The sequence below is a fragment of the Eptatretus burgeri genome, chromosome 1 (assembly GCF_056783735.1).
Source record: "Eptatretus burgeri isolate ZD-2024b chromosome 1, Ebu_testis_v1, whole genome shotgun sequence".
Lineage (NCBI taxonomy): Eukaryota > Metazoa > Chordata > Myxini > Myxiniformes > Myxinidae > Eptatretus > Eptatretus burgeri.
Genome location: NC_140961.1, coordinates 43,648,062 through 43,792,240, shown reverse-complemented (window position 1 = coordinate 43,792,240; position 144,179 = coordinate 43,648,062). Strand labels below are relative to the sequence as shown.

General features: G+C 42.8%; 2 long non-coding RNA genes across 2 annotated transcripts; one reads left to right on the top strand and one right to left on the bottom strand.

Annotated features, from left to right (window-relative positions):
* Window positions 1-72,374: 72,374 nt before the first annotated feature.
* Window positions 72,375-113,925, top strand: LOC147034355 (uncharacterized). Its single transcript, XR_015058145.1, has 3 exons — window positions 72,375-72,894; window positions 75,920-76,026; window positions 113,793-113,925. It is a non-coding gene; the product is annotated as an uncharacterized LOC147034355 (long non-coding RNA).
* Window positions 113,899-120,012, bottom strand: LOC147034354 (uncharacterized). The gene is made up of 2 exons (XR_015058146.1): window positions 119,902-120,012; window positions 113,899-119,283 (listed from the first exon to the last, which is right to left on the bottom strand). It is a non-coding gene; the product is annotated as an uncharacterized LOC147034354 (long non-coding RNA).
* Window positions 120,013-144,179: the final 24,167 nt, after the last annotated feature.

The following is a 144,179-nucleotide window of genomic DNA, read 5'->3' as shown; positions in this document are numbered from 1 at the left end:
CACATGTCCATACAGCCACAGCTGACGCTCACAGACTATGCAGGTAACAAATCTCATTTGAGTCTCTCTCAGCAACCGCTCGTTGGACACAAAGTCTGACCAGCGACAGCCAAGGATTCTCTGAAGAGACCTGGTACCAAAGGAATTAAGTCTCCGTCTCAGATCCTTGGTCAGAGTCCAAGCATCATATCCGTAGAGCAAGACTGGAAGCACCAAGGACCTGAAGACTCAGGCTTTCGTCCTCCCGCACAGGTGCCAGCAGCACCACACCCCATGAACCAGTGAATCCCTGATTCCTCAGGCCCGACCCAGACGTCTATTGACCTCTGGCTCACAGCCAACAGAGACATTAATATCACTGTCGAGGTAAGTGAATCTTACCAGTCTCAAGTGTACTCGTACTTGAACTTAACTAAAACCGGCAAGAGTATGGATAGGTTGGTCACTGTGTCGATGATCTATGACATCACTGACGTTTCCGTCAGTGATGTCGTAAATCTGCGTTTGCAAAAATTGATCCGTGTATTCCTCAAAAATAATTAAAAAAAACAACCTCCTCTATGATAAAATTTAAAATAATTTCAACACTGAACACATTTGATAGATCACATAAATTGTAACATGAAGACAATTCAAGTAGATCATGTACGCATCTGCATTATGCAAGATACTCTTAGCGAGAAGGGCAGAGCTTGGACTGTGAAAAAAATTAATAGCTCATACTGCTCACTCGGTCTTCATTGAATTTATATATGTATCTGCTTGCAGAATGCAAACACAATCCACTGGTTACCCTCCGCGAGTGAAGTGAAAGGTGGGGTTTAGCAATTCGTTCACTTTGCCTGTCTCCAGACGTTGGTCCATTATCGAGGAATAACCTCATTTTAATTGAATGTTATATTTTTAACATGAATCAAAAAAAAAAACATCCTGCAATAATTTAGCAGTAATTTGGCCCTGAATTTGGTAAATTGTACAGAATGTCATCCCCATTGCACGTGTGGACAAAGGAGTAAGGTAATTATTACCCTCGCCGAAGGAGAGGGTATTGCATTTGGATCCGTTTGTTACTTGCAAAATCGAAGATTTTACAAATAAAGGAAATCAGTCGATTTTGTTTTTCTGTCTGTCTGTCTGTCTGTCTGTCTGTTTGTCTGTTTATCGCCTACAGGTCACAATTTTAAACCGATCTTCACGAAACTTCACCACATGATGGAGTTTGTCAAAAGGAAGAAGCCTATTGTTTTTGAGCTCGAAAGGTCTAAAAGGTTAACATTGGCCAAAGGTCAACAACTTCGGTGAGATTTCTAAAATTCTCAATTTTCATCCGATTCACTTGAAATTTGAAGAGGATATATATTTAAGGTCACTGAATTCAACCACCAATTATTTATGAAGTCAAATTTGGTTGATGGATTTTGCAAGTGTCGTGCTCTGCATGATGACTTCTTGTTTGTCTGTTTGTTACTTGGCAATTTTTTTTTTTTGCCAAGTATGTTGGTTTGTAGTGTTTGTTTGTCTGTTTGTCACACCATTTTTGGCCACAGTTTTGAAGGAATCGTTTTGAATGTTTTTTTGTGTATGTAGGTGACCGGTCAAGGACGACAATGGTAAATTTTGATGAAGTTCCGAATCCAGATCCGGATCTGAGATTTTAAAAAGTGATTCTTCACCATTGAGAGATATAGCCAAAAATGATATCTCAAAAATAGTACAATATCTCAAAATATGGTACAATATCTCACAAATGGTACAATATCTCAAAATATTTTACAATATTTGAGATATGGTACACTATCTCAAAAAGGTTATGGATGGATTCACACGAAACTTGGTGGACAGGTTGGGAGTGCCACTCGGAAGAACTGATTCAATTTTGGTGAAGAACCGAGTCCAGAACCGGATACAAGAAATATTTAATTTTTAACTGACTCTTTGGCCTTCGCCATCGAGAGATGGGGCTATAAATGATATTGCATGATATCTCAAAAATTTGAGGACGGATTCAGATGAAACTTTGTAGACAGATTGGGTGTGTGACAAGGACTAATTGTTTCGATTTTGATGAAAATCTGAATCTGGATCCAGATTCGAGAATTTTTCAGGTGATTCTTCACCATTGAGAGATGGGGCCAAAAACAATATACTGTATTGTATAGCACAATATCTCAAAAGGTTATGGATGGATTCACACGAAACTTGGTGAACAGGTTGGGTGTGTGAGAAGCAAGAATTGATTCAATTTTGGTGAAGATCTGAATCCGGATCTGGATTCGAGATTTTTTCAGATGATTCTTCACCATTGAGAGATGGGGCCAAAAAATATGGTATAGCATGTTATCTGTAAAAGTTGTTGATGATTTGTGACAAAACGAGGTGGAAGCGTTGGTTAGGTGACAAGAACAAACCGATTCAATTTCGGTTAAGATCCGGAATCAGATCCGACCTATCAGTGGCATTCAAAATGTAAACTATTCAGCCTGGCGGAGGTATGTTCTCTACGGGGTGCCGTTCTGTTTTGCCATGTCGTCACTCTATGAGTAATTTTTCATGACTTGGCAATTTTTTTATTTTTTTTTGACAAGGATGTTGATCTCCTCTGTTTGTGTGTTTGTTTGTTTGTCTGTTCGCTCTCCTCCAACCCAAACCGCTCAATCGATCTTTCGAAAATGTTGAGAGATTAATGTCACTGACCCTACGATGGTCACGCATTGATTAATTGTAGTTAATTAAATTAAATATATATTTATATATTTTTCAATTAAAAATATATATTTATATATTTTTTATATAAAAGCTTTATTTTGTTTCAATTTAACAATATATTTGAACACTGTGGAACACAAATCACACTTTCAAAAACCTCCAGTTTAGCAATACTTGGACAAAATATTATGACATTTTACGCCATCTCGACAATCAAATTTGCCACTTACGTTCTCAGCGTTGGGAATATCAAGATTCAGACAAAATCACGGCAAGTAGGAAATATAGATTGCACTAGGAAACGCATGAAGCAAGACTTTAAAAGACCTTCCCCATGTACTTTTTCTCAAGACTGCATGAGGAAAGACGTTCTATGACTTAAGAATATGAATTCCTCCCGTTTCATTCACGACTCACAATAAATTTTCTCCCCTCCTGCTCCACCATGTTTCACCTTGTCCTGCACACACCTCTAATCTCAAAATCATCTCTCCCTAAATCCACCCAATTTGAATACAGTTTGCTCTTGTGTTTTCACACTTGTTTCACAATTTTCCCTTCATTTCAATCTCCTCGGGTTTAGCCGTTTTCACTCGACGCGCAGTTCCAAGATGGCGTCAAAGGACTTGACCCACGTGGCAGGGCCACCAAGGTAGGGAAGTGAAGCACATGGTTCCTTCTTAAATCTGCGCATGGGAACCACTGCAATTCAAATGCCATGGAAATCCAGATTACATTCCCTCTTGTCAGCAGCTCAGTTCTCGCAGAGTAATTGATACAGATGGCATTCACACGGAGAAGCGCGAATCCGTCTCCGCGCTTGCTAAATGAATTGGACGCGACAGCAGATGCGAATGCAATTTGTAAGGAGGCGACAAAACGCGCGGATTCGTCACTCCGGCATGGTTTTTTTTTTTTAACTTTAATCTGCCGCAGCTTTTGCCAGCATTGCGCAAAGCACTTCAGAAATGGTTTTCAAAGTCAGAAATAGGGAGGGAGTCGTGTCCCGGGGATGTGGCACACACATTGAGGTTGGCCCACCAATAACCCCGCCAATCCGACCGAGCGCACATGAAATGCGTGCATGGAAACTCGGTATGATTTCCATGTGCACTTTGAACATCAATAATAAAGAACAGTGAAAAACACGAAGGGAGCGAATATAGGATTGCATGACCCGATAAAAAAAAAATTGCACAAACAATCCCTCTTAAATAATAAAATGCACATTTAATTTTTTTTCAGTGGCTGTGCATAATCCTGCCCAACCCTCCTTACTTCACAGTAAAAATGCTGGATTAACAGCAATGGCTGGACATTAAGATGTTTTCAAGTTACACCCAGCATCTTGTGCAGTACCCTAATACTGAGTGTGTTGTAAGCATGTAAGGCCGGAACTGTGCTCCGCATATCGATATCGTTCTAATATTGGGTAAAAAGATTCGGTCAGGATCATGGTCCTGAATCACCTTTAGTAAACAAACACCTTTGAGAAGAATCATGAGGTCCACAGGATCGTCCAAGCTCTCAGTGCTGAAATATTTATTCATGGGGAGCACTCCCTATACTAGTCCCTACTCCCCAAACGCTACTTTGAGGTTCAGCCAAGCGATAGGGATATTCGTCTGGTTTCTCCGAGGGCACCTCGTAGTATCCCTCACCATTAAAGAGCACCACAGCACGGGCACCACTACCACACTCCCGACAAAGCAGAAACCACCAAGGACCTGACGAACCCCAGAATCAGTAATGACCAATAACTGACTAAAACTTAAATTCTCCATTTCCCCACAAATATTTTTTTGGCACGAAGTGAAAGTGGCAAGTTTTCCTGATGATGATCCTGCTCACCAGATTCTCTCAGCGAGGGAGTCTCATGAGTAGAGGAGGCCAGTGGGCCCACCACGTGCCTCGTGGTTGCAGCAGGTTGACCATCATCTCAAGGAGATGGGGATGGGCCTGGCATCTGCCTGGGGGATGGCCAGACGGAGGCCCCTGGAGTACCAGCGGAAAGTGGACGCAGCGACGTGCTGTTCTGGCACATGCTCCCATACCTGACCTCACCTGACCTTTCATGACATCATACGTGCCTTCGTTATGATGTCATAATTGCATATGTAGAATCGTACATCTGATCATATAAAAATTTTGAGGGTCATCTCGGGATAAAATGGGCCACATAAAAGAATTTGATGACGTCATCAGTCACGTGATTCGGCAGCCATATTGTTTTTTTTTTTAACGTTCAAAAATCTTCTTCTCCGAAATTTCTGAACCGATCGAGGCGCAACTTTACAGATATGACCACCTATCCATGAGGAACAAAAGGTTCACACATATGATGTCATAGGTTACATGGTTTGGCAGCCATATTGGATTAACCCTAAAACCTTTTAAAAATCTTCTCCAGAACAGCTGGACAGATCGAGGGAAAACTTCACACAAATGTTCTCCCAGCCATGGGTGTACAATTTTGTTAACGAATAATTGATTGGTCACATGGTTTGGCAGCCATATTGGATTAACCCTAAAACCTTTTAAAAATCTTCTCCAGAACAGCTGGACAGATCGAGGGAAAACTTCACACAAATGTTCTCCCAGCCATGGGTGTACAATGTTGTTAAGGAATAATTGATTGGTCACATGGTTTGGCAGCCATATTGCATTCAAGGAAATATTAAATAATGTTTTCTCTGGAACTGCTTAATCAATCAAAGTGAAACTTCAAATTTATGATCTAGTCATGATGGGGAATATACGTTTTAAATTTCAACTTTATTGGATGCATGGTATGGCAGCCAGAATAATTTAATTTTTTTGATATGGGCTGTTATTTATTTATTTATTTATTTATTTAATAAGGCTCACTTGCCTGTGCCTGGATGGGTTTGAGGGAAGAGGAGTAGCAGCTGAAATGGTCATCCTATCCAGGTTCCTTCTGATGACTTCATCTTTGCTTTTTGCTTGTTTGGGTTCCTTCTGATTACTCCAATGCAGGACTGTACCTATTTGGTCTTCCATTTGATCTGAATTGAATTTATTTTTATCCCATTCTGAATTCAATTGAATAACAATAAAAAAAACATCATGGGTCAGGGTCAGATGTCCAATCAAAGCGGGATGTCTTGGTACCCGGTCACCACTGCCAGCAGTTATAAAGTGGCAGTTCTAGTTATGTCTCTTATTAATTACGTAACACACCAGTACATAAAGACCACACAAAATACACCACACAAAAGAAGTCCTGGCGAGAGCCTGCAATCTCTGATTGCTCTTTTTCTTGTTTCAATTAAGTTATATACTCGAACACTTATTTTGGCCTTTTTGACACTTTCAAAACCCTTCCGTTTAGCACTACTTAGACAAAATGTTCAGGCATTTTACATCATCTCGACCAATCAAATTTGTTGCTTGAAGACCCCGCCCATGTCCTTGTTTCTTTAGACAGCGCTGGAAAATTTGTTCTATGACCTCTCTAGTTGCTAATTAATTATATGTTCTTTTCAGTTTAGTTGTTGGTATTGTTTGGGGGTCGGCTGCGGGCACGACTGCTGGATGGAGCCGCAAGTCGGCTCGACTGATCGCCCGGAATTCAGATCGTCGCCCCGGATAAGTCCAGAGTCGACGGGTCCTTTGTTTTGGACTGTGAAGCGTCGATATTTCCACCACGTGGTGTAGGGTTATTCGCCAAATCTCAAAATACCGAGAGACCATGTGGCGATCGGGCGAGTCTTCACACACTCGACGGAACTCGTGTGAAAACGAGCCACTTAGCGCGCTCGTTCCGTGTGCGATTCCGAGCGGTTTAATCGCCGAGAGCCGTCGGTCCAGATGTCTCCTTACGGCGGCACAACGGCCTTGCTAATCTTCCCCAGCATGCGACACGCTCAGTCAATGAAAGAAGGGACGTGAACGAACTGAAACATTTAACAATCGGGGTATTTACTCAACAATAATGGGGGGGAATTAGGGAAGCACGTAAGAAGCAGAATTAAACCGAATAAAGCAAGGCAATGATATACAGCGAGAAAGCACTTATACAGTTCACTACTTACTGACTGGTGCCACAAACGCACATATGCACACACCCAAAAATGATCGGACCAGGTGGTCTTTATTGAGACCTATCTTGGACCTGCCCGCCTCTTGCGGTCTTCAAGGACCAGGTCCTCGGGGCCGAACTGGACCCCCAGCACGATCCGGATGACCCAAGCGAGCGAAGTCGGCAGGGCGAAGGCTGGCGGGAGAAGACCCTCCGTGCGCAGACACTTTCCAGATCTCCTGCGCGACCAGAACAACAGGAGAACCATCAGAGAACGACAGGAGAACCAGCCACGAAGAACGACAGGAGAACAACACGAACACCGCGCCAGACCCAGAACCAACTCGCGCGAACGCGCAGACCGCGCCTATAATTATACCCCCCGCTTCGGAGGCGGGGGGGCAGGGCGCCTGCTCGTGACACTCCCTCTCTCACTGGCTGGTTTTGGTGCGCAAAGTCGCTCTTCGTCTCTCTCACTGGCCAAAATGGGCGGCAAGCCCCTTGATAGGCCCGGGGGCGTGGTGACATCACACGGCCCCCTTTCCTCCTGCCGTGGGCCCGGATTGGCTGAGTGGCAGTCACCCCACCCGCTGCTCGCCGATTGGTCGAGGCCGCTGCGTGGCTCCTCCCCGAACTCCGCCTTCTTCCAAAGGACCGCCCCTCACACAGTCGGGGAAGTTGAGCAACATGTCCCTGCAGGGCTCTGCCCACCCCTGACGTCGGCCAGAGCAAGGTGAAGGAAGTGAAGTGAAGGTGAGGGGTGATGCGGTGTCGTCGGCGTTGATGTCGGTGGTGTAAAAATAAACAAAAAGAAAACCTGACTATTAAAACAAGCAGTCATAGACTGGTTCTTACGAAATCGTCAACTTGACCTCTGACCTTGTCTAATAAAAGCTGTCTCTCGAGAAGGTAGCAACGCAAACCAAAAGTTTCTACGATGATTCTGTACCAAACCATCAAAAATCGAATGATTGACCTCACTGTGACCTTGACCTTTGACCGATTTTAACCAAAATCTAATCAGCACTAGCCATCACCCTCCTGAATCACGTGGTGTAATTTGACATTGGTAGCTTCTTCCGTTCTCGAGTTATCATTTTTGGATGTTTGACCTCACTGTGCCCTTGACCTTTGACCGATTTTGACCAAAATCTAATCAGCACTAGCCATCACACTCATGAATCACGTGGTGTAATTTGACATTGGTAGCTTCTTCCGTTCTCGAGTTATCATTTTTGGATGTTTGACCTCACTGTGCCCTTGACCTTTGACCGATTTTGACCAAAATCTAATCAGCACTAGCCATCACACTCCTGAATCACGTGGTGTAATTTGACATTTGTAGCTTCTTCCGTTATCGAGTTATCGTGCCTACAAACAAACACACACACAAACAAACACACAAACACACAAACAGATGACGGAAGTCATCAATATACTTACGAAATCTTTAGATTTTGTAAGTAATAACTCCACAGTGCAGGAACATTAAATTACCCATTAGACTAGGGTCGGGACCCTAACTGGCAACATGTACTCACCGATATAACTGATCTAAAGGACCTGTATGTTGTGTGCTCATGGCTTCCAGATTCGCAACAGTATGTCTTGCAATGTGGGATTAGACTATTCCATGAATTTTTCAGACAAGGAATTGGATTAGGCCATTAGGAAATTGCTCCATCCACTCCAAGCATTCCCTAGTCTGGCAGTATCTCTGCAACTGGTACACACCCTTCTGGGAATATATGGAAACCAAGAAAAAAAATTTATATTTTGTACTGTCTCTAGGACTCCAACAGTCATCTTCGGACCGATCAACATGCCAAAGTCTGGTGAACGTTGTCCTCGCATCATGTCCACCATGCATGATGTCCACCAATCATGACTTCCACAAGGGATGATGTCTACCAGGCATGACGTCCACGTCTGGGACGGCTGAAGTATTTTTTTCATGATGGAGGCTGACAGGATATCTCAGAAGTCGTGCACTCACCTTAGAGATGTCTTTTCTGGGTTTGATTCCCCACCTGACTATAAACCATGACTTCCATTGCATCGCATCGCAAGCAGGGTGTTAAATATCAATGAGTGTGCAATACTTCGGTGGAGATGTTATGCCGGGTATCTCATCTCCAAACATTTGTTGGTGGATGTTAAAGACCCTAGAGTGACACAGCCGCATCTCAGGAACGAGGAACGAGCACATCAAACAAGCAGCGGTCCATTCAAAGTACACCGCCCCATGCCAAATAAATAAATAACAAATCCTCCAGCGTGTGACATCACCGGGGTGCCTTTGGCACCCGGTGATGCCACCTCGCAGCACATGGAGTCAGAATTGGACGGGAGCGGTGTACAATAATTGATTGATTAATTGATTAATTGCATAATTAAAATAAATAAATAGTAATTGTAAAATAATTTCTTAATCAATTGGCTAATAGCATACCAATTGGCCAAAACCAAGAGTGTTTCATCCAAATTTGTAACATTTTGAAAATTAAGTAATTCATCGAAAAATTAATAATTAATCGATTAATTGATTAATCAATAAATCAAAAATACCCTTTAGAGCCAAATCGCTTGTTCATTCTCACGTCCAAATATAAACTTCTTCGCTCAAAAGGTGCTTGAGTTATTGCCCAGATGAGAAAGAAAATATATAAGTAATTAATCAATCAATTGCTAATAAAAAAAATTAAAAATGGTTTTTGCCAAAGCACATCTTCACTGTTGTCCCCAAATTTGAGGTTCCGAGCTTAAAGGATGGCTGAGATATCGCCCGGGCAAACAAACAAGAAAACGGAGTGAAAACTGAGTACTCCCTTCCTTCGGCACCCGGTGATGGCGTCATGCATCACCGGGATATGGAATTGGGAAGGAGCGGTGCACAATTACTTATTTGGTATAGCCACTCTTGGTCGAGTTGAAACCAGCCATAACATGTAAGCAAGCTATCCTTGATATGGAGATGTGTATCCATTGGGGATGTGGTAATCCGACTGTCCTCTCTCTTGACGCTCACTTGTGGGCATTAACGACCCCACCAGTAGGAGGATCCAGAAAAATGGGTGGGGCAGCACACCTCTCCAACATCCCCCCCCCCCCACCGCCCATCACGATTGGGCATAGATTTGATAATTGAAGGAACTTATTTCTCGTCACACTGGCTTTGTTCGTCGTGCATGGTCAAAGCACCAGATTTGGTACTCTACCCTACCTGGTACATCACCAATCAGACAGTTTATACTCAAAACCGAGATTTGATCCCACAACTCATTATACCTTTCAATGCATTGTGACCCTTCCTGGAAGACTGACCATGAAAATCTCATTTGTTCCCATCCTTTTGACAACTAATGCCATTTCATGCCTATATTATTACCGGAGGATTGGGGGATTGGAGAGTAGCAAATGTAATACCATTATTTAAGAAAGGATCCAGAGAAGAATTGGGAAACTATAGACCTGTTCATTTGACTTCACTGGTGGGGAAGGTGTTGGAGACATTAGGGACCAGATGAGGAACCATTTAATAAGACACAAACTAATTAAATGTAGTCAGCATGGGTTTACCAAAGTTAGTTCCTGTCGAACAAATCTTTGAGAGTTCTTTGAAGCAGTGTCTGATTGGGTGGATATAGGAAAAGCAGTGGACATAGTATATCTAGATTTTAAGAAGGTATTTGATAAGGTACCACATCAGAGGTTGTTATCCAAAGTGAGGGCTTTTGGAGTGGCTGGTCGGGTAGGTAATTGGATTGCAAACTGGTTTAGAGTGATAGGAAGCAATGAGTGGCTGTGAGTGGGTGGATGTCTTGTTGGGAGGATGTAAGTCGTGGGGTACCTCGGGGATCAGTACTCGGACCGTTACTATTCATTATTTGCATCAATGATTTGGATAGTGGAGTGAAGAGTAAGCTTTCCAAATTTGCAGATGACACAAAGCTTGGAGGTAAGGTGAATAACAGAGGGGGTGGTGATCCGACTCAGGAAAGTATTGATGATTGCATAGATTGGGCAAGAGATTGGCAGATGGAATTTAACCTGAGCAAGTGTACGGTGTTTGGGATGGGTAAGAACAATGAAAATAGAGATTACAGGATGCAAGGGGTAATTTTGGAGGGTGTCACACAGGAAAAGGATCTGGGAGTGGTAATAGATATGGGAGGTAAGCAGGCAGCACAATGCCAGTCAGCTAGAGGTAAAGCAAATAGGGTTTTAGGCTGTTTTAGGAGGGGGATCAATTATAAATCAAAAGAGGTGGTGGTAACATTATACAGGAATTTAGTGAGGCCACATTTGGAATATTGTGCGCAGTTTTGGTCACCACAGTTCTGGAATGACATTGATGCCATTGAGAGGGTTCAGTACAGGGCTGAACTAGATTCATTCCGGGCCTAGCTAGACTTAGTTATGAGGAGTTAGGGTTAGTCTCCTTAGAAGGAGACAGGGCCTTATACACGAGAAAGGAGGCGGTTACGAGCAGATATGATGCCGATGTTTAAGATAATATAAGGTATAGACATAACTCATTATCTCATTATATGATGCTTTACACCAAGGAGGTCAACGATTGACCGTATCCTTGCTCTTCGGGTCCTCACCGAATGGAGACGAGAGTTTCAGCAGGGGCTGCTTGCAGCCTTTGTTGATCTCTGTAAAGCGTTCGATTCAGTGAAACGGGATGTCCTCTGGAGGATTCTTGGTCTTCGTGGGGTGCCACCAAAGCTGATCGATCTGATGTCTGAACTCTACTCTGGTATTGAGATTGTTGTGAGATGTGGTGGCATCATCTCTGACTTATTTCCAGTTGTGAATGGAGTTCGTCAGGGGGTACTGGCCCCCACACTTTTCGTCAGTGTGTACTGGCCCCCACACTTTTCAGCACTTGTATGGACTGGATTCTAGGGACGATGTCAGAGAGATCAAGCTGCGGTGCATCGTTTGGGAATGTCAAGATCTCTGACCTTGATTTCGCAGATGATGAAGTCATCTTTGCAGAGACTTTAGATATCCTTTTGGGTGCCCTCGAGGTGCTGAATGAGGAGTCGGAGCCGCTGGGATTACAGGTTCCCTGGGTCAAAACTAAGATCCAGGCTTTCAATGACATATTGGATGTTGCTGTCCTGTCTGTGCCTGTTTGTGGTGAGGATGTTGAGGTCGTAGAGAGATTCACTTACGTTGGCAGTGATATTCATGTCTCTGCTGGCTGTGAGTCAGATGTCAACAGGCATCTGGGTTGGGCCTGGGGAGTCATGGATTCACTGGATAATGGGGTGTGGTGCTGCCGGTACCTGTGCGGGAGGACGAAAGTCCGAGTCTTCAGGTCCTTGTTGCTTCTAGTCTTGCCCTATGGATGCGAGACTTGGACTCTGACCAAGGATCTGAGATGGAGACTTAATTCCTTTGGTACCAGGTCTCTTCGGAGAATCCTTGGCTATCGCTGGTCAGACTTTGTGTCCAACGAGCAGTTGCTGAGAGAGACTCAAATGAGATTTGTTACCTGGATAGTCCATGAGCGTCAGCTACATCTGTATGGACATGTGGCTCGTTTACCTGACGCTGATCCTGCTCACCAGATTCTCTCAGGGAGGGAGTCTCGTGAGTGGAGGAGGCCAATGGGCCGACCACGTGCCTCGTGGTTGCAGCAGGTTGATCGGCATCTCAAGGAGATGGGGATGGGCCAGGCATCTGCCTGGGGGATGGCCAGACCGAGGCCCTGGAGTACCGGCAGAAAGTGGACGCAGCGACGTGCTTCTCTGGCGCATGTTCCCTTACCTGACCTGACCTTATAGACATAATAAGCGCAGAAGAATTATTCTTCGAAGGGTACAGACAAGACCATCTTCGCCTATGCCCCCTCCACTGGAAAGAAGAAAAAAAAGTAAAGAAAACTACAAAAAAACACTTAAAAAAAAAAAAAACGTTTTGCATTTTCTTATTTGATCTGGTGTTGAAAAAATAGTGTGGTGTTGATGTGGTACGGGCATGATTGGCTGAATGGACTCCACCTGCATCTCATTACCTCTGCCACCGAAGGTGAAGGAGGTTATGTTTTCACCCCTTTTTAGATCATCTCTACCGAGATGACCTCATAAAGCTGGAACAAATGTCCGTCCGTCCGTCAACAATTTTTCTTTCCGATCTTGATGAAACTTCGTATGTGGGTAGAGGTCTATGAGTGTTGCATAACGATATAACTTTTGTCCGGGTTCAAGGTCAAGGTCACGAGGTCACGTAAGTTATAAAAATCGCCATTTTCAAAACCTATCTCGTCTGCCATTCTACAAGATATTCGGCAACTGTTTATTGATTATGATAGTAAAAAATATTATCTTGTATCGAACCGGACAGATTTTTGAATTTCCGTCCCGTTTGGCCGCCACGTAACCTGGAAGATGGTCAAAAACACCTCCCGGTACAAAGAAAACTTTTTACTTCCGATCTTGATGAAATTTGGTATGTGGGTAGAGGTCGATGAGTGATACCCAACGACATATTTTTTCCCGGATTCGAGGTCAGGGTCAAGGTTACTAGGTCATGAAAGTTGTGAAAGTCGCCATTTTCAAAACCTGTCATTTTAGGAGATATCTGGCAACGGTTCATCGATTATAATAGTAGAAATCATTATAGAGATGACCGTCACCCCCACACGGGGGTAATTTTTATCTGTTTGCTTTAGTGTGGCAGATAACAGCAATTTTTTAGAGGAATCGTGCAAATGATGATACAAGCATCAAATTTGGCACATTTGTTCTCCTGGGGATTCTAATCAAATCTGCCTGATTGGCCATTTGAAAATCCAAATTTTGAAAAAAAAAAAAGTCAGGATCACAAATCAATGTTGGATGCTGGCTGAGATTGGTGAATGTTTCAGAAACATAATCAAAGACGTTCCAAGTCTGCCATGCAGTTTTCTTCCCTTTACCGCGGAATGCAGACACGACGTCACATCCAGTGAACGCATGGAAGTATGGGATCCCTCTAGCTTTCTCAGGTCCTATTGCAGAAACTACCTCATGGACTGGAATCCATCGTGCCTTGGCTCCTTGGCCAAAGGCAATCCACATGTTCTCAAGACCTAGTTCCTGTAAGGATGGCAGTACAGATATTGCTATGACAAGTACGTGTGTCATTAGCCTTAATGATAATGGACTTGCCACCATCCGTCGTTGCATCCCTGGTGTGTACAAATATTCGAGTGTCAGCTTCTTCATGACAACATGGAGACACAGCATCCAGTGACTTCCTTGTGTTGCTAATGGCATCTTCTCCTTTTGTGACAATGACTGTGCTTGTCATCTGTGCTTCACACATCTTTTCTGCAAGGAAGTGAAACAGCTCAGTCTTGTTGCTGTCATCTCGAAGAAAGCTTCTCCAGTTACTTGGGGTCTTACTGGTTCCTGTCACTCTTCTTCTGATTCCTTGCCCCCTTTTCGACCTTGCCTCGGACTTCAGACTTGACTTCTTGTATACATCAAACACTACGTCCACCCTCTCGTTCCTGGCACCATAGGATTCCACCTTTGGGATGATGTCTTCTTTAGCATAGTCATCAAATATCTATGAAGTGCGTGGAGGTAGGACATTGATAAGTGCTGAGCCATCAATGATGACTGCATCTCCCCTTGGTTTTCTGTCTGGGATGTTCACTTGCGCTTCAAGAATTTCAGCCAGCTGTGATTTCAAATTTTTTTGAAGTTTTTTATTTTTTATTTTTCAAAATTTGGATTTTCAAATGGCCAATCGGGCAGATTTGATCAGAAAGCCCTGCAGAACAGGAATGGCAAATTTGATGCTTTTATCATATTTTTCACGATTTTTCTACTGTCTACTACACTATTTGTCTGTTTGTCAGTCTGTGTGCATGATATCTCAAAAAGTTGTGGACGGATCCGGATGAAATTTGATGGGCAGGTTGAGTGTGTGACCATGACGAATTGTAATTTTTCAACGGATTCTTCACCATTGAGAGATAGTGCTCAAAAACTATAATACAGCATGATATTTCTAAAATGGATTGGGCCCGATATGTTCTCGTGGATTATGCATTACGCGGCGGACGTATGCGCCCTACCGAATGCCCTTCTTGTTTCCACGTGTGTGTGTGTGTGTGTGTGTGTTTGTGTGTGCTTGTTTTTTGTTTGGGTGTTTGTGTGAGTGTCTGTGTTATTTATTTATTTATTTATTTATTTACTAGCATATACCACCGGTGGCTTCGCTGACGGGAATACTAAAGGGGGGAGGGAGAAAAAGAGGAGGGGGGAAGAGGGAGAAACAGTAGGGAGAGTGAAGAGGTGGAAGGAAAAGAGAGAGGAGGGAGGGGAGCGAGGAGGGGTGGGGGAAGTGAAGACAGTGAGAGGTAAGAGGAAGGAAAGCCGACGTGTGGTGGAGCATTAATAACGATTCATACTGTCATCAAAATTATTCTGCATAGAATAACAGTGAAGATGGAAACAAAATAATGTCTGAAATCCATTTTCTACCGCTCATATCATCAACACGGTCCGGAGACAAACCCCGCCCGGAAACATCGGGAGACAAAACCCGCCAGACGCATCGGAGCCAAGCTGTCTGGCCAAAAACACTGCTCAGACACATACATATATATATATATATATATATATATATATATATATATATATATATATATATATATATATATATATATATATATATATATATATATATATATATACATATTGTTACGAATTTGGGAATTCGATTGCACACAACATACAGGTTGCTTTAGTCAGCTATGTCGAAAAGTGCTTGTTCCCGAGATAGCTCACCTTTCATTGTTTAAATGTTCAGAAATCGATTGGATGCGCTGCGGATCGATTTAATAGTTAGGGAACAAACAATGGAAACATCTCTCCCCCTCTTCTGTGAAGAGGAAGAACCACCCTGCCGTCCCGTGATTCATGATGTCAACAATTCCCTCCCACCCGTGGTTGAGCGGGGGGATGGATCACGAGGGCATGAGTCATGCCGGGCGTGGGGGAGGGAGGCGGAGAAGGATAAGGACGAGATCCTTTCTTTGTTCTGGAGGAGTAAGCTTTTTGCTTCGGCAGAGAGTAGTCGTTCAGCAGACCTTCAGGTCCTGTTTGGCTTGGATTAGGGTTGAGGCCTTCAGAAGCTTTTTGCTTCGGCTGGCTCAGTGAGCTTCGGCTGAGGCCTGGCTCAGGAGGAGGCTTTTTGGAGGCTTTTTGCTTTGGTGGTTCAGTGAGCTTTGGCTTCTGTTTGGCTCGGGAGAGCGTTTTGCTTCGAGCTGCTTTGCTTTGGAAGGAAGTTGAGCCGGTTGCTTGGCTCGTGCTGCGAATGGTGGCTTCTTCTTCTTCTTAGTTTGTGGAGCTCTTTGTTCTCCATTTTTGTTCCCAGCTTGGTGAGACTCATCTACCTCTTCTTGGAGGTGGTTCCTCGGGGAAGCGACTCATCGACGGGAAGGATCGGCGCCTCATCTCACCAGCACGTGTTGAGAAGCGCGGGAGGATTCGCGTGAGCTCGGGAAGGATCGCAGCTCCCGGCGATTGGGTCCAGCTAGCTCTCACTGGAGCCCGGGTCCAAACAACTTGAAGACCACACGAGGTGGAGAGGTTCGAGATAGGTTCTGGGTTTCAACTCACCTGTCCTCCGAGCTGGAGCTCGTTAATAAAGGCCTCTGCCACCATTTCTTGGGTGTGTGTGTGTGTGTGTCCATGAGTCCGTGGGCCCGTCTCATAAGTAGGAAATTGTTAAGTGCTTTGTGTGCTGTAAATGTTTGCATTGCATTTAGTATAGACGGTCGTAGTTCTTTTGTCGTGCTTTTGTTGCTTGTATAATTGCATACGTGTTTTGCCTTGTTTAATTGCATGCGTGCTTTATTGTAATAAATGTCCTTGTGTGAATGTAAACCTGTTCGTTGCGTCCATTCCCTCATTGAACTGCCGTATTGAGATCGGAATAAATAGTTGGTTTCTTAATAGCCGGTAAAGTGATCGGGTCCAATGGGACCGCGCGATAATACCCCGCTCGGTTATCCCAAAAGGAAGTGAGCTGCTTAAGCGGCTCGTTTCCAAGCGGTCCCGTTGAGGTACAATCTCCTGGTAACCTACCCGCGCGAATAATTAGGTAAATCGAAGATTTGGCGATCGGACCCTGTAGCACGTGGGTCGAGTGTGGACAAGGTTGTGGTGTGGTTGAAAACACACCTGTGGCTGGTTTCCGGCGTTGATCCGGAAAGCCGCGACTGGATTGTCCGTTCGGTGGGCGAAGCGACCGCTATTGGTTCGACGCGGTCGTTCGCACGCCGGCGGGTGGAAATCTACAACAATATATATATATATATATATATATATATATATATATATATATATATATATATATATATATATATATATGTATATATATGTATATATAGATGTGTATATATATATATATATATATATATATATATATAAATATATATATATATATATATATATCCTGGTGTTGGCGCAGTGGTTAGGGCAGCGGCTTGGGATCCAAAAGGTCCTGAGTTCAAGCCCCGTTGGGCCACTGAATTAATACACCAGGGGGTTGACTCAGCCTGTCATCCTTCCGAGGTCGGCGAAATGAGTACCAGTATACTGGGCCGGTGTATACCCCGGTTAAAATAGGTGAACCATATCCCTGTGTCGTAAGAGGCGATCAGGGTTGCATCAGGAAGGGAATCCGGCGTAAAACATGTGCCAAATCATTATGCGGATCATACGGATGATCCGCTGTGGCGACCCCTAACGGGAGCAGCCGAAAGAAGAAGAAGAAGAAGAAGAAGATATATATATATATATATATATATATATATATATATATATATATATATATATATATATATATATATATATATATATATATATATATATAGTGTGTTTGTTTTTGTGTCTGTGATTGAAATGTTTGGAACAGTCGTGTGTGAAAAATCGAGATATGTGTGTATATAATTAGTCCCCTCCCGGTTTCAATGGAGGGGACTATAGGTTTGCTCTCTGTCGGTCCATCCGTCCGTTTCCACTTGCGGTTTTTCAGACTTTTTTCCCATATACTTTAACATATTCAACTGTAACTTGGTTCATGGCTTTACAATAAGTTATGGAACAAGTTTGAGTTTCAGGGCGTTTCGTCAATTTTTCACAGTTGTGTCCTTTTTGGACTTTGAAAATATCATATCATTAGGGACATGTATTGTAAAGCAATTCTCGCTCTTGTTATATTACAAATACATCCATGTGCGGTATATATCTACATACATAACAAAAAAAAGTAAATAACTGAGGCTATATCATATATGTACCTGGTGTTGGCTTCATAGTTAGGGTGGTGGGCTTGAGATCCCAGAATCCTGAGTTCAAATCCCACTCGCTGTTGAATTAATACCAGGTGGGGTTGACTCTGCCTGTCATCCTTCCAAGGTGGGCAAAATGAGTGCCAGCTTGCTGGTATCCTGTGTCAGAGTGGTGGCCTGTCCAAGATTGTGCCCAATAGCCAAGGAGACTGCTTAGGCAGCACCAACGCACTGCGCAGAGTCGCGTCCCAATGGATGGATGGAGAACATACATACATACATACATTTCTAAGTTATTCCTTTCATGGAACGTTCATGGTGATCATTTATGAATAAATTCCTGGATATTATGTCATCAGGTATTGAGGTGCATCATTTGGGTTTGACACGAGTATGCTTTGGCAAAGAGCTAAATTTTTATCCATCTTCTCATGCCACTGTTTCCATTGGTAACGGTGTGAAAGTAGACTGGGTGGAACCTCCCCTTCAGTTTTGAAGATTTTTCAAAAACACATAATGAGACTGTTCGCTCAGACGTCCGTGTTGCTCCCTTCACGAGCCAGTCGGGCAGGTCCAATCACCGTATTTTATGCATTTGTGAGTCTGTGAATTGCCTGCGTGATACCAGAGTGGGAAGCAGCTGGTAATCCCAAAGTAGACGTGTTGTCGGCTCCATTTAGGAAAGGAGAGGTTGTCTTCTCGTCTTAAACACAGAAATTGGACGAGCAAGATGAGAGAAAAGGCGGGATCGAATGAGAAGTTTAAACCCTGAAAATGTACTCTCGGAATCCTCTAAATTAACCTCCTTCCGTAACCACAAATAGTCTTCTCGTTTTATAGTGCCATTAATTACTTTAAGCCGAAGCTTGCGATTTACAAGTCTATAGATTTCCTGAATGTGTTGGCATTGTTATCTATTGTATGGAGAACAAGCTTTACAACATTAAGACCACATAATGAGCTGACATTGAAGCTATAGGGTCCTGTGCTCCACCTTATCAAGCATTCATGTCCATTGATTATTATTATTGAGAGACCCAGGCTTCTTGTGTGCTGGAATAACTTGTTATGTATAATGATGTAGCATTGACGACAAGAACTTTGCTTTCCAAAGCAATCCTTCGACAAGTTTCTCACAACATTTTGCAGGTCTGCGTCGCAATTCACCCCACAAGGAGACATGCCTCCCTTCCCACTCCATTATGCTCCATCTCTCTGCTCGACTTAATTACGATTCTGTATCGAGGGACATCTGTTTGCTTTCGGGAACTGATCTTCCACAGGCTGGATCGGATTAAAATCTAATTTTCTATTTTTCACTCTGACGATAGGATGAATCTCATACAGAAGCGTTATTTGAGCTTCATCATGGGATTAACCCTTCCGTGAGTCCAACCCAAGACTGAGTCCGTCTCCGTGGCGCGAGTGCTGAAGTATAACAACAGCTATATTTTCTTCAGGGTGCATCTGTCTATCTAATTTATTCATATGCAGCACCTGGCTGCTCATTGTATAATTTCTGAGCCATGGCTAAGTCACTGATGTAATGCTCTATCTACAGTATATGTATACTCTCTGCCACAAAAAAACCGAACATGTACAATTTACTAGCCGAGAGGTAAAGATGGTTCGTGGGCATTATTGAACAATGCCACGATAGGTACAATTGAGTTAGTGGAAGCTTTTGAGGAAGCCCTACCGTAAAAACCTCTCTTCCCTCAAAATAGACCAAATAAAATCGGATTTTTTAATATGTTGGCCTCATGGACATTACTACACACAGCTTCAAGGAAATGAAATTGCGAGAAAAAAATCGAGAATAAAAATAAATTAAAAGTTCAAGTTGGCTTGGCTCCGTCCACAAGGAGCGTGGGACGGCCCTCATACAAAAAGACACAACCAGACGATGATATCGAGCTTGTGTCCAAGTTTCATCAACATCGCATGAAACGTCACGGAGCTATGCTCTGGAGAGAGTCACAAACAGAGACAGACACACAGACACAACGAAAAATAGTGGTCACTGCTGGCGCCCGTGAACCAATAAAAAATAAATAAAAAGTTCAAGTGGGCGTGGCTCCGCCCACAAGGGGCGTGGGACGCCCCTCATACAAAAAGACACAACTCCACCATGATATCTAGCTCGTGTCCAAGTTTCATCAAGATCGCATCAAACGTCACGAAGCTATGCTCTGGAGAGAGTCACAAGCAGACAGACAGACAGACAGACACAACGAAAATAGTGGTCACTGCTGGCGCCCGCGAACCAATAATGTAATCCATGACTTTCCATATGACTATGAATGCTAAATGAGGCCTTTTGCACTAAATGAGGCTAAATGAAGCTGTGTGTGTGTTTACACTGATTCAGTTTGGCTCACTGGGTGCTTTTAACCTGCCGATGCTCGCACAAAATCTGTGATTCAAATCTTCTTGCAAACATAAATTTTCAGCATTTAGATGAAAGAGTTGCAATTTCAAAATGGATAACCAAAACTGTTGTGTTCCTGAATGCAAATCGGACTCACGGGAATATGGGTAATACGAGAAATATCTGATGATGAGAGGAGTTGGGTTCCTATCATTTCCTGTTAATACAATTAGGTGGCCGTGGTTATCTCTCTCTCTCTCTCTCTCTCTCTCTCTCTCTCTCTCTCTCTCTCTCTCTCTCTCTCTCTCTCTCTCTCTCTCTCTCTCTCTCTCTCTCTCTCTCTCTCTCTCTCTCTCTCTCTCTCTCTCTCTCTCTCTCTCTCTCTCTCTCTCTCTCTCTCTCTCTCTCTCTCTCTCTCTCTCTCTCTCTCTCTCTCTCTCTCTCTCTCTCTCTCTCTCTCTCTCTCTCTCTCTCTCTCTCTCTCTCTCTCTCTCTCTCTCTCTCTCTCTCTCTCTCTCTCTCTCTCTCTCTCTCTCTCTCTCTCTCTCTCTCTCTCTCTCTCTCTCTCTCTCTCTCTCTCTCTCTCTCTCTCTCTCTCTCTCTCTCTCTCTCTCTCTCTCTCTCTCTCTCTCTCTCTCTCTCTCTCTCTCTCTCTCTCTCTCTCTCTCTCTCTCTCTCTCTCTCTCTCTCTCTCTCTCTCTCTCTCTCTCTCTCTCTCTCTCTCTCTCTCTCTCTCTCTCTCTCTCTCTCTCTCTCTCTCTCTCTCTCTCTCTCTCTCTCTCTCTCTCTCTCTCTCTCTCTCTCTCTCTCTCTCTCTCTCTCTCTCTCTCTCTCTCTCTCTCTCTCTCTCTCTCTCTCTCTCTCTCTCTCTCTCTCTCTCTCTCTCTCTCTCTCTCTCTCTCTCTCTCTCTCTCTCTCTCTCTCTCTCTCTCTCTCTCTCTCTCTCTCTCTCTCTCTCTCTCTCTCTCTCTCTCTCTCTCTCTCTCTCTCTCTCTCTCTCTCTCTCTCTCTCTCTCTCTCTCTCTCTCTCTCTCTCTCTCTCTCTCTCTCTCTCTCTCTCTCTCTCTCTCTCTCTCTCTCTCTCTCTCTCTCTCTCTCTCTCTCTCTCTCTCTCTCTCTCTCTCTCTCTCTCTCTCTCTCTCTCTCTCTCTCTCTCTCTCTCTCTCTCTCTCTCTCATGCAAAAATGGAGAATAATTTCTCCTGTGGCCCTGGAACCAAACAAAAAATATATATTTATAATGGTACTCACAGCAGACACAACTCCACTCCCACCCACTCCACTCCCAAACTTCACCCACTCCACTCCCAAACTCTACCCACACATCATTAATAGTAAATATAATTTTAAACTTACCCTGTATGACATGTGGAGACCAATGTTAACTTGTCTGTACTAATAGACTGACCCATTTTACCCCTATTTTTTTGATTTATAATAATGGACTGATCCTTCTGCAATCGGCTGCTGATTGGTTAAGTGGAATGGAGTCTGATGCCCATGCTGAGAAGCTGTGTCTCTTTTGTTGTAACGACATTTTTGTTCTTGAATACAAATGAAAGTTCTTCAAAACTTGTCAGGGAGTATTTATTTGTTGTTAGTTCATTTGGAGTCTGGCTGGTCATGCGGTGAAGTACACGGAGAGTTTGTGCGTTAAGACTGCGTGCCACCGGGAAGGCTTCGACCCACATCGGAGCAGTGAGCATCCATGTTGGTCGGCCAACACCTGGGACTCGATGCACCCCAGTCACAACACTCGGCACACCCAGAATTGGTGCACTCGGCAATTGACACGCATACACGCTGATTGGAAGTGGTAGAGGGAACATCACCAGAATAAGGAAACGTTACATGTTTCATGGTGGCAGCGGTTTAAACAGAGCCTCAAAAACGGAGACCGAGTGAACTTTTGTGGTCATGGCAACCACAACTATGAGCACCCTGTCCCCTCCTGAGCCATTTGTCATTCTGGGAGCAAACGTGGCTGAGCAATGGAGAGACTGGGAAGTTACCAGGCTTAACGATATGGTTGCTGCAGGGATAGACACCAAGCCAGAGAGGATTCAGGTTTCAGTACGAAAGCACACTATTGGACCTGCTGCGTGGGAAATATACAAGTCATTGCAGTGGGAGAACTTGGAAGACAAGAATAAACTTGAGTCAACTCTAAAGCAATTCCGTGACTATGTTCTGCCGAAGGTAAATATACTGTTTGAAAGGTACAATTTCAACATTGGAGGCCAGAGGCATGGGGAATCCTTTGAGCATTGGGTGAATTGCAACCTGGAAGGGTGGTCAATACGCTGCACTCCGGTACAAAGGTTAGTGAGTGAAGAGTTCACCTGCACCCATGAAACCACAGAATGGCGGCATTGCTGAAAATTTTTTTTGTGGCCCCAGGCATGAAATGCGCAAGGAGAAGTGTCCCACATGGGGCAAAGAATGCACACAGTGTGGGAAGGTGAACCACTTCAAGAAGAAGTGCAAGGCTAAGGACAGTAAACCCGTGTGTGTTGTTGCTGCTGATAGAAACGATATCTTGAGCATCAACCATGTGCTGTTTCTCAAACCGACTGATGATAAGTCTGCTACACTGAAACTCGAGTCTGGAAATTATGTGAGGTTCCAGATCGATGATGGGGCTTGAGTGAATGTGATGCCTCTGCACATCTACAAAGCCACAACTGGTGACATAAAGCTGCTGCACGTGGAGCCGATTGACACGCTCATATAAGCCTATGGTGGGCACAAGTGGCCTGTGAAGGGCACCGTCATTGTGCGGATGTGGCGGCACAAGCTTACCTCCAGATTGAGGTTGCTGCTGGTGGATGGTTGTCACTTTCACCCTATCTTGGGACGTAAAGCCTGCATTGGTATGAAACTTATTCAGGTGCTGGATAACGATGAGGTGAACAAGCCTGATGTGCATAGCGCTTATGCGCATGCTGTGGCTCCAACTTTAACCAAGGGTGAGCATGGGTCACCTACAACTATAGAAGAACTGACATCTCTATACAAAACTGTGTTCACAGATAAGGTCGGCAAGCTACAAGAGGAGTACCACATCAAGATAGACAAATCTGTGGAGCCAGTGCAGCACGCACCGAAGATGCCGAAGACGCACGCATGCCCATGAAGAAGGGAGAGCTATGTATATGTCTGGACACTCGTGACTTGAATAGAGCAATTAAACGGGAACATTACCTGATGCCAACAATTGAAGACACAGTTACTGCCTGCAAGGTGCAAAAATTTTCTCAGTCCGAGACGTGAAGTCGGGATTTTGGCATGTCCCATTCGACGATGAGTCATCACATTTGATTACATCCCATAAACCTTTTGGATGGTACTGATGGAAGTGCATGTCATTTGGTATCTCATCAGCATTAAAACATTTTCTGTGCCACATGCACAAAGTCGTGGAAGGCTTGCATGGGTGTGAGGGAGTCGCTGATGATTTTTTTGGTGGTTGGTTTTGGAGGTAACTCTGAGGATGCCATACAAGATCACAAGAGTAATCTGGAAGTCCTGCTGAAATGGTGCAAAGAGAAGGCACTGACGCTCAACAGTGCAAACTCCTTCCTCGGCCCTTTCCTTGTCAAAGTGGACATCTCTCTGGCCATTATCAGAGAACAACCTCACTGCCGTCGAGTCTGGTATTTCACTCAAGCCGACTGGCAGGGTCTCCAAGCAGCCATCAAACTTATCGACTGGTCTCCTATCGCTACTTTCTCCAACATCAACTCATCCTGGGAATTCTTTCAAAGAAACTTGCTCTCCCTCATGCACAGATTTATCCCCTCTCGTCTTCAGTTGTCCTTCCCTTCCTCCCACCCTCGGTTCACTGAAGCTTGTGGCGAGGCAGTTGTCCTGAAACAACTTGCCTTTGCGCTCAGTTGGGTTTGCTTTCCATGAGGCAATCTCAGTTCCTTCCATAAAGCTTGGAACAAGTGTGTATCTACCCTTAGGAGAGCCAGAAAACAACATATTTCTAATCTCAAGTCTGAACTCTCAAACCTCTCTCCCTCCTCAAAATCCTGGTGGCGTCTAATCAAATCTGTTTCTGGTGTATGTTCCCCCTCCATCCCCTCCCTTACCTCAAATGGCCGCACTGCTGATACCGCACGTGAAAAGGCTGAATGCCTGAACTCAGTGTTTGCAGCTAAATCTTGTGTCAAAAACCCATCACTTTCTCTACCCACCTTACCCAGTCGCACCCAACTGTCCCTGGACTCTGTGTCCTTTTCTCCTGACAAGGTGGAGAGCTTGCTGTGAAACCTCGACTCAGATTCTGCAACAGGTCCAGACGGCATCAGTCCACGTGTCCTCAAAGCCTGCTCTTCTGCTCTTGCTCACCCTCTCTCTGTTCTATTCACCATCTCATTTGCTCAAGGTCATCTGCCATCTGCTTGGAAATCTGCTAACATCACTGCCCTGCATAAAAAGATGCAAAAACAGATCCCTGCAACTACAGACCAATCAGCCTTCTCCCAATCATCAGCAAGGTTATGGAATCCATCATCGCTTCAGACATGAAATCCTTCCTCTTCTTCAATGGCTTTATTTCCGATCATCAATTTGGTTTCAGACCAGGTCACGCTACACTGGATATGCTGCTTCTGCTATCCCAACAATGGATGGAGGTCCTCAATGCCAGACAGGAAATCCGAGCCATATCCCTGGACATATCACGTGCTTTTGACACAGTCTGGCACCCTGCCCTACTCAGCAAACTCTCTTCCCATGGTACCCAAGGCCATCTACACTCATGGCTCGCAGACCTCCTCTCCTGTCGCAGTCAACGTGTGGCCCTATACTAAATGGAGTTCTTTCATCCTCTCTTCCTGTCCAAGCTGGAGTTCCTCAAGGTAGCGTTCTGGGCCCTGTTCTTTTTCTGGTTTTCATCAATGATCTCTCGGACTCTCTGGAAAATCCTCTATATCTCTTTGCTGATGACTCCACCCTCTGCCGTACCATTGGTCATCCCTCAGACCGGAAAGCAGCAGATTCTTCGCTCACTGCTGATCTGGATAAAATCACAAACTGGTCCAACACGTGGAACATGTCTTTCAATCCGGACAAATCTCACACTCTCACTATGTCTCTTCGAAAGGAGAGTTTAGAAAACCCACCCATCCACTTTCTCAACAATCCTCTGGAAAAAGTCCTTTCTTTCAAGCGATGTATCCAGAAATGTATGGAGATAACCACGATCCAGATATGTACTGAGATAACCACCATCGGGTATAACCATTGTCCAGGTATATCAAGGGAAGGCAGTGTGAGGGGGGGGAAGGGAAGGCAGTGTGAGGGGGGGCAAGGTAAAGCAGTGTGAGGGGAGGGTCCATCCTGACATAGCACTGTCTGGATGACAGGTATACTAACGGAAGGGGGAGAAAAAGAGGGGGGAGGGAGCAAGGAATGGGAGGGGTGAGGATGGGTGGGGGTGAGCAATGAGGGTGGGGAGTGAGGATAGGTGATCGGGGAGAGAGTTGGGGTGGGGAAAGGGAAGGCAGTATAAAGGGAGGGGAAAGAAATGTGAAGGGAGAGGAGGGGAAGGCAGTATGAGGGGAGGGCAAGGGAAGACAGTGTGATGGGAGAGCAAGGTAAGGCAGAGGAAAGTTAAAAAAGAAAATTTTGTTAAGGAATCGTTGTGGCCTGTTCAAAGTCAAGGTATGTTTGAGCAGCCCAAAAAACATGGCAGCTTCAGACCACTGCAAGGTAATCCAGAATATGCCTGAAGACCCAAGAAAGCGAGGTTGCCGAGGAGTGCCTGATCAAGGATATAATTAAATAAGGCCATTAATTATGTCTTCAAAAGTGGTGTTTTAATTAACCGAAGCACTCAATTTTCAGTCATGCGCTTCCTTGGTGTTTTCTTAGTATGCATACAAAGTTTCAGGCTGCCAGGTTTCATTGTTTTGGAGTTATGGAGGAGATACACTGATACACACACACACACGCACGCACGCATGCACGCACGCTCACACACACACACACACACACACACACACACACACACACACACACACACACAAACACACACACACACACACACACACACACACACACACACACTGACATCTATCTATACTAATAAATGTCCTTCGTGCCAGATCTTCATGCCCAGGAATGGTTTACCGTACCTTTGGGATCAAAGAAGCAAATGGGGAATGGTGCCTGTGGCTGTGTAACAAATACTAATTGGCCGAGCGAACCACCATTACATGCCATGCCCCATCGTCTGTCAGACCAATTAATCACTTGGGCCAATTGCTCCAAGAATGCGATCTCAGATCAAACCCGAGCAGGATGAGTCAAGACACGATATCAACTCTTTCGTCAATTTATTGGACAAGCAGGAAATTGGTGGGAGAAATGACGGTTAGAAGATGGCGGGAGAATTCAGGAAAGGCAAGGCAAGCAATATTCACAAATGTAGCAAGCACATATACATTCCCCTTATCCCCTAAGGCCTAGGTGATATATCCACCATCAGATCCTTAAAACAAATACTTAGTACCTCTACAAGAATGGATCCAGACTCCTGAAGAAGTGAAAGTGCAGGAAGAGGGGTGAGAAAGAGATAGTGAGGGGTCTTCGATGAGCCCTGACACACCTTTCACAACCCCGATGCAATGCCTGAGCTCACTTCAACAACAAAATGTCTCGTTAGTGCATCTTTACATACAAAAAAGATACACTCTGTAAAGTTCCCACACTTTCTGGTTGTTGGACCTATTTTCATTCTCCACAAGCACATTACCCACATTGTGATTGTGTCACCCCCAACAATGACACACACACACACACACACACACACACACACACGCTTTCTTACTGTGAGTAAACTTACACATGCAATTCTGACAACATTTCACCAAAAAGCCTCAGCTTTCCCTCCCAACTCTGTCCCATCTTTCCTCTCCGCCCCCACCCACGACTCCAAGTTGTCACCCTTCCTCTTCCAATCATAAAGCATCCATCCCCTCCCCTCACTCATGCCATCCAGCTTCTGCCTCTCACATAAAGTCCTCACCACCCCCCACCTAAAGTCCACAACCCCCCCCCCACCAAAGTTGTCTCATCTTTACTTTTACCCTCCTCCCACTCATAAAAGCAAATGAGCATTCCCACATCGAAACAACAGAATATTTAATGCTCTCTGTTTCCCTATCATGTTGTCACCAACTTCACAGAAACCTATCACAGTCACCTGATCAACTCACAATTTGAAGAGAAAATAGTCGGAAATAATAGTTTGGACCTACGTAACCTCTGCAGAAAAAGCACTTCTTGAGAGTTGGGTTCTAAAGGGCAGTCTTCCACCTTCAGGATTCTATGGGGAAATTCTAAAGGGTAAAGTCGAAATTTCTAAAAGGTAAGATCTAAAGGGTAAATTTTAAAGTTCTGAAGGGTCAATTCTGAAGTTCTAAAATCTAAAGGGTGAAAAGTTTTAAAGCGTAATTCTAATGGGTTCTAAAGGGTAAATTCTAAAGTTTTAAAGGGTAATTCTAGATTGTTCTAAAGGGTAAATTCAAAAGTTCTCAAGGATAAATTTGAAAGGATAACTTCTAAAGTTCTAAATGGTGCCAAAGGGTAAATTATAGAGTTCTGAAGGGTAAATTCCAAAGTTATAAAGTGTAAATTCTAAAGCTATAAAGGGTTCTAAAGGGTAAATTCTAAAGTTATAAAGGGTAATTTTAAATTTTTGTAAAGGATAAATTATAAAGTTCTAAAGTGTTCTAAAGGGTAAATTCTAAAGTTTCAATGGGTAATTCTAAAGTGTTGTAAAGGGTATATTCTGAAGTTTTAAAGGGTTATTATTAAAGAATGTTCTGAAGGATAAATTCAAAAGTTCTGAATCGTTCTAAAGGGTAATTGTAAAAGGTTCTAAAGGATAAATTCTAAAGGGTTCCTAAATTGGTGGCTGTAGTGCAGAAATTGTGGGTGGAGTCAGGCGAACTGTCCAACCAATGGGTGGAACGTGCATGCACACACGTACAGACGCATGCACAGCTCCTTTTATGGGAAAGATAATGCATGAGGTTTCAATATTTTTGGGCTGCAAAGCAGAAGCTCCTTGTCTTGGCTTAAAAAGGGAGAGGGTAACCCTTCCCATGTCCCTTTTCTCAAGACTGTGCAGGGTAAAGTGTTCCATGAACTCTCTCGTCTACTAATGTTCTTGTAATTAATGTAAAAACTAGATGGTATTCATGGAATACATACCCTGCACAGTCTTGTGAAGGACTTGGTGTGAGCCAACTCTTGTTTTTTAAGATATTTTTTTTCTTTGATCCAATATGGCTGCCAGACCATGTGACCAATGACGTTATCTTTATCATTATAAATTCCTCGAGGAGGAGGAGGAGCACCTATGGACAAAATTTTGTGTCAATCCGACCAGCAATTGCAGAGAAATATTTTTCATACAAACCGGATCAAGCGCTGCACTTGTCAAATTATGATGGCATAATGAAGGCACCGATGACATCATCATTAACATATCTTATTCCCCATGGGGAGTACTTGACAATGAGCCATGCAAAAAAATTTCCATGGAGCAGTTTTGGAGATATAGAGGTGCAATTTTTTTTTTAGTTTTTCCAAGATGGCGCCTCTACAACGTGACCTATGAACTCATAATTATGACTAAAAATTCTACAGGAGGAGGCGCACCTATGTGGAAAATTTCATGTCAATCAGACCAACAATGGGAGAGAATTTTTTTCGTACTGACTGGATCAAACTATGCACTTGTCGAATTATGACGTCATAATAAAGACACCGATGACATCATCATTAACGTCTTATTCCGCATGCAGAGTACTTGACAATGAGCCATGCTTCCATTTTTTTCCATGGAGCAGTTTCGGAGATATAGAGGTGCAACGTTTTTTGGTTTTTCCAAGGTGGCGCCTGTACCACGTGACCTACGACGTCATGATTATCATATTAAATTCCGACAGCAGGAGGCGCAACCATGTTCAAAATTTTCTGTGAATTGGACCAACAGTTGCAAAGAAAAAAAATTCATTACTTGTCGAATCAAGTGTTGTACTTGTCGAATTACGACATCATAATGAAGATGGCCATGACATCCTCATTGACACATCATATTCTCCATGGGGAGTACTTGACAATGAGTCATGTGTAAATTTTTTTCCATGGAGTGGTTTCGGACATATAGAGGTGAATTTTTTTCGTTTTTTCCAAGATGGCGCCTGTATCACGTGATCTACGACGTCATAATTGTGACTAAATAATTATACAAGAGGAGCCGCACTGATTTGGAAAATTTCTTGTCAATCACACTAATGGTTGCTGAGAATATGAATTTTTAAAATGCAGACACGGACGCGACCGATCGCTTAACCCCGCTTTTCATTTCGCGAGCACAGGGTAAATATACCTTAATGTATATCCTAAGCCCCTGCTCTGCATGGGAAATATATTTCCATGGCTCCTCCATCAGTATGGCAGTCAATCAGGGGGGTTCATCGAGTGGTGCACTCTGCAGGTATCTTCTACACTCGAGTATTCATTAGGGTGTAACATAGTTCACTTGCCACAGACTCTTCTGTCACTGATTACTGATGGATAAGAAAGTAAAGGGAGAATTTGTGGGGTATCGATCTGCAAACTGAAGATAAATTTCCGTTGAGTCTGAGTACTGATCGATGAATTAGGTTTCCAATGAATGGTTACCGTGAAAGGTTGTTTTAATAAATATCACCCTTGCCAAATTCTGTGAATCTCTGAGAGGTTTCCCGAATGTTTACTAACAACATTCTCTTTAAAAATGTTTGTGGTATCTCTTCAATCGTGTATAACGAAAGAGGGATAATAATAATTATAATATTTGTGTGTTGCCGTGGCGTAGACCCTGCGAGCAAGTCCTGGTTAAAAAGATTAAAATTACTCCTGGTATATGACAAGTTTGGCATTAACGTCATATCAGGCTGATCGAATCATCTTCTTGGAATCATGAAATCCTTCAATCAAATAGACATGATGCAAGGTTACTGAATGGCTCAGTGTAGACAATCAAATGTCCATGCTTTCTTGATTAGCTCAGATGCCAGTCTTGTGGAGTACAGATATATTAGCTGGAGCAGGTCTTTGACCTTCCCATGCTCCACATTGATCTGAGGGATCCTGCTGAATTAGAGCATTTCAGGGTGAACTTTTTATGAGAAAGTCCCAGCAATGGGTGAAACATTCCCAACACTCTTCTTGACACAAAGATTTCAAACTTTTTAACTTTCTTCTGGTGTCACACTGAGCCATCGACCCAGTGGAGTGTCATTGCTGGACTCCTCTTGTCCCAATATAATTGCTCGCGAAAAAAGCAAGTTGTCTGCACATGATCAGGATATTACAGCGATGTTTATTTTCATCACACCCACCTATTGCATATAAATCCTGCTATATTTTGGTATACATTTCAAACTTTAATTTCACTCTCACAGAATCCCAGCATTGCTTGATGTTTATATGATGAAAGCAATTTCTACAACACTCTATACACCGTGTGACTCAATCATGTCTGAATGTACTTTGTCCATTTGAGGCTTTGGTAAAATTGCACTTTCAGGAGAGTTGTCAGGAAGGCTCAGCTATGACGTGCTTTTTGTGCTAAATTATAAATGCTAACGTCAATCATTGTACTCACGATCCGAGTGTGATGTGATGGTCAGTAAGATGTGATGTGATGGTCAGATGGTGATGTGCAGCAGGTGTCAGACTATTTATTATAGCGTATAATGATCTGGTTTTACAAACACGACATTATTATCAAAATTAATAAGACGATTTATTCTTCTTTTCATTATTAATCACAAAATAGGTGTTCTGGCTGGTATTGATGGTACTTTGTCTTAAAATATAAAATGTCATATAAAGTTCCAGGCAATACATTTAGGTATAATAGTAGACGTCTTGTGAATTAATTAATACAATCATAGTGTTGCGGAAATGGCTTTTAGGGGTTAAGATTAGCAATACTTATTTCCATAGTGCATGTTTAGTGAAAGCGTGAGCTAATTTAATTGATATCGGATTATGCATCGAAATTTGTACAGAAAGCTGTCGTCTTTTTTCCCCCCAACTTTTTGTGTCAAAACGGCTTTTCCATTAACTTTTTTTTAATGTTCTTTCCCTTGTAATCTGTCCTAAATTGCCTTTATTTAGGAATTTGGCCACACAATGTCGAGGAAGCGCAAGTTTTGGCGCAAAGGGCAAGCCCCAAACACAATCGAGAACGAGTCGAGAGGCTCAGGGGAGAGGATCGCCTTGATTTACGGCTGAACTGCCAATCAGTGGGTGGTAGACAGGGCAATGCTACATCACAGGGTGGGGTGTCGTGCAAGCAAATAAGAGACTACACGCACATCCTGTCCAGGCTCTCTCTCTCTGCTCCAGTCGTTCTCTTGGCTGGCTCTTTGTTCCTTGGCCCTATTCTGTTCTGGGTTTGTTTGTTGCTAGTCCAGCTCAGGCCGGTTCAGCTGTGAGCCAGATGTGGTCCAAGCAGCATGCTGAGTATGGTGTGCCCTGACTCCCCTGGCAGGGCTGTGAAGCGATAGCTCCAGATGAACTTTTACAGTTCCAGACCAGGCCGCAATGGGTATTTCAGTCCTGTTACCTCTTCTGGTCTTACTCATGTGGTGTGCCTGAGGCCTGTTAAGGTTATTTTCCACTTCTACGATACCTGGAGTGCGTATTTAATTGTGACTATAATTGTATAAAATGATTCTATGTTTCTTGTTCTCCTTTCCCCGTTAATCCAATACTCACAGTAATTCACAGGGTCTCCTTTGAGTTATTTTGAGTCAGCATGATCAGTCAAAGCGTTTGCTTTTATAAGTCCTCTCAAGTACAGATTTGGCGTGGTGATTCATGTCCATTTCAAACGTTTCCCTCATTGGGTGTGACAAATTGCTCTAGTTGCCATTTTGAGTGGCTCGGTGTGGAGAGATGACCATCGTGTCACTCAGACAACCAAGGAGTCCCAAATTGGGCTTGATATAGGAGGAAACAAGTCCTTGATCCAGCCCAGGGTATCTCAGCTGTTTGATCAAAAGGACCGCGTCACAATATTGTTATTTATTTGACAACAACAATACTCATACATAAGCGGTGTGGATTCTGGTGATACAAATACATTGGCAACAACATATTATGTGGAATTCAAAGTCGAACAAGAGAATCCAGTTTTTCAGCTCAAAACGCATTGTGCATTCAGAAAATAAAACGAGAGAGTAAATTGAAAGAGTAAATAGAGACTCAGAGAGTTGGGTTATTGCTTTGTCAGTTCGGTCATTCTCCAGCGCTTGAAGCAGACAGTTCACCATCATCTCATGTCATTCTCAATGATCTTTATTACCCCATTAATCCTTTGTCATCCAGACCACTTACTTGCAGGTTACTGAATTTCCTTCCCTCCTCTCTCTCCTCTTGTTCATTTCCTTCCTTATTGTGTCCAAAAGTTACCCCGTTGCCCTACTACCAGTTTATACATGCCGTCACGTTGCTCTTATGAGCCTCGATCTTGTACAGAATTGATTTTTTTTCAGCAGAATTGAAGGAGTGAAGAGATGTACCTGAATTGGCAGCATTTGGAAAGATTAAAAAAGACAAAACCTCATGAAAAGTAAAATGTCCTTGTGTTTGAAACTCTCTCTTCCTCTTATGTGGTGACTTCAATTGTCATCACGTTAGTTGGCTAGGTGTGGGTACCTCTCTCACCTGTCATGGCACCTCAGCAAAAGCTTTCTGCGACTCATTGGGACTGACTCAATCGGTCAACTTCCCGACCCGGATCTCAACCAATGGTACTCCATCTCTTCTGGATCTGATTTTGACAAATTTCCCTGACAATATCTGCTGCTCTTCCTTCGCTCCAATCGGTTCTTCTGACCACGTCCTTGTCAAAGTGGACATCTCTCTGGCTGTTATCAGAGAACCACCTCACCGCCGTCGAGTCTGGCATTTCACTCAAGCCGACTGGCAGGGTCTCCGAGCAGCCATCAAACTTACAGACTGGTCTCCTATCACGACTTTCTCAAACATCAACTCATCCTGGGAATTCTTTCAAAGAAACTTGCTCTCCCTCATGCACAGATTTATCCCCTCTCGTGTTCAGTTGTCTTATCCTTCCTCCCGCCCTTGGTTTACTGAAGCTTGTGGCGAGGCAGTTGTCCTGAAACAACTTGCCTTTGCCTCATGGAAAGCAAACCCAACTGAGGGCAATCTCAGTTCTTTCCACAAAGCTCGGAACAAGTGTGTATCTACCCTCAGGAGAGCCAGAAAACAACATCTTTCTCATCTCAAGTCTGAACTCTCAAACCTCTCTCCCTCCTCAAAATCCTGGTGGCGTTTAATCAAATCTGTTTCTGGTGTATGTTCCCCCTCCATCCCCTCTCTTACCTCAAATGGCCGCACTGCTGATTCCACACGTGATAAAGCTGAATGTCTAAACTCGGTGTTTGCAGCTAAATCTTGTGTCCTAAACCCATCACTATCTCTACCCACTTTACCCAGTCACAGCCAACTGTCCCTGGACTCTGTATCCTTTTCTCCTGACAAGGTGGAGAGCTTGCTTTCAAACCTCGAGTCAGATTCTGCAACCGGTCCAGACGGCATCAGCCCACGTGTCCTCAAAGCCTGCTCTTCTGCTCTTGCTCACCCTCTCTCTGTTCTACTCACCCTCTCATTTGCCCAAGGTCATCTGCCATCTGCTTGGAAATCTGCTAACATCACTGCCCTGCATAAAAAAGGTGCAAAAACAGATCCCTGTAACTACAGACCAATCAACCTTCTCCCAATCATCAGCAAGGTGATGGAATCCATCATCGCTTCAGATATGAAATCCTTCCTCTTCTCCAATGGCTTGATTTCCAATCATCAATTTGGTTTCAGACCAGGTCACTCTACCCTGGATATGCTGCTTCTGCTCTCCCATCAATGGATGGAGGTCCTCAATGCCAGACAGGAAATCCGAGCCGTATCCCTGGACATATCACGTGCTTTTGACACAGTCTGGCACCCTGCCCTACTCACCAAACTCTCTTCCCATGGTATTCAAGGCCATCTCCACTCATGGCTCGCAGACTTCCTCTCCTGTCGCAGTCAACGTGTGGCCCTAAATGGAGTTCTTTCATCCCCTCTTCCTGTGCAGGCTGGAGTTCCTCAAGGTAGCGTTCTGGGCCCTGTTCTTTTTCTGGTTTTCATCAATGATCTCTCGGACTCTCTGGAAAATCCTCTTTTGCCGACGACTCCACCCTCTGCCGTACCATCTGTCATCCCTCAGACCGGCAAGCAGCAGCTTCTTCCCTCACTGCAGATCTGGATAAAATCACAAACTGGTCCAACACGTGGAACATGCCTTTCAATCCAGACAAATCTCACACTCTCACGATGTCTCTTCGAAAGGACCGTTTACAAACCCCCCCCCCCATCCACTTTCTCAACAATCCTCTGGAAGAAGTCTTTTCTTTCAAGCTTCTAGGTCTCACTATCTGCCATGACCTTTCCTGGGAAAGTCACATTTCCAACCTCGCCTCAAAAGCCAGTCGCCGACTGGGAATCCTCCGTCGTGCTAAGTCCTTCCTCGGCCCTCTTGAGCTCCTGACCACTTACAAAGCTTTTGTCCGTAGCCTGATGGAGTACTGCTCTCCCCTCTGGGCTGGTGCTCCTGCCTCCCACCTTTCTCGGCTTCACGCTGTCGAAACCAGGACATTTAAGATCATCGGCATCTCCCGCAATGAAGCTGAGTCTTTGGGCCTCTCACTCAATCACCGCAGGTTGGTCGGTGGTCTTTCTGTCTTCTACCGACTCCTCTCCAGCCTTGCCCCCCTGCTCTCTCTGCGATTTGTCCCCACCACATTTCCACAGGGCGCTCAAGGTCCGCCAACAACCCCCTTCTGGTAAAACTACCAAAATCACGAATCACTGCTCATCTTCACTCTTTCATTCCTCTTTTTTCCCGCCTTTGGAATAAACTTCCTCACTCTATTCTTTCCCATTCTTCCCTCCAGGCTTTCAAAACAGCTGTTCACCACCACCTCTTATCTTCCCCCATCCAAATCCTCGATCTTTTCTACCCCCGATAATCCACCCAAGCCCACTTCCTTCATTTCTCCTGCTTTCCTTCCTGAAAGTCCCTGTAATGTCCATCTTCTCTTCGCCATGTTCCCCGTCCCATCCCCATCCCTCTCCCTTCCACAGTTCACCTAATGTGTCTGTTCCCCACTGTTTTGTCCCTTCCACTCCCGCCCCTCTTGTCTCATGCCTCCTTGCTGTGAGTTGTGTGTTAGCTCTCATACGAGCCTCGACCAAGTTATACAAAAAAAAAAAAAAAGAAGTAAAGTTTCCGATCAATAAGAATAATTCCAGAATTGACATGAAAAGTGGTTTCTTACAAAGATGAGAAGGACACGAGGTAGAGCATGTCGTAATAGAGCCACATAATTCCTGACCCACGAGAACAAATCGGGCCCAATATATATTTGAAATATCATGCTATATATCGTTTTTGGCTCCATCTCTCAATGGTGAAGAATCACTTAAAAAATTAAATAATTCTCGCATCCAGATCCGGATTCGGATCTTCACCAAAATCGAATCAATTCGTTCTTGTCACACACCCAACTTGTCCAAACAGTTCCATCCGAATCCGTCTTCAATTTTTTTTTGACATATTGTGCTATATATTAGTTTAGCCCAATTTCTCAATGGTGAAGAATCACTGAAAAAATTATCGGATTCGGATCTTCACCAAAATTGAATCAATTCTTCCTTGTCACACACCCAACATGCCCACCAAGTTTCGTCCAAATCTGTTCACAACTTCTTGAGATATCGTGCTATATTTAATTTTTGGCACTATCTCTCAATGGTGAAGAATCACTCATAAAATTCGAGTAGTTGGATCTGGATCCGGATCTTCACCAAAATCTAATCAGTTCGACCTTGTCACACACTGAACTTGCTCACCAAATTTCATCTGGATCCGTCCACAACGTTTTGAGATATCCTGCACACAAACAAACAGACAAACAAGCAGTCATAGACTGGTACTTATGAAATCGTCAACTTGACCTCTGACCTTGTCTAATAAAAGCTGTCTCTTGAGAAGGTAGCGACGCAAACCAGAAGTTTCTACGATGATTCTGTACCAAACCATCAAAAATCGTAACGTCGACCGAAGCAAAAATCTCCATTTCTCCACGCAATTATTTCATATTATTTTTTATCAAAGTCACAAAACCGTAATATTCGGCCATCCACCAACAATCTTTACATAATCCGACAGCTTACCGAGTCAGGCATGTGACGATAACCTTTATTGGGATAAAAAATGACTTTTAAACACCATCTTTATCGAAAACACCATCAACGCGCACACGCAAAACCTTTATGTGACTCAACGATGCGTCTGCTCGTGCGCGCTGCACCACGTGACGAGCTGTGACGCGGCGAGTGAAATATTTTTTATACAATCTTAAAACGTCTCCAAAACATCCAATTTTTACCATAATTTCGACAACCGAGTGTTAAGCGTCCTAAGCGATCGCAAAAACCAAAGACAAAATTAAAATCGAAGTTAAAACGAACTCGTAACGTCGACCGAAGCAAAAATACTCCATTTCTCCACATGAATTTACGGAATTATGTTTGACCTCACTGTGACCTTGACCTTTGACCGATTTTGATCAAAATCTAATCAGCGCTAGCCATCATCATCCTGAATCACGTGGTGTAATTTGACATTGGTAGCTTCTTCCGTTCTCGAGTTATCGTGCCTACAAACAAACACACAAACACACACACAAACAAACAGCACACAAACAGAGGATGGAAGTCATCAATATACTTACGAAATCTTTAGATTTCCTAAGTAACAAACAGATAGAAAGGGGTGAAAACATAACTTCCATCATGGTGATGGAGGTAGCAAGAAAAAAAATCAGAGATTGCCGATCCTCGCCAGGACTTATTTGGAGTGGTGTATTTTTATCAGTTTTAGGGTAAATCTAATATTGCTGACAAACCATGTGACCTATGATATCATATGTGTGAACCTTTTGTTCCTCATTGTCAGGCGGTCATACTTGTAAAGTTTCGCCTCGATCTGTTCAGCCACTTCAGAGAAGATTTTTGAATTTTTTTTTAAAACAATATGGCTGCCGAATCACGTGACCGGTGACGTCATTAATTTTCTTTTTGCTGTGGACCATTTTATCCCTCAATGCCCTTCAAAAATTTTCATACTGATTGGCTATGGCGTTCGACATATGCAATTATGACATCATAACGAGGGCACCTATGACGTCATAAAAATCGCTCTCATCCCTCATGAGTACTTGCTTTGTGCCAAGTTTCAATTTTTTCCTTGGTGCAGTTTCAGAGATACACAGGTTCAATGTTTTTTCCGTTTTCCCAATATAATTACCAGACCACGTGACGTATGACGTCATAATTATCATTAAAACATTCCACATGAGTAGTCGCATCAATGATGAAAATTTCGTATCAATCCGACAAGCGGTTGCAGAGAAAAATACTAAAGTTCTGTACGGACAGACAGACAGACAAACAGACAAACAAACGGACCCAAATGCAATACCCTCTCCTCTGGCAAGGGTAAAAATGTAGAAAAAATTGATGATCGTACATAGAGCTATGTAAAAATGCTGCATTCTCATAAAACAAACACAGACAAGAAGACAAATAAATAAAATGGCATAGTGGTCACAATCAATAAAACTACTAAGCTGGACCCGTAGCAAGAATAACAGCCAACCAATGTATGACGAGCATTTCAAACTGACAACCGAAAGAAGGACCTGGAAGACGTGGAGGGACATAAAAGATCAGTTGGAGAGAAATAATTGAAAAATCTAACTGGTGTGAAATGGCCCTGATTTGCAGACAATAGAAAAGAATGGATCAAGAGGGAGGCCTTCTTCCTGCAGTGGAGTGGAACAGTTGAGTCGATTCAAGAAGAGTTTGGTCCTCAAATGTATTGTGACGTCATCATGCAGCATTAGGGGTTGATAATATGGGCTATTTGATCCATCTATTTTTCACGCAAGCATCACAGTACTGCATTCCATCCACTGTCTGCTTGGCATTCCCCTGTGCCGATGTAGACAATCGCATTATTGCGGCAGCACCTGGACAGCAAGAGTCGCGCCGTGTGAGCTCCGCCATACTCACGTCCACCGTCTTTGTGAGCTCCGGGGGAATGTTACTTTGGAGGACGTTCTACTGATAAATTAGGCTACCGGTCGATTTTGTGCAGTCGTAGGTTACAGCAATAGCGGCAGAAGATGTGCGAGTGGACAAAGCAAGTGCTGCGCAACATTCACATCGGACTAAAACACTATGTTTGTGGATGCCCTCGAGCATTCGATTTTCAGGTGTTTTTGAAAACCAGACCGCACAAAGAACAAACATGGGAATTTCAAAAGAAGTGGTTCGTCGCAATCAATAACAAGTTCACGCATAATCCAGGCGACGATTCTGATAGCTCTCTCAAGACTTCTTGAACTGGCTCAATGGGACGTGGTTCCGTAAGCAAGCAGTCCGATCTTTGTTGGGCATTCCTCGACACAAAATTCTGCTGCTTGCTATTTCGCAATATCAGAGTGTGGTTGTCATCTGGGCTGCAACTTCTACACGATAAAGAAATTCATGTTCCTCGGTGTTCATTTTATTGCCAATCATATAGAATCTATTAAACTCTCTTCGACAAAAGAATGGTGTTGGCTTAACGGTTAAGGTGGCTGGCTTAAGATCTTCAGGTCCTGAATTTGAGCCCCTGTTGTGCTGTTAAAATAACACCAGGTTGGTTGACTCAGCCTGTCATCCTTCCAAGGTCAGCAAAACAAGTACCAACTTACCAGGAAGAATGAACCAGTCGAGTATTCTGTGTTGTCGTGGTCACCTGTCCAAGCTTGTGTCCCCTAACCAAGAAAAACTGTCTTGGCAGCCCTGTGCATGCGAGGATGTGAAAAGGAGTGGTTCTTCGTTTTATTGTTCCTGCAGAAAATCAGGTCACTGGATTTTCCAGTCATCCCATCGTTGTAGAGAAAATGATCGCCACCCTTGTCCTCTAACCCTGACAACTTGTTTTTGTACTTTTAATATGCTGTGCCATGTAATGTGTACAAATAGACCATTTGTCCCAGATTCCTTTTAATTAAGTGGTTTCTGCGACTGTATTTGATCGGAAAGAAGAGGATAATTAGGACAGGAGGAAGCTATTATAAGTATCTTTCACTCGGAGAGTAGTTAATGCATGGAATAATCTCCCTGGAAAGGTCTGAGTGTCGTGGCACCAGAAACAGGAGAGAGGTATATATTTATGCCTGGTGTTGGCTTATTGGATCGGGTGGTGGGCTTGGGATCCAAGGACCCTGAGTTCAAATCCCGCTCGGCTGTTGAATTAATACCAGGTGGGGTTGACTCTGCCTGTCATCCTTCCGAGGTCGGCAAAATGAGTGCCAGCATGCTGGTATACTGTGTCGGAGTGGCGACCCGTCCAGGATTGTGCCCAATAGCCAAGAAACTGCTTCGGCAGCATCAACGCTCTGCACACAGTATGGTCCTGATGGATGGATGGTATAAATTTGAGTTTGAACGGTACCTGGAAGCATTGGGAGTGGAGGTGTACACGGACATTAGCAGGACTGGTAGGTAGTGTAGGTGTGGATGGGTGATTGTTTACATGTGTAGTGATTCTGATATCTGTAAAAGGGTCTTGTAAAAAGGCGAATGTGTTCATTCATCACCCTCCAACCCACCGTGTCCCCCCAATGCCCCCCAAAAAACAAACAAAGATATATATACCTCCTATAATAGTCGTGTGTGTGTGTGTGTGTGTGTGTGTGTGTGTGTGTGTGTGTGTGTGTGTGTGTGTGTGTGTGTGTGTGTGTGTGTAAACACACTTGTGATGTCGCTGGAGCTGCCCCACTCCTCTCCACCCCCCCCCCCCAAAAGGTGAAATCAAGTCGATACACTGATGGATTGGACTAACGAGGTGCTGATGGAGTGCAGGCCTGATGTGCCAAATGGCGTCCGGGAGTCCACGTTCATTGTATGTCGTTGTACAATATGTCGGGGACTCGGGAGGACGAGGAGGCTTTTTAAAGATTTCTTCATCATTTCCATTGAACGTTTCGATAGATTTTGCTGTTGTTGATGAAATTCCATGAAAATGGCACGTCATCCAAATGAATGGCTTTTCCCACCTCCAAAGTCAGAATTTTCTCCCACAAAAGGCTTTCTTTCTCTGAAAAGGATAAAAAAGGAAAAACATTCCACCACGTCGCATCGCAGACTCGTGTTATGTGAATTGCGTGCCTCGGGCGAAGACCTTAAAACGACACCTGAGCAGACAGGTAATGCGGTTTGTGTGCGGTTCCAACTTTTTTTTTTTTTTAATTTAACGTGCGGGGATTCACAATGGACCCCGAATGCACGTCCTTCTGTGCAATTATATTTCTGTTTATCCACGATCGAGTCTCACTCGTAACGGCATTATAAACTGAGCTCCAATAAACATCTCGACACTCATTTACTCCACCGGGGCCTCTCTCGGGCACTGTGAGTAAAGAGAATTCTGCTCGGAAGTTGGGACCATAAAATACCGTATAAAGTGGAGTGTATATTGTGCGTGTTCGAGGCTCCGCTGGGTTTACAACTTCAAACACTTCGCTCCTCCAGCTGCAAATGGATGCTTTTCAGCAACACGAGCGAAACGCGCTGGTTCTGGATGAAGGAGCCAACTGGATACGTTGAGAGGGGTGACGGGGGTTGGGTGGAGAGAGAATGAGGGGAAGGGGGGATGGTGGTGGCAGGTGCTCTTGAATGAGGTGCGAATGATCTTTAACGTTCACCAACGAATATTCGTGGCATTCCGAACTCCGAGTGTTTAACGTGCTCCAGGAGATGGCAGACACACCGATGAATCAACCTGCCTGCGAAACACCAGGATGACAGTTAATAGATGGGTCGGGATTGCGACCCAGGCTGAACAGCCCAGAGATGAGTGCGTGCACCCAGTGCCGGATTAAGCCTCGGCTGGCCCTAAGGCACATTTTTTAAATTTTAGAGAATGGCCTGAAAATTTTAAATTAGATCTCGGGCTCATGGAAATGGACCCCAGACAAAAGATGCACTGATTCAAGAACAAATATTTAATACAAAAAAAGACAAATATTTAATGTGAAAATAATTTTTGGCTGGCCCTAAGACACATGCCTTGTCTGCCTAATGGTTAATCCAGCACTGCGTGCACCGCTCGGCCATTCCTGCCAGCCGTGATACACGAAGCGAAAAGCGGGATTAGGAAATTCGCGACATCGACTTTCAAAATGTTTTATGGATGTTAAATGAGGGTTTCTACCCATGCGCTGTGTGTGTTTACACTGTAACTTTTAACTTGCCGTTGCTTGTGCAAAATGTGTGATTCAAATCGTCTTTTAAACATAATTTTACAGCATTTAGACAAAAGAGTGGCAATTTCAAAATGGTAAACCAAGAATTCTTCTGTCCCTGAATGAAAAATCGCGCGCACACACACACACACACACACACACACACACACACACACACACACACACACACACACACACACACACACACACACACACACACACACACACACACACACACACACACGCTTTTTTCACCAATAGATGCCAAAAATCTTGTATAATTTTTCTCATATGAGTTAAAGGAACCAAAAAAGAAATGTTATGGATTTGTCTCCTGTAGGAATTGTGAGGGGAGTTCTCAGATCCACTTCCTGGCCAAAGATCCTGAAGCCGAGGAATCGCGGATAATTCCGTGGTGCGATGGGTTGCTGATCAACCACAGACATCGTCTGAAATGCTTAATTTAGATAGGGTCCAGCGTCCAATCCTGCTTTACCTTTCCGGCAAATTTATCATCCCAAATACGGACTGTGCTTCCTGGCATGCCACCTTCATAAAATACAGCTGAGCTTTACTGTAGTTGGACACACCGGCTAATGTGGACCCAAGTCGGAATGGCGGGGACAAACTCTTTGTTTCTACGCACTATGCCTAACCAACAGAGCTGACAACCAGACAGTTTGGGAAAGGTTTGTAATGATTACCAAAAGGCAGTGTCACAACAGAGAATTCCTTACCCCAAGCACATAAGCCCACTCGTAAACAGTCATTTGTCTCAAAATACAAACGGGCCGCAGTTTTAGCGGGAAATGACGAAAGAAAGAGGGACAGAGGGAGAAGAGAAGAATACGAGGCATGTTGTCAGTCTTGTTCACCATACGTAAGCCGGCAGGCTCACGTATGTCCAAAGCAAAGTGGGGGGAGGGGGGGATAATAATAAGAAGCTGGTGTAATGTGACGTGTTCTGAAAGGTGTGGAGGGTGGATGTGTGTGAAGTTAGGGAAAATGGTATGAAGTGTGACAGTCAGTAAGCTCTGAAAAGAGCAATTGGTGCTTTGTGTTGTTGCTTGTGTAACCAATGGGAATGAGGTAGAATAGGGACAGTAAGAGAAAGATCATGTAAATCAGTGTGTATGGCTGACGTGTCCAGGAACTCTCTGCTGGATTTGCACCTGCCTGGTACCAGACCTCGCTCGCTTGCACTTGTCCACCTGCTCACTCTCCCTCATTCCTTGGTCGCTGGATACCAGCTCACTCGACCTCTCCATTTCCAGACCAGATGCGTGCCATTCTGAACTCCAGTGCACGGTACCATTTTGGCAGTCTTGTCTCTTCCTGTGCTGTCTGAAGTGCCGTGTTTGATCCATTCTTGCATGAAAAGTCAGTTGATGTTTGCGGTGCAAAGCGTCTCATTTCTGTGAAGCGTGTTGTAAAGTTCAAAGTGTGGTGTAAATTGTGTGTGGAGGTGCTGTAGAGATGTGCAGAGGGATTGAGAGGGAGGTAGGTAGAAGGAGATCGAGGTGGTGAGATAGAGAGAAAGACAAAGAAGGAAAGAATTACAATGGGGTTTGATTCTCACACAAACGCAACGCATTTTCCCTTCCCACTGAACATGGGGAGTGGGGAGTTGGGGGTGGGTGTGAATTGGCGACATAATATATTATAGTGGGGCAACTTAGCATAACAATTGTGCATTTTGTGAGGAAAGCACCAAATTTGGTACACTAGTAGCCTATCATATTATGAACAGATTTGGATATTGGGCCATCTCAAAGTTTTTGATGGCAGTGGAAAATGGCTGCCACAGCCATCAGCGGCTGAATTTGAGATGGCCCAATATCCAAATCTGTTCATAATATGATAGGCTACTAGTGTGCCAAATTTGGTGCTTTCCTCACAAAATGCACAATTGTTATGCTATATTTAGCTAAGTTGCCCCACTGTTATGGAGATAACTGTACTTAGGTGTCTTTAGGTGTCTTGATATGTGCTTCCCGTGAGTCTCGGAAAACCGTCACACCACTCCCTCCTCCATTCCAGAATCGTCCCGAGTGTGCCGGCTCCAGTGTATTTCAGGTGTATTCTTTATCACCTTTACCTAGCCTATCGGATTCCTGCGTGCGACATTTTTGTACAGGAAAAAATGATCTCCATACCCGTCCCCACGAATGTATTGTGTAACTATTCCAAAGGATTCACTTGAGGTGCATAACTTACACTCCAGAATCAATATTTTATCTACACATGTATGACTAGGTGGGTTCAACTATACACTTTTAAAACACTATGCACAATCATTGCTGGTCCTCTGTAATGTCTGACAGCAGGTCGGCATGGCCATAAATTAGTCTCTGGTTCGCACAAATGATGACAAGTGACACAGGGATGATGGGTGGTCCTTGCCCTCCAACCTGGTATGGTGAGTAGTTCTTTGGTGTTGGGGGTGGGTGCATGACAAGGGTGACATGGTAAACGGACAAGGCATGAGCAAGGCAAACTGGCAAGGAGCTCGCACGGAACGGAACGTACACGGGACCTCCGTTGTACCCTGCGAGCCCCCACCCGCCGCTGTGGTCAGCATGCCCACTCTGTCCGTGCTTTCTTTGCTGTGATGCACATATACCCATCACAGGATGTGACAGGACAAGGGGGAGGAGTCCGGCGGTTTGAGCCAGAGGGAAGTGCATGGAATTGTAAGCTCTTGGTCAGAGCCTCATACTCAAGTTATGACTTGTATGCTTTATCGATACAACTCAATGTCAGTGTGTGTATGTGTCAGTGTGTATCCTGATTAACTCCAAAAACCATTAAACTTCACAGCCCGAAACTTTGCATGTATACTAAGAAAACTCCAAGGAAGTACATGAGTGAAAATTGGGTCTTTGGGTCAATTAAAATACCCCTTTTGAAGATAGTTAATTAACAGCCTTATTTAATTATATCCTTTAGCAGGTGCATCCTCTGTCACCACTCTCTATGGGGTATTAAGGCGTATCCTCGGTAACTTCGCTGGGGTCTGAAGCCACCATGTTTTTTTTGGCCTGCTCAACCATGCCTTGACTTGGAACAAGCCGCAACAATTTCTTCACGGTAAAGTTTTTTTTTATTTCACCTTCCTCACTATAATTATATTATCGAATGCCTGTTCATCATAGCTACAAATCACTGGGTACATTGCAATGCTTATAAACGCCCAGAGACGTCAGCGTTCATTGTTTTATTTTATTTCCGCACATGCGATCACCACGAGCATCTCTTAAACTCAGAAGAATTACAAAATTTAAGCTCCAGAATCGAACTTACAAGCAGTTCCGACTCTGAGAAAAGTGTGCATTTGTCCAATTTGGACATGTTTGACATTTCGGGCGTCTCCGGGAGGTGTATTTTGAATATGCCGGGTCGGTGATTGTCAATTGCAAGCCAAGAGGGCCGTTTCTTAGCCAACAGACAGCAGTCAACTGAGGAGTTTCCTAGGGATGGGAAACCAGCTTGGGAAGTTTTTCCACATTTATCCGAAAAGGACAAACCACTGAGAGACCTGCTGGTGAAGAGAAAGCACTGGTACTGGGGAAGTGAACAGCAGAAAGCATTTGACATGTTAAAACTAACAAGAACAAGAAGCAAGACGAGAAAAAGACATCGTGCAGAGCACGATACTTGCAAAATCTACTCCTCTCTCCAAAGGTTGCCATGGATACATCAAATTGTCCATGTCATTATGATTAAAATTCACAATATTCATCAAAGTTCAGGTCAATCGGATGAAACTTGATTATTTTTCAGATTGAAATTGATGAATTTAGAAGTTTTACCTTGAGTTGACCTTTGACCTTTTGACCTCAAAAATAGTTGTTTTCCAAATTCAGCAGTGCACTATGCAATGTCTGATTAATTTTCAGCTTAATCCGATGAAAATTGATGATTTTTTCAGATGAAATTTGATTTTTAGAAATATGACCTCGAGTTAGTTGACCTTTGACCTTTTGACCTCAAAAATAGTTTCTTTCCCCATTCAGTGATGGAATATGCAAATCCTGTTCAACGTTCAAGTCAATCGGATGAAAAATGACGATTCCAGGAATTTGACTTCAAGATGACCTTTGAGCTTTGACCTCAAAATCAATGGGCTTCTCAGTTGAGACGACCTCGACAACTTGATAAAGTTTTTATGACGATCAGTTTAGAATTGTGACCTGTAGGCGACAGACAGAGAGTCAGACAGAATAACAAAATCGACTGACTAATATAATTGAAAAATCTTCGATTTTGCAAGTAACAAAGAAAATAAGATTTCCAAGCCATCCATTCCATATTAACCGTTTTGCAATCCACTGGCCAAGCTATTCGGGCAAACAGAACAAGCGATTAAGAGAGAAGCTTTGTCACGGTAGCATCAATGTCCTTCGTCGTGGGATTCAAAACGATACTCAATGTAATGTTCAGAGGCATACTCTTATGTATACTCATAAATAATTATCTATCTATAATTCCAGCAATGTGTGTGTGTCTGTTTGTGGAAAAAAGTTACACCACATACTTATGTCTCTTTATAACAAACTGTTTGAATGTCAGTTGCACCGTGTCTACGTCTATTAATTAATTACAATTGGAATGTACCTTGAGACCCTTCATTTCGACTCTTTCGAGCCCTTTGAACATTTCAGATCCTTTCGACATATTCAACCTTTTTAGGATCCTCAATTTAGACATTTTAGACCCCTTTGAGCCCGTGACCTTTTTGACCTTTAGCGCCCTGTAGACCCTGTTAGACTTATTTAGACCCCCAGCTACAAAATCTTGGTGTTGGCTTAACGTTGAAGGTGGCTGGCTTATGCTTATAGATCTTAGGGTCTTGAGTTTGAGCCCCTGTCGTGCTGTTGAACTAACACCAGGTGGGTTGACAGCTTGTCAACCTTTTGAGATCGGCAAAAATAGCACCAGCTTCTTGGTAACAGGTTGCACTGCAGCAGTGGCACAGCTGCGCTTCCAGATAAATGATGCAACCAGCAGCCACAGACTGCATACGAAACAGTGACCCCCATCTACTATTGCAACATACCCTTTGGAACCTTAAGACACCTTAGACCCTTAACACCTTTGAAGACACTTTAGACCTCTTGATGCTTGAGACCTTTTACCCCCTTCAGACCCCTCATACACTTTCGACCACTTTAGATCCATTACACTGTTTTTGACCCTTTTGACCCCCATAACTACGATTGGAACATACTCTTTATCTCGGTAGAGATGAGCTCGGTAGGGTGCGCCTCCTTCTGACTCCCCATTCCTCTATCTTTCTTTCCCTGTTCCTCGTACTCTGCAGTCGCTGTAAACACAATCATTTCCTTTGGGGAAGTTGTCACAAGAGGATCGAGTAAAACTGAAAACGACGGCCCGAACAGCATTTGCTCGAGTACCTTATACCACCATAGCATTGTTTACTTGGAGACCTCCATGTTGTTAACCGGTGCCGAGCACTCCGTTCTGTTATCCTGCTTGCTTGAGCGCTTTGCCTCAGGGAATCCACTTGGCAAGCGGCAAGGAAGCTGCTTGCGAACGGAACACACCCCTGGTATTACTTCCCCGTGGAGATTTCTCTTACATCCCATCCATCCCTGCCAACTGACTCTTCCCTTATCTGCGCAAGGTTGGGGGGAGAAGGGGGAGATTCGTCCTTCCATATCACTCCTCCATAATGTGGGTGGTGATTTTTTCCTTAGACTACACAGCTACCCTACAAAAGGTGGGTGAATATTCTTCCTTCCACAGGTCAACACAATGTGGGAAAACATTCTTCTATAGACCACCTTCCTACACAATGTGGGTAAAGATTCTTCAATACACCACCTTCCTACACAATGTGGGTAAAGATTCTCCTATACACCACGTTCCTACACAATGTGGGTAAAGATTCTCCTATACACCACCTTCCTACACAATGTGGGTAAAGATTCTTCAATACACCACCTTCCTACACAATGTGGGTAAAGATTCTCCTATACACCACCTTCCTACACAATGTGGGTAAAGATTCTTCAATACACCACCTTCCTACACAATGTGGGTAAAGATTCTCCTATACACCACCTTCCTACACAATGTGGGTAAAAATTCTCCTATACACCACCTTCCTACACAATGTGGGTAAAGATTCTTCAATACACCACCTTCCTACACAATGTGGGTAAAGATTCTCCTATACACCACCTTCCTACACAATGTGGGTAAAGATTCTTCAATACACCACCTTCCTACACAATGTGGGTAAAGATTCTCCTATACACCACCTTCCTACACAATGTGGGTAAAGATTCTTCAATACACCACCTTCCTACACAATGTGGGTAAAAATTCTCCTATACACCACCTTCCTACACAATGTGGGTAAAGATTCTTCAATACACCACCTTCCTACACAATGTGGGTAAAGATTCTCCTATACACCACCTTCCTACACAATGTGGGTAAAGATTCTCCTATACACCACCTTCCTACACAATGTGGGTAAAGATTCTCCTATACACCACCTTCCTACACAATGTGGGTAAAAATTCTCCTATACACCACCTTCCTACACAATGTGGGTAAAGATTCTTCAATACACCACCTTCCTACACAATGTGGGTAAAGATTCTCCTATACACCACGTTCCTACACAATGTGGGTAAAGATTCTCCTATACACCACCTTCCTACACAATGTGGGTAAAGATTCTTCAATACACCACCTTCCTACACAATGTGGGTAAAGATTCTCCTATACACCACCTTCCTACACAATGTGGGTAAAGATTCTCCTATACACCACCTTCCTGAACAAGATGGGTGAATATTCTTCTCTCTGCCACCTTCAATGACAAGCTGGATGATGGGGATTTTTCCTGATACAGCTTCCCTACACAAATGAGGGCTATGATCTCTCCTTAAGGAGATTCCCCGCACAAGGCTTGATTTCAGGTTAATTATACTTTTTGTTTTGTGAAACAGTTTATCCTCCATGCATTTTAAATGAACCCTGGTGGGTTTAATGGTCCAAAGGGGGTATACAATGAGTAAGGGGATGTAATTAATCTTCCATGCTACCTTCACACGAGCTTCTGATTTATCAAGCACACTAATAGTAGCCCCTTACCATTAAACCCCCCACAGTCAACGACGAAGTGACCCCACTCACACACTCTTTTAACATAAGTTTCCTTACTATTCACAAATGTCTTTTCCAACATGTCATCTGGAGGATGACTCTTTTACACCTTTTTGTCGTGAACGACTCGGTGGCTTTTGTCGCCGACCAGAAGCTTAATTCCATCTGTCATAGTGTGGTGTTTTGTGAAATCACCGCTCGAATTATCTTGATGAAACACAATGGGGAAAACTTTGTCCTGAATTAATTGACTTGATGTTAACATTGTTGTTGAGGTTTCTGCATCCCTCAGCTGGCTTGCTCGGCCACTTATGATTTCTCACCCTAATGCCTCATTTTCATGCTGGGACAAAGTCAACCTAGTTTCATATGCTGGGAAAATAATAAATGGTGGCAGCAGAACCATTTTTTTTTTTTTTGTGGGGAGGCGATGAGGTTGCATTTAGTTATTTTTTTGGAGCAGTCCTTCTTTGGTGATCGTTTGAAGTGGCCAGTCATCCCGTTTCCCTAATCCAGCTGATCATCCCACATTGCTTGTTATTTGACATCGCAGACTCATGTAAATTTTTACTGTCATCTCTACCACTGACTTGGAAGAGCAGAATAACGGAAGGAAAGAGGGTGGCATGTCAACAGACACAGGATGGGGGTGAAGGGTAAACAGTAATTGAAAATACGTGGCTTTCCTTTATCCCCACAGAAACAACAATGATTTCCATCATGAGAAAGATTCCCACCCATAAGCTTGCTGTGATGACTGCATGCTGAAAGATGGGTGGTGAGAGTTTCTGTTACTCTCGGTCAATAAAATTGTGCTCTTAATGAAAGATTATTATTCCAGGACCAACCTACTCTGGACACTGGAATGGTGAGATCTATACATGGATGGATAATTGCGTGGAGTAACAATGTCTACTCAGTGAGTGCTGTTCAGGCCAACTGTGAAATTTTGTTACTACAAAGGTTCTTCCTTTCTCCCCTTTGTAAGGGGTGAGGTTGGATGGTACCAAACCTTGAGAGCAATTCCACTCCACTTCCATCTCTCCTCAACCAACTCTCTCCACTCCACAACCACCCCCACCTTATTGATATCCTTCCTCACACAATCTTCCCATCTTAGCCATGGTCTTCGTGTTTTCCTCCGACTTCACTCCCTCAATCTATCTGCTTTTTAATTTTTTTTTTTGCCATCCTCTCTTCCTCCATCCTCACCAAGTGTCCAACCCACTTCGGTCGGCTTTGTACCAATTTCTCTATCAACTTCATCGGCACACCAATCTCCTCCCTCGGTTCATCCATCATCCTTCTCTCCAACCTCTCCACTCCTGCAATCCTCCTGATCGAGTTGTTCGTGCAGACATGCAGCCTCTGAGTTACACAAGACACCAGAACATTCTCTTTCAAATAATTCCTTGTAAGCCCAGCTGCAATAAAAAAGTATTCCAATGAACACAAAATTAACCACCGTGACACATTGCATGGATTTGAGCCACACATCAATATCTATTTAATTTTTGCAGTTGGGCCTACTGACTTATTGTAAAATACTATAAGGTTTTCATATTCGTGAAAACATGGAGTATATGCATATTCATTTTGGTCCCCCGCCCCTAAAACAAGGTCGGTCGGAGATGGGGGGCCGTTAAAATGAGTTCCATCTGACCGACCAATCATCCGACCAACCGACCGACTGATCATCCGTCCATGTACTTTTATGTACGTGATATTTCAAACACCGTTGAACATTTAGCTTTCATATTGCAGATATCTATTCCTCGTGACATTATCTCAACCTGATTAGATCACGGCTGTGTTTGGCTGAATTCTTTTGCCATGGCAACCATCTCAGTTACTTGGCTTACAAATGCGACATTTCTAAAAACGTTCAATATTTAGCTTTCGCATTACACAGACCGATTCCTCATACCACCCAAAAGGCGGGAGTCCCCGAATATCAGCTTCTTGCATTGTTAATAGTCGGCTGGCCAAAATCCTGAAATACACTTATACTGGCTTTTTTGGCACAAGTTTGTATCCCTTCTAGATCTCTTCTTTATGACCGAAGGTTTTGAGTGAGAGGATGTACCATTTCAACATTTAACCTTCAAGGTCAATTTCAAGGTCATTTTGATGAAAATTTCCCAATGTTGGAATTTCCACGTAACTCGCTCGTTATCTTTTGCCAAATGTAAATAAGACTCCCATACTCGGTATCTCATACTCCGTAGATGCATTTCATTTGACTCAAAATTATTAAATCGGGCAGACATTTTTTTCTGTATTTGACCTTGAAGGTCATTTTCAAGGTCATATTGAGGAAAATATTTTCAAAACATGCCGGTTCTGCTTTGTCATAATAAGACTTAAGTGAAACGATACATTTGGTGCATTTTGTTTCTATTATTTTGGGATTAAAAGAGGTTTAAGGCACTCAATGGTCAATGCATATCCATTCTTTCCACTTGCCTTTGATGTTATAGATCAGTGTCAAGGTCAACCTAGTGAAAGAGTAAGTGTTTAAAATTAGATTTGTATTGAATTTATATGGAGTCCGTATTCATTATTTCAGATTTTCAGAAGGTAACCTCATAGGCAAATCATCTTTTATTTCAGGTTCTGATTGAAAACTAAGCCATGGAGGTGAATCAACCGACTTCATGTAAACGTGAAAGGGAAGAAGATGAGATTTCGCACTCAGTGCATCATTTACCAAGAGGACAGCCCCTCTCCATCAGAGGATGGAAAGACCAGGTGATTAAACGTTGCCAATGAATGAAGAAAGCTTGAAGATTCTGACTCGGTTCATATTACGGATCGTATAACTCGACTCTCTGAAAGTGAACTCTGGCAAGAAAACCTTATCAAATGGCACAAAACTTGCAACTGCAAATTCACAGCTGAAAGTATGCTGAAACGGCTGAGTAAGCAATCTCCATAAAATCAACAACCTGGGACTGAGAAACTTCCAGCAACAAGCCATAAGCCAGTCAAGCGCAGTTCAACACTCTTGTATGATCACAATACGTGTATGTTTTGCCAAACACAATGCGGTAAACAGTTACACAATGTTGCAACATTCAGTTTATCTGAAAAGAGAAACTAGCACCAAAGGATGGTACTATGAGAGTGATGATGGCTGCTGCTGCTGATGTTATAGCTGCTGATGGATTGTGCAGTACCATGTTCTGTGCTGGATATAATTCCAGAGAAAGATAGAAAAATTTGGTGACCAGGCAAAATACGATCATGAACAGGATACAATTCTGGATGGATTGTGTTTGGATATAATATCAAGCATCCAGCTGTGAAATGTGTATGTCATGAGACATGTGTGGGAGAAATATTTTCATCTGTCTGGAGAAGCTGATGTCCTTATAGCTCAGAGTTACATTTCCATGAGAAGACCATTCTATGATGCTGTTCTGAAATGCCACCAGGCAGCTTTTCCCATGCTCAAAGTGGAAAAAGCCTACATGGTTGTATCCCAGTGATAAATCTGATTACGACATTGCAAGAACACCAACAAGAGATTTTCATGTTGAAAATCCTGACACATCCTTCGAATCTGTAGAGGATGTGGAATTCCTTCTGGAGAATCATGACCCAGTATTACTAGAGATGATTCATACAGCTCTGAAGATTAGAATGGACTGTTAAGACACCCTAGGCCTTTGCTCTGCACACAGAGGAATAGACCAGGAACATGACAAAAGTATTATTCCAGAAAACCCTGCACCTGTTCCTGTCTGTACTGCTTGGAGGAATATCATGCCTTCATGAAAACCATGGTTATTCAGAGAACTGTGAAGAACAGCTAAAAAGGGGTGTTTGTAGTATTGAACAAGATGTGGTGCATGCAGCATCAAGAACAGGAAGTTGATCCCAAAACATGCGGGTATTGGCCTAATCCGACACGAGGGAACATGATCAGAAGGGTTTGTCAAACCTCCTTCATTGTGCTGGACATTCCATCGACATGGATACTGTTCGTATGATTGACACAACTATTATTACTGGCATTCTTGACACAAGGAGTGCGAAGAGGTTGGGGCATATGAACTATCCGAGGAGCTTGTTTGTAGTGTTTCACCAACAAATGTGGGCACCATGCATCATGATTCATGACCTGTTTGTGAAGGGCAAACGGGACTTGGATAAGCTGCCCCCGACCAACAAACCTATCATGGAGGTTGGAAGCCCTGCAGAAACTGATGCTGGGAAGAAACACCAGATGGATTGAAGGTTGTATGGAAAAAGGTTCCGTGCATCTGAGCCACCTGCTTAGAACTCCTTTATTGTGGATGCTGAACAAAGTGCAAGACGTTAACCTGCAACTGCTACTTGAGTCTTCTAAAATGCACACCAGCATGTACTTGCAATGCTGTCAACCTGTGCAATCCCACTGAGAGATTTGGGTAAAGTTGTACTGTTACGAATCTGGAAGCCATTGCACACAACAGCCAGAGTCCCCGTAGATCAGTTATCTCGGTAAGTATGTGTTTATAGTTAGAATCCCTCCTTTTGTCTAATGGGAATTTCGTGTGTGCGCTGCGAGTTATTTTATAGTTAGAATTTATACATCAACCACAACAACATACATCTTCGCTTCTTCCACCTTTGCCCCCCCCGCCCCCCCCTTCATGCGCATGCGCGACGAACGCAACTGTGGGCAGGGCCCACTCCCTATTTAGCCAATTGGTAAGGAGCGAGCGTCTCACCCACCCCGTCCCTCACTCAACTCGGTCGCCATTACGCACGTGGTCTTAGGTGAGGAGGTATGCGGAGCTACAATCGCCTCAGATCGGAACTCCACACAGAAGGGTGGGAGTTGCCCCGCCTACCGTGGGCCTGTCCAATGAGGGACAGCCAGCGAATCGTGTAATGCAACTGTCCAATCAGGAGGCGAGTGGCCAGGGAAGAAATCCCTCCCACCTCACGAGAGGAACGAATAACGGTCAGGGCGATGATTCTGGCTGGGTCAACCTCGCATGGTGTCGTCTGATCCGCCTGGAAGCTTTTTTGGCCTTGATCACCTGTCGCCTCGTCATCTCTCGCCTCGTCCGCCTTCATGCTGGCTGGCGTCCATTGCTCTATCCCTCGTCCCAGGTGCTTGGTGCTGTGCTGAGGCGGTGGGTTCGAGTCCCGCCGAGCCAGTTCGACCAGACCTCATGAGGCGGACAGGTGCAAGTGCAGACTCTTTCCCTCAGCTCGCCTTCCCTCCCGAGCTGAAGGGTCAAATAAAGGTCGCGGCCACCATTTATTTTGGGTGTGTCTGTGGGCCCAGTCTATAAGTAACAATTGTTTAAGTGCCCCAGGTCAAAAAACCAGTAAAGACCAGTAGCTTACTGGTCAACTGGTACCAGTTGAAAACCAGTAGCCAACTGGTACCAGTAAAGCCAGTTGGTTTCTTACTGGTTTTAATATGGAAATTGGAATAGAGTGATATATTACCAGTTGAAATACATGTATTTAACTAACTGGTATCAACTGGGAGACCAGTACATTGCAACTGGTATCAACTGGGAGACCAGTACATTGCAACTGGTATCAACTGGAACCAGTAAGACTTTAACTGGTACAAATATGAGCTACTGGTTTTTTCAACTGGGAAATTGGAATTCTGACTGAATTTAACTGGTACCAGTTGAAACCAATAGAGACCAGTTAAAGACAAATTAGAACCAATAGAGACCAGTTGAAAATGTGTACTGGTTTTAACTGGTTTTTCGACCTAGGTCCTTATACATTACTTGCATTCCTTCTTGATAGTCGGTTTAACTCTGCTCTTTTTGTGCTCCCCTGCCCCATTATAAATAAACCCTGATTGTTCAATGTACCAGCTCGTTGTCTATCACTTTCTTTCATTGGTTTAGCATGGTGCGTATTGGGAATTATGGAGGCCGTCGTGCTGTAATTGTTCATTTGGACCGATGGACCTTGGTAATCCCTGTTCGGTTTACACCCGGTTCGGGCTCGGTAAACGGCCCGTTCCGCCCGAGGTCCGTCGAGGGTGTGACCTCCCCGGTAATTTGACGACGTGGGTACTTAGGTATATTGAAATTTGACTATTAACCCTACCCCACACCGTCAGAGAATTGGCGAGCACGGTCCTTAAGTGACCCGTGACCTTCGGAGTTGTCTGAAGGTTACAACCTGCAATTCCGGGTGTTCGGTGGGAGACGACTCCACTGCTCCACCTGGTGGCTGTTTCTCGGCACCGACCCCCGGTCCACAACAGTACCACATAAGTTAGCTCAAAGAAACTAAGCACTGTTTCACTTTGTGCAAAATTATTTCGATGATAATGTGGATAATAACAATAGAACATTGATATACCCATGCATATACAAGTTTATTCCGATTCTGATTTACAATGCTCTGTTCGAGGGTGTCGGTGCTGCCAAAGCAATTTATTGGCAAGGGTTGTACACTAGGTGGTTTGCCATTGCCTTCCCAGCAGTAGTTAGGGCAGAAATTTTGGAATTTGTTCAGGGTGCTGGCAATGGCTCGCCTCCTCTACGAGAAGGACACCGTGGGATCTTTAACATCCATGAACTAATTCCGACAGGCGGGACGCCCAGTTTAACGTCCATCCGATGGATGTTCCACTCATAGATGAATCATCCTGCCTGTGAAACACCGGGATGACGGTTTATAGTTGCACCAAGATTCGAAACCAGGCTAGACAGATAGCTTCGAGGTGAGTGTGTACACCTCTCGGACATCCTGCCAGCCCATACTAATGTGTATGAATACATAATTTGGATAGTGCTAAAATGTTACTGTTCGTATTTAATCATGAACATATGATAAAACCCATTTTTTATATCTCTGGTCAATATACCATTTTTTTTGTATACAAGATAAAGGCTTGTGGAAGAGTGACAACAGAACATAAGGAAGAGTGGAGAGGTGGTAAACACACCAACAACATGGTTGAAGGATAAAATATAGGGAAAATTGGACAAATAATGGAAGTGGGGATGAAAGTGGGCAAGAGGATACACCGGAGTGGACAATATGCAGTATATGCAGAAGCAAACTCTCAGGAAGGAAAAACTGGAAATTTGGGAGGAAGTGGGCTTGGGGTGAGGGAGTTAACAGGAATAGAAAACATCATGGTTTTGGATGGGGGAAGATAAGAGGTGGTGGTGAACAGCTGTCTTGATGACCTGGAGGGAAGAATGAGATTGAAGAGGATGTGGAAGTTGGTTCCACTGGTGGGAAAAAGAGGAATGATTGAGTGGAGGTGATCAGTGATTCTGAATTGTGGGAGTTTCAACAGAAGGGGGTTGATGGTGGACTGTGAGGACCCTGCAGAAATCTGTGGGGGGGGGGGGGCATCAAAGCATGGAAGGAGCAGAGGGTGCAAGACCAGAACAGAGGCTGTAGAAGACAGAGAGACCAACAACTTGCATATGTATATATGTGACATATTGATATGGTAAATATGATAGCCAAAAGCATGGTTAAGCAATTGGTTCACCTTGTCTGTCTGTCTGAGAGATGTAAGTCTATGATCGATGAACTACGTCACTTGATTTCAATTCAACCTCCTTTGCACGGTGCTTCATTACACATACATTTCGCTGTAGGGGAAACAGATTGATTGTGTATTTGTAATCAGCATGCAAGTTATACTGTAAAAAGGCAAACAGACTTGCAAATTTAAAATCAGCACATGGTTGTTTTAAAATGAGATGACAAATTGCCTCTGGTTTGCATTGTATATCACATAACCATTGCAGTATTCTAATGCAATAAATAAGGTACCACTTGGCTTACTTCAGTCTCAAATAACGCTTTCTACGTAATATGATAACTTTATATGCACAATAGGGAGGTAAATATGGACATGTAATACCCCATGAGGCATACCACACCTACATATGTTCTCTGTATGCACTGGTATTCACATCTTAATATAATAATAATAATAATAATAATAATAATAATAATTTTCAGGTGTACAGTGTGTCCCAGAAAACACAGTATAAAGTCTGCACCACCTTTCAGAATTTTCACATTTTGTTTCCTCACAGCCTGTAATTAAATTGCATTAAATCAGATTTTTTTTTTTTTTTACCTTATTTACACATCGTAACCCACAACTTCCAAGTGAAAAACAAATTCTCCAAATTTCAGAAAATTTCTTTAAAAATACAAAACGAGAATATATTGGTTGAATAAGTGTCCATCCCCCTTATAATAGCAATTGTAAATGAGCTCAGATGTAACTGATCACATTCGAAAATCACACACCAAGTTAATTGTCCTCCACCTGTGTTAAATTGTAATGATTCTGATTATTTCAGAATAAAATCAGCTGCTCCTGTAGGTTTCCTCTGTTGGGGAGTGCATTTCACAGCAAAGACTCAACCATGAGTCCCAAGGAGCGTTCAAAAGACCCCCAGGATAAAGTTGTGGAAAGGCACAGATGAGGTTATGGGTATAAAAATATCTCAAAGGCCTTGAATATCCCTTGGAGCACAGTCAAGACAATCATAAAGAAGTGAAAGGCGCATGGTACCACGAAGACCCGACATAGATCAGGCCGTTCCTCCAAACTGGATGACCAAGCAATGAGGAGACTGATCAGAGAGGCCTCCAAGAGGCCAATGCAAATTTTGAAAGAGCTACATACTTTAATGGCAACGACTGGTCACTGTTTGCACGTGACACCAATATCCCAAGCGCTCCAGAAGTCTGGCCTGTACGGTAGGGTGGCAAGAAGGAAGCCATTACTCAAAAAAGCCCACCTTGAGTTCCGTTTGAGGTGTGCAAAAAAAATTCTGGAGATTCTGAAGTCATGTGTCAAAACGTTTTGTGGTCTGAGGAAACCAAGATGGAACTTTTTGGCCTAAATGCAAAACGGTGGGTTTGGCGCAAACACAACACAGCATATTACCCAAAGAAGATAACCCCTACTGGGAAACATGGTGGTGGCAGCATCATGTTATGGGGATGTTTCTCATCAGCTGGGACTGGGACACTTGTTTCCCTTGAAGGGAAAAAGGATGGAGGAAAATACAGAAAAATCTGAGAAAAACCTGCTGCCCTCTGCAAGAAAGCTGAAATTGGGATGGAAGTTCACCTTTCAGCATGACAATGACACGAAGCACACAGCCAAAGCTAAACTGAAACGGCTAAGGAACAAAAAGATAAATGTTCTCGAGTGGCCCAGTCAGAGCCCCGACCGAAATCCAATCGAAAATCTGTGGCATGACTTGAAGATTGCTGTCAATGCTCCCCACACAACCTGACTGAGCTTTTTTTTTTTCTTTTTTTTTTGGTATACCTTGTCGAGGCTCGTGTGAGAGCTAACACAACGCACAGCCAGGGGAGCATGAGACAAGAGTGGCGGGAGTGGGAAGGACAAAACAGTGGGGAACAGAGACATTAGGGGATCTGTGGAAGGGAGAGGGATGGGATGGGGAACATGGGGAATACAAGATCGACATTACAGGGACTTTCAGGAAGGAAAGCAGGGAATTTGAAGGAGGTGGGTTTGGGGTGGATTATCGGGGGTAGAAAAGATCGAGGATTTGGATTGGGGATGATAAGAGGTGGTGGTGAACAGCTGTTTCGAAGGACTGGAGGGTAGAGTGGGATTGAATAGAGTGAGGGAGTTTATTCCAAAGGCAGGAAAAAAGAGGAATGAAAGAGTGAAGGTGAGCAGTGATTCGTAATTTTGGTAGTTCTACCAGAATGGGGTTGTTGGCGGACCTTGAGCGCCCTGCGGAAATGTGGTGAGGAAAAATTGCAGAGAGGGTGGGGGGGAGGGGCTCGGCTGGAGAGGAGACGGTCGAAGACAGAAAGACCACCGATCAACCTGCGGTGATTGAGTGAGAGGCCCAAACACTCAGCCTCATTGCGGGAGATGCCAATGATCCGAAATGCCTTGATTTCCACAGCGTGAAGCTGAGAAAGGTGGGAGGCAGGAGCACCAGACCAGAGGGGAGAGCAGTACTCAATCAGGCTGCGGATGAAAGCTTTGTAAGTGGTCAGGAGCTCAGGTGGGCCGAGGTGCTCCTGCCTGATGGAAGATTCCCAGTCGGCGACTGGCTTTGGAGGCCAGAATTGAAATGTGGCTTTCCCAGGAAAGGTCATGGCAGATGGTGAGACCCAGAAGCTTGAAATAAAGCACTTTTTCCAGAGGGTTGTTGAGAAAGTGGATTGCGGGGGGGGGGGGGGAGGGGGGGCGTGCTTAACGGTCCTTTCGGAGAGACATCGTGAGAGTGTGAGATTTGTCCGGATTGAAAGACATGGTCCACGTGTTGGACCAGTTTGTGATTTTACCCAGATCTGCAGTGAGTGAAGAAGCTGCCCCTTGCCAGTCTGAGGGATGACCGATGGTACGGCAGAGGGTGGAGTCATCAGCAAAGAGATAGAGAGGATTTTCCAGAGAGTGGGAGAGATCATTGATGAAAACCAGAAAAAGAACAGGGCCCAGAACGCTACCTTGAGGAACTCCAGCCTGGACAGGAAGAGGAGATGAAAGAACTCCATTTAGGGCCACATGGTGACTGCGACAGGAGAGGAAGTCTGCGAGCCATGAGTGGAGATGGCCTTGGATACCATTGGAAGAGAGTTTGGTGAGCAGGGCACGGTGCCAGATCCTGTTAAAAGCACATGATATGTCCAGGGATACGGCTCGGAATTCATGTCCAGCATTGAGGACCTCCATCCATTGTTGGGAGAGCAAAAGCAGCATATCCAGGGTAGAGTGACCTGGTCTGAAACCAAATTGATGATTGGAGATCAGGCCATTGGAGAAGAGGAAGGATCTAATGTCTGAAGTAATGATGGATTCCATAACCTTGCTGATGATTGGGAGAAGGCTGATTGGTCTGTATTTGCAGGGATCTGTTTTTGCACCTTTTTTTGCAGGGCAGTGATGTTTGTTGATTTCCAAGCAGATAGCAGATGACCTTGAGCAAATGAGAGGGTGAATAGAACAGAGAGAGGGTGAGCAAGAGCAGAAGAGCAGGTTTTTCGGACATGTGGGCTGATGCCGTCTGGACCGGTTGCAGAATCTGAGTGGAGGTTTGACAGCAAACTCTCCACCTTGTCAGGAGAAAAGGACACAGAGTCCAAGCACACTTGGGTGTGACTGGGTTAGGTGAGTAGAGAAAGTGATGGGTTTTGGACACAATATTTAGCTGCAAACACCGAGTTTCGGCATTCAGCCTTTTCACGTGCGGTATCACCAGTGCAGCCATTTGAGGTAAGGGAGGGGATGGAGGGGGCTCTTACACCAGAAACAGATTTGATTAGATGCCACCAGGATTTTGAGGAGGGAGAGAGGTTTGAAAGTTCAGACTTGAGATTAGAAAGATGTTGTTTTCTGGCTCTCCTGGGGGTAGATACACACTTGTTACGAGCTTTATGGAAGGAACTGAGATTACCCTCAGTTGGGTTTGCTTTCCATGAGGCAAAGGCAAGTTGTTTCAGGACAACTGCCTCAACACAAGCTTCCGTGAACCAAGGGCGGGAGGAAGGGTAGGACAACTGAAGATAAGAGGGGATAAATCTGTGCATGAGGGTGAGTAAGTTTCTTTGAAAGAATTCCCAGGATGAGTTGATGTTGGAGAAAGTAGCGATAGGAGACCAGTCTATAAGTTTGAGGGCTGCTTGGGGACTTTGCCAGTCGGCTTGAGTGAAATGCCAGACTCGACGGTGGTGAGGTGGTTCTCTGATAATAGCCAGAGAGATGTCCACTTTGACAAGGACGTGGTCAGATGAACCGATTGGAATGGAGGAAGAGCAGCAGATATTGTCAGGGAAATTTGTCAAAATCAGATGCAGAAGAGATGGTGTACCATTGGTTGAGATCCGGCTCAGGAAGTTGACAGATTGAGTCAGTCCCAATGAGTCGAAGAAAGCTTTTGTTGAGGTGCCATGACAGGTGAGAGAAGTACACACACAGCCAACTGGCATGATGACAATTGAAGTCGCCTCATATGAGGAAGAGAGAGTTTTTAATGAGAAGATAGAAGTTGGTCCATGTTTTCGGATAGTGAGGTGCAGATGGAGTCATCACTGTTAGGTGGACGGTACAGTACACATATAAACATGTGGTGGGAGTGGAGGGGAAGCCGTAGCCAGAGGTATTCCTGGGGGCGTGGGGGGGGGTGAGAGCAGTGCACGGAGAGTGAGGAATGGAGTCTTTGATGAAGAGAGCAACTCCTCCACCAGGACGAGACTCAGGTCTGTCATACCGGAGGAGGGAGTAACCAGGGAGAGATATTTGGGAGTCAGACACGTCTTGGGAGAGGAAAGTTTCTGTTAGCAGATTATGTCTGGTTTGTCAGTGGCAACCTGTATGGAAAGATCTGAAAGGTTTGAGCAAAGGTCCTGGATATTTGAGGTCCACACTGTTAATGAAGAGGGAGGGGAGGAGGCTTTGGGTGCAGAGGGGGGGAGGGGAGGGGGAGGGTAGAACAAGGGATGGGGGGAGCTGGATGAGGAGGAGAAAAGGCTCTGTGGTGCTGGGGAGAGGAGGACAAAAGAGGGGGAAGAAGGCAGTTGAGGATTTGAGGTGGTGGAGTGAAGAGATGGAGGTGAGAGGGCAGTGGAAGGAGGCAGCTTTGTGGATGAGAGGGGGGCAACTTTGGGAAGGATGAGTAAGGGGGTGAATGGTGGGAGAAAGGTGAGGGGGGAGTTTTTGAGAGAGGTGAGAAGGAGGCTTGGAGGAAGAAGAGTGTGATGGTTGCTTTGAGAGTGAGGGGTGAGAGGGGTGAGTTGGCACTGAAATTGGAAAAAAAGATTGGTTGATGGAAAGCGAACATTCATCGCAAACTGGGGTTTTAAATAGTTTTAGGTCAGAGATGCGATTAAAGACGTTTCTTGATGGATGCAATAAATGCGAATTCAGAGAATCGAGAGAAGAAACACTGAAACAGTTGGATTTTTTAGGCAAGGTATGAAAGAGAGGTCGAATTGAGAGCAGTCTGTTTAAATAGTAGAAGAGTGGTGCATTATGATACAGTAAAGAGAACCTCATGTGTGAAAGATGAAGTTGAAGCATTATAAGAGATCGTTTTTATTATTATTATTATTATTATTATTTTTATTATTATTATTATTATTATTATTATTATTATTATTGTTTGAGAGAGTTTTCATCAGATTAGGTCATGGAAGTGCTTTAGAAAAAATCGTGAGGTGATTGGTGAATTTGGATCGGGAAACGCAGAGGGTGGAAACAGATTACGTGGTTACGGGAGAAGCATGTGGCTATGGGAGGTGTATAGTCAAAAGTGAAATTATTTATTTTAAATAAGGATTGCGTCACATTCGGAATAGGGAAGGTTGAAGTAAAATCATGGAAGTGTGTGGCGAATTTGGAACTGTAAACACAGTGTGAAGCTGCTGGGTCGATGAAAAGTATCAAGAAGAGAAGAGAGACACGTGGTTACAGGAAGTGTAGCGATCGAAAGGATACAAGGAAGATTATTATTTTTTGATGTATTTTTGAAGAACAGGTTAAGATTTGGGAATGGAGGGTTGTAGGAAGAAATTGTGAATGTTATGGCGAGGAGAGAGGATCAGCTCAGTGGAATGAAGATGGTGTGCCGGCAGGAGGAAGAAGAAGCAGAAGAGGAAGAAGGAGAAAGATTGAGACCCGTGAGTGTGCAAGGAAAAGGTATTTTTTTTGGGGGGGGGGGATTTAAGACAAGAAATAGTGTTTAGTTGGCAGGGATGGGGGACGTTGGGAAAGTGGGGAAGATAGAAATTGAAGGAAATGGGGAGAAAATACACATAAAGACGATCGTACACCGAGGGGAAGGATGGGTAGGCCTCAAGCACTCGGTAAGACAAGTTTGACGAAAACTCACAAAATAGCACGATTTTTGAAACAAAACCGAACTAGGATCACACAGTAACATGCAGGTGAGAAAATAAACAGTTAAAACGGGACGGATAATGACCGGAAACTTAACTTTGAGATCGTCAGCAGAGAGCCCTGAAGGAGACCTGCGAGCAGTTTTGTGCAGAAGTAAGGGCAAACATTGCCCAACCAAGGTGTCTAATGTTGGTAGAGACCTATTCCAACAGACTCACAGCTGTAGTTGCTGTCAAAGGTACTTCCACCAAGTGTTAACTCGGGAGTGGGAGGGGGGGGGGTGGACACTTATCCAACCAAGATATTCCAGTTTTGTATTTTTAATGAATTTTCTGAAATTTGTAGAATTTGTTTTTCACTTGGAAGTCGTGGGTTACGATGTGGAAATAAAGGTGGAAAAAGTCTGATTTAATGCAATATAATTCCAGGCTATAAGGCAACAAAAAGTTAAAATTTTGAAAGGGGGTGTAGACTTTCTATAGGAACTGCATCACTTTGTGGAAAATTCCATTTTGTTTCATTTAATAGTAAAAAACCATGACAGTGTGCTCCAGCAAGGCCAAATATGGTTACAGTCATCACAAATTTTTTTCAAGTGTTCAGTGTGTTCCAGAAGAAAGTATCACATTGTGGAAATATCAGCACTTTAAATTGCTCACCAAAGGTAACCCAAATGAAGACTTCCATCTGGAGGGGGGCCCTCTCTGGAGGGTGGGATTGCCATTGCTACTGTAAAGAAATGCTCTCATTACGCCACGTGCATAGCGCACAGCGGGATGAAGCAATCGCTTCACTCTGTGTGCCTGTCTATGATCAAGAAACTATGTACTTCATTTCAATTGAATGTTATATTTTCAATACTGTAGCACACAAATTAGAACATGAATCGCAATATGAACCTGCAGTTCAGCAATATTTTGGCCCTGAATTTGGCAAAATGTAGGGAATCTCGTCCCGAGTACACAGAGTAAGGTAATGTTCTAATATGATACTCCCCAGTTCAGGTCAGGTCAGGTATGAGAGCATATGCCAGAGCAGCACGTTTCTGCATCCACTTTCCAATGGTACCCCATGGGCCTCTGACTGGCCATCCCTCAGGCAGCTTCCTGGCCCATCCCTATCTCCTTGAGATGCCGATTAATCTGCTCCAAGCATGAAGCAGGTGGTTGGACCATTGACCTCCTCCACTCACGGGGCTCCCTTGCTGAGAAAATCTAGTAAGCAGGATCAGCATCAGGAAAAGGAGCCACATGACCATACAGCCACAGCTGATGCTCACGAACTATACAGGTAACAAATCTTGTCTGAGTCTCTCTCAGCAAATGCTCGTAGGACACAAATCTGATGAGCAATAGCAAAGGATTCCCTGAAGAGACCTGGTACCGAAGGAGTTAAGTCTTCATCTCAGATTGCTGGTCAGAGTCAAATCTCACATCCGTAGAGCAAGACTGGAAGCACCAAGGACTTAAAAACTCAGACTTTTGTCCTCCTGCATAGGTACTGACAGTGCCACACCTAATGATCCAGTGAATCCATGACTCCCTAAGCCTGACCCAGACATCGATTGACCTCTGGCTCATAACATGCAGAGACATGAATATCACTGCGAAGGTAAGTGAATCTCTCTGTGACCTCAACATCCTCACCACAAACATGTACAGACAAGATAACAGCATCCAAGAGGTCATTGAAATCCTGGATCTTCGTTTTGACGCAGGAAATCTGAAATCGCAGTGGCTCCGACTCCTCATTCAGTGCCTTGAGAGCCCCCCAAAAGGATATCCAGAGTCTCTGCAAAGATGACTGCATCATCTGCGAAATCAAGGTAAGAGATCTTGACATTCCCAAATGATGCACTGCAACTCGATCTCCCTGACATCCTCTCCAGAATACAATCCATACAAGCACTGAAAAGTGAGGGGCCCAGTACACACCTTGAAGCACTCCAGTAATACATGGTAAGAAGTCAGAGATGGAACCACCACACCTCATAACACTCTCTGCACCAGATTATAGTTCAGAAATCAGATTGATCAGTTTTGGTGGCACCCGACGGAGACCGAGAATCCTCCATAGAGCATCTCGATTCACTAAATCGAATGCTTTGCAGAGATTGATATTGGCTGTGAGCAGCTCCTGCCAAAACTCTCGTCTGCATTCGGTGAGGACCCGAAGAGCAAGGATACAGTAAATCGTTGACCTCTGTGGTGTAAAGCCTGACTGCTATGGGTGATGGTGCTCAAGCAGATGGTGGTGAACCCTTTCATGAATTATTTGAGCAAAGTCCTTTCCCGGCACTGAGAGCAGCAACACCCCTCGGTAGCTGTTGCAGTCCTGGCACTCACCCTTCCCTTTCCAGAGAGGGATAACAAGGCCCCTCTTCCAGTCAGTTGGGATGATGCCTGTGTTTTAGACAGAGCACAGAACTGCATGCAATGAGATGAGTGCAGCATTCCCACCAACCTTGAGAAGTTCAGCATGGATGCCACAGATCCCAGAAGCTTTGCCCCCTTTCACCTGCTTCATCGCAGTCTGCGTTTCCACCAACGAAGGTGGTTCACAGTTGATTGGAGGGTCAGCAATATGGATAGCTACACCCCTGACATCTAACTCAACAGCTGGTGGGTCAGCCTGGTACAGCCGCTTGAAGTAACTGGCTCAGCCCGCCTTTACTTTGGACTCCTCTGTCAAAAGCCTGCCACCCTCCGCAGTATACCGTGGTATACTGTGCTGTACCTCCGCACGTCTAACTGCATTACACCGTGGGATGAGCTTGGAGGAATGTAATGCATGAATTCCTCTGTAAGCAGGACAAGGATCACTTGACCACAGGTGATGCTTACCCTTTCACAGATTCCTCACACATAGGCCTCCTTCAACCCTCTCAGTGCACATTCAGTTTTATGCCTCAACTCCCTGAACAGCTCAGCTCTGTCAATAAGCCAGGCCCTGCAACTCTGGTCAATGGTTTCTAGTGTCTGTTGGTAGACAAAGTTCTTCTTCACCTGATGGTGAGATCCAAGAAATCCACCAGCAACATCAAGGATGGTAGTCTTGAAGGAACACCACCTATCTTCAGGATTCCCCAAAACACCCAGACACCCTAAATCCCTACTCAACCTGTTTGCAAACTCCTCAGATGCCCTCTCATCCTTGAGTTTTCCAATATCCAGCCAAGGCTGGGATGGTACCATTCTCTGGGATGTAAGCTGCAACTTCAGAGATTATTCAATAAACCTGTGTTCGGTATTGAGGAACTGAGCACTCCGGTAGACCCTGCAGTTCTGAATCATCCGATTTACTGAAGAAATTGTTCCATAAGTCAAGGCGTCATCTGTACTTGAATAATTTCAGGGAGTTAACCCCTTGTGAATCCTTCCCCGATAGAATAGGGGGAGGTGAAGACCTGTTGTAGGGTTTGTTTCCACAATTAGTGGTCCAAATTTTTCATGGTATGCCAGAGTTTCTGAGAACCTTAGGAGTACGAAACCACCATTTCAGTTTTTTTTTCATTCTTTCTGGTTTGCCAATGCTGTATCTGCACAGCTGCATCTCAGAGCTGGTTGCGACATAAGCGATGAAATTATGCATCAATAATGGGAATACAAAAGTATGCAGGATTGACTTTTTTTATTCCTCCAGTGACGAAGTGCGTGAAAATTTTTTCTCTATTATGTGCAACCGCTTATCTGATTGACACAAAATTTTCATGACAGGTGTGACTACTCATTTAAAATATTTTAATGATAATTGTGACATCATAGATCACATGGTGTGGCAGCTATGTTGGAAAAAATGAAAATCTTTGGACCTCTATCTCCAAAACCGCTCCATGGAAAAATTTCAAACTTGGCACATGTGAAGTATTCCCCATGGGGAATAAGTGTGATTGTTTTTGATGATGTCATAGGTCGCTTCGTTATGATGTCATAATTGCATGTGTTGAATGCTTTATCCGATCAGTATGAAAATCTTTGAGCGTCATTTTGGACTAAATTGTATGGGGGAAAAGTTTGATGATGTCATCGTTCATGTGGTTCGGCAGCCATTTTTTTTAACCATTTTAACCTTGAAAAATCTTCTCTGAAACAGTAAAACAGATTGAAGCAAAACTTTACAGGTGTGATCATCTTTCCATGAGGAACAAAATGTTTTCCACCTATGACATCATAGGTCACATGGTTTGGCAGCTTTGATTTTTTTTGAAGAAAAAACTTTTAATAATCTTCTTCTCCAGAACAACTTGTTTTATAAAGGGGAAACTTTACCCGCATGTTCCCCAAGTCTTGTGGATATCAAGATGTTCACGAATAATTAATAGGTGACAGTCTGGCAGCCATATTGGATTGAACAATAATCTTAAAAAAACGTATTTCTCTTGATCCGTTTCATCAACCAATGTGAAACATCACAATTATGATCTATTAGCCAAATGGAATATATTGTTGCGGTCACGGGGGTACCGAGACACCAGCTTGTCACTCAGGGGGATTAATCCCCGTTTCTCCTCGGAAGAGCCGCACCTGGGGCCACTGCTCACAATTAACTTTGTGGTAGGTGGGTTGCTTTACAACCACGAACGCCAATCAGTTCACCATGAGTTCCGGTGTCTGCCGTCTAATGATTCCGTTTAACTAGAGGTCACATGGCTTCCTGAACAGGGAGCGTGCCCTCGGTAACGCACCAATCTTATCTTGATTTGATCTTAATTAGGGAGGAGGCTGAGCATTTACCGCTGGTGCGTGCCGACTATGACAGGTCAATTAGTTTGGTAATTACCTCCCAGTCTATCTTGGTTTGGGCAATGCAGGATCAATGGAAGGACCGGACAAGAATGGACAGGTTGAAACATCAACAATGAATTTATTAATAAGGAAAAAATAAATAAACAGATGAACTTTTTATTTCCTTGTGGTGAAAATAGGTGAATTCAAATCAATCAAAATAATCTCAAGCAAATAAAGAAATAATCAGGCATTGATATAAAAACAGACAAAGAGCAGATGCTTATCATTATGCCTTAATGATTAAACACAATTAAATATATATCCTGGTGTTGGGGCAGTGGTTCGGGCAGCGGCTTGGGACCCAAAAGGTCCTGAGTTCAAGCCCCGTTGTCTACTGAATATATGTGTATATATGTATATATATATATATATATATATATATATATATATATATATATATATATATATATACATATATATATATATATATATATATACATACATATATATGAATGTATGTGTATATATGTATATACCAAGTCGTATAACACCAGGGGGTTGACTCAGCCTGTCATCCTTCCGAGGTCGGCAAAATGAGAAATGTGGAAGGACAAATGGTGGTAGAGTTTGCAAAAAGAATGGAAATGGCAGTGGTAAATACGTATTTCAAGAAGAAGGAGGAACACAGGGTGACGTACAAGAGTGGAGGAAAGTGCACACAGGTGGATTACATCTTAAGCAGGAGATGCAACCTGAAAGAGATTAGAGACTGTAAAGTGGTGGCAGGGGAGAGTGTAGCTCGACAGCATCGATTGGTGGTCTGTAGGATGATTTTGGAGGTGAGGCTGAGGAAGAGAGTGAGGGCTGAACCAAGGACCAGATGGTGGAAGCTGAAGGAGGAAGACTGTTGCGTGGAATTTAGGGAGAAGGCGTGACAGGTGTTGGATGGCGGTAAAGATGGGTGGGATGATTGGACAACTACAGCAGAAGTGGTGAGGGAGATAGCTAGGAAGGCACTTGGTGTGACATCTGGACAGCGGAAGGAAGATAAGCAGACTTGGTGGTGGAACGAGGAAGTACAGGAAAGTATAAGGAAGAAGGGGTTGGCGAAAAAGAAGTGGGATAGTCAGAGAGATGAAGAAAGTAGGCAGGAGTACAAGGAGTGGCAGCGAAAGGCAGAGAGAGAGGTGGCAAAAGCGAAGAAAAAGGCATATGACGAGCTGTATGAGAAGTTCGATACAAAAGAAGGGGAAAAGGATTTATACCGATTGGCAAGACAGAGGAACCGAGCTGGGAAGGATGTGCTGCAGGTTAGGGTGATAAAGGACGCAAATGGGAATGTGTTGACGAGCGAGGAGAGTGTGTTGAGAAGGTGGAAGGAGTACTTTGAGGAGGAGATGATGAATGAAGAAAATGAGAGAGAGAGAGAGAGAGAGAGAGAGAGAGAGAGAGAGAGAGAGAGAGAGAGAGAGAGAGAGAGAGAGAGAGAGAGAGAGAGAGAGAGAGAGAGAGAGAGAGAGAGAGAGAGAGAGAGAGAGAGAGAGAGAGAGAGAGAGAGAGAGAGAGAGAGAGAGAGAGAGAGAGAGAGAGAGAGAGAGAGAGAGAGAGAGAGAGAGAGAGAGAGAGAGAGAGAGAAAGAGAAGGTTGGAAGAGGTGGAGATAGTGAATGATGAAGTGGGGTGGATCAGTAAGGATGAAGTGAGGACTGCTATGAAGAGGATGAAAAGTGGAAAGGCGGTTGGCCCAGATGACATACCAATGGAGGCATGGAAGTGCTAAGGAGAGATGGCAGTGGGGTTGTTAACCAGATTGTTTAATAAAAGCTTGGAAAGTGAGAGGATGCTGGAGGAGTGGAGATTAAGTGTACTGGTTCCGATTTTCAAGAACAAGGGTGATGTGCAGAGCTGTGGAAATTACAGAGGGATTAAGTTGTTAAGCCACACCATGAAGTTATGGGAAAGAGTAGTGGAAGCTCGGTTGAGACGAGAGGTGACGATCTGTGAGTAGCAATATGGGTTTATGCCAGGAAAGAGCACCACTGATGCGATGTTTGCTTTGAGAATGTTGATGGAGAAGTATAGGGAAGGCCAGAAGGAGTTACATTTTGTGTTTGTGGATTTAGAGAAAGCTTATGATAGGGTGCCAAGGGAGGAGTTGTGGTATTGTATGAGGAAGTCGGGAGTGGTGGAGAAGTATGTGAGGGTTGTGCAGGATATGTATGAGGACAGTGTGACAGCGGTGAGGTGTGCGGTAGGAATGACGGACCGGTTTCAGGTAAAAGTGGGATTGCACCAAGGATCGACTCTGAGCCCTTTCCTGTTTGCAATGATGATGGACAGGTTGACGGACGAGATCAGACTGGCGTCTCCATGGACTATGATGTTCGCGGATGACATCATGATCTGTAGGGAGCAGGCTGAGGCGAGCCTTGAGAGGTGGAGGTACGCACTGGAGAGAAGGGGAATGATAGTCAGTAGGAGTAAGACGGAGTACATGTGCGTAAATGAGAGGGAGGGTGGTGGTATGGTGCGGTTGCAAGGAGTTGAGGTGGGGAAGGTGGATGGGTTTAAATACTTGGGATCAACTGTCCAAAGTAACGGAGAGTGTGGGAGAGAAGTGAAAAAGAGAGTGCAGGCAGGATGGAGTGGGTGGAGAAGAGTTGCAGGAGTGATTTGTGACAGAAGGGTAGCTGCAAGAGTGAAGGGGAAAGTATACAAGACGGTAGTGAGACCAGCTATGTTGTATGGTTTGGAGGCGGTGGCACTAACAAAAAGACAGGAAGCAGAGCTGGAGGTGGCAGAGTTAAAGATGCTGCGATTCTCGTTGGGAGTGTCGAGGATGGACAGGATAAGGAATGAGCATATTCGAGGGACAGCGCAGGTAGGACGGTTTGGAGACCAAGTGAGAGAGGCGAGATTGAGATGGTTTGGACATGTGCACAGGAGGAAAGCAGAGTATATCGGGAGAAGGATGCTGAGGATGGAGCCGCCATGTAGGAGGAGAAGAGGAAGGCCAAAGAAGAGGTTCATGGATGCGGTGAGGGCGGACATGCGGGTGTTTGGAGTGTCAATGGAAGATGTGGAGGATAGAGCGAAATGGAGACGGTTGATCCGCTGTGGCGACCCCTAACGGGAGCAGCCGATAGAAGAAGATGAAATATATATATATATATATATATATATATATATATATATATATATATATATATATATATATATATATATAAATATATATACCAATCCTGGTGGGGTTTTTTTCTTCTTTTTCTTTGAGTCTGTAGGATTCACTATATGGAATAAGCTTTCCCCCTTCACTTGTCCCTGCTAATCATGCAACTAAACATCTGACATCTGCATCTCGTATGCTTGGTCCGATTGAACGATCACTATCGCAGAAGCTTCGTTTGGCCTAAATATTCTTAAATACTATTGTGCAAATTTAAAGCTAGATGATTTGCTGCCCGATAATGAAAATTTAACCTTTCCGTTGAGTTTCCTTTCAAATTTAAGTCTAAAAGCATTGCTGTTAGCATTGCCAGAAAAAAAACTGTTCATATCTGTCCACCTGCTGTCTAAATGCAAGCATTCCAAAAACATCATGTGATCACCATCATGAGAAACACAGCATGTGAACTAAACTTAGATATTGTGTAATTTTTGGAGGATGTAATTTTGCAAGTGCAGTTCTGTACTGTAATCTGTTTTGCAGGAAATATTAATGAACATTCTTATTTTCAATTGGCATATTATGCTAACAATTAAAACAACCCTTGTAAAAGTATGTTGATATCTCCTCATGTCCTTGTTGTTTTAATTATGCTGTATTGATTTCCCATATAGTCCATGTCATTAATATAAAAGTACAGCAATGGTATTCATATACAAGTTCATTAATATCTCCTAATGTCATTATTATTTTGATGAAGGTGTATTGATGTCTCCTGAAATCCTTGGTATTAATATAATAGTATTTTAATATCTCCTAATGCTAGTATAAAAGTATGTCGATATCTTCTGCCATGCCTGGTGTTGGCTTCATGCTTAGGGGTGGTGGGCTTGGGATCCTTGGATCCTGAGTTCAAATCCCACTTGCTGTTGAATTACTTCCAGCTGGTGTTGACTCTGCCTGTCATCCTTCCAAGGTTGGCAAAATGAGTGCCAGCTTGCTGGTATCCTGTGTTGGAGTGGTGACCTGTCCAGGATTTTGTCTATTAGCCAAGGAGACTGCTTCGGCAGCACCAACGATCTGCACAGAGTATGGTCTTAATGGATCAATATATTCTATTGTTTACAGAAGGGGACATTGATATCTCCCATTGTTGTCAATATATAGAAAAGGGTACATTGATATCACCCATAGTTTTTTTTACATAGAAGTAATTTGGCCTCTCTGATTGCTATTTATCTCAGCCACTAAAGGCGGATGCAGGTTACGTTTTCACCTCTGTGTCTCTTTGTTTGTTTGGCTAACTCTGAATAGGATATCTCAAAAAGTTGTTGATGGATTCGGATGAAATTTGGTGGTAGGCTCGGTGTGTGACAAAGAAAAATTGATTAAATCTTGGTGAAGATCCGGGTCGAGATACTAGAATTTTTCAAGTGATTCTTCACCATTGAGAGATAGGGCAAAAAACAATATACTGTTATGGATTTGGAAACCTTGTGCGCACAAGCAGCCAGAGTTCCGGTAGTTCAGTTATTTCGATAAGTGTGTGTTTATAGTTAGAATCCTTCCTTCTGTCTAATGGGAATTAGATGTGTGTGCTACGAGTTATTTTTAGCTAGGTTTTTACAACAACTACATCCTCTACATCATCAACAACAACAACAACGCCATCGCCCACGAGCATCGTGTCACGTACAGGGGTGAGGTTGCCTCCGCCCACCGTGAGCTGGTCCAATCAACGGCAGCCACGAGTCGCCCGACAACCCCTCGTCCAATCCCGAGGCGAGTACCTCAGAGCGCTTCCCTCGCTTCTTCCCTCGCTTCCCTTGACGGGGAGGGGAAGGATAAGTCGAGTGGTGAGCAGTCATTGGGGGCGATTGGCTTGGTCGACAAGGGTTCTGCCGAGTGATTGTGGCGACTGCAGAATGGTCATGAGGAGCATTTTTTTCGGCAGACCGGTGTCTTCGTGGCGACTGCGGAGGGTCTGCAGTCCGGTGGTGATTTGCTTCGTCTGCGGCCGTGCTGACTGGTGTCCGTGGCACTGTTCTTGGTCCCCCCGAGCTTGGTGCGGCGTTGTCGGCGGTGGGTTCAAGTACCACCACCGGACAAGCTCGAATAGACCGCCCGAGGCGGGACAGGTACCCTGGCCTGGCTGAGGACCGAAATACACCCACGGGATCCAGTTTCTTTTGTGTGTGTGTGTGTGTGTGTGTGTGTGTGTGTGTGTGTGTGTGTGTGTGTGTGTGTGTGTGTGTGTGTGTGTGTGTGTGTGTGTGGGTGTGTGTGTGTGTGTGTGTGTGTGTGTGTGTGTGTGTCCGTGGGCTCAGTCTGTTAAGTAGAGCTGTTAAGTGTTTTCGTTCATTGTACATTGCCTGCCTTTTATTCGTGATAACTCTGCTCTTTTTGTGCTCCCCCTCCCCGATTATTGTAATAAATAAACCCCTGTAAAATGTTCCAGTTCGTTGTTCGTGCTTTCCTTCATTGGCCTAGCATGGTGCGGGTTTGAGAATTAGTAAGGCCGTTTGTGCCGTAAATTGTTCATTTGGTCCGGCGCGGCTTTGGTAATTCCGCTCGGTTGCGCCGGATCCGAGTCGGTGATAGCAACTCGATTCGGACAAAGTCGGCCGAGGCGCGTGGGTTCCCCGGTAGTTGGACGGCGTGAGTACTTGGGTAAATTGGAATTAGACAAGTGGACCCTACCTCACGCCGTCAAAATATTGGCGACCATGGTCCTCTAAGTGACCCGTGACCTTTCGGAGTTGTCCGAGAGTCATGACCTAAATTCCGGGTGTTCGGTGTGAGATGACTTTACTGCTCCACCTAGTGGTCGTTTATCGCCACCGAACCCCAGCCCACAACAATACAACATGATATCTCAAAAAGTTATTGACGGTTTCAGAATAAATTTGAGGGACAGGTTGGGTGTATGACAAGGCTGAATCGGTTCGATTTTGGTGAAGATCTGAATCCGAATACGAGAATTTTTTTTAATTTCCATATGACTTCACCATTGAGAGATTGGGCCAAAAACGATATACAGCATGATATTTCAAAAATGTATTGACGGATTCAGACGAAACTTGGTGGATGAGTTGGCTCGGTGACAAGAACAAGCCGATTAGATTTTGGAGGTCCGGATCCAGATCCGGATCATCAGTGGAATATAAAATATGAACTGTTCAGCCTGTCAGAGGTATGTATGCACTCTACTGAGTTTTATTAATGAAATGATCGACTCAATGATATCTCCGAACATCATTAATATTAATTTGAAGTCCATGGATATTTAATAACCCTGTTATTTGCGCAATAATTTGATCAATCGGAGTTGCTGTTCTTCTTGGTATTTGTGGTATATGTGAGGTTTTTCTTTACACGGGATGGGTAAGTTAGGTATAATGTGTGTATTTATTCCTCGAAGGATTATGAAATGATGCATTTTCTTGTATATACTTAATACACACGTCTTAAAATCGGTATTTTCCGTTCCACAAATCTTGTTCAAATTAATGTTTTGTTTTGTATTGAAGTGCTTCGGAACCACAATTCTGAAAAGGGTAGGCCATGAGCAGCCGGTTATCTAATTGGCGAATTCGAATTAGACCTCTGGGTGTCGCTATTACCCAATGTACAACGTCAGAAAGCAGAGTTCACACTCGGATGAGAGCTCAGGAAAGAGTGATGGAATAAAATTGCATGCACTTCTCAATCCCACGTACCAGCTTTGCCTTGAACATAATAAATTTGACAATAAGTCGCAATGTGAGATGAACTACCTTTAATATTCTCACTTTCACAGACTTGGTTCTTTTACCCAAGTGTGGATAATTATGTGAGAAATGAAAATTACTCAGCCCAATAGGGATCCACAAATCATCCAAAAATATGAACTTTAAAACGAAACTGAATCACAAATCATACCTTAATCTTCTTAGAACAAATGAGAATCTTCAAGGTGGTGTTGAAGATGTGGAGGGTTTTTAACAACTTTACACCATATTTATTATCCTTTTTCTCATCACTAAACTTTTTCCTTTTTACATTGTTTCCTGATTGTTCAACTTGCAGCCACCTGGTGCACTTATTAGTCCTCCACCCATTTCACTGGAGGGGACTATAGGTTTACTCTCCATCTGTCCGTCCATCCAACCTGTGGTTTTTCAGACTTTTTCCCCACAACCTTTAACATAATTAACTGAAACTTGGTACATGGCTTTATTATAATAAGTTACGCAACAATTTCGAGTTTCAGGATGTTTCATCAGTTTTTCACAGAGTTATGCCCTCTCGTGGAAATAGACCAGATGGTAACTGCTTTTGCTTGGGAACAACTCAAAAACAGCACAGTATTTATCCTTTATTATCAAACCAGAAAAAGTACGAAATCTGGTTTGAAATGGAAGATAACTTGGAAGCAGAATCTGCAGAACAAGGAATTATGGTGGTCTAGCGATGTAGTGAGGAGAGCATGGGATTACATTCCAGAGATTGTAAGATAAAATTTGGTTAAATGCGAAGTCTTAAGGATTTGGATTCTAGAAGCATCAAGAAAACTATCTTCAAGGAGGGGCAAATGTGCCTGCCCTGTTGAGAGTCATCTAAATGTCATGCCAGCTCACACACAATATCGTTGACATTTTAATGCTCTCAGAACAGTTTGGGCACAATAATGTTACCTACAAAAAGATAATGCTGCCCAAAAATCCCCATCATCACGGATAAGGGATTGTATATACAGTGCTTACAAAAAGAAAACTAGAGCGAAGTCGATGGTGCGCCATCAAAAATCCCTGTGCTTCCCACGTAAAGCAAAGCTGATAGATGGCAAAAAGTTCCACCAGGAATAACCCAATTTTTTTTTTACCGTTTTGATGTCTGTGACCCTAACTCCCCACCTCTCGGGGCGTGAACCCAAGGGTGAAATTCAAAGAATCGTTTCATATTTCATTTGTTCCCCGATGTTGATTGTACTGTATATACAAAGTTTTGATTTGAAACGTTTTAAAATGTGCCCGTAATTGCGTTTTTCGGTTTTTGACCTTTTGACAAAAGTGAAATGATCCAAATTGTTGTTGTTATTATTATTATTATTATTTTTATTATTTTTAATCAAATCAGATGACCCAACTCCCGCGATGAGATTCTGCACCATTCTTTGACCAGGTCCACTGACAATTGATCAAGAAACTGTGAGCAGACAAGGTGACAACAATGTAGTCCCAAACATGTTCAGTCAGATTTAACACTGAAGATCATACAGGCAAGTCCACGTGAGTAATGTTGTGCATTGACAGCAAGTACACAGTGTGGATGGATATTGTCTTTGATAAGGATTGTGTTGGCACCTTGCTTTTAGGCCAGATGGATGACTATAAGGGCATAAAGATGTCTTCCCGACATATGACACATTATAGCACTCATCTGAATGATGACAAGATCAGTTCTTCAGCCAACTTGACCATCAGACTGCCCCCACCAAAGCGATCATGCTGCCTCATGGTACAATTGGCAAATCGCGCCCAACCTCATCTCTAAACTCACATCCGCTATCAAATTAGTCATGGCCGAATCTAAACTCATCAGTGAAAACAACGTGGCACCTTTGGTTTACCCTCTAGCTGTGATGTTGTGCCACCCGTTGCATGTATAACTATTTATTGTGCTCTGAGAGCAGTGCAGAGCAGATGCCTGCTGGACCTCATGCCATTTGCATGAAGCCTGCTCCGAACTATCTGGGTGGAAATTCGATATTTCATTGCTCTTTGTAGGTCATTCTGGAGATATCATACTGTGGAAAAGCTGTTCCTTTTGGCAAGAGCAACAAGATAAAAATCCTCACGAGTTGTTGTATCCCTTGGCTGACTGAATGAGGTCTCTCTGTGACGATACAGTCTGATGGTTTCTTGTCAGTGCCTTATAAATGATGCTTGGATGAACATTTTACTGGGAAGCAAAGGCAGTTCAAGTCGTCGCTCTATGAACCATACCGATGGGGTGAGCAAATTCATTTGGTGTCTAATGATGTCTAGCCATTTCTAAACGGACTTGCAACATATTGTTGGCCAATTTACAGTGCAGGGTGTTCCAAAAAGACCCGGACAACTTTGGTTGTTAATATATTTAGAACCACAAATGATACAACAATATTCTTTTGTTTGTATGATGCAGAACCTCACAAAGTTTTGTGCACACCATCAATACACTTCAATGTGAGCTCCGTTTGCCACACCCAGGACATCAAGGCGGTACACGTGTTCTTGCTATGTTTAGCTCAGCATGTTTGCATCCATCAGTGCGTATACAGCTGTGATCCGAGAACGAAGATCCTGCAGGTTTGCCACCTTGGTGTTGTCGACAACATGTTTGACAAACCTCCACAGAAAAAAAAATCAAGAAAATATATGATGATCGTGGGGGACAGGCAGGTTGGTCTGTCTCGGCCAATATCAAGTGACCTGGAAACTTTTTACTCAGGACAGCTCAAACGATTAAGACCCAATTTGGGGGTGGGGGGTGAGGAGGTGGGACTCCATCCTATTGAAGAATGATATTGGGTTGCAGGTCTTCAATCCGTAGGAAGGCAAATCCCTCCAACATGTTCATGTAAATTGTTGAGGTCACTATATCCAATGCAAAGAAAAACAAACCCACCAAGCAGTCTTGGAGAAGGCCACACCACATATTCATCTTTGGACTGTCACTTATGTATTCAATGACCACATGGGGGTTTTCGGAGTCCCAGATCCTCACATTGTGCCGGTTGACCTTCCCCGATACATGAAAGCTCGCTTTGTCTGTGAACATGACCTTTTTCAGGTTATCTTCGTCATCCTCTATGCGACTGAGCATTTCCAAGTTAAACGCCTTGCGTTTGGATCCGTCATTTGGTTTGAGTTCCTGCAGCATCTGCACCCTATAGGCATAAAGCTTCAGTATTTTATGCCAATTCCTGTGTACAGTGGTAATTGGTCGTCCCAGTTCTCTGGATGCACGTCAAATTGATTTTCTGGGACTTTGTTGAAATGATTCATGCACTCGTTCAACGTCTGCTGCACTTGTGCTTGATCGACCAATACTTTTCTGTTTCTAACAGCCTCCAGGCTCCTTAAACCCCTTGTACTACTCTCTGATACCAGTCCGCGATGGCGGATCCTTTCCATACCTTGTACGGAAATTACGAAGAACTTGTGTGTCAGATCTTTTCTCTGAACCATTCGATGCACTGAGCTTTCTCCTGTGGAGTCACCATTTTCTGTTACATTTAACCACCAGACCTGAAAATAAAGAAAAACTTTATGAGTTTCTGTATCATCGAAAACAAAGGGTATCATATATTTTGTGGTACTAAATATATTGTTACGGTTGTGGGGATATATGGAGGAACTTAATTTAGCATGGAATAGAGTGGTTTGGTCCGTCGACGTGTAGGAGGCATCTCAATGTAATTGAGTTGGGAAACTCTGAGCTTAAGTGTTATGTGTCACCACATGGGGGTGGTGTGGTGTTAATTCGCTAGGGTTTAAGAATAAGCTTCCCCAGTATGTAATTCCCCCCTGTGACTTTTCCCTATGTTTTTATAACCAAAAGCATGATAAAAAAAAAAAACAAGCAAACGTGATACGTTTGTCCTGCTACGAGAGAAGCACCATTTTGCGCACGTATGCACGTGCCGGTAGAAGCGCCTCGATTCCAACTTCCACAAAGATCAGCTCTGGGCCAAACTAAGTACAAGAATAGTTGAAAGGAAGGGTTTTCTTTTTATTTTGTTTTCCTTTTGTCTGTATTTGAGTCCATGTGAAGTGGTGCCTCGACTATAGGATATATTTATTAGGGTACCAAGCCGATAATGTTGGTTTCACCTATTGTTTTTCTTCTGTTTATTATTAGGGTAACAATTCTACAAGGCAGGTTTGGGTACCAAGCCGACAAGGCTGGGTAACCTATTGTTTTCCTTCTGTTAATTAGGGTACCCAGTCTAATGGACTGGGTAACCTATTGTTTTTCTTCTGTTTATTATTGGGGTAACAATCCTACAAGGCTGGTTAGGCTGGTAACAAGCCGACAAGGCTGGGCAACCTAGTTTTTCTTTTGTTTATTTATTATTTTTCTTCCGCCACAATTTTTGGATTTTTTCCCTTTAAAAATCATTTTCTCGGGAACGGTAAGTCCGATCGACACAATTTTCACCATAGTATGTATCTTTTTTGATAGCATACTTAATTGATAATTATTACATCATAGGTCACGTGTTACAGGCGCCATCTTGAAAAAAAAACGAAAAACTTTGGTCCTCTGTATCTCTGAAACCGTGCAATGGAATTTTTTTTTCGCTTCATACATTTTAATGAACTCCTCATGGGGAACACGTGATTTTTCGTGACGTCATTGGGGAAGCGGTATCTCGGTGAAAATTCGACTGGGAGAACACTGCACGGGAAAATCTGAAATTTCTTGAGCAGCATGGACGCAACAATTCACTGTAGGAAAAAAGTATTTTGACATCATAGGTCATGTGGTTTGGCAGCCATATTGGATTGAAGAAAAATACTAAATAATGTTTTCTCTGGTACTACTTAACATATCGAAGCAAAAATTTGCAACTATCATCTACCCCCATGTCGACATATATGGTAAAAATTATGACATCACAAGTCACATGGTTTGGCGGCCACCTGGATAGAAAAACACGAAACTTAGGCATGATCCACTACACCATTAGAGGGAGAGTTTAAATTTATGATGTAATCGGTCACATGTGATGGCAGTAAAATTGGATTAAAATTAATAACTTTAAATATCTTCTTCTCTGAAACGATTGAACAGATCGAGGCGAAACTTTACATGAAAACTTTTCAAATTTTACATGCCTCTCCATGATGAACAAAAAGTTCTCCCCCTTCTTTTGATGTATGACACAACGTTTGGTAGCCATATTGGATTGAAGGAAAAATATTAATTAATGTTTACTCTGGAACCACTGCATCAATAAATGTGAAACTTCACAGTTAGGATGGAGCCTTCATGCGGAATGAAGGATTTAAATTTCAAATTGATCGGCCCCATGGTTTGGCAGCCATGTTGGATTGAAGGAAAAATATTAAGTTATATTTACTCTGCAACTGCTGCATCAATATATGTGAAACTTCACAATTTTAATCGAGCCAACATGGAGGATAAAGGTTTAAAATTTCAACCCAATTGGCCACAAGGTTTGGTAGGCAGAATTATTTGATTATTTGAATCTGAGAAGTTTAAAAAAAATTCCCAGAAGGCTTGCTTGGCTGCACCTGCATGCATTTGAGGGTACAGGAATAGCAATTCAATTGATACCGATGATGGCCCCAGGAAAAATGTTCAACTGTGTGCAAAATAGATTGGTGGAACGTGGCCTGTTCCTCGGTCCATAACTTGTGAATCCCGCGTTGTAGAGAAAGGTGTGGAGCCTTATTAGATTCAGGGGAATCCCGCTGATGGTGTCCATATTTATTACTTTGTGTTCAGGTTATTTTAAACACCAATGCAATTGCTACTGACAATGTATTCAGGAAAAAAAGGCGACTTGCTTATGTAATAAATAGATTGAATGCGGCATGTTACTGCGTCCATAACACATCAATTCCGCATAGTAGAGAGAGGTGGGGGGGGGTGGCTTATAATTACTCGGGGGAGTTCCGCTTTACCCTGCGGACCCACAGTGACATTTCCCGCACATTTCTTGCTTCGCGTTCAGGTAATTTAAACGCCAATTTATTGATACCGACAATGCCCCCAGGAAAAAGGGCAAACTGCATGCGTAATAAATATATTTAATACTTCGTGCGACTCGGTTCGTAACTAGTCAGTCCCACATTGTATCGAAGCTGCGCGGTACCCGGTACCCGGTCGTCGTGGTACCCGGTCATCACTGCCAGCGGTAAAAAAAGTGGCAGCTGTAGTTAATATTTTTCTTGTGCCGGCAATTTGTGGATTTTTTTCCCTTTAAAATTTGTTTTCGCGGGAACGGTAAGTCCGATGAACACAATTTTCGCTGTCGTATGTATCCTTTTTGATAGCATACTTAATTGATAATTATGACGTCATATCTCACGTGGTATGGGCACCATCTTTGAAAAACTGAAAAACTTTGGACCTCTGAATCTCTGAAACTGTGGAATGAAAAAAATTTAAACTTGGCAATTGGCAAGAACTCCTCAGGTGGAAGATGCCTGATTTTTCATGACGTCATCAGTGAAGTAGTATGTGACCGTTTTTACAGCCATTTTTCCCTGCTGTGCTGGGGTTGGGCTTTTTCTTGAGGCAATGTTTTATGGCCGGATGCCCTTCCTGACGCCAACCCTGGTCGCCTCTTACGACACACAGGGATATGGTACACCTATTCTAACCGGGGCATACACCGGGACCAGTACACTGGTACTCATTTTGACGACCTCGGAAGGATGACAGGCTGAGTCAACCCCCTGGTGTTAATTCAGCAGCCAACGGGGCTTGAACTCAGAACCCTGGGATCCCAAGCCACCACCCTAACCACTAAGCCAACACCAGGCTTCATCAGTGAAGTAGTATCCTGGTGAAAATTCGACGGGTAGAACAATGCATCGGAAAAAAATTGAAATTTCTTGAGCGTCATCTATGTAATAATTCACTGAAGTAAAAAAAAAATTTTTGACGTCATAGGTCATGTGGTTTGGCAACCATATATATTTTTTTTTAATCTTCTCCAGAACGGCTGGACAGATTGAGACAAAACTTTACAGACACATTTCCCATGACATCCTTTTAGAAGTTTGTTAATTTCTAATTGATGTCACATGGTTTGGTGGCCATATTGAATTTACCCTAAAACCTTCAAACATCTTTTCCAGAATGGCTGGTCAGATCAAGGGGAAATTTGACACACATATTCTCCAAGGATAGGGGATATAATTTTGGTAATGAATAATTGATAGGTCACATGGTTTGACAGCCATATTGGATTGAAGAAAAATATTAAATAATGTTTTCTCTGGAACCATTTTATCCTTTCGAAGCAAAACTTTGCAACTATCATCGACCACCTTGGCTGCAGACACAATAAAAATTATGATATCACACATCACATGGTTAGGTGGCCATCTTGGATTGAAAAATGCACCTCATCCGATTAACACAAAACTTCACAAGCATCATCCTTGACACCATTTGAGGCAGAATCAAAATTTATGATGTCATTAGTCACGTAGTTTGTCAGCCATATTGGATTGACAATTAAAAAATAATAATTATGAAACGGCTGAACAGATTGAGGTGAAACTTTACACACATATTCCCCCAGATGTGATTGAACAAGTTTGTTAATTTCGACTTGATAGGTCACATGGTTTGGTGGCCATATTGAATTTACCCAAAAACCTTCAAACATCTTCCCCTCTAGACCATTTGGTCAGATAGAGGGGAAACTTCACTTATATATTCTCCAATGCAAGTGGATATAATTTTATCAATGAATAATTGATAGGTTACATGGTTTGGCAGCCATATTGTATTTAAGAAAAATATTAAATAATGTTTTCTCTGGAACCATTTATCTTCTCGAAGCAAAACTTTGCAACTATCATCAACTGCCCTGCCTGCATATACAGTAAAAATTATGATGTCAGAAGTCACATGGTTTGGCAGTCATCTTGGATAGAAAAACATACCTTATCTAATTAACACGAAACTTCACAAGTTTGATTCCCAAGCTCATTTGAGGCAGAATTTAAGTTTATGTCATCATAGGTCACATGGTTCATCAGCCATGTTGTATTGAAAATTAAAAAGTCTTTTTCTCTGAAACGGCTGAACAGATCGAGGTGAAACTTTAAAGTTTCTTTTCAAACTGCATGATAAATTGCGTAATTTGATAAACAGCATTAAATATATTTATTACTCATGCAGTTTGCCCACCTTTCTAAAGTGAAGAAAGAGTTCAAACCTCCTTTTGATGTAGGTCACGTGGTTTGGCAGCCATATTGGATTGAAGTAAAAATATTGAATAATGTTTACTCTGGAACTGCTGCGTCAGTTCATATGAAACTTCAGAGTTATCATGCAGCTTCCAGGTGGAATATATGTTTTAAATTTTGTCATGGTGGATATAATGTATGTGTCATGGTGGATATAATGGATATCAAGTGGATATAATTTTGCAAGTGTGTTTTTCTTTTTTGTTTGTTTTTTTTGCAATTTTGCAAAAAAAAAAAAAAAAATTTTTGCAAATAATTTTTTTGCAATGCAAGTGGATATAATTTTATCAATGAATAATTGATAGGTCACATTGTTTGGCAGCCATATTGGATTGAAGTAAAATATTAAATAATGTTTTCTTTGGAACTGCTGCATCTATAAATGTGAGACTTGCACAGATATGATGTAGGCGACATGGGGAATGTATGTTTTAAATTTCAATGCGATTGGCCCCAAGGTCTGCAGCCAGAATTATTTAATTATTTGAATCTGACAACTTTTAGAATTTTTGTTTTTTTTTGCCTAAGGCTCACTTGGCTGCGCCTGCATGCGTTTGAGGGTACAGGAGTAGCAATTAAATTCATACCAATGATGGCCCCAGGAGAAATGGTCAACTGTGTTCACAATATATGGATGGAATGTGGCCTGTTCCTCGGTCCAAAACTTGTGAATCCCGCATTGTAGAGAAACGTGTGGGGACTCATTAGACTCAGAGGAATCCTGCCTTACACCCTGCACCGATGGTGTCCACATATATTACTTTGTGTTCAGGTAATTTAAACACCAATGCAATTGATACCAACAATGTCTCCAGGAAAAAGGGCTAACTGCATACGTAATAAATGCATTGAATATGGCATGTTACTGGGTCCATAACTCATCAATCTCACATATTAGAGAGACATATGGGGTGCCTCCTATTGCTCGGTGGAGTTCCAGTTTACCCGATGGACACATGGTGACATTTCCTGCACATTTATTTCTTTGTGTTCAGGTAATTTAAACACCAATTCAATTGTTACCAACAATGTCTCCAGGAAAAAGGGCTAACTGCACACGTAATAAATAGATTGAACACATCGTGTTACTCAGTCCATCACTCGTCAGTCTTGTGTTGTATCAAAGCTGGATGCCTTGGTACCCAGTCATCACTGCCAGCAGTTATAAAGTGGCAGTTCTAGTTTCATGTTGTTATCATTACCTTTTGAATTATTGTCCTTTGTAAATATTTGTCTATTTTCATTAAATGTGTTCATTTTAAGAAACCGTATTCATGTATTTGTAGTGGGGTTCAAGTATAACCCTCCTCCCCCTCCCCCCCCTTGCTGTGCTTCCCTGTGCCTCCGTCCCTCCACCATTGCCCCACGCCCTTCCTGCATGCATTATAATCTCTGATGATAACCGTGTCTGCCTCCTTTAATAAGGAACCACTCGACCCCCCCGGGGGCTGGTGGTGTTGACCGCCCGTCACCACAATTTAGGTCCCGGGGTTAACCTGGGCCGCCACCTCCGCAACAATATTAACAATCAAAGTTGTCCAGGTCTTTTTGGAACACCCTGTATGTCGGATATTGACATGGGTCGTCTGCACTCTGCACACATGTACACAGATTCTGTGGGTGACATGAATAGCATGTGAATTTTCAGGATCATTCAGTTGAGTTGACAATAACTGTAAATTGTTATGTGTCGACCTCTGGGGCACTGCAGCAAGTGCAACAGTTACCAGTATCATTGGTTTGGTAAATGTCCTATCATTGGTTTGGTAAATAAATGGCCATAACTTGGGAAGCACTTTTCCGATTAATAACAAACCTTGAAAAGGCACATCCTTAGGTCCCCAGCAATATACCTGGCAAGTTTCAATTAGATCGGACCAGTAGTTGTCGAGAAACAGCGACCACAGACACACACACACACACACACACACACACACACACACACACACACACACACACACACACACACACACACACACACACACACACACACACACCTGGAATTATAGATAGATGAACGTTACATACAACAATGCAGTCACGACTCTTGACTTGGCAACTCTGCTTAATCAAGCAGTTCGCACATTAAACCCCATCGGGTTTTAAATGGGTGAAAGGTCTGTAGTGACCCCATTTTGAAGGATCAAAGTCCATGTGGTGTGCACAAATGGTGAAGCTGACACAGGCAGTCAGTCTGTCATGTTCAACCAGTCCTCAGAAGGTGAATCACCGAAGCATGGAGAAGAATGCAAGTCAACTGTTAAAGTTGCACCATAGATGAGGAAGAAGGGAATTGCAAGCTGAAAGGGATGAGGTGGTTGAAGGACAGGAGAGGTTGAAGGGACAAATAAGCTCCAAAGATACGCACCGGTCAAGACGCCAAGTGCCTTATCGAAATGGCACGAAAATCACCCAGAATGGTGCCAACTAGGGAATATAAGGAGCAGCATTGGACTCGTCGCCAAGATAACACGAATGCCATGCTCGACAGGGATGTCCCACAAATAGTTGAGGGAATCAGCTGAGACGATTACCTCCACGGGTATGTATAAGAAGAGAAGCTGAATATTCACCTCCCAGCACGCAGTGGGTTCAAGGGGACCCATCGTGATTTGGTGAATACCTCCACGGGTTCAAATACAGAAGACTGAAATTCCTCCTTCACTGGGTATGTCGGTTGTAAAAGGATATGCAGCCATCAAAACAGAGCGTGACAACCCAAGATAATGTGTCCACAAATTCTTGCTCTCCTCATCGTCTTTCTCTCTCTCTCTCTCTCTCTCCCCCTTCTGTTCTAAAACTGTCATTGCCTTTTTCCTCGTGTTGTCATCGTCGTCGTCGTTGTTTTTGTTACTTAACAGGAAATTTTACAGCAAGTGTAACATTTTCCAAACACAATTAAATGAATATACTGGTCGGAAACAATATCGTTACATGTTGCACATCCAATTTCCTGATTGGGTTTCTTTATTCAATGGGTTTGCATACACTGGATTAAAACTTTTAAACTGTGAATCCGTCATTTATTTCACAGTTTAAAAGTTGTTGCTTCATTTTTATTGTGAGGAGTAAATATTGTGGAGGCAAAGGGAAAGGAAGGGGTCGAGGGCACAGGAAGGGAAGTGGGGAGAATAACTGAGGGAAGGAGGGAGGAGAGGGAAGGAAAAGTGAAAGCAAGGGTGGGGATGGGAGAGTTGTGGGTGAGGGGAAGTTTAAACGTTTTCTCAGTTCACTGAAAGGGAAATGTTGCAAATGAGTACGAGTAGATCATGCACACTAATCAGTCGGAACTACATTTGTTCAGATCACTGGCAGCATACCGCTGCACCTGGGATTGAAAACAAAGAAAATTGCCTTCATGGCTCAGGTTCAGCAATGGATCAATTTCCATCATGCACAAATTGGCTGTTGCCAACTTTGCAACATTCTCCATCAGAGGGTACTTTTTGCTAACAGCCCCCTCCAAGCATTAGCTGTAATACAGCCACAGTTTGTGCCACGATGTCACATCAGGCATCTGCCACTTGGCTTGACAAGGCAAAAAGGGGGAAAAGATCAAGAAAGGTAACCTGTGTCTCAAATTGCAAAACCTTAACATTTCACAGGATGATATTCATGTTGAAAACGAGTGGAGAACGACAAAAGCAAAAATCTTCTTAAGATCAGGCTCAATTGTGCATAACTTTATTTTGAACAAAAGGGTTGCATCTGTTATTATTCTCAGTTCATATCCATTGTACATTATTTATTATTTGATTCCTTTCAAAAACGCTTTCTTTGAAAGGCCCCTGTGTTTATCCAAAAGGACAGTAAAGTGTGTACCTTGTTGTAATATTAACCCTTGATCTATTGGGGTGGAAGGTGACAACATTCCTATTGTCCACCTTTTTAAGTGCTTTATAGCCAAACTAATGTCATCAAACATATTTATACTTACGCTGGTATAAATCTAACCTCAATGGCCCTTGCGAAGGCCAACTTGTCTGGAACCTAGGAACGAGTTTGCAGATTTAACAACTCAACGAAGAAGGCCTGTTGTGAGCTAAATGTGACTTCCTGCCAGACTTTCCCAAGAGCTTGACATTGATGTTATTGTCCTCCAGGAAACACACATTGGTAACCCATCACCTCCCTCTCGTTAAAAAATTCTAGTTTTAAACTAGTTGCTGCTGTGCGTCATGACCGATGACCATGACCTAGAAGTGTATCTCGTCTGGGGCACTGATCAACCACAGACTCGAGCGTGGCGTAGAATGTGTCCTTCACGGTGAGGTCACTCGCCTCAGTCAGAGCATAGACAGAGACCAGGGAAATGACACCTAAGGAGTGACGAATCCTTCGTCTCATAATACACTCGTTGACCGGTGTTACCTCAATTATCATTGGAGTCAGCTTCTTGGACACAGACAGCTACAGCAACTCCTTGAGCATGGAAACCATCAGAGCGACCAGACCAATAGTAGGTGCAACCAGGTCAGGTCAGGTCAGGTATGGGAGCATGTGCCAGAACAGCGCGTCGCTGCGTCCACTTTCCGCCGGTACTCCAGGGGCCTCCGTCTGGCCATCCCCCAGGCAGATGCCAGGCCCATCCCCATCTCCTTGAGATGATGGTCAACCTGCTGCAACCATGAGGCACGTGGTCGGCCCACTGGCCTCCTCCACTCATGAGACTCCTTCGCTGAGAGAATCTGGTGAGCAGGATCAGCGTCAGGAAAACGAGCCACATGTCCATACAGCCGCAACTGACGCTCACGAACTATGCAGGTAACAAATCTCATCCGAGTCTCTCTCAGCAACCGCTCGTTGGACACAAAATCCGACCAGCGATAGCCAAGGATTCTCCGAAGACACCTGGTACCGAAGGAATTAAGTCTCCGTCTCAGATCCTTGGTCAGAGTCCAAGTCTCGCACCCATAGAGCAAGACTGGAAGTACCAAGGACCTGAAGACTCGGACTTTCGTCCTCCCGCACAGGTACCGGCAGTGCCACACCCCATGATCCAGTGAATCTATGACTCCCCAGGCCCGACCCAGACGTCTATTGACCTCTGACTCGCAGCCAGCAGAGACATGAATATCACTGCCAAGGTAAGTGAATCTCTCCACGACCTCAACATCCTCACCACAAACAGACACAGACAGGACAGCAGCATCCAAGATGTCACCGAAAGCCTGGATCTTAGTTTTGACCCAAGAAACCTGTAATCCCAGCGGCTCCGACTCCTCATTCAGCACCTCGAGGGCCCCCAAAAGGATGTCTAAAGTCTCCGCAAAGATGACTGCATCATCTGCGAAATCAAAGTCCGAGATCTTGACATTCCCAAACGATGCTCCGCAACTTGATCTCTCCGACATCCTCCCTAAATTCCAGTCCATACAAGTGCTGAAAAGTGTGGGGGCAAGTACACATCCCTGACGAACTCCAGTAACAACTGGAAATAAGTCAGAGGTGGTACCACCACACTTCACAGCACTCTCAGTACCAGAGTAGAGTTCAGACATCAGATCGATCAGTTTTGGTGGCACCCCACGAAGACCAAGAATCCTCCAGAGGACATCCCGATTCACGGAATCAAACGCTTTACAGAGATCAACATAGGCTGCAAGCAGCCCCTGCCGAAACTCTCGTCTGCGTTCGGTGAGGACACGAAGTGCAAGGATACGGTCAATCGTTGACCTCTTTGGTGTAAAGCCTGACTGCTCTGGACGCTGGTGCTCAAGCAGATGGTGGCGAACCCTATCAAGAATTATCCGAGCAAAGACCTTGCCCGGCACTGAGAGCAGCGTCACCCCTCGGTAGTTGTTGCAGTCTTGGCGATCACGCTTCCCTTTCCAGAGAGGGACAACAAGGCCCCTCTTCCAATCAGTTGGGATGACGCCTGTGTTCCAGGCAGAGCACAAAACTGCATGCAACGACACGAGTGCAGCACTTCCACCAGCCTTGAGAAGTTCGGCATGGATGCCACAGATCCCTGGAGCTTTGCCCCGTTTCAACTGGTTCACCGCAGCCCGTGTTTCCACAAGCGAAGGTGGACCACAGTTGATTCGAGGGTCAGCAACAGGGATTGTAACACCCTTGACGTCCAACTCGACAGTTGGGGGATCAGCCTGGTACAACCACTCAAAGTAACCGGCCCAGCGGGCCTTCACTTCAGACTCCTCTGTCAAGAGCCTACCACTCTCTGCTCGAACTGCAGTGCTCCGAGGGATGGGCTTGGATGAACGTAATGCGCGAATTCCCCTGTAAGCGGGACGAGAATCACCTGTCCACAGGTGATGCTCTACCCCCTCACAGATTCCTTGCACATAGGCCTCCTTGTCCACCCTCAGTGCACGTACAGTTTTACGCCTCAGCTCCCTGAACAGCTCAGCTCTGCCATTCAGCCTGGCCCTGCAACTCTGATCAATGGTATCCAGTGTCCCTTGAGAGACAAAATTCTTCTTTGCCCTGCGGTGAGTTCCAAGACATCCACCGGCAACATCAAGGGCGGTGGTCTTGAAGGTGCTCCACAACTCTTCAGGACCCCCCAAAGCACCCAGACCCCCCAAGTGTCCACTCAGCCTGTTCGCAAACTCCTCACCTACTCTCTCATCTCTGAGCGTGGCAACATCCAGCCTAGGCTGGGATGGTACCATTCTCCAGGATTTAAGGTGCAGCTTTAGAGTTGCTACAACAAGCCTGTGGTCAGTATTGAGGAACTGAGCACTCCGGAAGACCCTGCAGTTCTGGATCATCCTCCAACGGCCATCAATGAGGACATGGTCAATCTCCTTTGCCACACCGCCAGCGTTGGAATACCAAGTCCAGCGATGAGCTTGTGGGCGCTGAAACAATGAACCAGCCACCCTAAGTCCATGACTTCTTGCAAAGTCAAGGAACTTAGTGCTATTCTGGTTCATAGTTCCTGACCCATGGGGACCAACACACACCTCATAACCATCCCTATCAGTTCCAGTCGATGCATTGAAATCCCCCAAGACTAGAAGTGTATCTCGTCTGGGGCACTGATCAACCACAGACTCGAGTGTGGCGTAGAATGCATCCTTCACGGTGAGATCACTCGCCTCAGTCGGAGCATAAACAGAGACCAGGGAAATGACACCTAAGGAGTGACGAATCCTTAATCTCATAATACACTCGTTGACCGGTGTTACCTCAATTATCATTGGGGTCAGCTTACTGGACACAGCTCCAGCAACTCCTTGGGTATGGTAACCATCAGAGCGACCAGACCAATAGTAGGTGTAACCACCCACCATTATCTCGCCGCAATCCGGTCTCCGAACCTCAGAGAGAGCTGCAATCCCGATGTCCAAACGCTTGAGCTCAGATGATAACAGAGACAGGTGATCATCCTCTCTTAGGGATAGGACATTCCAGGCACCCACCCGAAGGGACCGCCTCAGGTTAACCCAAGGAGACCGCCGTCTGGTGGACGACACCTCAGCACCACTCCGACACACTCTCCCGCAATCTGACCCAGGGATGTTACCCCGTGGTTTCCCTCCTATCAAAGATTGGGGGTCCCGAAGGCTTTGCCCCAATCCCGTCATCCGGTGAGCTGCCCTGCGAAGGGAAGCTGCACAGGAGGTACTCCCACGGATTGGGTTTTCAGATTTTTTTGCGTTTTTGCGTTTTGCGGAATGAGGGGTTTTATGGTGGCCGGAGTGCAAATCCTGCCACCAACCTCCTAATAAGAAGTAACCCAACTGCAGGAGGACGTCCGCAGACACAGTTGGGCACTAGATATGGATGGCCGTTGGCTAACAAGGAGCTCCTCCGCCCTTTGATAGGTTTTGTTTTTAATCCTGCTGGGTGTCCATATCCAAACACCCCCCTCACCAGAAAACCTGGTGGGGGAGACGGTTTAGTCGCTGACAACCCGACCATGGAACAGGTTAGTACAGGTTTACATGGTACCTGTAGCAGGTCACAGATCGAACCTGACCTGACCATGACCTGACATCAATATATATATATATATATATATATATATATATATATATATATATATATATATATATATATATATATATGTATATATATATATATATATATATATATATATATATATATATATATATATATATATATATATATATATATATATATATATATATATATATATATATATATATATATATATATATATATATATATATATATATATATATATATAGCAATCGTGAAAATCGGTTGCTTGACAATAAATAATAACATCTAAAAACTTCCTGCTCGTGTGTGGCCACATCTTGTCCTACACCTCTAGCATCACAGCATCCTGAAATCACCTCGTTGTTTTCAACAGGCACCATTCCGCCTGGGGATATAGTGACAACAACGCCATTGGCGAATAGTTGTCTGATCAGGCTTCGGCTAATGACCATTTCCTCCTGCATGATCCCAAACAACCTGGTTTCTTCCACTGGTTTCTGCAGATGGAATAAGGATTTCCACCGTGATACTGCTTTGTATCTATTGATGAGTCGCGCAGCCCGTAATGGCATCACGTAAGATGGATCCTCCATTTCCCCTCACAGCCAACAGTGCCACTCATCTCATTAAAGCCTGTACCTCAATGAACCTTCCATAAAACCAATTGACCAGGTTTTGCCATTGAAGTAGATGAGAAGATCACCAATATGGAGATGAGAACTACAAAATCTTTTGTCAACTCCCCAAGTCTGCTGGCTTAAACAACATCCCGAGAGGCTACAGGGAAACTTTCACCCCTTGTTGGCAGCCATCAACTTAAGGCCTTTTGAAAGAGTATGATAAAACTGACAATCCTGACGCAGCCACTCAACTTCTTTCATCTCTGGGTTTGGCGCATCATTGAAGGTCCAAGCACATGATGACCAAGGTGTGTAAGGAGCTTGTACTACCTTCTACCTCTGACTTGGCACCATCACTCTTCATAAAATAGATGTGGCTCACTGGCTTTCTATTCTACTAAGTCTGGGGAAGCAGCTGGCCAAGATGGCATATACCCAGAATTCCTAAAGAATACAGAATTCCTCAGGGTACAGCTTGGATCGCCACCTCCATTCCGTTCATCAACCAATCTGCCATTATCCCTTCGATGTGGACAGAAGCTAAGATGATCACAATACCGAAGGTATGGAAGCCAGTAGTTATGCCCTCAAACAACTCGTCCATTGGTTGATGATGGCAGATTGGTTCATTGCTTTGCACTTTATACAAACTGTTTGAGCGTCTCCTTTTAAACCACATCTCACCTCTAGTTGAGCACTATATCCCAGTGGAACAGGCAGAAATCAAAACAGGGAACGCTGTGTTGATTAGGTCCTGACATTAACAAGCTATATTAAGGCTGGATACCAACATTTTCTCAAGAACCAGACTTTGTGTTGTGTTGTAATGGTTAGAGGTTCCCCTCTAAATCTGGGAGGTTGGTGGTTCAAACCCAACCCAGCCAAGTCATACCAAAGACATTAAAAATAGTACTTGCTACTTCCTTGTTTGATGCTCAGCATTTAAATGGACAGAGTAGAGAGAAACAACCAGAAGTTGACAATTCTAGTGCAGGCTTTGTTGGGCCTAATGGCCGCCCTTCTGTGTCAAAGCTCCTTGTAAGGGAACTCAAATTATTATGATATGAATGGTGTTGCCTTAATACATGTGTTAGCAGCTTATGCCAGTTTGGAAACAGGGTCTGCTTCTCAAGACAGCAAAGCTATTTCCCTGTCGAGCAACCACGTAAGTAGAAGCATCAATGCTCAGCATCTGGCAATATTGTACACTGCTCCTTCCCAATTCCACTTACAGGTGATGCACGACGTCATCACTGGGCGCCGATAGCAGGGAGTACTCAGTTTTTACTCTGTTTGTTTTCTTGTTTTTTTTTTTGTTTCTCAGGGCGATATCTCAGCCATCATTTGAGCTTGGAAGCTGAAATTTGGGGACAGAAGTGAAGACAAGCTTTGGCAAAAAATGTTTTTTATTTTTTGATTAATCACTTAATTGATAAATTGATCAATTACTTAATTATTATCGGTTTATTAATTCCTTATTTATTTTTTTCCCATTTGGGCATTATCTCAGGCACCTTTTGAGCCCCAGAGCTGATATTTGGACACAACCGTGAACAAGTGATTTGGCTATAAAGAGTATTTTTTGATTTATTTATGAATCAATAAATTGATTCATTGTTAATTTTTTAGATGAATTACTTGATTTTCAAAAAATTACAGATTCAGGTGAAACAATAGTGGTTTTGGTGTTCTAGTTGCCAATTGATTCAGAAATTAATTATTTTACGATTATTATTTAATTATTTTAATTATGCAATTAATAAATCAATGATTGTGAAACACTACTCTCTCCCAATTCCATCTCAATGTGCTACACAGCGGCATTGTGGGTGCCAAAGGTGCCCTGGTAATGTCGCGTGCTGGAGGATTTGTTATTTCTTTATTTGTCATGGGGACATTGTACTTTGAATGTACCTATACTTGTGCTGAAGTCCTATTTGGGGATATGACCAGTGCACCAAGAACTCTGAATGATTGGTGGTAGCACCAATGCTGTTCAAAATAGATACAAGTGACTGATTTGTAACTTCCACGCAGAAGTCACCTATGCTGTCAACTTTGCTCTGGCCTACCAATCACGTACATTGATGTGAGCCGGGTTGTCACCAATGACCCCAGAATTTGAAGTGGCATTTCACTAAATGGAGACTCAATCCCAATCCATCAAAAAGCACTATAACCACCTTCCATCTGAGTAATCTTCTGGCTAAGGCCAAACTACGGTATATGTCTCCTGTTGTAAGCCAGTCCACAATGAGCCACATCCTAAATATATTGGAGTTATTTGAGATTGCAGCATGAAGTACGGAGAACATATCAAAAGGGTATGTGAGAAAACTTAAGACCAGGTTGTCCATCATCTGCAAACTCACATGCATTAGATGGGGAGCCGGGCCACACATCCTTTGCACTTCTACCTTTTCTCTGGTGTATCCCACTGTGGAGTGCTCTGCACTTGTCTGGGCAGGGAGCAGTCATACCAAATGTCTTGATAAATTTCTGAACTATGCAATGTGAATAATCTCTGGCACTCTGAACTTAGCCCTTTACTGTGGTTACCTGTGCTGATAAAACATCACATGCCTGGATATTTTTAAGCTGCAGGAGTTGAGCAGGATTAGAAGGTGTAAGGAAGTTCATAGCACAGATAGCAGAAAAGCAGGCAAGTAAGTAGTAAGTGTGAAATCGAACTGCAGCTTTGGCTATGGTGTCTCTACGAGCACTTTGATTTCTCCGTGATCACCAAAATTGCTTTAAAAAACACTTGGTGAAGTTAAGTTGCCCATTTTTCTGATTGAACCACAAAAATGCTCCACTCCACAGTGGATGGTACAGCCCCACCGTGTTCTGAAAGTGCTTGGCAGAAGGTATGGTCTGAAAACATCATAGAGATGTACAAACACAGCTTTATTGAAGGATGTCATGTGGAGCTGGAGAATGGTGGGTGGCAAACTGATAGTTTAGAAAATAAATTATGAGGAATGATACAAGGTCATTGAATATCGATCTTGTTGTTGATATGTTATCAATCTTTGTTGAAATGCAGTGATATCCCAGCGGTACACCATTATGCTTTCACATCTCTGAGCCACTTTACGATATTATATTCCATGATTTCATTCAAAAGAGGTAGGTTCTGCATATGTGTACTGAATGGGCAATGCACAAATTGCCTTTTCCCTTATGGTGGGATGCTACATAAGCCATCAAAGTCTCTTTCTGGCAGCCAGACTTGAGTAGCTTTATACTGAGAAGCGCTTTGATATGCCTCTTGCAGGCTGACACATGCTGGGTTTTCACAGTTAGAGCGATACTGTGAGGGCACTGAATCATTGCAGCATATATACATTGATATGTCATCTACACTTCAACAAATTGAAGACCTATAGTGTGCCTTATATCAGTTTGAGCCATCATTTACACCCAGTCACAACCTTGAAATGATGTGGAATAGACCCAATAGTGTATAAGTTTACCTATTTCTCAAACAGATGATGACAGTGGGTATGGTGGCACCCTTGTGTTAAGGACTGAGTGAATTTTGCAGTGATTTATAAATTTGGAGGCAGCCATGTCTCAACCCTGGTTGACTATGAAATGCAATTTTATGTCACATGCTGAACACAGCCAATCAGGACCCTTCCAAGACCACCTGCTCTCCCCAATGCAAGACACAGCTTCTTCTCTCCCTCTCTACAGTTTTCTGAATTTATATTTGATGGTAGATTGTGCATTTTTTTAATTTTTCACTCAGGATGTAAAATGATAACTAACTCGATCATGATCAAACATTATTTATTGGATTTTGAAATTTGACTTTGATTTGCCTTGAATTGTAACTATTTATGGTGACCGGTGCAACTGCAGCATTGCAGGGTGTGCTTAATTTGCAGCTCGACTCAAGTAAAGTGACATTTGTTCTACCCACCAGAGATTATATACAGGAGAACATGTACTGCATGATGAGACTGCCTCTATTAGCGCGCTCAGTTTGAGTTGTACATGAATAATTCAGGCGACGTGCTCCATATTTGTGATTTCCCATCTATGCAGAAAAATTCCAATTTTGATTTATTCAACTGAATCGTTTTTGTTCAATCATATCTACAATCTATTACTCGAGCCACTGCAGCCAAATTTTATTGTTGCTTTGCACAAAAGTTTTGACTGCAAAGAGTACATTTGTCACCTCTCCCCGACATGCACCCTCCTTTTATGATACACATCCCCCTTTACGACAACATTATCATTCCATGTCATGTCTAATTGGTTACCAGTCAGGATCATTTGCTTTAGTTTCTGCAGCTTCAGGAAATTGCATTTTCTCAATAATCACTACCCTTATGTTTTTAATATATGAGTAATACCCGCTCCTTACGGGAGTGAAATATAATGTCAGTACCCCCTCCTGAAGACAGGGATCAGTGGTTAAACTATTTGCACTATTCCACATGTACAGGCAAAAATTGTAAGTCATCTCCCTCAATTAGCCCAGTCGTTATTTTTTTGATGTGTACACACACACACACACACACACACACACACACACACACACACACACACACACACACACACACACACACACACACACACACACACACACACACACACACACACACACACACACACACACACACACACACACACACACACACACACATCCCTTATTTTAATATAGCTCGAAACACCTACTCCCTCTCACTCAGGGTGGCCAGATCTGAGAGAAAACAAAAACGGGCACTCAGGCGCAGGTCAAGCACAAAATGATTGCTGTATTTTGTATATTCATAGACTTTAATTTGTAGGATTTTGAATATGTTTTTCTATCACCAAGACGTGTACAAATAAATGTTATTTTTTTAAAATAAAAATTAAATGTCTCTCCGTCTCTCAAGAAAATCCTCTTTATCTTTTTGCTGATGACTCCACGCTCTGCCATACTATCTGTCATCCCTCAGATCGGCGAGCAGCAGCTTCTTCACTCACTGCAGATCTGGGTAAAATCACAAACTGGTCCAACATGTGGAACATGTCTTTCAATCCTGACAAATCTCACACTCTCACTATGTCTCTCTGAAAGGACCGTGTGGAAAATCCCCCCATCCACTTTCTCAACAATCCTCTGCAAGAAGTCCTTCCTTTCAAGCTTCTGGGTCTCACTATCTGCCATGATCTTTCCTGGGAAAGCCACATTTCAAACCTCGCCTCCAAAGCCAGTCACCGACTGGGAATCCTCCGTCATGCAAAGTCCTTCCTCAGCCCACCTGAGCTCCTGACAACATACAAAGCTTTCAGCCGCAGCCTGATTGAGTACTGCTCTCCCCTCTGCTGGTGCTCCTGCCCCTCACCTTTCTTGGCTTCACACTGTGGAAACAAAGGCATTTCAGATCATTGGTATCTCCCGTGACGAGGCTGAGTCTTTGGGCCTCTCACTCTCTCACCCCAGGCAGGTCAGTGGTCTTTCTGTCTTCCACTGTCTCCTCTCCAGTCTCACCCCCTTGCTCTGTCTACGATATGTCCCCCCCCCGATATTTCCGCAGGGCACTCAAGGTCTGCCAGCAACCCCGTTCTGGTAAAACTACTAAAATCACGAATCACTGCTCACCTTCACTCTTTCATTCCTCTTTTTTCCCCACCTTTTGAATAAGCTCCCACACTCTCTTCAATCCCATTTTTCCTGACAGGTCTTCAAAACAGCTGTTCACCACCACCTCTTATCCACCCATCCAAAGCTACGATCTTTTCTACCTCTGTTAATCCACCTGAAACCCACTTCCTTCAAATACCCTGCTTTCCTTCCCGAAAATTCCCTGTCGTGTAAGGGCCTGAAAGTCCCTGTTGTGTCCATGTTGCATACCCCGTATTCCCCGCCCCATCCCTTCCACAGATATCCTAATGTCTCTGTTCCCCACTGTTTTGTCCTTCCTGCTCCCACCCCTCTTGTCTCTTGCCCCCCCCCCTTGTGCGCTGTGTGTTAGTTCTCATACGAGCTTCATCAATGTATACAAAAAAAACATTTTTTTTCAAGTAAATTGCTAAAGAACAAAATAATTATTGTTAGTGAGGTTTTGAGACTATTCCATCATCACCTTTTCCAAAGAGTTAATCTGATTTGCAAATAAAAAATAAAAGCAATTGAACATGATTAGTAATTGTTACACCGCTCCTGTGCAATGAGTCCCATGACTCCATTTCAGGATTTCCGACGACTGCTTGCCTTATTGACAGTATGCAGTTGCCATGATGTTGGTGTATGAGCCTGTGCTGCTTGCCGCCTTTCCTTTTTCCAATGTTGATTCGAAGTGCTGAAAAATGGACAAATGGTGTCCAAAGAAGGTATGAAACGGGACATGGGACATTTGGGTAAAAAATGGGGGCGATCCCATAAAATATGAGATCTGGTCAGCCTGTGGTCCCGTTCTTCCCATTATGGTGACCTGCTTACAAAGGGAACTGCGCCCTCTTGGGGTAGGGGAAGAGGGCATTGTGCCAATGATTTTACCATAGGTTATCCCAAGCACGTATGCAAAATTTGGTGGCGATGAGCACAGCCGTTTTTTTTTCCATGATTTTCAGACATTCGTACACACATTCAAATAATTTCCTTATTTTATATAGTAGGATGAAATGTATGCAGACAATGAGTGCTTTAAAGATAATTATTAGTCCACTACCGGTTTCACTGGAGGAGACTAGATCTCTATGTTTGCTCTCCGTCTGGCTGCCTGTCTGTCTGTCCGTCCCACCTGTAGTTTTTCCAACTTTTTTCACATACCCTTAAACATATTCAACTGAAACTTGGTCCATTGTTTTATTATGATGTTACAGAACAAGTTCGAGTTTCAGAGCATTTCTTCAATTTTTCACAGAGTTATGCCCTTTTTAGACTTAGAAAATATCACAAATTTCTACATGGGTCAGTGCTCAACTGCCCTGACTCCACCCCAGTGCTTTCCACCCATTGGCTGGACAGCTGGCCTCACTACACACCAATAAAATCATGTGTTGCCATTCCATGAGGCAGCACAGATCGGCAGGCCTTCGACCTTTGTGGTTAGTCGATGTTTCATTGCAAATGGAATGATCTCAGATATGTAACCATGATGTATTAGATATGCATACAAACCGTACGCATGTTTTTGCTTCATGTATGTACATTCGGTTATTTTTATTATTTTTGAGACGGAACACACCATTATACAATGCCCAAACAAACGAACATTCATTGAAACTGGTAGGGGACATGTATTGCAAAGCAATTCTCGGTCTTGTTATTTTTTGAAACAATGGGTACAATATTTCCACACACACACATCTGTGTGTGTGTGTGCATTGGTGAATGGCAGAGATTTTGACTTTTGAAATCCTTTAATACTGTAAATAGGCTTACAACAACAAATAAAACTTAACAATAAAGTTAAAAAGATAAAGTATAAAATTTTAAATGAGTCTACATACAACATAAAGATAACCATGAGAACAAAAAGTTTCAATCACACAAGACATTCTTCATACACCACCTTTGTCTAAAGTTTTTCCAATTGTGTTTATTTTTAACAAAAACAAAATTCTACGCATAGCCTTATCATGACAAGAGCTTTAAAAACAAATACTATGTCACATGCAATGTCAGCATCTGTGAGAAGCTTCGCTTTCCTTGTGATATTGTTGCTATTTTGGAAAGACCTGGGGTGTCACACTCAACACATAATGTTTCCAACTTCCACACTCAACTCAACAACACATAATGATGCAGAGATAATGTAGAATATCAGACAAAGGTCAGCCTTGGCAAACTCTGCTCTGAACTGGCAAGGTTGAGTAAAGACCACAATTAACTTTCATTGGACTAAAAATACGATTATATAATACGAAAGACAAAAGGTGCTCCAAAAATATCACATTGCTTTCAATCATGAAACAGATATTCATGTTTAACAGTTGATGGCTTTCTCTTAATCAAGAAAGAAAAGCCCAGTACTGTACATTGTTGCTGGAGTGCACACACATGCAATAAATCCAGTATTACAAAAATATAATCATGTATCGACTCATGCAGAATTAAAATAAGATTGAACAGAATGTGTAATTGTCCTAAAAACTGTCCTTACACGATTCGCCAAAGCTTCACGAAAAAAAATCTTGTAATGTGTGCAGTGTAAAGGAATTGGTTTCTAGTTCTGTAGCAGCTGCAAATCCCTTTTCTTAGAAGGCATACAACTGCACGTCGACAGCTAAGAAGTCGTAATCCATCGCAAAGACCTTAAAAAAAAAAAAACTGAAAGCAAAGCAGCTGGCCGAAGTGGTTCCCAGAAAGCTTCGTAAAATTCAGCTGGTAGTCCACATCCAAACTAGAACGGGCACTCAGGAGAGCGCATACCTTCGCCAACGCTACATTTCCCCCCCCCCCCCCAGAAACCGTTGATTGTGAGGGTATTTAATCCCATACCACATCTGCCATCTCATATGTGTTATTATGGCTTAAAAACATTAAATTTCCTGCTGTTTGACACTGATTCACGTACATTGTACAATTTCTGTATGAGCTCCCTGACCTTTTTGGGTGTCGGTGTCAATTCAATCTGATGACAACTGGTCAGATTATAAGAAATCAAATATTACACATCACAGGATAGGGAATTGAATTCTAAACATTTTGAATCTACTTACATGCAAATTGTATAAGAATTGACCGCGTTATGATAATAAAGGTCGTTGACCCCCCTGACCTTTGACCCAAACCGCTAACAAAGGTAATGACGTCATTGTGTCATATCGTATATCACAAGATTGGGCATTAAATTCACAACATTTTGGCATTGGTTGCATGCAAATTGGATAAAAATCGACCGCACTATGGCAAAATGACGATTTTGACCTTTTCATGACCTCGACCTTGACCTTTGTACTCTTTTGTAATTGGTATTAGAGTGTGGGGAACAGAACAGTCAACATTTTGATGTTGGTTTCATGCAAATCGGATAAGAATTGACCGTGTTATGACTAAAACCGCACATTTTGCAATGTCGTGACCCCCCCTGACCTTTGACTCCCAACCGCTAATAAGGGTTATTTCGTCATTGTGTCATGTCACATATCACAAGATGGGGCATTGAATTCTGAACATTTGGGCATAAGTTGCATGCAAATTGGATACAAATTGACCGCGTAATGGTAAAAAGACGATTTTGACCTTTTCATGACGTTGACCTTTGACCCGATCACTCCCAAAATCTAATTAAATGGTCCTCGGATAATAACCAATCATCCCACCAAATTTGCTGCGATTCAGTTCAATACTTTTGGAGTTATGCGAATAACAAACAAACAAACAAACACACATATTCACAAATAAATAAATACACAGCGATCAAAACATAACCTTCGCAACAAAGTTTGTGAAGGTAACCAGTGGCTTTGTGATCACAATGGTGGTCAAGCACAGCTTCATGTTCATCAAGAGTAATAGCTTCGTCCAGGTAGTGTCATTGAGGCCAATTCAGCTGGGGCACGTTCGTGATGATATCATGCATTGCAGACACACAGCTGGCCTTGTGTTATGGAAGACAGTCCTAAAATAAGATTTAACAACGTTTCATTTTTGTGCTATTGTTAATAATATAACCATTATTATAAGGGAAGCTGAGCATTTGCTAACTCACTTAATATCTATCTTAAAGTTGAAAAAGTCATTACAAGTGTCTAACTAGAGAGTTCATGGAACACCTTACCCCTCAGTCTTGAACAACAAGGACATGGGCAGGGTCTGTGATAGGCATATTTGATTGGTCGTGATGATGTAAAATGTTGTAATATTTTGGCCAAGCACTACGAAACGGAAAGGATTTGAACGTTCCAAAAAGGTGATTTGTGTTCTTGTGTTCAAGTAAATCATGAAATGGAAATAAAATAAAGATTTTAAAGATTGCAGGAAAGAATTCAGAAGTTTACCATCGTTGATACAGCATCTTTTACACCACCTTATTTAACACGTTACATTAGTTATTTGTGCCTGCTATTTGTGTCCTTCATGATGTCCTTTAAAACAGTAAGTTTCTGTTTGGAATCATTTTCAATTTTGTTTGACTGCCAAACAGGTAGACAGAGTAAAAAAAAATTATTTCATTCCTCTCTGCGCATTCGCGATTGGGACAAATTCAGTCAAAGTACTGCGCTAAACTATAGGTTCGTTTTCCGATTCATGTCATGATTTGTGTTCAAAATATAACATTTAATAGAAATTAACTTGTTCCTTAATCATAAGCTGACATTTGTCGACAGACGGACAAAGTGAACCAATTGCTTAACCCCACTTTTCGCTTCACATGTGTTGGGTAATAAGGCCACCATCAAAATCAACCTAACTGATGCTCTGAAGACATTTTATTCTATTTATGCCTTGAGCATAGCTCGCCTCTTCTAAAGTAGTGGACACTTTATTTTCACCAAAACCATCAACATATTCCTGTAAGTGGAGAATCTCCAGAGTTTCAACGTTTCAATACTTATTTGTCTGTATCTATATTCTCGAGTAATTCGCTTTATATTGTTGACAATAACACTGGATCTGAACTTCAATGTTACAAAATTTATCGAGTCGAGCAAGTGAAAAGTGATTTAACCAAAGTCGACACCAGGTGAATTGTTGAGATTGGGATGTTGCAGCTGCCGCCACACATCACTGAGGTTATGACACGAGATAAGATCAGAGGTCTGCTTCAGGGTGGATGTTTTTTCTGCGCTATTCCTATTTTTTTTTGTATATAATGTTGAGGCTCGTATGAGAGCTAATATACAGAACGTATAACAAAGGCAGCAGGAGACAAGAGGGGTAGGAGAGGGAAGCAAAAGACAGTGGGGAACAGTGACAGAAGGAGATCTGTGAAAGGGATTGGGCAGGGGTGCACGGGCTAAACAAGATGGACACCACAGGGACTTTCAGGAAGGAAAGCAGGGAATTTGAAGGAGGCAGATTTGGGGTGGATTAACGGGGGTAGAAAAGATCATAGTTTTGGATGGGGGAAGATAATAGATGGTGGTGAACAGCTGTTTTGAAGACCTGGAGGGAAGAATGGGATTGAAGAGAGTATGAGAGTTTGTTCCAGAGGCAGGAAAAAAGAGGAATGAAAGAGTGAAGGTGAGCAGTGATTCTTGATTTAGGTAGTTTCACCAGAAGGGAGGTTGCTGGTGGACCTTGAGCAACCTGCGGAAATATGGGGAGGACAGATCACAGAAAGAGCATTGGTATGTCGGTTACGTGATTTGCAGGGGCTAAAAGCCAGTGGACATTTGAAAAATCTATATATTAATACTGAAGGACCAATTTTGTGCTCCTCCTAGCGGTCGCGTCACGTTTTTCTCGGTACTGTGACCTGGACTGAAAGAAACTTCGTACCTGTAAGAGTGCATCGCACATCGTGCCAATAGTCAAACTTCAACTCTGAAGCAGAATAAACACTTTTCGTTTTACATTCGTTTACATGGCGACGTGTGACATCACCGCTGAGAGGTGTAAGGACGTCATGACATCATCGGTCATTCGCTGACGTCATTATGTCTGTCGTCGACAGACTGTCACCGCTGAGAGGTGTAATTCCACTCCTCGAAAATAGCGTCCGCAATGTAAAACCCTTTTCTGCAAATGCTGACTCCCTCAAAATGTGAATTTGACACAAAAAATGTATCAAGAAACATTGCATCTATATATTAATACTGAAGGACTAATTTTGTGCTCCTCCTCGCGGTCACGTCACGTTTTTCTCGGAACTGTGACCTGAGAAGTTTTGACACGGTGTTTGTACGTCAAAGTAGACACATGCACAAATCAGGGGACTTCTTCACAAGGAGTAGTGTACACCAAAAATGTCGTGTACATGGACGTTTTGTAGGCCTCATTAGGTATTGCCATGGAGTACATCGACTGGGATCCGGCTCTAACAAGAGCCGCCACTGTTTGTCATATTGGGCTCATGGAACGGAATCCGTCTGTGACGGGGTTTCGGATAGTAAATAATAATAACATAACAAACAAGAAAAAGTACAATCAGAGATTGCAGACCCTCACCAGGACTTGTTTTGTGTGGTGTATTTTGTGTGGCATTTGTGTACTGGTGTGTTATACAATAAATATGAGACATAACTACAACTGCCATGAAATAACTGCTGGCAGTGATGCCCGGGCACGAAGACGTCCTGCTTTGATGCAACTCCACTTTGATCAGACATTTGATCCTGACCCATGACATTTATTATTATTATTATTCAATTGAATTCAGAATAGGATTAAAATAAATTCAATTTTAAAAAATGAAGACCAAATAGGTACAGTTCTGCATTGTAGTCATCAGAAGGAACCCAAGCAAGCAAAAAGCAAAGATGAAGTCATCAGGGGGAACCTGGATATAATTCGGGTTTCAGCTGCTACTACTCTACCATCAAACCCATTCAGGTGCAGCCAAGTGAGCCTTGTTCAAAAAAAAAAAAAATCAAAAAAATAAAAAATAACCCAGATCAAAAAATATATATATTCTGGCTGTTAGACCGTGCATCTAATCAGATTGAAATTTAAAACCTATATTCACCATGATTACTAGATCATAATTGTGAAGTTTCATGACAATCGATGAAGCGGTTGCAGAGAAAGAATGTTTTTAAGATTTCCGCTCAATCCAATATGGCTAGACCATGTAACTTTTCAATTATTTGTGAATACCCTGGTATCCCTAAGGCTTGGGGAACTTTTGTGTGTAATTTCCCCTTAATCTTTGCAGCCGTTCTGGAGAAGGAGTTTAATAGGTTTTATGGTAAATCCAATATGGCTGCCAAACCATGTGACCTTTGACATTATATGTGTGAATGTTTTGTTCCTCATGGATAGGCGATCATATGTGTAACGCTTCACCTCGATCTGTTCAACTGTTTCAGAGAAGGTCATTTTTGAAGGTTTGAAAAAAAAAAACCCCCAAAAACCATTATAAAGCTGCTGAACCACGTGACGGATTACATCATCAATAATTTTTTTCTGTGGACCAATTTATCCCTAGATTACCTTCAAAAATTTTCATACTAATCAGATGTAGTGTTCTATGTATGCAATTATGATATCATAATGAAGGAGTCACCTATGGCGTCATAAAAAAAAAAATCACACGTATTCCCCACGTGTAGTACTTGCTAAGTGGAAATTTTCAAATTTTTCCTTCGTGCGGCTTTGGAAAAACAGAGGTCCAAAGTTTTTCCTCTTTTCCAACATGGCTGCCACACCACATTTCCTAAGACATAATTATTATCATTAAAATATTCTACATGAGTAGTCACTCCGATGTTGAAAATTTTGTCTCAATCTAACAAGCGGTTGCAGAGAAAAACACTCGTTCTGTGTGGACAAACGATCAGACAAACGGACCCTAATGCAATTCCCTCTCTCTGGTGAGGGTAAAAATCACCACCAAACACAACAATCAGTTTTGAGGTTAGGTGTCACAGAATGTGAAAGGATTCAGTAAAAACGGCTCCTCTTCCTAGTTCCTGCTATCGCTTGGTGCATCGACATTAACAACAAAAACATGTTGATTATACTAAAACTCCATGGAAGCTAAATAACCTGATACAAATTCCTCAAAACAGGGGAGGAGACAGACCTACATACACTAATAAAAATATCAATACCATCAGCTCTTACAAAAACTGAATAAGTGAAAAAAAAAAACCCAAGTGCCCCTCAGCTGTTGTTGCCAATCTGTCATGCGTTCTAGGCTGGCATGAGTTTCCTGTAATTAAAGTATTGTACGTATTGAGGAAAGAAGACATCACAAGAAATGCCATAAATCCCTTCAAAATGGCATTGCATCTCAACAGATCAATGCTTCAACCCAGGTCCTTTCACAACACTTCGTTATGTCTTCTCATGTGATGCGCATTGAACATCGTCACGTGATGCAATGTATTAGATATAATTACACAAGTACACCCACTCCCTGCAGGAGTGGTGGGAAGGGATATGTTATGATCCTCTCTGGGGCATATAGATTAGGTCAAAAAAAACAAGCACTAGTTGATTGTCGAGATTATTTTTTTTGTTTTAAAAGGAAGAAGCCCTTTTTTTATTTATTTGTTATTATTATTTATTTTCAAAATGGCCACTGGCTTTAAGCCCACGATAAATCATGTACCCATCACGCCAATTTCTAACCTCTCCAACTTTCCACCCCCCCCCCCCCACAAAAAAACAAATGACATGAGTCATCTACCAGACATGTCAGTTTTCTACCCCCAAAACAAATATGATTTGAATCATACACTTGACTTGTCACATACATACTCACTAAGCCTATGAAAAATACAATCCACAGTTCTGAACAAATCTATACAAATTGGTGTGTGTGTGTATGTGTCTCCACCATAACTCCAAAACCATGAAACCTATCAGCCTGAAACTTTGCATGCTTACGAAGAAAACTCCAAGGAAGTGCATGACTGAAAATTGGGTGTTTGAGTTAATTAAGACACCTCTTTTGAAGATAATTAACGGCCTTATTTAATAATATCCTTCCTTTATCAGGAACATTCTCGGTCACAGCTCTCTATGAGGTCTTATGGCGTATCCTTGGTAATCTCACTGGGGTCTGAAGCCACCATGTTTTTTGGCCTGCTCAACCTTGCCTGAACTTGGAACAGGCTGCAACAATTTCTTCACGATAAAAATTTTTTTTCTACTTTCCTCACTCATATTATCGAATGCCTGTTCATCATAGCTTTGAATCGTTGTGTACATCACTTTTGTAAGTGCTATAGTTTTAAAATTAGGAGCTTGGAGCGATTTCATGCATTATATGATGCAATTTTCCACGATCTACTCTTACGGACTAATTAAAGTATATCATCGAAATATTATTTCAGCTTTGAAGATCGCATATCATCCAGACTAAATAAGTGTTGAAATCTGGAGTGTAATCTGAAAATTAAAGAAGTAACGGGTCTTATAACTAAACTTATATACCTATTTACTTTAAGCAAGCAAAGTGATGTCCCTACTTCTCCATACATATATAAGAAAATGTGAACTTTCCAAAGCATTAAACTTGTCTTTTTCACCTGTTTGGATAATTATATTGAGTGAACAAAAGATTTAAGAACTTAACAAAATTAATCAGCTTCATTGAGCTGTATGATTTAATGCATTCACTGTTTGACATCATGCTCTGTCTCCTAGAGGGACTGCTTATCGATAGCATCTGCCAGATCTTTGTCTATATTTTCAGAGGTTTTGCAAGGTGCTCTACAGGGAGTCAAAGCAAATCTGGTGAAAAACGAATGTGTTAAAATTAAGTTATAACGTTTACGTGGACCCCGAACCGATGTACCATGTGATGCATGCACAGACGAGCAGGCAGTGTGGCAGATTATCTAAAATGTTTATACATCAGGCGATTAAACTTTGTGATGTCTCCGGGTTGTTCTACATGAAACAGCATCTCTTTCGTGGATAAAGTCATGATTTGAACAAATTCATGTTATTTCTTTAACTTCTGCTGGCACGGTGAAGACCGGCTTTAAAGTTAATGGTTTCCTATATGGTATGCAGCTACAGCCTGGCCAGCCATTCTTTATCAACTATTTAACTGGAGTGCTTGCTTGAGTGCTTAATCCACTTGCTGAGTGGCATACAGTCGAGAGCGGTACAGTTCATGTCCCGATCGGGATGTACATTCAGCAATTGCTACAAGGTGGAAGCACATGATTTACAATGATTACATCGTTGCTCTTTGTGAGTTTCAAAGGAAAATATATTTGATAACACTCGATTTTCAAGCCAATTGCCATATTAAAGTGTTTTCTAAATTACAGAACCAATTTTTTTCCACCCATCATATAACGATTGGCAGCTGTTTATAAAGATTAATGTTTATGCACATCTCCCTGAAACGTCTCTCATGCAACATTGTTTTTATTATTTGTTTCTTGAAATTCCCCCAAAACAAGGGTGAAGGCTACTCAAGGTTTTTGGGTTGTATACTGTACGTATTGTAGTCGGTAATCACACTGACTCCAATCTGCCAATTCCTGAAGAATTACTGATGTTGGTGAAGCACTAATATTGTGTGTGTGTGTGTGTGTGTGTGTGTGTGTGTGTGTGTGTGTGTGTGTGTGTGTGTGTGTGTGTGTGTGTGTGTGTGTGTGTGTGTGTGTGTGTGTGTTGTTCACAAAGCATAATATTTTCTCGATGCTAACTCCCCTCCCCCCACCCCCTCTCTCTCTGTCCCATCCTCGCTCGGCCCCCACGTAATACAGAGCAGCACCCTCCCACACATCTCTCTGTCTCTGTCTCTGTCTCTGTCTCTCTCTCTCTCTCTCTCTCTCTCTCTCTCTCTCTCTCTCTCTCTCTCTCTCTCTCTCACAGCTCTCTCTCTCTCTCTCTCTCTCTCTCTCTCTCTCTCTCTCTCTCTCCCCCCCCTCTCTCTCACCCCCCTCTCTCCCCCCCTCTCTCTCTCATCTCTCCAGATGTGTCTGGATGGAGTTTGTCTCTGGACGGAGTTTGTCTGAACAGCTTAGCTCCGGACGTATCCGATGGTTTGTCTCTGGACGTATATGGCCAGTGTTCATGTCCAGATGGGAGTTGGTCTCTGGATGTGTCCGGGTGGTGTTTTTTCTGGGCGGTGTTTGTTTTGGGACTGTGTTTATCTTCGGACATGTTTCTGGCGGTGTTTGTTTCTGGGCATGTCCGGACGGGAGTTTGTCTCCACACATGACCGAGTGTTTGTCTCTGGACTGCTTAACTCCAGGTATGTCTGGGTGGTGTTTGTCTCCGAACATGTCCGGACAGTGTTTGGCTCCAGGTGGCATTTATAGTACGACTGGTAGAAAATGGATTTCAGACATTATTTTGTTCCCATCTTCACTGTTATTCGACGCAGAAGCATTTTGATTAAACAGTATGAATCTTAATTAATGCTCCACTGCACATCTGCCTTCCCTTCCTCTCAGCTCTCACTTCCCTTCCCCCACCCCTCCTCACTCTCCCTCCCTTCTCGCTCCACCATGCCTCCTCTCTCCCCCTTCCCTCTCTCTCTCTTCCCCCTCCACTTCCTCACTCCGCTCCCCCTCCCCACCTCCTCTCTCTCTCTCTCTCTCTCTCTCTCTCTCTCTCTCTCTCTCTCTCTCTCTCTCTCTCTCTCTCTCTCTCTCTCTCTCCCTCTCTCTCTCTCTCTCTCTCTCTCCCACCGAGGGGCGTATTTACGGAAAATAGCGCCTATGGCAAGCACTGAAATTGCGCCCCTGTCCAAACATCTGACACCCATCTTTTAGATAACTTTACCATAATATCAGCTCAAGAATACAACCCAAGCTCGTTAATCTTTTAATTAACAAATTATGGCATTACATGAAAATTACAACTGCACCTTCCTTGCTTTCACTAATGTAAATTGGTCTACGATGTGCTCAAAGTCAGTTTTTTTCAGTTTCTTCTCTTTCTACACTCAGCAGAGCGAGATCACAGAGTCTGCCTTGACCCAAGGAGGCTCTCAAATACGAAAGTATTAGTTTTAACTTAGTGAATGATCTCTCACAGCTGGCGATGGAAGCTGCAATGATTAGCATTATCTGAATAGCAATGCGAAGATCGGGGAAGACGCTCTCATCTCCATACTGAACAATAAATTCGAGAAGCTCTTCAGGTCTTGATATTTTCATGTTGGCCTGACTTGATAGCAACATTCTGCAATCCAAAATTTATTCATATGGCTGATGTCCATCACCATCAGAGCTGTACAATTCACCCAAATTTTCGCACTTCTTCTTTAGGTCGTTACTGTCGGCGCCGTAACACAGTCCTTCAACATCGAGAAGGAACCCAAACTTGGCGTCAGTGTCATATAAACGAGCGAACCTTTCGTCCATTTCTCTGTGAAGACGGTCGAGTGTTCCCTTCATGACTCTTTCGATTTCCTCCTTGGCTGTTAACCCAGCGTCTCTCGAGTTCTCATCAGCCATTTGTTTCTTTTGTCTCTTACGTCTTTCAACTTCAATATTCCATTCTTGACAGAGACCGAGTCCTTCTCAGTAGTGCCCAGGGCATGTGCCATACCTGCCATACCTTAAGTACGCCACTGCTACCACCCTCTTTCTCTCACCCCTTCATTTTCTCCACCCCCCTCCCTTCGTATTCCCATCAGTGAAATGATGGGTGGAATTTGCTAGTATATAATAAACGTATGATGAAATACAAAAAAACTACACACTTTGTGCATATTAAAATTATTGGTTATGTGATCTTTCTATATTAGGGTGCATCAAACGACCCCTTTTTTGTGAAAGTTTGAAACACATAACGGCGATAGGACAGATGTGTTCGAATACATGAAAAAACATTTCTCTTTTTTTTTCAGAATTTTCGGTCATCATCTTGGGGGTCCACATCGGGGTCAAAGTTCAGGCACGCAGCTCCTGCGCATTTTTCAGAATAAGCGTTATTTTTCACTGTATAGTGATCAAAACTTGTATCTGGTGGTGAAATAATTCTGACATATCGATGTATTGCTCCTTTGTTGATGTTCCAGTGATATAGAGCCAATCAAATTTTCCGGGAAATTTGCCAACACGGGAAACTGGTGATATTCCCAGAAATAAAAAACTACAAAATGGTAACAAATGCCTCGGTTCTGCCAAATTCACGGCTTTATTACCCAGAATTATGTGTATTCATATCAAGGTACTCGTATAATATCATTAATGATCAAGTTTCAAGCGTTTCCGGAGATTCGGATTCTCTTTCCTGTCATTCTCAGTGACTTGTTGCACATTCTGAAAGTGTTCTTCAGACCTAGCTGCACCGAGACAGTCCGTTCCGAGTTTTATTCGACGTTCAGCCACATCATTAGTTACATTGAGTGCTTTGGTTTTAGATTTTGAATCCACATAGGCTGGAAGTGTTGCCCACTTACTTCATACGTTAAGAATGAATCGTCCAGTTCAAGTTCTCGGAACGCAAACCATGAATCGACCGAGACAAAGTCAGACAGGTGAGATGTCAAGTGAATGTCCTTGGGGAAGTGAGGCTTTCCGAAGTCTGCACCAAAGCGCCCAATAGGCAATAGTCAAGTTCCTTTGTCCAAACTTTTACAGTCCAAACTGTCCAAACTTTTACATTCATGATCTGCCACGTGTCAAATTCTCTGGGAAAACACAACTTCCGGGGAAAAAAATACCATTTTCCGGGAAACTGTGCCAACAAATTACAAGCCAACCATGTTACAAACATCACCAAAGGAGCAGTACATTGATATGTCAGAATTATTTCACCACCAGACACAAGTTTTGATCACTATACAGTGAAAAATAACACTTATTCTGGAAAATGCTCAGGAGCTGCGTGCCTAAAAACTTTGACCTCGATGTGGTCCCCCAAGATGATGAACGAAAATTCTGAAAAAAAAGAGAAATGTTTTTTCATGTATTCGAACACATCTGTCCTCTCGCCGTTATTTTTTTTCAAACTTTCGCAAAAAAGGGGGCGTTTGATGCACCCTATTCTATATAGGTCTACAGTAAACATTTAATATACAAATTTACATTTGTGTGATGTGGACTCACCAGCGCTCCCTGGTTCACCTCCCCAATGGCGAAATTGGAGAAAACATCCAAGAACTGTTCCTGTGTGCCACGGCTTCAGGACTTGAGTTCCCGTCCGAATTTGCAAACATGTGAAAACCATCTTCATAAATAAAGCTGAAATCATGAGAATGATTCGGCGGTTTCACACAATTTGTCTTCATTCTACATTCGTCACGCAATTTTGTAGTTTTAAAACCAGTTGTATTTTGCATCAGTTTCATTGGAAGCATGCACTGAATTTTATTGCAGCTGCTGTGATGGAACTTACGCACACAGACTTGTACATGCACAGATTAGTATCACTCAAATATCACGCATGGAAACGGAAAGCAGCAGTGAACGAAAGGCAGCAGTCCAGCTCTCGGTGCTGTGGTTTGGTAGAAGCTTTCAAAACTCTGTATTGACATTGGTAAAATTGTGTGTGTGTGTGTGTGTGTGTGTGTGTGTGTGTGTGTGTGTGTGTGTGTGTGTGTGTGTGTGTGTGTGTGTGTGTGTGTGTGTGTGTGTGTGTGTGTGTGTGTGTGTGTGTGTGCGCGCGCGCGTAAGTTGCAGTTGTTGCCTGCTATCTCCACATGTGGTTGGTGGGTTTTAGAAAGTGAAAGAGACCTACTAGGTCTCAAAGTGTGCGTACGTACATAAGTATAAGTTGCTGTTGTTGCCTGCCATCTCCACATGTGGGTGGGTTTCATCAAGAGGTGAAACAGAGATCTACCAGGTCTCACAATATCCACCTCAGTGTGTGTGTATGTCCTTAATTGGTATCTACATATGCGAGTTTCAGAATGTGGAATGGACTCCTCCCAGGGTGCCGCAAAGTATCCACCTTTATTTCGGTAAGGGGTCACGATTCATGGACCAAGTTGTGAAGTTTTCTGTTCTCAAAGTTGTGTGCTGAGGGCTCTCTTCGGGATCGTCACTGAGACCCAGACAGCTTCCAACTGTGGTTCGTTTGTAGTAATATTCCCAGGGATGGTGTGAAATATCTTTGAGGTTCTTTTTCATCATTCCTGTAGCTTCAACGACCACTGCTACAATTTTAGCATTTTTCAGCTTCCAGGATGTTTTAATTTCATTCTTGAGGTTTTGGTATTTGGTCATTTTCTTGATTTTTTGCATCGTTTAGTTCAAAATCACTGGTATTAACACCTCACTTAGCAATGCTTTCTTCTCTCTTTTCTTTTCTCTCTTCATATGTATGATATCTGGTCGCAATGCTTTGTTTTCGATCTTCACGCTCAATGGGATCATTAGGTCGTACGTGAGCGGGAGGTACTTCCATGTTTTTAGTCCATGCTTTTGGTTCATGTTCCCACAAGTTTTCTGGAACTAGGGTATCAGTTTTTGGAAATGCACCAGCAGATTAAATTATAAACTCTGTTGTGTCATTTGGACAGCTGTTCTGACATGAGTTTTTTTTTGTGTGTGTGTGTTCGGTCATTACGCATAACATATCATTCTCTTTGCTAATGCCACCTCCACCCCTCAACTTTCTCTTTTTTTTCTTCCCCCCCCCTTCCCTCTCTCTCTCTCACCCGCTCTTCGCACCCTTCCCTCCCGCAGTGTAAAGCAGCAGCAACGTTTGGTGAGGTGTCGCTCTCCACCCCTTCCCCACCCCCCCCTCTCCATGCTATTCCCCCCTTCCTAGCTTACCCTCCCACCTCTCTAACCCCACCACCCCTCAACTCACTCTCTCCCCTCCCGCCTCTGCTCTCTCTCCCCTCACCTCTCTCCTCTCACCTCTCTCCTCTCTCTCCCCTCACCTCTCTCCTCTCACCTCTCTCCTCTCTCTCCATCCTCTCCTCTCTCTCACTCCTCCCTCCCTCCCTCCTCTTCCCTCCCTTCTCTCCCCTCCCTCCAGTCCAATCTCTCCCCTCCCTCTCCCCCACCAATGAAGTGATGGATTATATTTGCTAGAATTGCAATAACGAAGGTGTCAACGTACTCTCTGGGGTGCTGTGCCTGCTGTCAAGATCGATACCTCTCGGCGATAACGTTTAATGCAGGGTAAAACGTTGTTCAGGTTTCGTCAAGGCTTTTACAAATGTATTGTCGTCACCTTAAACATCTGGCAAAGTATGGAAAATTCTCTGACTTTCAGCACCAAGTGGATATAGTAGAATAGCTCGTTTCTGGTCTGAACTTGCTCAATGGAAGCTTGCAGCAATAATATAGTTGTCGAACAAATGGTGCCATTGTAGCCACGACATGCATGGCCTTCCTGGAGTCAATAATAATGGAACTGGAGCTGCCAAGTCAGCAGTTGCCATCATAGAAATCTGGCAGAATTTGTTGACAGTTTATCCAGGGTTTATCTTTGTCACCAAATTATTGAATAGAGGTTTGAAGAAATCAAGAGAAATGCTGTAAATGCATTCACAATGAGGAGGAACTTTTATTGCATTTCAACCCATGAATGCTTACATCTGGTTCATCTCACGACACTTGGTTCCATCATCTCATGTGATGCGCACTGAACATAGTCATGTGATGTGATGTATTATATTGAATTACATTACAGTCAGGGTTGACACCACAAAAAGGGCATCGAGTCTGATATCTCGTCTGAGCTCTGCATCAACAATTTCTATTATAAGGTTCACGATCAATGTTAATGTAAGACAAGAGGGTAAGATGAATTGAAAAATAATTGACACATTAAACTCCCTTTTTGCTTTAACAAGATACCTGTCTAATATTTTAATGAATTCTTAGAAATAGGAAAAGCTTTAGGTCATTTCATAATGCTCTGAAAAACACAAATAAAGGTAAATGTGTCAGAAAAGGTCACTCATTTTCACTCATTTCTGGACTTGCACCCTCCACCGTCATTTCTGGATTTTCACCCTCTATCCTCTCCGTGCTTCCTCCCCACCCCGCCACCCCCAGGTATCTGCAGGATGCATACAGTCCACCAGAAACCATCTCCAAGTGACACTGCCTAAATCCAGAACCACTGCTCACCTCCACTCATTTATTCCTCTTTTTTTCCCCATCTGTGGAACCCCCTTCCATCCTCTGCAATCTCATTCTTCCCTCCAGGTCTTCAAGATAGACGTTCACCACCATCTCAGGTCATCCCCATCCAAAATCATGATCTATTGTACAGATGTTAAATCACCCCTACCCCTTCCAAAAATTTTCTTATGTATTCATATTGTTCACCCTTTGCGTTCTCCCTTACCCCTCATTGCTAACTGTATCCCTTGTTTGTCTGTCTCCATCTAATTTCCCTCTGCCATGCTGTCGGTATTTTCCCCTTTCTCCTGCTGTTCCCTTTGTTATGTTGTGTCCTGATTTGTTTTGTATCATCGCTCTTCCACAAGCCTAGAACATTTTTTTTTTAACAATTGCTTTTAGCGAGTTTTTTTTGTTGTAAGAAATCAAGATTTTCAGTGAGAGAACAAAATTGTCCAATATGTGTTCTGATGGAATGCCCACCTCACTAACATTAACTGAATCAATGGAAGAACTCCCAATCAGAATCAGAATCATTGCCTTGAATGCCATATCGGATTCATTGGGCGCAATAATGCAGCATTCCGATTCTCCAATACTAACATCTTGCTGCCTGCTACCATCTCCACAGTGCTCAATTAGAATGGCACTCGGGAGAATGTATGCCTCTACCAGGCTTAATACTTTACGTTTTGTGTCCTATTGTGAGGCCGGATCTTCATCTGGACCTGAACCAAAATCGACCTGACCTGACTTGAACTCATCCACCAAGTTTTGTCATAAACTGTCCAAAACTTCTTGAAATATCAGGCTATATACCGTTTTTGGCCCCATCTCCCAATAGTGAAGAATCACTTACAAAATTTAAAAATTTTGTTTCCAGATCCAGATCTTCTACAAAATGTAATTAATTTATCTTTGGCACACACCCAACCTCTCCAACAAGTTGTGTCCAAATAAGTTCATAACTTTGAGATATCCTGCTCACAGACAAACAAACAGACAGGGGTGAAAACATAACCTCTGTTCACCTTCGTTGGCAGAGATAATTATTTCTTCTGAATAGTGTGTCTTCAACATTAGCTGTGAATAGCAGGCATCGTTTCTCCTGGTCTCTCTGCAGAGAGAGAGGTTGGTATAGAAGGAAGGTGCTAGAGATATCCTTGGGTTATAGATGAAGGGTGCTGGAAATATATCCATGCATAACCAAAGATGACAACATGTACAGGTAAGTATGAAAGCTCAGCATTCAAAGCATCAGTCTTGGATAAATATTTCTGCCTCTTGAGACATCAGCAAAGCACAAACAGTTTAAAACGTAAAATTTCCAGGACAACCTGTATATCACTTCATATGACACAATGCGTAGGGTATGATGAATGTAAATGAAGTAGGTTGCTTCATTTACATAGTGCAACATATTATCAGTGACATCATCATTTACATAAAGTGCATTTGACCAATAAATAGGTAGATCAACAAGATTGGAGAAAGCCTCCACCGGAATGAATTCACAAATCCTGCAAGATCTTTCCATAAATTTCCAATGACAAACATCCTCTAAGGGGACTGTTGCAGCTCAGTATTTACAGCATCAGTCTTAGAGATATGTTTTTGCATTGATGCAGAAACATAAGCAAGTCAAAATCTGCTTATGATGCAAAGCTTACATGATAGAAAATATCAAGTGAGGGCAGGGTAGACATACAAATGAAAATAGGAGTTTAAATAGTAGATGTCGTAAAGTAAAGTGACCTTATAAAGAACACTCTTTCAACTAATTATTAATGGAACAAACAACACTTTTTGTGTACAATCCCGTTTTAACAATCAAAATTAAACCCTGTATAACAAGCACTAAAATGTGGAAATTTAAATTATGAACAATCAAAATCTGTTGAGAAATAGTGGAGAATTTAAGTAAAAACTCTTATGGACAAATGTGAACTGCAGATTGAACCAACAAGGTGAAATATTGAGGAAAATTTGGTTTTTAAGCATTTATGAGTGATGCCTTAACAGTTTGTCATGAATGTGGGCCTAAATATTATGGAGACCTTGAATTTTGGGCTGCTGGAGGACATCTTGTTATAATGAATTTTTGATGTACAATGACTCGTCCACAGAATGTATGTGTTTTGTGTGAAGTTGACCGATTACCCATTGGTGTCAAGGTGACTGATTATCATTGCCACGTTAAGAGCAAACAAGATATTTAAGGAGACCTCGGCACAAAGAAGGAATTCTGCATTGTAGTCCGAGTTTGTGGAACTGAGCATCAATAACTGCAGGTCAAGTTTGGGAGAAAATAAAAATTCACAGCAAAAAAAAAAAAAATGCATCGAGATGTTTCAGTATCGAGGTGACCATCATCACAGACTATGCACACCAACTTCGGTGTTTCTAAAGGATTCCTATCAGAGATCTGAATCAACCACGGACCTGTGAAAGATCTGAAAACCACTTTCTCCTGGTATTTCTTTTTGAATGCAAATAAGGGAAGTGATTGCAATTCGGTCAGGATAGGTGTGCCAAAATATTCCAACAACCAGCTCAGCATTTACAGCATCAGTCTTGCAGATATGTTTCTGCCTTGATTTAGAAACAAAAACAAGAAAGGAAGAAAAAACAGCTTGTAATGCAAAGCTTACATGAGAGAAAATATCAAGGGAGGACATTTTAGGCCGACAAAGGAAAGGAGGAGCTCAATGTTGTCACTATGTTGTCGAGTTCCCTTACAATGAACTCTTCCGATTGATTAATTATTCAAAATCACAGCACTTTGATGTTAGATTCAAAAGATTCCGCTCAGTGGTAGGAAGTAATACAGACCTATGAGAGACCCAAAAACCGTTTTTTCTTTGTATTTACTCCTAAGTGGAAATACATGAAGTGATCAAATTAGTCTGTATTAGAGTCCCTTTATAGAGAGAGTAGCGACATAGAGGGTCCGGAAAAATCTAGTCACGTGATTGCGTGGAGCCATTTTGAGTCCATTGCGGACAGGATCGGACGCATATCGGTCAGCGTTTTGACGTTCCCACTGTACACAGCGTTCTCATTCGTGTTTTACATCGACGATTTTACGACAAAATGACAGGTTGTTGCGCCTTTGGGTGCACAAATAGAATGGAGAAGGGATTCAAGATGTATAGATTTCCATCAGATGCTAAAAGACGAAAAATCTGGGAGAACAGAGTCAGTCGTGTTGGATGGAAAGCAACTTCTTGGTCAGTTCTCTGTCAGGTCAGTGTGATGGTGGTCATGGTCCTGTATGCGTATATTTGTGTGCTGCGAGTGAGACTGGCCTTTGCTTTGGCTTTCCAGGCTTGTTATCCATTGCTCATGGATTAATTAGCACTTGAAGGAGAAGGCATCTTTATTTAAAATTGAGTTTGAGTTAGAGTCTTCGAGCTAGATCAATTAATATAGGATCTAGACTCTAGATCATGTCTCCAAAGTCAGACTCAGACTCAAAGTCAAAACAAAGACGAATGAATGGAGAACGGATCCGGGCTAACACGGCCCACTCTTCAAAGGCAGTAACCCTAATTCAACACTAACCCTAACTCTGACCCTGACCCTAACCAACCCTAAACCTGACCCTAAACCTAAATGTAACCCTAAACCCTAACCCTAGCTTTTAAGAGTAGGTTATACCAAAGATTTAAAATCTATCGGTGTGGGTGTAGACTGCCAGATCTCAGGATACTAAACAGGTCGACACCCCATAGAAGCATAGAAGGGAGCCCATCTAACTTCTGAGTGTAGCATGGTCGGGACTGGCTTTTATCTTCGGGGGGGGGGCATGAGGGGGGGCATGCATTGAATGTATGTATTTGTCTCTGTTCATTTGAATGTGTGAGGACATTAACTTGTGTTTGTGTGTGTGACTTTCAATTTATAATTTGTATGTGTGTGCATTAGTACATGTGTGTATGTGTGTGTGTGATTGTAAATATGTAACTTGTATATGTATTAGAGATTGTGTGTGTGTGTGTGTGTGTGTGTGTGTGTGTGTGTGTGTGTGTGTGTGTGTGTGTGTGTGTGTGTCATGCTTTTTGTGTCTATTAATTACATAGTCTATTAATTAATTATGTACTGTTGGAATGGACCTTTTGAGCCTTTAGACTGCTGAGACCCCTTAGACCTTTGAAGACTCTTCAAGACACCCCTTGACTCTGAAGACCACCAAGACCCTGAAAGACCTCTAATTATTATTATTAGGGTTCCAAGGATTCCAGGCTGGGAAACCTATTGTTTTGTTCAGACCAGCAAAAACCCTCAAGGCCACGTGAAGACCAATGAAAATTTGGTCCAACAGACTACCGGACCCCCTAGTACATTATAAATAATTCGCTCCATATCGATTCATATGTATACAAGTGTAAACATCGCTCTGAACCAATACACTGCCTGACAGTCGCTTGTGATTTATTTGTGACAATATATGGCTAATCCATGATCTAAAAGCAAGTTATTTACATAAGCATCACATGGAACACAGCTCTGAAGGCCTCGCCATCCCTGTGGATTTAAAACATTTCCATTTTGAGAAAGCATCATGCTATTTGCTCTCAATATTCATGACTACCAAATACCATCCATCGCTTTGCTGACGGGAATACTAAAAGGGGGGAGGGGAGAAGAAGAGGGGGAGCGAAAGTGAGGGGTGAGGGGGGAAAGCAAAGGGGTGGAGGGGGAAAGGGGGTGTAGCGAGGAGGGAGGGAGAGGATGGGTGGGGGAAGGGAAGGCAGTGAGAGATGAGAGGAAGGGAAGTCCGTGTGAAGTGTGGGGTGACAACCAGAAGCAACGTGCAGTGACCCGAATCATGCTTCCTTATTGGGCCACAGCAGTCCTAGCCATGGCTCCTGGGGCCGGAAGCGGTCTCATTCGCACATCCGGGGCAACATGGCCTGGAGCTCCATACCAAACTCCCAGACCGATCTTCCCGCGACCCCCTCCCCGCCCCTCGCCGCCCATCCTACCGTGTTCTGTCGACTGGACAAGTGTCGTATGAATCCCGCATCCCCATTTGGGGTACCCTCGGCGAGCTGCGGTTGGTGCTGCTAACGTTCTTGGCTTGTCCCCGCATTACGGGAATCAGTATCAGTCCCCGCATCAGTAAACTCCTGTGCAGCACGCCTCTGTATATTGGCTTGTATCAATACAGAGGCACGAGGAGGTGCAGGAAGTTTCCCGTGTATGGGAGACGTTGGTGGTCGAGGTGGTGAGTTTTTGGTGAGCGAGGAGTGAGCAAGGTGAGTTGCTGTTGTAAATTGGCACGGAGATTTGAATGAGAGGGCGTGCCATGCACGTGCTCTACAGTATCTCTTGTGTTTCTTTCACGGGAGGCTGCGTGGGTGCTTGTTATTCATATCGTGTGTGTTTTCTTTCTTGCTTGATTTGACTTGTACCATATCTAAAAGGAAAGGGTTGGTTTGGAAATCAGGATTGAATGGAAGATGGAGATATAATTAGATCTAGCTATAAGACCCATACAATGCACTTCATCCCGTTAACCCACTAGATATGAGGGGAAGGTCTGACTGCATGACGACCAATGAAATAACTGCCCGGGGATCACTGTATGTTGGGTGCCATTGCTTTCAAGGCATATGATTTGCAGAACCGCAACAATTACATATATATATATATATATATATATACACACACACACACTACATACACACTACCAAATACCACCCGTCACTTCGCTGATAGTAATACAAAAGGGGGGAGGGAGTAAAAGAGGGAGAGAGGGGTGGGGGAGAGAGAGCAGGGAGAGTGAAGAGGAGGAGGGGAAAGGAGAGAGGAGGGAGGGGGAGCAAGAAGGAGTGGGGTAGGGAAGACATGTGAGGTGATAGGAAGGGAAGGCAGATATGCACTGGAGCGTTAATTACGATTCATACCGTCTCATCAAAATGATTCTGCATCGAATAATAGTGAAGATGGAAACAAAATAATGTCTGAAATCCATTTTCTACCAGTCATACGATAAACACGACCCGGAGACAAACTCCCGTCCAGACATAAATACCGCCCGGACACGTCCGCAGCCAAGCTGTCCAGAGACGCACACTGCCCGGACGCGTCTGGAGATGCACACAACCGTCACTTCGCTGATGTTGCTTTGCCAGCAAATACAACCTGTCAGAAAGAGAGAGAGAGAGAGAAGGTATAGGGTGAGAGGGGGAAGTGGAGGCAGAGAGGATGAAGTACTGGGAGTTAGGGGGAGGTGGGGAGAGCCACAACTCAGCAAATGTTGCTATTCGCTGTGGGAGGGAGGGAGAGAGAGGGAGAGGGAGGGAGGGAGACGGCTGCATTTTATGAGGAGGGTGGAGCGTCGGAGCGAGGAGGGGACAGAGAGGGAGAGTAATGAATACTTTTGCATGCCACTGTATTTATGTACTACTAGCCGAGCCTACCCCTCACCTTGTGCTGAAGGAATTTAGAGTTTAAGTGTAAGGAGATGATTAGTAAAGCTAAATACGACTGGGTGGTGCTATATGATATACATTTACATAGACAATTGGGGTCTTCCCCCAACCCTGAACCCAATTCCCTGGAGGTTTGAAAATGCTTTCTTGCATCTACATTTATGAAGAGGATTCCAACGGTTTGCAGTATTATTGGGTGACTACCGATGGGGCCAATTCTATCGATGGACAGACAGACAGACAATACAACTTTATATACAGTGTCTATAGAAATTCTACACCCCATTTCAAAATTTTCACCTGTTGTTGTCTGATAGCCTGGAATTAAATTGCATGATATCAGACTTTTTCCACCCTTATTCACACATCGTAACCCACAACTTCCAAGTGAAAACCAAATTCTACAAATTTCAGAAAATTAATTTAAATTATAAACTACAATATTTTGGTTTGGGGATGTATTTCTGCTGCTGTCATTGGTCATTTGGTGAGAATTCAAGGAAGAATGAATGCTGTCAAATATATACATATACTAATCCTCCATGGCGTCCCATAAGGAAAGAGGCTAATTTGGCGACAACTTTGTTTTCCAGCACGATAACGACCCAAAACACACCGCAAATGTCGTTAAAACATATTTACAAAGAAAAACAAAGTTAGGGACTCCACAACTAATACCTCAAAGTTCTGACCTTAACATCATATAGAAGCTGTCTGTGATTATTTGAACAGGAATAAAAACAAAAAAACAACCTAAACCAAAGACAAAATATGGGAAACATTGCAGAATGCATGGAACAACTTCCCAATGAAATCCCTCCAGGAATTGCAGTGAAGCATTCCAAAACGTCGCGAATCATCATTTATCATATCAGACAAACCAGAAAAAAAATCATGTTATGTAGACGTATATTTAAGATGTGAAATAGAAATAGTTTTTAATTGTCATTCTCAAGTTAGTATAACAACAATCCTTTTAAAGATCAGATCAAAACTCTCCATAAACAACCCAACACAGCCTCCACAACCAAAATAAGAAATATATCATGAAACCTGATCTCAATGAATAATATCATAGCACACTTTTGAATCACGCTAACGTAAAAACAATAATTAGAACGACACTCGGTAGAGCGCACACCTCCGCCAGGCTGCAGTTTACGTTTTATATCCCTCTGAGAGGTCAGATCTGCATCTGGACCTTAAACAAAAGTGAATCGGCTTCTTCTTGTCACCTACCCAAAGGACACCTTGCCATATACACACACACACACACACACGACGGTGGATACTTCGAGACCTGGGAGGGCTCCGCTCCGTTCCACCTTCTGAAACCCTCATATGGAGATAACAACCAATGACACACACAACATATAAAGTAAATCTTCAATTTCGCAAGTAACAAAAACGATGTCATACTTAGCAGGATACTTGCAAAATCTAAATAAACAACTTGCTTCCAGGTTTTGATTGGTGAACCAATTCAGTGACCCAACATGCAAATTCTGTTCAAACTTGCAGAGCGTCCAGGCTTTCGGTGGGAGGCTATTGTGTATTACTTGCTGATGAAAGTATAGTCTGTGTATTGCAAGACGACTATAGATGTTTGTGTGGTGTGCGACTGAAGGGGTATAATGGGTCTACGGATCTTAAGGGTTGTAAAGGGTGTAAAGGTCCAAAGTGTCGAAGTGATTCAAAGGGCGCGAAAAGGGTGAAATCCATCATCAACAAGTGGAAGATGTATCATACTAAACTCTAGCCAGATCAGGTCGCCCATCCAAACTCAGCAGCCGGGAAAGCAGAAAACTGGTTTAGGATGTCACTGTAAATCCAACAATGACTTTGAAATGTCTGCAAGACTCGACATCTGAGATGGGGGTCAATGTTCATCTATAGGGCTCTATAATGGTCTTAAGTGGTACAAAGGTGTAAGAGGTCTTAAGGGTTCTAAAGATCTAAGGGTATTTTCCAATTGTAGTAAGGGTCTAAGGTGTCTATTAAGTATCCAAAGAGGGCCTAATGGGTTTAAAAGTCAATTTGTCAAGTGGTCTAAAGGGTGTAAGGGTCTTTTGGAGTCGAAGGGGTCTAACTGGTCTTAAAAGGCTCAAAGGGCTCTAAAGGGTCTAGAAGGTTGAAAGGATCTCAAGGCTCAAGAGGTCAAAGTCATCTAAAGGGTCCAGTGGGGTCGAAAAGGTGCAAAGAGTATGTTCCAGCAGTAGTTACAGGTCTAAAGGGTCTAAGGAGTCCAAAGGGGTCCATCCATCCATTGGGACCATACTTTGTGTGGAGCGTTGGTGCTGCCTAAGCAGTCTCCTTGGCTATTGGACACATTCATGGACGGGTCGCCACTCCGACACAGGATACCAGCATGCTGACACTTATTTTTGCTGACCTCGGAGGAATGACAAGCAGAGTTAACCCCACCTGGTATTAATTCACCAGACGAGTGGGATTTGAACTCAATACCCTCAGATCCCAAGCCCACCACTCTAGCCATTAAGCCAATACCAGGCATAAAGGTGTCTAAAGTGTCCAAAGAGGGTCTAATGGGTCTAAATGTTCTTTCTGTTCTCCTTCTTCCTCCTGCCAGCACACCATCTTCATTCTACTTGAGCTGACCCACTCTCGTCATGACCTTCACAATTTATTCCTACAACCTTCCATTCCCGAATGGAACCTTCCTACAACCTTCCATTACAACCTTCCTAAACGCTGCCAATACGCCATTAAACGGCAGCTGTAAGTTAGTAACACGTTCAGTAAGTTCTGTGGTCGTCCGGAAGACTTCAAATACGTCTACATACGTCAATATGCGTTGGAGATACATGACTCATAGGTTCAAAGCACGTTACTCATAGGTTAGAAATAAGTTTCGGGTACGCTAAACATTACCTCGATGTGTTTCGACTTATGAGTAACTTACAAGTAACGTGTGTCAACGTGGGTCAACGATTGCATAACATGCCTACAACTTATGGCCAGCGTATGTGGAACGTGTGAGTCATACGCTGGCATACGTCTGAAAATTTTGAGCATGTTTAAAATTTGTCGACGTGTTCGGCGTACTACGACGTATGCCAGTGTGCCTCAGCATGCTCTTAACATATACAAAACTTACCCATAACGTATTCGATGTGTGCCAGCGGATTCGGCAAATTTTTCATTCGTCGGCAAACGCTGGCTAAAACGTCAAGGTGTGACAGCGGCTTGAAACTTCGATGTCTAGTGCGGTTACGATTTGAATCGTCGAGAGGCAGCCTTTTAATAGGCTACGCCACGTGATCGTCGGCGATACGCTGCCGCGCGCTATGCATACGTTAGACTATCGTTGGGCATAGGTTGTGAACACCGACAACACGCAAAGCATTCGTTGGTATAAGTTATCTATATGTTATCGAAACGTTCTGTGTACGTGACTAATACGTTATGCATACGTCCAACTCGTTATGAATACGCCAAAAACTGAAAAAAACATCAATAGTTCAGCGTACGCCAGCGTTTTACATACATTTTGATACGTTGCCATACCCTGGCTAAAACGTCAAGGTGTGACCGGCTATAGCCAAGTGCTTCTCCCGTAACCACGTGATCTGTTTACGCCCCTTGCGTTTACCGATCCAAGCTCACCATTCACCTTACAATTTTTTCTACAACCTTTCCATTACCTAATCTGATGAAAACTCTCTCAAACAATAATATTAAAAAAAATTATAATAATAATAAAAATCATCCCTTAGAATGCGTCATCTTCCTCTTTCACACGTGTGGTTCTCATTCCTGTATCATGATGCACTACTCTTTTCCTATTTCAACAGACTTCTCTCAATTCGACCTCTCCTTCATTCCTTGCCTAAAAAATCCAACTGGAACAACGTTTCTTCTCTCCATTCTCTGAATTCGCCTTTATTGCCTCCATCAAGAGTTGTGTTAAATCGCATCTCTGACCTAAAAATTAAAAAAACCCAAGTTTGCTATGAATATTCACTTTCCATCAACGATTCTTTTTTTCCAACTTCACTGCCAACTCACCCCTCTCACCCCTCCCTCTCAAAGCAACATTTACACTCTTCTCCCGCCAAGCTTCCCCTCACTTTTCTCCCTCAACTCCCCCCACTAACCATTTTCCCACCATTCACCCCCTTCACTCATCCTTCTCAAATTCCCCCCCCCTCACATCCACAAAGCTGCCTCCTTACCCTGCCCTCTCACATCCATCTCATCACTCCACCTCCTCAAATCCTCAACTGTCTTCAGCCCCCTCTCTTGCCCCTCCTCTCCCCCAGCACCACAGAGCCTTTTCTCCTCCTCATCCAGCCCCCTCCCAGAGCTATTCTGCAATCCCCTACACTCTTACAATAACTCTCCTTACCTCCCCCCTTCTCCTTTGTCCTCCCCCCCCAGCCTATCATCCCCTGCACCCAAAGCCTCCTCCCCTACCTCTTCATTAAAAGTGTGGACCTCAAATATCCGGGGCCTTCACTCAAACCTTAGAGATCTTTCCATACAGGTTGCCACTGACAAACCAGACATAATCTGCCAAACAGAAAGTTTCCTCCCCCAAGACGTGTCTGACTCCCAAGTATCTCTCCCTGGTTACTCTCTCCTCCGGTATGACAAACCTGAGTCTTGTCCTGGTGGAGGTGTTGCTCGCTTCATCAAAGACTCTATTCCTCACTCTCCTTGCACTGCCCTCACTCCCCCACACCCCCAGGAATACCTCTGGCTACGGCTTCCCTCCACTCCCACCTCATGTTTATATGTGTACTGTACCATCCACCTAACAGTGATGACTCCATCTTCACCTCACTATCCGAAAACATGGACCATCTTCTATCTTCTCATCCAAACTCTCTCTTCCTCATATGTGGTGACTTCAATTGTCATCACGCCAGTTGGCTAGGTGTGCGTTCCTCCCTCAACTGTCATGGCACTTCAGCAAAAGCTTTCTGCGACTCATTGGGACTGACTCAATCAGTCAATTTCCCGACCCGGATCTCAACCAATGATACTCCATCTCTTCTGGATCTGATTTTAACAAATTTCCCTGAAAATATCAGCTGATCTTCCTCCATTCCAATCGGTTCGTCTGACCACGTGCTTGTCAAAGTGGACATCTCTCTGGCTGTTATCAGAGAACCACCTCACCGCCGTCGAGTCTGGCATTTCACTCAAGCTGACTGGCAGGGTCTCCAAGCAGCCATCAAACTTCTAGACTGGTGTCCCATCGCTACATTCTCCAACAACAACTCATCCTCGGAATTCTTTCAAAGAAACTTGCTCTCCCTCATGCACAGATTTATCCCCTCTCGTCTTCAGTTGTCCTTCCCTTCCTCCCGCCCATTGTTCACTGAAGCTTGTCGTGAGGCAGTTGTCCTGAAACAACTTGCCTTTGCCTCTTGGAAAGCAAGCCCAACTGAGGGTAATCTCAGTTCCTTCCTTTAAGCTCAGAACAAGTGTGTATCTACCCTCAGGAGAGTCAGAAAACAACAACTTTCTCAGCTCAAGTCTGAACTCTCAAACCTCTCTCCCTCCTCAAAATCCTGGTGGCGTTTAATCAAATCTGTTTCTGGAGTATGTTCCCCCTCCATCCCCTCCGTTACCTCAAATGGCTTCACTGCTGATACCGCACGTGAAAAGGCTGAATGCCGAAACTCGGTGTTTGCATCAAAAATCTCTTGCCGAAACCCATCGATTTCTCAACACACCTAACCCAGTCGCACCCAACTGTCCATGGACTCTGTGTCCTTTTCTTCTGACAAAGTGGAGAGCTTGCTGTCAAACCTCCACTCAGATTCTGCAACCGGTCCAGACGGCATCAGCCCACGTGTTCTAAAAACCTGCTCTTCTGCTCTTGCTCACCCCCCCCCCCTCTGTTATATTCACCCTCTCATTTTCTCAAGGTCATCTTCCATCTGTTTGGAAGGTTTGGAACCTACAACGACAGACTGATCAGCCTTCTCCAAATCATCAGCAAGGTTATGGAATCCATCGTCGCTTCAAACATTAAATCCTTCCTCTTTTCCAATGGCTTAATTTCTGATCATCAATGTGGTTTCAGACAAGGTCACTCTGCCCTGGATTTGCTGCTTCTGCTCTCCCAACAATGGATGGAGGTCCGCAATGCCGGACATGAAATCAGAGCCATATCTTGAGACATATCACGTGCTTTTGACACGGTCTGGCACCCTGCACTACTCACCAAACTCTCTTCCTTTGGTATCCAAGACCATCTCCACTCATGGCTCACAGACTTCCTCTCCTGTCGCAGTCATCATGTGGCCCTAAATGAAGTTCTTTCATCTCCTCTTCCTGTCCAGGCTGGAGTTCCTCAAGGTAGCGTTCTGGGCCCTGTTCATTTTCTGGTTTTCATCAATGATCTCTCCAACTCTCTGGAAAATCCTCTTTATCTCTTTGCTGATAACTCCACCCTCTGCCGTACCATGTGTCATCTGTCAGACTGGCAAGCAGCAGCTTCTTCACTCACTGCAGATCTGAATAAAATCACAAACTGGTCCAACATGTGGAACTTGTCTTTCAATCCCGCCAAGTCTCACACTCTCACTATATCTCTCCGAAAGGAGAGTTTAGAACCCCCCCTCCACCCCCATCCACTTCCTCAACAATCCTCTGGAATAAGTCCTTTCTTTAAGCTTCTGGGTCTCACTATCTGCCATGACCTTTCCTGGGAAAGTCACATTTCAAACCTCGCCTCCAAGCCAGTCGCCGACTGGGAGTCCTCCGTCGTGCAAAGTCCTTCCTCGGCCCACCTGAGCTCCTGACCACTTACAAAGCTTTCGTCCACAGCCTGATGGAGTACTGCTCTCCCCTCTGGGCTGGTGCTCCTGCCTCCCACCTTTCTCAGCTTCACGCTGTGAACACCTAGGCATTTAGGATCATTGGTATCTCCTGTGGTAAGGCTGTGTCTTTGAGCCTCTCACTCTCTCACTGCAGGCAGGTTGGTGGTCTTTCTGTCTTCCACCGTCTCCTCTCCAGTCTTGCCCCCCCCTGCTCTCTCTGCGATTTGTCCCCACCACATTTCCACAGGGCACTCAAGGTCCACCAACAACCCCCTTCTGGTAAAACTACCAAAATTACGAATCACTGCTCACCTTCACTCTTTCATTCCTCTTTTTCCCTTCCTTTGGAATAACCTCCCTCACTCTCTTCAATCCCATTCTTCCCTCCAGGCATTCAAAAGAGCTGTACACCACCACCTCTTATCATCCCCCATCCACATCCTCGATCTTTTCTACCCCCGTTAATCCACCCCAAACCCACCACCTTCACATTCCCTGCTTTCCTTCCTGAAAGTCCCTGAAATGTCCATCTTGTTTACCCCATTTTCCCCAGCCCATCCCTCTCCCTTCCACAGATCTCCTAAGGTCTCTGTTACCCACTGTTTTGTCCTTCCCACTCCCTCCCCACTTGCATCACGCCCCCTTGCTGTGTGTTGTTTGTTTGCTCTCATTTGAGCCTCAACAAGGTATACCAAAAAAAACACACAAAAAAATGAAAATGGTCAAGGGTCAAAACAGCCTAAAAGTCTAAACGGTATGTTCCAATAGTCCTTAATTAATAGATGTAGTCAAGGTCCGATAATAAGTAATTAATAGGTGTACTCATGGTGCAACTCAAGTTCAAACAGTGCATAATTAATGGACAAACTCACATTGGTCGACCGAGGCTTCACCTCGACAAGGGTTCAGCATCCACCCATGTACAGGATGTAAAAGTAAACTGTTTGTTTGTTTGTGACCCTACTCCTCTGAGCTCCCAAGGTTAATGGCCACAAAACTTCATAGGATCACATTATTTACCATGGTGCACCTAAACAGTGATTTTAAACAGTCATTTTTAAACAGTCATTTTCTCCCAGTTCACAACTTATAAACACACGAGATTCCACCTATCGCCATCTCTCCAAGGGTAGATCCACATATACAATGCGCTTCATTAAAATCCCATTTTCTTTCGGATTTCAACCCGGATACCGATATATTTGGTGAGGCGGTAAACTCCGATCGTCAAATATGGTATGAAATGTGAAAATTAAGTGTAATTAAAACGTTACCATGATTGGTAAGATCCGCGAAGGAGGGGTCACGTTACCTCTCAAATGTGATAATCATTCAAAAACCAAGCATAGTACAAATTCAACCCAGACATTATGTATATATACATATATATATATATATATATATATATATATATATATATATATATATATATATATATATATATATATATATATATACAGATAATTTTACTGATTATCTAATTACATAACTCTCAAGGGTGAAAGAAAAGTTTGTATAAAAAGTTTACCATCTTAGCAAACTTTATCAAACATCCACCTCCAAATATACATCATGTTGCTTTCAAGAACCAAGTTAACATCGTGATTTGTTTTTTGATCAAATTAGATATTTGATTAATTTAATCATAGATGTCCCACCTCAAATGAGCAATTTTTTTAGAGTATGTATTGTTGTAAGAAACAGGAATTCAGTGTAAAAATCCAGTGAGGAGATGTCGTAATGGGTGGAGCCAGTAACCATGGCAACCATTAAAAAAATAATTGATTTTCGAAAGGTTTCTGGTCACAGTTGAAATATATTTCATTTCTTACAATATTATCGATATCTCCAACCTCTTAACGATGTTTTATCGAAGGGGTCATTCAAAATGTACGTACCTAATGCATGGGGTTGGGATTTGGAGTGGGGGGTGGGTGTACGTCCAAACGTGATGGCGTTTTAAAGGGGGTTGGGAGGTGTTTCCAGAGACGTTACATAACAACCTTTTTCGTTACAAATTGAAACAAGCTATTGAAGGACTTTTTGGATGTTTCTGGGTGAGCTTTCCCGTGACCTTGAATGAGGTTTTGATCGAGCTTTTCTCCATTAGCCATGGCTTTGCCGAGAGATAAGCTGGTGGATGGAAGAAAAAGTAACGCCACCTCCATGAGAAGCTGAAGAAGACGAAAGAGGGATGAAGTAGAGGCTACAACAGTAAAATAGGTTATCCATCTCTACATATCACCAGAGAGTTGGTGCCAAAGCCACCCAATGCTCGCCTGTTTATACATTTATCGTTTATAAAAGACTAGTCTAATAATATTTTTTATAAAGCATTGCAGTGAAGTCTGATCCAAATAATTTTAAAGCAATATATGTATTTGTATATTGTAATCAGTAAAAAATAGTGTGGAACATAAAAACATAAGAAAGGAAATAACTTGCACCAAAAACTTTAACATTTTCACGCTCACGCTGACGCTCACGCTCACGCCGGGGTATCGCTATAGCTCTCTGTTCTTCGAACAGACGAGCTAATAAAAACGAAATGTTTTTTTGTTTGTGACCTTACTGCTTTAAGCCCCCAAAGTTAATTCACAATGAAAATTTCTACGATCAGATTTTGAACCATGATGCACCTAAATAGGCATTTTAAACAGTCGTGAGGAGGTCATTTGGCCCATTATTTCTGTGTTGCACTACATAGTTAATTTATTTACTAACATGAGGTCATTTCTTTGCTACAGCATCACTCGTTTACACCCTGTACAGCCTGTAGACCCCATTCAATTATTTACACCCCTTAGACCTATTAATATCTATTAGACCCTGTTAAAACCTTTTAGACCCCTTCACACCCATTTAGACCCTTTTATAATGTATAGACCTTTGACTCTTTCAACACTTCAGACCTCTACACCTTTTAAAACCCTTTGGACAATTTCAGATTATTTGGACACTTCAGACCCCTTTTGTTCTTTTGCTCTTAGACCCCTTTAGACACTTAGATCCATTTAAGACCCTTAGACCCCTGAGACTCTTTAAACTCTTCAGACCCCTTTATAACCCTGAAGATCCTTCAAACACTTTAGACACATTTTTGACCTTTGAAAACCCTGAAACCACTCTAGACCCCTCTACACACCTTATAAAATCAAAGATAATTCTCGCAAAAATCGTTTTTGACATCCATTTTCGTACACTATTTGCGTCGCATCACAAGTTGCAATGACGAATTGAAACTGATATCCCAAAGTGAAACGAATGTAGAAAAGTGAAACTGAAGTGACTAATCTGTGGATCTAATCCGCCATCGAAGATGGACGGAGGTTACTGTTTTCACCCCTGTCTGTTTGTTTGTTTGTGAACAGTATTACAGAAAAACTCCTCAACGGATTTCGACGAAACTTGGTGGGGGGATTAGGTATGGTCCAAGGATCATGCCATTAGATTTTGGACTTGGACCAAAGACCAATATGGCCGCTATGGCGGCCATTTTGAAAAAATATTTGAATTTTTGTTTTTGCATTTCTACATGTTTTAAGTGATTTCCAACCAAAAAATAAATAAATTTGTTAGAGAAAAAAAAAATGTGCAACTTTTTTTTCAAAAAAATTTCGATTTTATTTGAAAAATATTTGAAATTTTTTTTTTGCATTACTACATGTTTTAAGTGATTTCCAACCAAAAATAAATAAATTTGTTAGAGAAAAAAAAAGAAATTTTGCAACTTTTTTTTCAAAAAAATTTCGATTTTTTTTTTTTGGCGTTTATACATGCGCGTCAATCTAGTTTAGTTTATTCAATCGTGGTTCCGTAGAGTCTGATCCGTTTTGACCTACAGTGAATAGGATATCAGGTTCACTTAAGTGACCCAGCAGTATTGGCAGCGGAGGTTTTGCACTCTACCGAGTGCTCCCCCTCTTGTTGAATGGGAAGCCAGATAGAAATGCTGTGAGAAATATTGAATGGAAATTGCCAAAAGCAAAGCAATGGGGAGTATAGAGAGAGAGAGAGAGAGAGGGCAGGTTGGGGACTGAAGAAGCAATGTGGAGAGGGATATCGAGCTGGAAAACAAAAGTGGTCGGTTATCATGGAAATAACTTTGGTGATCTTCCGTCAGGCAGAAGGCCCAAATCGTGTCTAAATTTGTTTCCCAGCAAAGCTTTAATAATGTCACATCCATTTCCATGCAGTACTTTTGGAGAAACAACAAGCATGGATTAGAAATCTTCACTGGTGGGATGGAACGAGGTTGCCAAGGTTACCAAATCCACCTACTGCAATATCTGTACACTGAATTCTCGTTTTGGGTACCAATACACACTCATTTGAGGTGAGACTTAGCTCACTTGAGGTGAGACATCAGTGACGGGTCCCCTTTTAGTATATCTATATATATATATATATATATATATATATATATATATATATATATATATATATATATATATATATATATATATATATATATATATATATATATATATATATATATATATATATATATATATATATATATATATATATACACACTAGCGATACCCGTGCACATGCACGGGATAGCAGTACAACATAGCTGGTAGCAGACGACAGACCGTACACGGGGAATGACAAAAATACGCATTGTGCAAAAAGCAAGTGGTACTATGGAACGCCAAGACTTCCCAAACATTGTCGGCATGTCCGCTAAGTGCCACAGCAATTTCATAGGGATCGTGTGACGGCGAGCCAAGTTTTTAGTGTGCAAGCTTGGTATTATAATAGAGATGTATATATATATATATATATATATATATATATATATATATATATATATATATATATATATATATATATATATATATATATATATATATATATACACACCAAGTGAAAAGGATGTAATTGATGATTTATGTGACTATGACCTTTTGACCTATTGCCCTCAAAAACAAACGCCTTCCAGCTTATCACTACCTCTACCATGTGGTTAAGTTTCATGGAAGATCGGAGTGAAAATATAACCTGTATGCATACAGCTAGAATTACAGACCAGACCAACCAATATACTTGCGAATCTTCAATTTTGCAAGTAACAAACAAACAAGGGTGAACACAAAACCTCCATCCACCTTCGGTTGCGGAGGTAATTAACTGCTGTAAAAGTATTAAAAAGCCTTGTGTTGGCTTTACAGTTAAGGTGGCTGGCTTAAGACCTTATGGTCCTGAGTTTGAGCCCCATTATGCTATTGGGTAGCACAAGGTGGGTTGACTCCACCTGTCATCCTTTTGGGGTCAGCAAAATGAGTACCAGCTTACTGGGAAGAATGAGCCATTCAAGTATCTGGGTCTGAGTGACGACCCATCCAGGATTGTGCCCCCTCACCAATGAAACTGCCTTGGCAGCCCTGTGCATCTGAAACTCGAAAAGTGTGTTTTTTTTAAATCTTCTTCTTGTATACAGTATTATGTTACAGAGAATACTAATTTTATGGAAACTTTAAGGTGCATCAAGATTGTCTTGCCAGATAAGCGCATGTTCTTCAACACTTTTGCTTCGCTATCAAAGAGGGTTGACAAAGGTTAACCATCTGGGATGTCTTCTCGCATGGAAATCAATTATGGCATCACTTTGAGAAAAACGTTGTGATCTTTCTCTGATTACACACAACACTATGCAACCATGAACAAACCTCCATTCGGCCTCAGCCCAGATCTTTAGATGATATTCACTATTTGAGGTGTTCAAATAATAAACTTATGCAATTAGCCAGTCGCTGCTCACTGAAGGTTGTACTCATATAAATGATGACGTCAGACTTCCTTTAATTTAATAAAGTCTGGGCTCATAATTGGCTGCTTGGCTGTGAATGAGTGAGTGAAGGTTCGAGTTACTGGGCACGAAAAATAAATAGCAGAGTTGAAGCCAGGAAGGGATACATAAGGAAATAGAGTGCCATCTTACCATTAGGCTTTTGACCTGTTAACCTCAGACACAGAGACAATTATTTTAGTTATCTTTGAAGATGTGCAAAAGCCACCTTTAATGACTATTATTTATGTATCTGCAGACATCGTCAAATTGTGGTTCATTCATTGTGATGTCACTTGGGACAGCTTTATGTTTTTGGGTTTTTTTTGTCATTAAACTCGAGTATACATTCTAAATTTAAAGTTTAGCTCATCATCACATGGATTGGGATTCTTTATTAGGGTACCCTGTGAGTACAGGGTACCCTATTGTTTTTCTTCTGTTTATTATTAGGGTACCCTGTGAGTACAGGGTACCCTATTGTTTTTCTTCTGTTTATTATTATTATTATTATTTTTCTTTTTCCTTGACATTTTGCACCCTTTTTCGCTTTAAAAACCATTTTCTCTGGGATACTAAGTCCGATCGACACAAAATTTTCACCACAGTATGTATCTTTTTTGATAGCACAATCACGTTATAATTATGACGTCATTGGTCACGTGATACGGTCGCCATCTTGAAAAAAGCGATAAACTTTGGACATCTGTATCTCGGAAACCGTGCAATGGAAAATTTTTTCGCTTGATACATTTTACTAAGCTCCCTATGGGGAACACGTGTGATTTTCGTGACGTCATAGGTGAAGCGATATTCCAGTGAAAATTCGTCAAGTAGAACGCCATATAGGAAAAATCTGAAAAATTCTGAGCATCATCTACGCCTAAAATTGCTGCGGAAAATGTTTTTCTTGACGTCATCGATGACGTAATTCGACCGCCATCTTGTTTTTTAGTGTTTAGTAAAAAAAAATCTTCTTCTCCAGAAGGGATGGACAGAGTAAGGCGAACCTTTACAGCTACATTCCCCCTGATGTCCTCTTTCAAGTTTGTTAATTTGTTGTTGATACGTCACATGGTTTGGCGGCCATCTTGAAAAAAACCTAAAACCTTCAAACATCTTCTTCTCCAGAAGCGCTGGTCCCATGAAGGCGAGATTTCACAACTATATTCGGGACATGTATGCGATGCAAGTTTGTTAATTTCAAATTTTCTCTGGTATTTCATAAGCCATCGAAGCGAAAATTTGCAATTGCCTTCCTCCCTCAAGTCTGCATACATGGTAAAAAATTTTTACCTCAGAAGTCACATGGTTTGGCGGCCATCTTGGATAGAAAAATAGACCTTATCCGATTTTCACGAAACTTCACACACTTGTTCGGGTCGACGATGGAAAGCAAATTTAAATTTATGATATCATAGGTCACAAGGTTCGGCAGCCATCTTGGATTGAAAATGAATAAATTTTAAAAATCTTCTTCTCCAGAAGGGCAAGACAGATTAAGACGAAACTTCACAGATATATTCCCCATGAGATCCTTTCTCAAGTTTGTTAATTTCTTCTTGATCGGTCACATGGTTTAAGCGGCCATCTTGAAAAAACCCTAAAACCTTCAAACATCTTCTTCTCCAGAAGCGCTGGTCCCACTGAAGGGAGATTTCAGAACTATATTCGGGAGAGTAAGGCGATATAAGTTTGTTAATTTCGAATTGATAAGTCACATGGTTTGGCCGCCATCTTGGATTTAAGAAAAATATTAAATAATGTTTTCTCTGGAACCGCAACCAAACGAATCGAAAATTTGTAATTATCATCGAGAGGGCATTATGCACGCATGATAAAAATTATGACGTCACACGTCACATGGTTTGCCGGCCATCTTGGATAGAAAAAGGGACCTTAACCGATTAACACGAAACTTCACAACCGTGTTCCAATACCCAGTTGGAAGCAGAATATAAATTTCTGATGTCATAGGTCACATGGTTAGTCAGCCATCTTGGATTGAAAAACAATATCTTCAAACGTCTTTTTCTCTGAAACGGCTGAAGAGATTCAGGCGAAAGTGGACCACTATGACCGGCTCTGCTTGAGGAATAAAAAGTTGCAAGCCCCTTTTGAGGTACGGCCTTAACGTTTGCCAGCCATATTGGATTGAAGGAAAAATATTAATTAATGTTTACTCTGGTACTACTGCATCAATAAATGTGAAGCATCACCTTTATGGTGCAACAGTCATGCGGAATGAGGGTTTGAAATTTCAACGGGATCGGGCGCAGGGTTTGGCAGCCATGTTGGTTTTAAGAAAAATATTAAATAATGTTTTCTCTGGAACTGCTTAACCTAGCGAAGCGAAAATTTACACTTATCGTCTACAATTGTGTTTGCACATGTGGTGAAAATTATGACATCAGAAGTCACATGGTTTGGCCGCCATCTTGGATTGAAGTATAAATATTAATTAATGTTTACTCTGGAACCACTTCCTCTGTATATGCGAAACTTCACATTTATAATTCAGGTGACATGCGAAACAAAAGTTTAAAATTTCAACCTGATCGGTCACGCGGTTTGGGAGCCAGAATTATTTAATTATTTGAATCTAGAAGCCAGTAATAACGAAATTGAACGCTTTGTGCTGCCCGGTTCAGAACTCGTCTGTTCCGCGCCCTCTCGAAGCAGGCCTCTGTTTGTATCACTATTAAATAATGTTTTTCTCTGGCACCGCTTATCCTTTCAATGCGAAACTTTGCGACTGTCATCTGCAGAAAGTCCCATGTTGTATCAAAGGCCGACACGTCTGGGTACCCGGTCATCACTGCCAGCAGTTATAAAGTGGCAGTTCTAGTTATTATTATTATTATTTTTCTTTTTCCGCCGGCATTTTGCACCCAACGCTTTAAAAGCCATTTTCTCTGGGATACTAAGTCCGATCGACACAAAATTTTCACCACAGTATGTATCTTTTTGATAGCACAATCACGTTATAATTATGACGTCATTGGTCACGTGGTACGGTCGCCATCTTGAAAAAAGCGATAAACTTTGGACATCTGTATCTCGGAAACCGTGCAATGGAAAATTTTTTCGCTTGATACATTTACGAAGCTCCCTATGGGGAACACGTGTGATTTTTCGTGACGTCATAGGTGAAGCGATATTCCAGTGAAAATTCGTCAAGTAGAACGCCATATAGGAAAAATCTGAAAAATTCTGAGCATCATCTACGCCTAAAATTGCTGCGGAAAATGTTTTTCTTGACGTCATCGATGACGTAATTCGGCCGCCATCTTGTTTTTTAGTGTTTTTTTTTAAAAATCTTCTTCTCCAGAAGGGCTGGACAGATTAAGGCGAAACTTTACAAGTACATTCCCCCTGATGTCCTCTTTCAAGTTTGTTAATTTGTTGTTGATACGTCACATGGTTTGGCGGCCATCTTGAAAAAACCCTAAAACCTTCAAACATCTTCTTCTCCAGAAGCGCTGGTCCCATGAAGGCGAGATTTCACAACTATATTCGGGACATGTATGCGATGCAAGTTTGTTAATTTCAAAGTGATAGGTCACATGGTTTGGCCGCCATGTTGGATTTAAGAAAAATATTAAATAATGTTTTCTCTGGTATTTCATAAGCCATCAAAGCGAAAATATGCAAGTGCCTTCCTCCCTCAAGTCTGCATACATGGTAAAAATTTTTTACCTCAGAAGTCACATGGTTTGGCGGCCATCTTGGATAGAAAAATAGACTTTATCCGATTTACACGAAACTTCACACACTTGTTCGGGTCGACGATGGAAAGCAGAATTTAAATTTATGATATCATAGGTCACAAGGTTCGGCAGCCATCTTGGATTGAAAATGAATAAATTTTTAAAATCTTCTTCTCCAGAAGGGCAAGACAGATGAAGACGAAACTTCACACATATATTCCCCATGAGGTCCTTTCTCAAGTTTGTTAATTTGTTCTTGATCGGTCACATGGTTCAGCGGCCATCTTGAAAAAACCCTAAAACCTTCAAACATCTTCTTCTCCAGAAGCGCTGGTCGGATGAAGGGGAGATTTCAGAACTATATTCGGGACACGTAGGCGATATAAGTTTGTTAATTTCGAATTGATACGTTAGACGGTTTGGCCGCCATCTTGGATTTAAGAAAAATATTAAATAATGTTTTCTCCTGAACCGCTGAACCAAACGAATCGAAAATTTGTAATTATCATCTACCATCGTGTATGCACGCATGGTAAAAATTATGACATCACACGTCACATGGTTTGGCGGCCATCTTGGATAGAAAAACGCACCTTTACCGATTAACAGAAACTTTACAAACGTGTTCCAATACCCAGTTGGAAGCAGAATATAAATTTCTGATGTCATAGGTCACATGGTTCGTCAGCCATCTTGGATTGAAAATGAATAAATTTTAAAAATCTTCTTCTCCAGAAAGGCAAGACAGATTAAGCCGAAACTTCACACATATATTCCCCATGAGGTCCTTTCTCAAGTTTGTTAATTTGTTCTTGATTGGTCACATGGTTTGGCGGCCATCTTGAATTTACCTTAAAACCTTCAAACATCTTCTTCTCCAGAACACCTGATCTGATCAAGGGAAACTTCACACCCCTATTGCACATGAGTAGAGATACAAGTTTGTTAATTTCTAATTGATAGGTTACATGGTTTGGCAGCCATGTTGAATTTAAGAAAAATATTAAATAATGTTTTCTCTGGAACTGCTTAACCTATCGAAGCGAAAATTTGCGTCTGTCATCCTCCATGATATCTGCATACATGGTAAAAATTATGAGGTCACAAGTCACATGGTTTGGCCGCCATCTTAGATTGAAGGATAAATATTAATTCATGTTTACTCTGGAACCACTACTTCTATATATGCGAAACTTCATATTTATAATTTAGGCTACATGTGAAACAAAAGTTTAAAATTTCAACCTGATCGGTCATGTGGTTTGGCAGCCAGAATTATTTAATTATTTGAATCTGGTCGCCAGTAATAACGAAATTGAACGCTTTGTGCTTCCCGGTTCGTAACTCGTCTGTTCCGCGCCGTCTCGAAGCAGGCCTGTGTTTGTATCACCATTAAATAATGTTTTCTCTGGCAACGCTTATCCTATCAATGCAAAACTTTGCGACTGTCATCTGCAGAAAGTCCCATGTTGTATCAAAGGCGGACGGACTGGGTACCCGGTCATCACTGCCAGCAGTTATAAAGTGGCAGTTCTAGTTTTATTTTCATTTTGATGTTTCAATTTCTTTGTTTTTAACGAATCTATAGCGGTTGATGCTCTCATCAGATAGGAATGGCATTATTGTTTTGGTGAACTGAAATATAAAAATTATTTTTCTGATAAATGTTTATGAGCAAACTTCAGAAGGCTTGTCTTGGATAATATGGAAATGTTATTAATCGGGCACATATTGGAATTCTCACGTGTCACCGGTTAATGTCTGATTGTAATGTAAGTATGTGTAACACGTGTAACAATTATTAGGAAGCAGTGGCAGATGTCATCATCCGGGTGCATAACAAGCGTTATGTAACATTGTCGGGGTCATCAGGTCATCTAATGATTAGATGGGTTACGTCGCAGGTTGGACGGGCAGGATTACCTTTCCCTGCAATTGTTGTTTCATGTATCTCACTTTATCATCGAGTACCGTAATGATTTCCATTGCTGGTAAAGGTTACTGTTCCTTATTTCCATTAATGATGTTTGCCTGGTATTTCAGATGATGTTTTTTAACGATTCTCCAGAAAATGATTTTTGCAGGTGTAGTGCTACCATGTCATGTAGCATTTATGGCCATGCTGATTAGATAAGAATAAATTTTAGCCTCTGGCTTGGAAATGTTCCCAGGTTGGTTTATGATGAGCTCAATGCCTGAGAGAAGGTGTAGTTGATAAAATAATTACATCAGCTATATCCTTCCCTTCTTGACCTTCTGGCAAGATTTCCTTTTTGACCTTTTTCTCTGACATTCCTTTTACCCTCTTTTAGCATCCTCAAAAATATTTCCTCAACCCTTCACATTTCCTGTTTAAGGACTCAAACATACAACCATAACTTTCAAATGGGTTGAGAATCCTTATTCAAATGAGAAATCTCCAAAGCTTTTTTTAACCTTACAGTCATTCATTTTACTGCTATTGCTGTGTTTACACTCATCACAATTTACAGCCAACTTTTATTTTACAGTCGTCTTAATTATAGCTTGAGCTCGATGAAACTATGCAGAAATGTGTAATATGTTAATTCATTCTTTTAAAAGCTGTGTGAATACTATGGTATACTCTCATGAACAGCTTATTTTTAAGTGCCCTCTTGCCATTTCCTTAGCACCATGAATTTCAATTAGTGGCATTCTAGATGGCAGTTAGACATCAACATTCTCTTGGATTCTTTCAACAACCCTCGATAGCACTTCTATATAGCCTGGTGTTGGCTTCGTGGTTAGGGTGGCGGCTTGGGATCCTGGGGTCCTGAGTTCAAGCCCCGTTGGGCCGCTGAATTAATACACCAGGAGGTTGACTCAGCCTGTCATCCTTCCGAGGTCGGCAAAATGAGTACCAGTGTACTGGTAAGGGGGACACTGCATCAGTGGCATTGCAGCATCCCAACCAATGATGCAACCAGCAGCCACAGGCTGCACTCGATAGATAGATAGCACTCCTATAGCACTTTGCTTATAACGGAGTACCTACCGCCATACTGTTCTTTGCCTCATGAGTGAGAGCTGAGCGAGATAAGATTAAAGGATTGCTCGAAAGGTTTATAGAATGTGTCATTCTACCTGTGCAAGTTCTGTTAGCTCTGTTTGTTTGTCTTTCCAATTATTTTCTCTTAAATTATTCGACCAGGGACCATTAATCCCATATCATTACCCTGCTCATGTTAAGCGAAAAGCGGTGCTAAGCAATTTGTTCAAGTCTGTCCGTCCGTCCGATCAGTTTCTGATCGAGGAATAGCTGATTTGAATCAAATGTTTTCGTTTTAACACGAATCGGAACATGAATAGGAAGACAAGTCTGACATTTTTGCATATTTTTGACTCTGAATTTATCCTGATCACACATGCGCAGAAAGGAGTGAGATAATTTTTGCTCTGCCTGTCTGCCTGGCAGTAAAACAAAATTGAAAATTATTCCAAACAGGAGACTTACTGTTTTTAATGACGATATAAAGGACATGAACAACAGGCACGTAGAACTAATGTAACGTGTTCGATCGGGTGACATATTAGATACTGGGGTAAAAGGTGGTAAAACCCGGAATTAATTTATTTATTCACCTTTAAACCTCTTTACACCTTTATTTAAATTGAACTACGTACTTGAAGATGGGAGAACACAAATCACCTTTATCATACTTCCACAAACCATGCTATATATTGATTATATAGCATGAGAGGGTGTGACTTGAGAGTGTGCCTATCAGGTGAAGAAGAGGCCGCAAAATCTTTAATGCATGAAAATAATATGGCTATGTATGATGCGATGGATGCTGCATTCTGTAGTTATCAACAAAGCCTCTGTCTCCTAAATTGCAACTCAACGTCGTCTTATGTACAAGGGTGGTTGGTGTATATGATTGCATCAGTAGCACTAAACTTCTGGATTTTTAAAAAATGATCTTTAAAATCACTGTTTCATTAAAATTGAAGGACAGTGCAAGAGTGCCTTGCCATTGGTCTGTTTCCCCTTTTACAGATTCACTCTCTCGGGATGAATTTAATAAGGCAATGTTTGTGGATTGCGGTCAATGCGCTCAAATAATCGCGGGTTGGTGAACTATTATATTTTCAACATTTATTCACCGAATTAACATGGGCCATCAACACAATGAATCCCTCCAGCCCTCCAAAATCATCATCTCCATCAACTCATCTTCATCTTTCCCATCATCAACATTACCACCGCATGATCAACAAATAAAGTGATCAATAAAGACTCAACACCATCTTATGCATCAGGGGTAGTTGGTGTATAAGACTGCTTCGGTAGCGCTAAACTTCTGTATTTTTAAAATCATAACACCAAATTAACATGGGCTACCAACACCATAACCCACTCCAGCTCTCCAACATTATCTCCATCACCTCCTCTTTATCATTGCCATCATCAACATTGCCATCACATTAATGGATCACGTTTATCATCATTATTATTAAAGGTAAGTTTCATGATCTTAATGTTGTTGTTCATCTTTCGGCTGCTCCCGTTAGGGGTCGCCACAGCAGATCATCCGTTATGATCCGCATACTGATTTGGCACAGGTTTTACGCCGGATGCCCTTCCTGACGCAACCCTGGTCGCCTCTTACGACACAGGGATCAGGATTTGGGTTTCGCCATGATTCCGGGCTGCTCTACACCCTGCCCAGTGCAGAGCCCCCCGTCCTCAAGCGATCCTCCAACCCAAGCCTCCGAGTAGCCGGATTACAGGCGCACGCCACTACGCCCGGTATAAGTTTCATGATCTTAATAACTCAAGAAAATAAACTTTATTTTATGTTCTTAATAATTATTTTATTCCTGAAAATGAGCGGCACAAAAACAATGCACAAACATGTTAATTAAGGGTACAGTTTGAACAAATTTTAAAATGAAGGCCCTAACCTTATTTTTACCATTAACTCCTAAGTTTGCGCATTGCGGATTTGCAATTCATGGGGATTTTCAAGAACATAACCCCCACCAACGGCAAGGCCCTCAAGGCCCTCCTGTATATACTTGAACACTGTGTGTGGTATCATGTTCCATGAACGCTCATTATAAAGGTTTTTGTCGGAGGGTGTTCCATTTGTGTGATGTTTTTTTTTTAATTTTCATTTAGATTTGAGTTGGGAGGACAGTGAGTTGGGAGAAGGAGGTTGGGGATTTTTTTTGGGGGGGGGGGGTTGAAGCTTTATGGACAGTGGGAGGTTGAGCATTTGGGGTTGGGAGGGATGAAGACTTGAGTTGGGGGGAGATCAGTTTAAGATAGAGTTCAACAACAACAACAAGCATTTTAAGGCCATTTTCCCTGCTAAAGCGGGGGTTAGCCAGTTTAAGATAGAGTGGGGATGGTTTTGAGGCCATGGGGTTGAGTGGGGAGGGGTTCTGGATTTGAACTGGGAGAGGGGGAGGGGCGGTGTTGGGGACTTGAAGTCACATTTTATATGACACGGACTTTCCGCTGGTCCCTGCAAATATATATATATATATATATATATATATATATATATATATATATATATATATATATATATATATATATATATATATATATATATATATATATATATATATATATATATATATATATATACACTTCCTTTATGGATTAAAAGTCTTGTTTTTCAGTGTTTTGGTATCATCATACCTTTTTATTGTATAATGATAATAAATAATATTAACAACAATTTAAAGCTCGAGCTATTGTCTGGCGAGCTTGTGTCATGTTACTTTTTCCATCTGCCTCCGTTAACATTTGAAGGTTATTTTCTGGAGTCAATTAACAGCTGTGCACAGAACTTGGCAGAAACCTCCTTTACAATGCTAATTATCGAATTTGTTTGAGCCATCTTCAAACTCACATTTAAGTTGGTTATCATGGGATCATAAGGTCAAAAGCCCTTCTGCCATTATTCAAATACCAAGCGTTGGATTTTGATATACATTGAAGAGGGAAAGTAGACTCATTAATATACAAATAGTAATACGCCTTAAATACCTGGCAATTCTTATTCAGCAAATGCAATGGTGTCTTATGTAGGGCCATGCTCACCAATTTAAATAGACTGTGTTTATTTTAGTTGTAGCTTTTGTTTCTTCTGTATCAGATTCCCTTTACTCAGTTGGACTGAATAAGGTATCATTTGGCTATATATAAATTGGAAACCAGACTCACAGGTTAGCTCTGCACATGCTGAGCCCCACAAGTAGATGCCTATATTTTGTTACTTAAATGTTGGCTATACCTGCCATTTGGAAGCATAATTGGATTGTTCACCCTCGAACAGGGACTGTGAGATGGGATTAGCCTGCATGCAATTGATTAATTTTACCTAACTGATACTTGGTCTGACCATCGACCTGCACCAATACCTCAAGATGGCAGACCACCAAGGCTTGCTCATTGGTTCGCTGTCACCAGCAAGGGTGGTTTGGTGGTGGCCATGTTTAGTCAATCGAACCATGATGTAACAATAGAAATTGGCACAAAACGATGACCTAATGGCTATTTTAGTCGAATTTCTCACATTTCAGTGGCGTTTCAGAGTCAAATTAGCCTTTCTGTGAAGTACAGAAGCATATGCCGTTGAATTTCAGCTTTTGGGTGTCGTCTGACCACATACGCTCGAGTTGTACCACACATGTATGATCCAACAAAATCGGTGAAAATCATTCGGAGACAATAGAGGTGCATATTCATTCACAAATTTGGTGAGGTTCACTGAATGAATGTAGAGACACAAAACCAATGATTTTTACTATATCAACAGGTCGGCCTACAAAACAGAAACAAAATGATATATAGAAAGTCACAGAATCAATCATTGATTATGGAAATGTACCAGCTTGTTCAAATTTTTTCCTGATTCTCCCTTTTTTAAGATTTTCATTGAACATTCTGGATGATTGATGGTACCTTATCTTCACATAATGATCTACGATACATTGAATCAAAATGAGGGAGTGGTTGATGGCGGAATCACAATTGGTATTGTGCTCATCATGGGAACTAAAAGCCTGATGTCTGAAATTACCCAAGTTGTGATAGCAGAAAGAATGCCAGGAGATTGAGGCAGCCTATTTGGCCCAAGAGTTCCTGAAACAATCGTTACGGCACATTATTTGGATGTGTAAACATTCATAACACTGTTCGATACATATATCAAACCACTATGATCCTTCTTGTACACAAATTTATACCGACTACTGGTCAGTTTTTCATCATCACAGAGAGCATCTTTGCATTGCATACATTTGATCTGGTCCCTCACATGTCTAACAATGTACCCAGACATTTAGATGATCGCTGAATCATGAAAGTGAGTCAATTTCATGGGATCTGGCGATTCACTGCAGTCAGCCTCATTCACAACTTCATCCACTTTCAGGTCGTAGCATTGCACGACAAGCTTGTCTTTTAGGTGATCTGGTGCACATCCATTGTTGTTCGTTTGATATCATCGATGTTTAGCCAGGCTGTTTGTCCATTTTGAGCTGCACAGTTGCCAGAGTAAACTTTGATTTGATTGTGTAGAAGCAGGCGTTTGCAG